Source organism: Lotus japonicus, chromosome 1 (assembly GCF_012489685.1).
Source record: "Lotus japonicus ecotype B-129 chromosome 1, LjGifu_v1.2".
Taxonomy (NCBI): domain Eukaryota; kingdom Viridiplantae; phylum Streptophyta; class Magnoliopsida; order Fabales; family Fabaceae; genus Lotus; species Lotus japonicus.
In genome coordinates, this window is record NC_080041.1 from 69,621,076 (window position 1) to 69,765,254 (window position 144,179).

Sequence of the window (144,179 nt, forward strand, 5' to 3'; positions counted from 1 at the left end):
CCAGCAGATTCACTATAGACTTCTCCGTGACGATTATCCTCCTTCCAGCTATGTACGAAACCACCTGAGTATCATCACACTCAGCGTGTTTCCAGAATTCCTTGACCAATTTGTCATAAATTGGTCCACTTAGCCTGTTGAAATACTCTTCCCATCCCTGAGCTTGAACTTCGGGACGAAGATCATACCCATTTGCAGCTATATTGTCCAGGTCGAATCTCCATTCAGCAAGCACTTGGAGTTCTTCCGGAGCATAAACACAGTGAACGGCACAGCTCCGTTCTGCAATCGGAATCATCTGCTCTTGAGCCGGAGCTTGAGTCGGAGTTTCAGGACCCAATTGACCTGTAGCTTGCCCTACTACCATGTGAGGAAACCTTGTTGCACCTGCAGCTTCGTTTCTGGTTTGTCTTGCCATTTGAGCGGTTGAAGGTTTTGGGTAGAAAGGAAGGATGAAGATAAAGAGTTGAGAGAGAGAGAGATCGTGGGTGAGAGGCTTTGTAAAACTGAAGAGAGAGAGAGAGTAAAACCTTAAGTGTAGGAGATCGTGTGTGTATAGTGGGTTTTTAAAAGTAACCGTTGTTGATCAAAAAGCAAGTTAAAATCAACGGTTAAAAATTAAAGACATCATAGTAACAGTAAATACACATGTCACACACAGGAGAGAAGCACATCTACACTCATTATGACAGACTGGCACACGGGCACGAGGAACTATGCATCAGAGATACTGACACACGTTTACTGTCTCAGCTTCAGAGTCAGCACCAATGGGTACATACACTCTAATAGAGTTACCTTCTGGACTAGACATCTTCTGATCAAGAAGTATCATAGTCAGAGGTTCTGATCCATCTTCACTCTGGACAAAAGTCCATGTTCAGATTTTTCAGAATAAAATTAAATCTATCCTCTGCTAAGGGCTTTGTAAAGATATCTGCCCATTGATGGTCAATATCAACAAACTTCAGAAGAAGTACGCCCTTCTGTACATAATCTCTAATAAAGTGATACTTTACCTCAATATGTTTTGCCCTTGAATGTAGGATAGGATTCTTACTCAATGAGATTGCAGCAGTGTTATCACAATAGATTGGGATATTGCTCTCAAGGATCTGATAATCCTCCAGCTGATGTTTCATCCAGAGCATCTGAGTGCTGCATATTGCTGCTGAGATATATTCTGCCTCTGCAGTGGATAGTGCAATGGTTGATTGCCTCTTGCTTGCCCATGAGACTAAGTTACTTCCCAGAAATTGAGAGTTTCCAGAAGTATTTTTTCTCTCTGTTCTATCTCCAGCATAATCAGCATCACAATAACCTGAAAGCTTATACTCTGATGTCTTCTTATACATCAAGCCAAGGTTAGTGGTGCCTTTCAGATACCTTAGGATCCTCTTAACAGCAGTTAAGTGGGTTTCCCTTGGATCTGATTGGAAACGAGCACATAAATGAACACTAAACAATATATCTGGCCTAGATGCAGTTAAGTATAGAAGTGAACCTATCATACCACGATAGAGCTTCTGAAAAACTTTACCACTTGCATCTTCTTTCTCCAGAATGCATGTAGGATGCATTGGAGTCTTAGCAACTGTAGATTCCAGCATATTGAACTTCTTCAGAAGTTCTTTAGTGTACTTGCTCTGATGGATATATGTTCCTTCTGATGTTTGATCAACTTGAATTCCCAGAAAGTATTTGAGTTCTCCCATCATACTCATCTCAAATTCAGCCTGCATCATCTCAGAAAATTCTTTGCATAGAGATTGATTAGCAGAGCCAAATATTATATCATCAACATAGATTTGCACAATTAAGATATCATCTTTGTAAGTTTTGCAAAAAAAGAGTTGTATCTACTTTACCCCTTACAAACTCATTCTCCAGAAGGAATGAGCTGAGTCTCTCATACCATGCTCTGGGAGCTTGCTTCAGACCATAGAGTGATTTCTTCAGTTTGAACACATGGTCTGGGTTCTTCTCATCTTCAAAACCCAGGGGTTGATGAACATAGACTTCCTCTGAAATGTAACCATTTAGGAAGGCACTCTTCACATCCATCTGATGAAGAACTATGTTGTGATTCACTGAGAAGGAGATCAACAGTCTGATTGCTTCTAGTCTAGCTACTGGAGCAAACGTTTCAGTGTAGTCAATTCCTTCTTGCTGACTGTAGCCTTGAGCAACTAGCCTTGCCTTGTTTCTCACTACATCTCCTTTCTCATTCAACTTGTTTCTGAACACCCATTTGGTTCCAATCACATGAACGCTTTCAGGCTTCTTTACTAAGCTCCAAACATCATTCTTGGAAAATTGATTCAATTCTTCTTCCATAGCCAGAATCCAATCCTTGTCCTGAAGAGCTTCATCTATGGACTTGGGTTCAATTAAGGACACCAATCCTTTCAGACTAAGCAGGGTCTCTTCAGAGGGTCTGAAGGCTGATCTGGTTCTGACTGGTTCATCTTTGTTGCCCAGAATCAATTCCTTAGGATGTGATGCAATGATTCTACTTTTCTTCTGAGGTTGTGAATCAGAGGGACCAGCTTCTTCTTCTGGATCATCTTCCTCTGGCTCAGCTTCCTCTAGAGCTTTGCCTTTGTCAGAAACATTAATGCTTAGATCTGCAAATTTCTCAACTAGCTTTGACTGATCAGAGTCAAGCTTATCGTCAAATCTGACATGAATAGACTCTTCAATAGTCTTGGCATCAGTATTATAAAACCTAAATCCTTTAGATCTTTCAGAGTAACCAAGTAATAGACATTTAGAGGACTTAGCATCAAACTTATGCAATCTATCCTTAGTATTAAGAACATAACAAACACAACCAAAAGGATGAAAGTAAGAAATGTTGGGTTTAATGTTCTTCCACAATTCATAAGGAGTCTTATTCAGAATTGGTATCACAGAGATTCTGTTCTGAATGTAACATGCTGTATTTACTGCCTCTGCCCAAAAGTGCTTAGCCATGCCAGTTTGTTGGAGCATGGTTCTAGCCATCTCCTGAAGAGTTCTGTTCTTCCTCTCAACAACACCATTTTGTTGAGGAGTTCTGGGACAAGAGAAATCATGTGCAATTCCATAGGAATCAAACAGACTCTCAAACTTGTCATTCTCAAACTCTCCACCATGGTCACTTCTGACACGCACAATCCTACAAGCCTTCTCGTTTTGCACTTGGGCTATGAAGGTAGAGAACACAGCATGAGACTCATCCTTGCGGGTTAGAAACTTTACCCATGTCCAGCGGCTATAGTCGTCAACGACGACCATCCCATATCTCTTGCCACCTATAGACTCAGTTTTCACTGGTCCAAACAGGTCGATATGCAGAAGTTCCAACGGCCTTGAGGTTGAGACAACATTTTTTGCCTTGAAAGGGACTTTTGTGAATTTGCCTTTCTGACATGCTTCACAAAGAGCGTCTGAAGCGAATTTCAGAGTGGGTAAGCCCCTGACAAGGTTTAGCTTGCTCAGCTGAGAAATCTTTCTCATACTGGCATGCCCTAACCGTCTATGCCATACCCATTGCTCTTCATTAACAGACAGAAGGCACTTCACATTCTGAGCCTCCAACTCAGATAATCTGATCTTATAAATGTTGTTCTTCCTCTTGCTGTTAAACAGAACAGAGCCATCGATCTGACTTACAGCCCGGCAGGACTTTTGATTAAAGATAACATCATAACCTTTGTCAGCTAATTGACTTATAGACAATAAGTTATGAGTTAAGCCGTCTACCAATAACACATTATCAATGCATGGACTACTATCTACACAAATAGTACCAGTACCAACAATTTTACCCTTTTCATTTCCTCCAAAACCAACTTCGCCACAGGCTTAAGTTTTAGCTCTTGGAACATACGCCTTTCTCTCATCATGTGACGCAAGCATCCACTGTCCAGATACCATGATTGGTGTTTCAGTGGAGCTATCAAGGATATCTGCAACATAGATAATCTTGTCCTTAGGTACCCACTTTCTGGGTCCTCTCTTGTTAGTTACCCAGAGGTTCTGATCACCTTGGGTTTCTCAACATGATAATGTAAAAGAATTTTTGCATGATATTTAGACATGGAGAAGGATCCCTTTTTAAGAGGAGGTTTAGCAACTTCAGCAGGTAAAGGATCAGGCAATATGGTACCAGAGGGAACAAAGCATTCATACAAGGATTTAGCTTTAGGCATAGAAGGCTCATTTCTAATTGGTTTAGAATAGCCAATGCCATGCATTCCATTTCTGCTTACGCCATAGATCATTGAAGCCATTAAGCTTCTATCTACGCTCTTAGCCAGGAATCTTTGAAAAGACTTTTCATACTTAGATTCATTTCTACAATCAGAGGCATCACAAGCAACTATTTCTTCTAACTTAGCAATCTGGTTCTTAAGCACAGAGTTAGAATTGATCAAAGCATGATTATCATTTTTCAAATCAGAAATAATTTTCTCATGTTCAGAAGGAGTCTTTGAAGCAGCAGATAAGTCCTTTTTCAACCTTTTATGCTTAGACAATAAAGAATTATACTTATCCATAATATCAGACAAGGCATGTTTCAGTTCAGAGGTAGAGAAAGAAGCAAATACCTCATTTTCATCGTCTGAATTAGGATCTCCTTCTGATTCTGAGTCAGAGTCAACAGCTTCCTTTGACTCTGCTCCTTTGTCTTTGACAATAGCCATGAGTCCTTGGACTTCACCATCAGAGTCAACATCCTCTGATTCTGATTCATCAAATGTCACCATCAGACTCTTCTTCGTCTTGAAGTGCTTCTTTGGCTTCTTGTCCTTCTTCAACTTTGGACAATCACTTTTGTAGTGCCCTGATTCTTTGCACTCAAAGCATGTGACTTCCTTAATTGATGACTTCTTCTGGCCTGAAGATTCAGACTTTCCTTTGGCCTTTCCAGAGCTTCTGTACTTGCTTTGCTTGTGCTTCCAGATGCGGTTGAGTCTCTTGGAGATCAGAGTCAGCTCATCTTCATCAAAATCTTCTGATGCTTCTTCAGATTCTTCTGCTTCAGCTTGGAGAGCCTTTGACTTCTCAGCCTTAGCCTTTTCAGATTTGGATTTCAAGGCTATAGACTTTTTCCTCAGATCTTGCATCTCAGAACGCTTCAGCTCATGGCATTTCAGAATGCTAATGAGTTCTTCTAAACTCATACGCTCGACATCTCTTGTGAGCTCTATTGATGTCACTAAAGGCATCCAGCTTTCAGGAAGACACCTGATGACCCTTATGACATGATCTTTTGTTGTGTAGCTCTTGTTGAGAGGTCGTATTCCAGCTACAAGCAATTGAAATCTAGAGAACATTTCTTCAATGGACTCATTTGGCTCCATGATGAAGGATTCATACTTTTGGATCAAAGACAATGCCTTTGATTCTTTGACTTTCTTGTTTCCTTCATGAGACATCTTTAGAGATTCAAAAATGCCTTTTGCAAACTCACGATCTGTAATCTTCTGGTACTCTTCATAAGAAATAGCACTTAGAAGAATTGATTTTTCTTTGTGATGTTGTGAGTACAGCTTCTTTTGATCTGCAGTCATCTCTGACCTTGGGATCTTCTTGCCTTCTTCATCAACTGGACGCTCATAGCCATCCACAATAATATCCCAGAGATCTGCATCAAAACCCATAAAAGAAACTTTCGAGTCTATCTTTCCAATATTCGAACCTTTGACCATCGAACATAGGAGGCTTTGCGTTGTATCCATCTTTCTGTGTTTCACTGGTGGTAGCCATTGTTTTTCACACCGGCCCGGATCACTGAACACTGTTAGGTGTGGTAATCAGAACTTGCGCTCTGATACCAATTGAAGGTATGAAAAACGGTAGAAAGGGGGGGGTTTGAATAACGTTTTCAAAAATAAAACTTCCACCTTAAAGATTTTGGCAAATCTTTCGAAACAAACTATGTGCTAAAGATAAGAGATAGAAAAGCACACAAGGATTTTATCCTGGTTCACTTGATAAATCACTCAAGCTAATCCAGTCCACCCGTTAAGGTGATTTCTTCCTTCTTAGAATGAAGGCAATCCACTAATCAGGTATGTGTTACAACTGCACTTGAAACCTACAAGTGACTAACAATACACTGACTTAGCTCACACTAAGATTCACTCTCTTAGTCTTCTCTAGGATCCGATCAACCTTGATCTCCTAAAGGCAAACTATACAACTGTATATGAAGTTCTTGTTTACAAAGAAGGTGCTTCTAAAAAGCTTATAGTAAACACAATGAAATTCAAGATGAAAGAAAGCTTAGAAGGATTTGAATATTTCTTGCGCGTGTGTGAATGCTTCTAACCGCTTCTTTCAATCTTCAACCTCTATTTATACTCCAAGGATTAGGGTTGAACGTTGCATGGAAATGCTACCGTTGGAGGGCAGTTCTGGAAATTCCAGCTTCTGCTGTGGCTGAGGATGTTAGGTAGGTCGTCATACACTTTGCTTTTGTACTTTGGATAGAGACTTGACCTTAACCTCGTAGACTTCTGACCAGAGGAGCGCTTCGTATTGGAACTTGTGAAGCTGATTGATTAGAGTCAGAGGGAAGCTTGGATCCTCTGACCATTGTACCTTCTGATCTTCACTTCAGAGGATCAGTACATGGTCTTCAGAGCCAGTTGCTTCTGGACTTCAGAGTCTCCACTCTTCAGAGTCTGGATCGTTAGAGTCTTCTACACCATCAGAGCTTCTGAGCCTTCAGAGTCTTTTGGTTGTCAAATCTTCTGGATCATCAGAGCTTCAAGTGAGCTGAGTCCTTATCAGAGCTTGATTTACTTCAGATCTTCTGAAGCTTTTCCACTGTTCAGAGTGAACATGGAGATTGCGAAAGCGTTGCTTGGGTCACTCTTTAAGCACAGTGCTTCTGATTTGTGTGAGATAAAATAGAGGTCAGAGCCTGTAAATAGCACACTCAGAAAAACACGTTAGAGTACCACAATTGTTCATATCAAAAGGTTAACTTGTAATCATCAAAACATAGAGTTGTACTACAAGATCAAAACTTGATCTTACAGACAAGAACAACAATATGATCACACAATGAGGGTATTTATAGACAATAGAAAATGAAAAAGCAGAACTGAAAAATTGAATAAGTGACAGTAAGAAAACTACTGGAACACTATCAATACCAAACCTCTTGTACTAAACTGACATGAAACCAATCAGCTGACGAAGATGGTGGACTGGGCGAGCACCCAGGGGTTACCCGCTAAGTGGTGGTCACCCGACCTACAGATTGGGCCTTCTCCCGTGAGGCCCAACCGACCCAACATGGGCAGTTATGCACGCTAGGCCCAGCTCCCCTACTATAAATATAGGGAGCGGTTACCATTTGTAAGAGACTTTTGGCTCATTTGATCAATACACACTTGTGATTCAATTATTTTCTGTCTCTTGAGCGGTTATTCTCTCTCTCTCTCTAGATTTTATCTCTTAGTGCAATCTGTAACACCCCGATTTCGGTGGCGTCACTTTAGTAACCAAAATAAACTTAATGCGGAAAAACGTGAATATTTTTTTTTTATAATAATAACTAAGACAAGACGGAATTAAATAAAACCCAACAATAACAAAAATCAGAATTAATATACAATATATAAACAGCCCCCGCTGTAGTAGCAACCTCGTCACGAGTAACCTCCAGTGACGGAAAGAAAAGTGCAACGCCCGTAGGCAATATATACAAACCAAATGAAAAGGGTGAAGTGCCCGCAACACCATCCCTCAAAACTGAGAATCAGCTGACCCAATGGCCTGAAAATAAGACCTCCTAAGTCCAACCAACTCTCTGTGATTCCCGTAAGGAAACCACACAAAAAGCTATAGGCGGATCTACCCTGTCCCCTACGTAACAAATGAAGCAAGACTGTCAGAGCTAAAACTCTACTCCTACACTAATCCTAACTCGAGGAGCTCATACCAACACTCAAAACTATGTGCTAGCATGATCGTCGTCTGAATCAGAATCCAGAACGACCAAGTCTACCAACCCTATCCGTCCTCCCCTCGTAACCGCAGTACGCTCCGATGCTGGACTCACGGGCTTAAGGCCCGAACCCTGATCATCGATGATCGCAACAGAGGGTGCACTAGACCCTGCCGAAGGCACTCCCACTGGAATCTCCTCTGAGGGATCCTCCTCCTCTGAAGATGACGGTGGCGGCGGTGCTCCTCCGAATCCTGGTCCACAGTGAACGCCCGGTGGCAAGTTGAAGCTGATAGAGCATCGCCTCAACACTCCTGACCTCAAGAGTCCTCCACTATCCACGTGGTCCTCCATGATACGCCCCGAATACGTCGCTCGGTGGCTCGCGGGGTCAACCACCCACGACCCGGGGTCGTCCTGGTCGATCATCTCGTACCTAATCCCCCCCGAAGGGTGGACCATTGCGAACCAATCGGCAATGTTCATCTGACAAAAGGCGTTGTCCGCCAAAACACACACAGAAGACGCGAGGGTCAACTCTAAAGAACTATGTAGATAATAAACCCAATAGGTACAAATAATAGATAGCCACTTAGGCTTATAACTAGAGATATCATTCCTAGGGTTGCATGTTCCACAAAATCATAACGACAATAATAACAATTAGCATGTTCCAAGTAAGTTTATCAAATAGCAACCACACTCATCAACTAAGTCAGTATGCATGTTGCGTGATATGTATGCAGGTTAACCCAGTCAACCAATATGCAATCCGGAACGGATGGACATCAACGGATCAGCCCTTCACCAGCCACGGTGGTGCCATTTCGGCCCGCGTGCCTCTTACTCCAACAACAACGGTAGTCAGATCAGCCGTAACCCGTAGGTCTGCCATTTCGGTCTGCTACAAGAGACGTCTACAGACGCTCTATCACGGAAATCCGGGTCTTATGACCATTTTGGAATCCGACGAGGTCCAGAGTACGTCCTGTGTTAATACCCCATTAATGTTGCATGAATGCAAGATGCTTAGTCAAACAACGTCTCCGTCCTCACTCGACACGTCGCCACGTGTTCTAGGTAAATTAAAGTCTCTAAAATCTTACCCTAAGGCAAAGTCGATTCTGCGACAAAAGACACACTTCACAACACACATCGCTGCTCCAACAGCACAAGAGTATCACATACTCGGGAACTAACGGTTCCCCGGACTTATCCCCAGGATAGCCCAACAACATCGCTGCTCCAACAGCACAACAACCAACGCTGCTCCAACAGCACAACAACAAACGCTGCTCCAACAGCACATCAACAACAGACTCAACACTTGGATCCGACGACACTTCTCGTTTTCCAAAACTATGATTTTCATCCAAAGCCTCCTTTCGAGATTATTACCCTTACTTAAAGATTTAGAGGTTGTTTAATGTCTTATGAATTTTCTTTTCAAAATAATATCCTTTTTAGTCTTATCGCAATTCCTATAAGTTCTCGGGATCTTCGAATCCCCAAATGACTCCAGAGAATGTCTCGATCCATAAACCCTATACAAGGCCCGAACCTCGTTCGTCCTATCAAACTTTCTCAAAACTCTCAAAATAAAATCGGCATGACCTGCCCGCTATTCTCACCATTCAGAATCTCAGATTTTCAGTGTAAAGCATATTTAAATCATCACAATCAACAACATGTCATATATCAATAAATCGCATCATAAACACTTAGCACTTAGCATATAAAGCATGCACCACACATCCTAGATTACCCACATAGCACATAGCATGTAAGTCAATCTTCAAAAACATTCAGTAGATGAATCATCTACATTGTCAGCCGAAGCCTCAGAAAACATTTTCAATCACACACAATCTCAGTGCATAAACAGTAAACAATGTCGAAATATCGACCCTAAGCATTAACTAGAGATTCAGTGAGAAGCCCTCACCTGAAGGTTCTCCAGCAAAAACTTCAAACTCTTCTTCACAAGCAAGGTGTTGATCCTCAGGAAATTCCTCAAAATCACCTTTAGAACAAAACCACAAAAATCAATCAGAATCTATCGGAAACTAAGCTATCGATACTTACTAAGGTTACTCGAAGTAATCTATACTCTAAGGTACGATAATCTAGCGCGAAAAGACAAGTTTTCGGAAAAGGAAAATTTCCTCCTCCCCCCTTATAGCTCTCGGCCACTATAGGTAATTGTAGGGTTCGATTTTTCTTCGATCAAACTTGGTTCCTATGCTTTCATAAGCCGTAACTAAGGGTATTCTGAACTCGGAAAAATTATCGGATCAAAAACTGTCGCAGGGGTATTTTGGTCATGATTTTTAACTTAGGATTTTCAAAACTGAAATCCCAAAAATAAAATTTTGCAGGGACGTCACCAACGACGTTCATAACAACTAATCCTACTAGCACTAAGCTAAGGCGATAGTTTACAGCCTAAAGATTGGAGCTTTACACCAAAAACTACATAAATGGGTATTTTAGGCTCAAATTGATTCCGACGGAATTCCGGCGACATAACGGAAAATCTAATCCGGCAGAAGTGATCTTGGGCATACATAGAAGAGGTTTAGAATCAGAAATGAAAGATTCAGGATAGTTTTGCAAAAACCCATAAACTATCCACTCAGAAAACTCTACAGAAAAGCTATGGAAAAAGCGATCGGAGGTAAGGATTAGCGACTATACCTCGAAGCCTTGAAGTAGCAACTGATTGATCGACGATCAAGCAAACGATGAACAAAATCTCCTCCTCCTTCTTCCTCTTTGTGGCCGCGGGTTTGGGTGGGGAAATGGGTAGAAAATTTGGTTTTTTCTTCCTTTATTTGCTATATATAGAAGGTGGAAATTCGCGGGAAAAAGAAAGTTTCGCGAATCTGATTTTTCCGCCGTCACTCTCCATGAATTATAAGATATGTTTTGGCAAAAGAATTCCAAAACTATAAAGAGGTCTCCTTGTATTTTTGGCAACTAATGCAAAGTCGGTGCAAAGTCGGTGTAAAACTATTTTACCCGATAAGTTGCTTTTTGCATCGAATGTCGGAATGGAAAACTTCCTTCTGAAGAAAGATTGAAATCATCAAGAGAAATGGGTGTACGCGTGTAGAATATCCATTTGAAGCTCTGAATAGATAAAGTCTTCATTGTCGAGAAATTCTAGGGTTTTGAAATACCAGGGATTCGGTTTCGGCAAACTTCCGATGATTGGAATCGGACGTTCGTAGATCCTAGAGTTTCGCCTCGAAACGATTGTGATATAAGGAAAAAGAAAAGTTCTAACACTTCTCTGAAGATTTTTGGAATTAACTGCCAACGTGCCTAAAAGTGAAAATTAGCTATATACTAGGGTTTCTGACCTAGGTTTAAGCGTAAAACGTTCGTGCTATAACTTTTATCGATCATAATGAAATCCTTGAACTTTTCCTGAACTTTCTCCTTCATAAATATATTTCATTTAATAAACTTTCGTTCAGGTTTCCCTTCACATCACATCAACCCTAATCGTGAATAAGAAGTTTATTCACTTAGCATAAGCTTAAAAACTCGGGCCTTACACAATCTCTCTACTATAGGTACCATACCCTATCTTAATGTTTAAGGCAAGAACATATGGCTTCTGATTCTTCTCTTCTCCTGACAATAGATAGTTAACCTTCTCTTCCCCCAAACTGCAACACTCATCTCTTCTCCAACTAATCCTAAACCTAACGCACATTATAGTTAGAGAGACTGAAAAATTGACGAACATGGTGAGGTCATCGAAAAGACGAAACATACAGAAGAAACAGAAGAATACTCTGTTCCGCTATATCCCATCATTCTGCACTGCCAGGAGTGAGATAAGCGATAAGGAAAAAAACTAACGTGGATAAGAAAGCACCACAAATTTCGTGGGGTCAGCCAAATGCAAAAGCCATCAAATGAATGGCTCAGATTAAAGAGGAAAATGAACTTATCTTTAAATAAACGCTCCAGATGCTAACATTTCTCTTAGGAACAGCGATTTCAAGGTTATGTTTGAAGAAGTAGTAGATAGATAGTAACTTTTTGGACAGGGCGAGACCCCGGGGTCCCTCGCCCAGGACCGCCAACTTAGGGCGACGAGCGGACCAGGGACTTGGGCCTCATCCTAGAGGCCCAACCAGCCCATTAGGAAGGGTTGAAGGCGCCATGCCCAACTCTACATCTATAAATAGGGGATGAATATCAATTGTAAAGGACTATTGGCTCATTTGAGAAATAACAAGATTAAAATTCAGTTACTTTTTCTCTCTAAAGCGGTTACGCTCCCATCCTCTCTAGGAATCTCACATCACATTCCTTACACTCTAGGTACTATACGTCATCTCAATGTTCATGGATAGAACATTTGGCGCCGTCTGTGGGGATCGGTAGATTTCGATTCCCAGACTATGTGGATTGTGATCTGGTTGAGTGAAGTTCAATTTTTGGAGGACATTATTTTCGGCTTGTGGATTTTTGGTTCTCGATTCTTTGTCTGGATTCTCGGTCTGTTGATAGATCTTGATGAGGCCAAGCCGCCAGGGGCGTCGCGAGGAAATGGAGCAGAAGCATGAATCGTCACCACGCTGCGAAAGGATAGGGAGACTGCGCCGCGAAAAAGCGCGACGGTCACAAGCTAACGACGTGAGACTGCAAAACGATTGTTTGCAGGAAGAATTGGAGTATTACCGCCTCAGGTAGTGTAATGAAGAGGCGAAGGAGGCTGACGCTGCTGCGAAAGTCGAGCCGTTCTCAGTAGCGGTGAGAGAGGTGACCCTACCGGATGGCATGAGAAACCTTGTGTTGGAAATGTACGATGGGCGAACCGATCCAAAAGATCATTTGCTTCAGTTCAATGAGAAGATGGCGGTGAGCACGGCTTCTGACGCTGTAAAGTGCAGGATGATTCCCTTTACATTTCGAGGTGCGACAATGGCTTGGTTTATGACTCTGCCTCAAGGATCCATAGCGAGGTTCCCCGACCTCTCGTCCAAATTCCTTGTCCAGTTCTCTGCAGGAACGATCGAAGATCTGTTCGATATTCGGCAGAGGGAGCAGGAAACCTTGAAGCAGTACATGGAGCGGTACAGTGCTGTGTCCACGAAGTTCGAGGAATTGGAGTCTCGGACGTGTGTGTGCACTTTCAAAAGCGGTTTGATGGTAAGAAAGCTGAGCTGCAAGCTGGGTAGGAAACCAGCGCGCTCAATGACGGAAGTTCGTGCCCGAGCAAGAGACTACATCCTAGAAGAGGAGCGCGATGCATCTTAGAGGAAACGCGTGAGGGCGGCAAAGGTGTCGTTGGCGAGGAAACAGATACAGGATAAGGAGGCAAGTAATGTGCGAAAGGTTAAGGAAGTTGGCCAATTCATTAAGAAGTTCAAGGGAAAGGTACTCTGTTTAGGAAGAGAGAGCATAGAGTGTAAGCGTCCCCGGTGGACAATTAATTCTCGCCGGCGACGGAGGCCGGGGTGGCACTCGAGTGAGGAATTGGCAAAGTCGTTCCCGGAAGCGACGGTTGCGGAAACGGGCGAGGATGGAAAATGTGGAATCGATCCGTGGCACAGAGTCAAGGGCCGGTCCCAATGGTGTGAATATCACAACTTGGAAGGCCATAACACCAGTGACTGCTTATCGCTGAAGGGCCAAGTTAGGCAGCTGATCAGAGCAAGACAACCACAGGTGAGAGGTCACGGATTAGACGGGGACCGACGTGATAGTTGGAGGCGAGCGCCAATTACATGTAAAGGGAAGATGAATACGGCAAGGGGAAAGGAAGCGGAGGACGCCGTCAATAACGAAGGCGGGGCGTCAGTCGAAACGACCAACACAATCGCAGGGGGCTTTGATAAGGGCGACAACACATCGACGACGAGGCAGAAGCGAGTAAGGGTGGTGGCATCGGTACATGAATATCCAGCTCCATTTGGGTGCCAACACCCAAATATAGTAATATAGTCAGCATATTTTGAAGGAATCAAGGCCCATACAGATGATCCGTTGGTGGTAATGGTAAGAATTATTGGTTTCAATGTGCAAAGGGTGTTGTTGGACCAAGGCAGATCAGCAGATATCATCTACGGAGATGCATTTGGACAACAGACAGAGATTTGATGCCATATACAGAAAACCTGGTAGGTTTTTCGGGAAAGCAGGTTCGGATGCGCTACTATGTGGATTTGGACACAATCTTTGGAGTGGGCGAGGACGCTGAGCTTTTAAGGGTAAGGTATCTGGTCTTATAGGTTGTAGCAGCATATAACGTCATCATAGGACGAAACACTCTGAATCGCCTCCGTGAGGTGATATCAACGGCCCACCTCGCGGTAAAATATCCACTACTCTGTGGAGGGATAGGGAAAATAGCGGTAGATCAGAAGGGGGCGAGGATATGCTACAACAACTGCCTTAACTTGTATGGTAGAAAGAGGGCTAGCGACGGACACATGTGTCATGAAATTGAGGTCGCTGAAGGCGGACAAGAGCGTCCGACTACACAAAGCTAGAACGACACGGGTAGGCGAGGACGGCGGGTCGGCGGAAACGTAAAAAGGTTGAAGAAAGAGGAAAGTCAGGGTGAGAGAGCCCAGGAAATAGGGTGAGACGGACCCTTTGTTCGTGTTGATAATGAGTGGCGTCGGGAGAACTAGGACATGGATGCAACCAATAGGGGCGTACTGGTGATTGAACCTAGGCTTACCACCGAGCAAGAGGGGCGCTTGGATAAGTTGGTAGAAGACAACGTTGATCTCTTTAGTTGGGAGCAAAAGGAAGTAACTCCCTGTGGGCTACCCGCATTCAGCAAACCTCCACGGAGGGCGAGAGAAAAGGAAAAGAAGGCGGGACTAGAGGTAGACAAAGGAGAAATTCGTCGGACCTGGGAAAAGAGAGAGGCAGAAGGAAAGGGTAACCAGACACAGTGAAGGTGTGAAAAACGACTAGAAGGGGGGGGGTTGAATAGAGTTTTGAATATAAAAACTTTCCCCTTAAGATTTAAAGTAAATCTTTTCGGTTTCTCTGAGATAGATGGTGCAGCGGATAAAGATAGAGAGAAGAGAAAAGCACACAAGTATTTTATCCTGGTTCACTTGATAAATCCCTCAAGCTAATCCAGTCCACCCGTTAAGGTGATTTCTTCCTTCTTAGAATGAAGGCAATCCACTAATCAGATAATTGTTACAACTGCACTTGAAACCTACAAGTGACTAACAATACACTGACTTAGCTCACACTAAGATTCACTCTCTTAGTCTTCTCTAGGATCCGATCAACCTTGATCTCCTAAAGGAATCACCACTAAGATTCACTCTCTTAGTCTTCTTAAGGATACTGACCTACCCGGTCCCTTAAGGAAAATCAAACAACTGTTTGAGGTTGGTGTTTACAAAGGTTTGCTTCTAAATAAGCTGAGTGTAAACTAAATAAGAACAGATGAAGAAAGTAGAGGCTTGAATCTTTTCTTGTATTGCAGCTCTTTGTTTTCTCTCACTCTTAGCTTTCTTCTTTTCTTCAGCCTTTATAGTCCAAGGTGCAAAGGATATTTCTGTTGAGAGAATATGACCGTTGGAGGGTATTTCTGGAACTTCCAGAACCTGTTGTGGCTGAACCTTGGTAGGTAGGCTTGTCAGAATAGTACACTGCTCTTGTACTTCTTGATAGAGACATTTGCCTTTAACCAATGACTTCTGATCAGAGTTATGCTTCGTGTTGGAACTTGTGAAGCTTGGTGATCAGAGTCAGAGGGATGCTTGGATCCTCTGACCTTCGTAACTTCTGCTTCTGGACCTTCAGAGCTTCTGAACCTTCAGAGCCTCTGGTCCCTCAGAGCTTCTGGTCTTTAGATCTTCTGATCCTCTGATCTTCTGATCCTCTGATCTTCTGATCCTCTGATCCTCAGATCTTCTGATCTTCAGAACTTCTGACGAATATATCTTCTGGTGTCAGAATCAGAACCTGTTTGTCAAAACACTCAAGACAAACATTAGAGTATCATAGTTGTTCATCCACAAATAAATACTTGTTATCATCAAAACATAGAGTTGTACCACATGACCAAATCTTGATCTTACACACAGTGCCGACAAGATAAAAGGAAATGCGAGCAGCTAGAGATTGAGAGTAAGAGGCCAACAAAGTCAGCCCGTTGCACCGAGCGGGAGGATGAACAAGGGAAAATTCCTTTCTACTATAGGGTTGTCGAACAGGGCGACGAGGATGGAGTGCTGGGTGTAATACTCTGATCAAGGGAGCCAGTCACAAAGCAGGAGCATGGCGAAGAAACAACTGAAAAGCTTGGACCAAAAATAAAGATGCACTCTTTTTCTCCGTCACGAGAGTTTTTTAACGAGGCATCCCTCGATGTAAAATTTTCCACAAAATCAAATACAAAAGGATATTCTCAGCAATACTCCTAACACTTAAACTGAGACGGCAGCTCGGTGGGAAATATTCCCTGAAGGTGGCGATCCCAACACGACCTTGATGTCTGGGGATCGCTCCGGAAAGTCCGGCGCTGACCATAGCCACCCGTTGGCGACGTGTGCAGATAAGCTTCTTATCCAAAGAACTTCCCCGAAATATGGGCGAGTCAAGTCTTCCCGAAACACGGGCGAGCATTTTTAACTAGGCTAAAGTCTCGGGCAACCCATATGGCCATTGGTCCCCGAGGAATTATAAGACCCCGCCTAATAAGGCTGGTGGGGCCACACCTGCTCTTACGGGAAATATGCGTGTGAACAAAAGCCTCAGTCCAATACCGAGCGAAAGTCCTAGTTATACATGGCACACTCTCAAAGCTACTCACGCAAAACTCGGAATCAAGCACTGTAAACACGTGCTAAACGACGAAGAAACGAAAGGAAAAATTCGTAGCGGGCCGCCTGCCTCGCCCATTTATCTATTCACTCGTTTTCGTTTTTTCCGTTCATTATTTATCTGCTCATGCGTTCATACTAGCACACATCTAGAGGCATTCATAAAAAAAACTCTTTTATTCATATCGTTCACATCATTTGCATTACATCTTAAAACAGAGGATTTCTCCTCATAACTTTACATTGACAACGAAACTATGTTTTCTCAAGCTCTAGACGGTGCTGTTTGTACTCCAATCAGACCAAGTTCTGGCGAACCTCCTGCCTCATAGGACTCTCCGTCGTGGCTTCCAACGAAGCCTCCACCGCTCGAATAGCAGCATAATTGTCCAGCTCCCGCTGGAACAGATCCTGAAGCTCCTCCACAAACACGAGGAATCCTCTGAGTTTGATGTCCATCTCGGGGTTTGGGCCTATGCCTAGCAACTGATTGGTCAGTTGATAGACGCTCGGATTCTCTGGATGTCTTACGTTGATGAAAAGATCCTCGTCAAAGGCCTTCTTCCTCAGCTCACTGATGCAACTTTCGAAGGATGCCATTGTGATGCTTGAATTCAGAAACAGAATGAGATGTGAAGACTGTTATAGTTTAACTGCCATTTATACACTAAGTTCAGTTTCCAGGAGTTATTGCCAAAGCGGTTTCTCGAGGAGTTTTCCTTGAAGGATGAGTCGAATCGTAATAAAGTCATAAGTGCTCCTGGCTGATGGTCAACGATAAACCTCTATGGGAGTTTGGGACTCTATAGGAAGGGAGACTCGCATGATTCACAGTCTAAGAGTTTCCTCGGTATGATACGCGCGCCCAATGCTCATAATGGGTATGGCGTTGGTGGACAAGGAAGGCCCAAGCTCGATTCAAAAAAGAAAAAAAAAGAAAAAAAGAAAAAAGAAAAGGGGGAAAAGAGAAACATAGCAAGGCAAAATACAAAGAGAACTTGGAATTTTCATTTAAAGTTAGCAGGAAAATAGATCGTTACTAGAAGATCAACTTAAAAATTGCTAACATTCTTTGTTCCCCTCTGCATCTTCTTCATTCAGGAAACGCTCGACAACAAAACCGGGAGGATCGTCGGGACCGACCAATCCGGCGGGAGTCACCTTCTTGAATGCTCCCATCAGGCTGAGATCAATTTGGGGATTGAGGCGTTGAACTTGGTTTTTGGCGAGGAAGAATCCACGACCACGCTCGAAGACGACGGCGGCAACGGCATCTGACCTCATCTTCTTTTCTAAGGCCTTCGCGTCAGACTGGGCCTGTGCCTTTGTTGCAGACAAAGCCTCATTTTTCTTCGCCAATTCGGCACGAAGGGTTTCAAGTTCCTCGCCCATTGAAGAAATGGCTTGATCCTTGGATGCCACCAAATCTTCCTTCGCGTCGGACTCCAATTTTGCCTCCTGCAAGAGTTTTGCAAGGGCCCTTTCCAGCTCCGAAATCTTCTTGTCTCGAAACTCCAAGCTAACCTCAGCACGGTTAGTCTGCTCGGCCAGCTCCTTGGGAAATGAGGCTTCTTTAGCATTTAGCTGGGCAAGGAGCGCTTTGCGCTCCTCAACGAATTCAGCATTGAGGGCGCGGAGGCGCACCACCTCTGATCTCAACACCTCGGCATCCTGGGCGGACCGCTTGTAGCGGTGAAAAGCATGGAGCATTGTCGCCAACACGCTTTCTGAAACTCTGTCCAAACCCTGCTGCTTGACCACTTCATCCATCCTCACAACTTGCGATGGCGTCAAGGATAGGGAATATGGCAATTCCTGGTTTGTAGAGCCCGAGGGCGAGGCGGGATTATGACTCGGCGGCGGTACACTGGCATATGGAAATAAGTTTTGACCAGGAGAAGGCGAGATAACCTTCGTGCCAGGGAAAGATCTGTCAACAGGATCACCCCGGGCGTTGGGCGAAGAAACTGGAGTCACCTTTGGAGGCCCGCCGAGCTGGTTCGCCTCGAGAGTCTCCTCAGGCTCATAGAAAGCTGTGGAGGTAGCGAGAGTACTCTCCCCTCCAGGGGGTGACGCAACAGTAGTGAGGTGCGGTTTCTTGGGGGAAGGGCGAGGGGTCTCCTCGCCAGGATGTCGTTTCCCACTCGCCTAGACCTTCGACAAAGACGTCTTGTCGCCCTTCAGATTAACCTGAGGAGGAAATGAGATTTTTCTTTTCTTCCCAAAGGCGTCCAGGAGATCTTCACTGACCTGGCGTATTTTTCCTGAAGCAAAGAACAACAAGGATGAGTTAACAGGAAATGTGAAATACGAAGTAAACAAGGGAAAATTTACCAATCACATGGACGCAGTCTAAAACAGGGAGTCTAGCCAGGAAGCTGATGACAACTTTGTCCTCGGGGGTTAGGGAATCCTCAGGTGGATCAACTACCTGGAGCACCTCTTGGGTCCAGTAGAAGGGGAATCGAGCGGTGCCGTCCCTCTGGGTAAAAACCTCGGGATACTAATGAGACACTATGACCCTGAAGTACTTTCGGGCCAGATCAACGGTGATGTTGGACCAAAAAGGGTTGAAGCGCTGACGTCCAGGTCAAGCTTCCAGGGAGTCCCAGTTGCATGGCAGCGATAGCTGGGCGGACACGCGATAAAAATAGAAGAAGTGGGAGGGTTCAGGCTCTTGCTGGATCGCGTCGCAGATGATCTTGAAGCATCGCAGAAAGGCCCAACTGTTGGGGTGAAGTTGACTGAGAGCGACATTGATACTATGGAGCATGGAGCAAATAAAAGGAGAAAAGGGAAACCTAATTCCCAAACTTGTGAACATGTACCCATACACATAGAAGAAGTGGGAATCAGCCACGTGATTGTCTTGAGGACGGAGCCAAGGGCGCTCAAAGGATGAGCAAATTCCGTAGTACATAAGGTTGTCAAGGGGTTTCTCGTGACAAAATCCACTGGATTTCGAAGAAATTTCACAAATGGATGACTACTCCTCCAAGCTAGACTGTTGGTTGGGCATCGTCCCGGCGGGAAGGGCTCTTACTACGGGAACTGGCAAGGACTCCCAAGTCCTCGTTCGGAAGGCAACAATGTCTTTTTCCTCGAGTGGTGCTCCCCCGGGGGGGGACGGGCGGGTCAACAGGAGGAACACACCGTAAAGGGGTGGCGACGGTAACGTTGCGATTGGAGTTTCTGGTTTGGCGTTTCGATGTCATTTTGAAAAGGGGATAGGGAGTAGAGGTAAATTTGACACTGGGAATGCTCGCCGGAAAAGAGGGTGGCGCGTGGGAAGCTGTGAAGGCAGAGGCAAGGATCTATGAAAGGGGGCTCGCGCGTGAAAGAGGAAGCAAAAGGTCGTGGTTATGAAAAGATTAAAGGGTAAGGGGAGCAGCGTCTTTATAAGCAGGGAGTGATGATTAAGGGGAAACGTGTGAAGGGAAGCTGGGGGCAGTTGTTGGGAGATGCGGAGGAAAGGTGGGAGATCGTGTCCCATAACAGAGGAAAATGATTGCAGTTACGAGATTTCGGGAAGTGGGAACGACACAGTAAGTGGAAAACTACAGCGGTTGAAGATAATTGGTCCAGTATCCAAACTGACAGGCTTTATGGGGATTCGAGGGGACGTTTTGGCAGGACAGTTGAGATTTTGCAGACCTCTACTGCCACGTGTCATAAGCCCTATGCACATCAGGATATCACAAGTCAGAGTACGCACGTAACGATGACAAGGCAAGCAAACCAAGCGTCATCGCCGCAAGCCCACTTGTGGACTCAAGCCGCTAGGGGAACGTAGCAAGAAATTCAAAATGTTAATTTTTAAAGTTTTAATTACTAAGCCATGTTGGCCATTGTTCTTCGTTATTAGACCCTAAGTTTTAGCATTAATTAGCTTCTCATGACCGTCGCCTTAGTTTTTCAACTTAAAGACACACTTAGCTCTCATGCTTCGAGCTCGGTGTCTTGTGGACTGGGCGAGACCCGAGGGTCCCTCGCCCAGGACCGCCAGCTTAGGGCGACGAGCGGACCAGGGACTTGGGCCTCCTCCCAGAGGCCCAATCGGCCCATTAGAAAGGGTTGAAGGCGCCAAGCCCAACTCTACATCTATAAATAGGGGATCTATAAATAGGGGATGAATACCAATTGTAAATGACTCTTGACTCATTTGAAAAATAACAATATTGAAATTCAGTTACTTTCTCTCTCTAAAGCGGTTATGCTCTCATCCTCTTTAGGAATCTCACATCACATTCCTTACACTCTAAGTACTATACTTCATCTCAATGTTTATGGATAGAATACTTTTGTTTTAAATTTTAATTAAAGTAAAAATATATTTTCTAACGTAACAAAACTCAATTGAATGGTTATCTAAACAAAGTGTACACTAATAATACGTACAATTCTAATCATAATCTTAATATGATATGGGAAAACACATCATCATCTTTCATTTAAGCATTTTTTTAATGAAATAGGTTTGATTGGAACATTAATTAAAATTAAAAGTAAAATTAAAATCACTCAAATATAAAAGTAATAATAAAAATACATTTAAGTCACGTTTTTATATGAAATACATCTCACTAGATATTATACCCGTGCGTTGCACGGGTTTACTTACAATATTTTTTAAAATTATATAAAACTATTATAGTTTAACTAATTAAAAGTTAAAATATTATTTAATTATAAACATAAAAATTGTGTTAAGACATTTCAATAAATATTATTGTAGTTCTTTTGGTATAATTAAATAATTAATATTACTCAAATTTAGTTATTTGCATAGAAATAATTTTAACAATTGAAAATTTTATTTATTTAAGAATATGAAAAATTATTAAGTTAACTTGAAATATTTAAATTACGTAAAAAATGTTAAGTATTAAGTGTTTAATGTCATGAAATAAGTTTTAATATCATTTTTATACTTTTTACCTAGAAAGTCTTTTGCTATGACATGTCAAGACCAAGAACGAATAAATTCAATTTAATCTTTTGAATTATAATACGTGGTAACTTAAATAGCCTTTCGACAACAAAAAAAAAAGCCTAAGATATTATATATCTTGCGAATTTAATTTTTTTAAACTTATTTGGTTTGCGAATGTTTTCTCACAACCGATAGTCATGAGACTAATCCCTTGAGGCTCGACGATCAGGTTAAGTGGATACGCAAGGCCTCTTACAACAAATATTTATTAAACTTTGGCCATTATTATTTTTCTCTATTATGCTTTCTCGAATAAATTTTTTTTTTAAAGCAAAAGATATATTATTGATAGAAAGAAAGAACCATGAGAACAACCCTCTCAAGAAAGTACTTCAAAACTACCAAACCTAGGATGGACAAAACTCGTAAATGTGCCTTGTTAAAACCTTCCTTGGAAAAACTCAATGCTCGAGTAATTTTTACTACTATATCATAGATCAAAAAATATATTTAAATATTTTTTTCAGTAATGCACATATATTATAATTAATATAAAATACCTTTTAGCGTCATCATTCAATTTTAAAATATTCTATCCATATTATTTATTATTAAATAATTTTAATTTTTAATATTTTTCAAATGCAAAACTTAATATAATTTTCGTGTTTTTTTAAGAGTCAATTTTAGGTTGATGAATGTTGTTATTTAATGTTAAGTAGTTGAATTTTTTTCGACAATACAACTTTTTTCCGTTTTTAATTATTTTTTAATATGTTATTAAAAAGAAAATTTATTATTTCTTAATGTATTTTAATATAAAGGTGTGATAGTTTTATGGTTTAATGTATTTGATGTAAAAATAAAGTCTCTTTTACATATAAAATAGTTTTTTAATTTGAAAAATATTTTATCTAAATTATTTGTTAATAAATATTATTTTCTTATTGAATTGAATTTTTAATATTTGTGAAATACAAAAATAAAGTAAATTTAAAGTTTATGAATGTTGTTAGTTAATGTAAGTAGTTGAATGGTTTTTGACAATATATATTTTTTTTTTCAATTTTAGTTTTATTATTGTTTAATATATTTATTACAATATGTTTTTGTTTGCGTGCTTTTAATACAAAGCAACACTTGAGTTTTGCTTAAGTATTTAATGCAAAAACTCAAGTGTGCTTTACATATATATATAGATGGGGTCACAATCTGTTCCAAACCCAACCCTCTCAAATGAATGTGAAATCTCTTCAGATTAATTATCGGAGATATTAGAAAATTCTGAAGTTTCTTCTCATACTAGGATTATACCAGTTTGTCCGTGCGATGCACGGATAATTTTTCACGAATTCCACTGTTAACTACAATTATTCAGAATTTGATATATATTGAATAATACAATTATGTATTTTTTAAGAATACAATATTAATTAGTCAAACACTTATATATCGTTATTATCTTATGTTTATTTTTCTTATATGCATTATATGAGTTTCAAATGTTAATTGTGTTTGACCCCTGTCGACTTGTAATTTGGCGCAATCTTTACTATAAAAAATGAAAAGTTGGCTGAAATATAATAACATATTAGACTATGAGAGAGATATTTTAAACTAAAAGAAAATACTTATATGCATATCCAAAAGTCATGATTTATTCATATCTCACTTTCAAAAGATACCCGTTTGTGCGTGCGATGCACGAGAAATATGTTCAACAATTTGCTCAGACTAATTATGTGATAAATACATGAGTTATATAATCATTGATGTTATATCAAATAAATTAACAGTCAGTTTTATTTATCACTGATAGATGACATTCTACCCTTATTTTATGAGTAACATTTATCAAAGATATTTCACATAATAATTTTTACCGATTTTGAATTTGGCAAATTCAATAAATTAACTAACCAATGCTTTGCAGTTTGGCCACATGGTCTTTGTCTCATTTGATTGTTCACAGTTTTTAATCATAAATTCAGGGAACAATTTATTATCCACATATATGATTTTTTTTCTAAATCCGCTAAAAAAATTAGGAACATCCCTTGTTATTTTCATATAGATAGTGTTGAGAATCAACCCTCTTAATATGTACTGAAATATCTCTTATATAAGATATTTTCTCGTCTTTAGCTCTAATAAAATAAACAGATAAATAAAAAAATTATTTTACAATGCATTTGAAAGAACTATAAACATATTATAGCTTAAACTTAAAAAACAATAGTGCAACAGAATAGGAGAAAGGAACAATAAATAAGATATACATATATATGATTTTATGAGTAACTTTTATACAATGAATTCCGACCGCTCTCATACATGTTCCTGATCTAAAGCAATCCATAGTTGTATCTGTGCTAGTTCAGCATGATACCAACAACCAGGTATTTTTTAACAATAATAGCTAGGTTGGGAAGGAGTAGCTTCAGGGGAGGACATACTAATTTGGAAAGTAGACAAACTAAAATCCACAAGCCTTTCTCAAAGCTCTCTTTCACCGGTTAAAATAATTTCTATCCATATAGTAAATTGGTTTTCAATGGCAGGGCATAGTCTTTCCAAGTTTTGAATCATTCTACTTGACTGTTCTATTCATTTGTTCAGCATTAAGCTTTGCTAACACCACATACTTAAGAATTATATTGTGCAATTTATGGATAGATCTGTTGTAATTTTCTTGGCCAATATTCAGGAGCTTTAAATAGTGTCCCAATTTATTCATAAAATCATTTGGATGGTGAACCACGTGATTAATGGTATCATATATTGTATATGGAATCATGAAAGTACCTCTCTTTGTAAGGCCTCATCAAGTTCCAGTTTATTATCAAATGTTATATCTTTAGCATACAACTGGGATAAGCAATCCCTTATCATGAAAATCATGAAAAATAAGAAAATGATCACCAACAAAAAAGATTGAGCTTTATTCTATAATTGTCACAATTCCAGAAACAATATTAACATTTCTTGTTTATACAAGACATGCATTTCCAGTTTCCAATGAATCTAAATGATAGGATGTGGAAGGGAACTTCCCTTATGGGAACTCCTAGAGGTAACTTTGTTTTTTTTTCTTTTCCTATTTGAATTTCTTCTTCCAAAAAGAAACTTCTACAACAAATGAACTACATAAGTCCTCCTTAGTTATGACAGGAAAGTAAAGCCATGGACAGACCTTCCATGCTATTGCAGTAAAGATCTACTGACAGACTGAGTAGGGTGACTAGTTGAGACCAAATCTACAGTTTGGTTCTTCATAGCATCCAAGATTTCTTTATGGGTCTTCTTCAATTCAGCCACAAGCCTCTTGAAAGTCTCTCTGATGTCTGTCAAAGTCAATTATGGCAGAGTTCTCTCATCAGCAAAATCAACCCTCAGTGTGAGGAACCCATGGCAAGCTCTCTACATCAATATTTACGGACCACTAATAACCATAATGTGAAGCGATGACATTCTTCCATCCTTCTGCAAAGGAATAAGATAGTCTGGTTGTTTTCTGCGATATAAGATGCAGCATGTACTTATTAGCAACTCATTCTTGTTTATCCCTAGAATGATAGTACTCCTAGTTGTGGAAGATTCAAATAAAATTAATTTTGCACTTAATAAAGCAATGACAGAATTATAACTACCTTCCATTCAATTTCAAGATGCATCCCACAGTATTTGTGTTAATAGAGCCAATCAATTCTTAATTATGAGCAGAATATGGATCTTACGCTAAGATGTGTGCACCAAAACTTTCCAAAGATGATACATAGAACTGGTACAAAGCATGTATTGTAGATTCATAGGATCTCGTTCATAATTAATAGGAAGTGTATCTATTGTAACCACATTCATTACCCAAACTTTCAAATCCTTCAAAGTTGCAGCAAACCTAAAATTCAAAAGACAGGCAAAGATGTCAAGTACAGGAGGCAAAAATAAGAGGTTAATATAATGTAGAGCAACATTAGAAACAATTTTACTCACCCTCCATGGATCGATCTCATATCCATAACATCCCACATATTGGACTATTGAATTCCCATCCCATTTAGATAAGACTTGGAAACTACATGCTTCCAGTATTCAAAATCAACAGTAATAACAACTCAAAGGAAGTGATTAAAATCAAGTTTAGTTACTCCAACCAAGATCAATTGAATACCTACATCAATAATCAGTTATGAGTTAATATTAGCTTATCTCTAGAAAATGATATAAACACATGGGATCAATCATCCTTCTACGAAATAAGTTAACTAAATTACCATGAAATGAATTAGTTTTACCTATTGTCTACAACGAACCCAGATAAACAGATTGAAGCAAATTCCCACTTGAAACTGGTTCAGCTTAGAGAATTGCTCAGTAATGAACATAAAGGCAAGGGCTTAATGAATTGTGCAGTTTGCAATTAAATAACACCATGACTAAAACTAAAAGAAAACTGAGGCTAATGACAGAAGTGAACATAAGTAGACTTGGAATAATAATCCTTTTAGGTGGGAGAAAGAGGTGAATTGGAGAGTACTCAAATTCATCCACTCAAGTTCATTGCCGCATCATATGTACTTTAGCTAATTCTATAGTGGATCATGTTTAGAACTTCTCCACCCATGAACCATGTTTTTACTACTAAAATTCAGTACATGTTATTAGGAATATGCTCCTTATGGTCTAATGTTTTTTGCAGGAAAGCTGTTTTAACTCACATAAAAATGCACATTGAGGTATAGAGGTCGAAATTTTTTTGGAAATTTAATGTTAGAAATTTGAGCATGAGTGATATATGTGTTTTGGTAAATAACTTAAGTAAGTGTTTATTGCCTAAGCTCTTTTCACATAAGATCTTATTCATAAGATAATATAAGAAACTTATTGGAATAGGCCTAAAATAGCTTATAAGTGGATGTATGTCAATTCATAAGCTAATCTAAGCAGCTTCTGAAAATAAGTTCGAAACTACCAGTATTTTCTTTTAGTAGGCAAGCTAAAAATCAGTCCTTATGAACCCTGACTAAAAAAACAATTAATATATGAGTGTAAAAATATAAGATCATAGTAATTTTCATAATCTGAACTCTGAAGCACTCAATGAAAACCAGAACAGTGTAAAAAAAATTATCAATAGAAGTGTGAGCCTTATGACAGAGAGTAAACGCTAAAAAATTTATATAAAAACATGGACACACAGAAGAAAAAAATAGAAGTTTGATCCTTATGATAGAGAGTAAAAGAAAAATTCTAGTTAGTCTTGCAATTATCAATCAATAATTTTGACATTAGATAAAATGTATCAGTGTACACATACACGTGCAAAACCAGAAACCACCACCATTCATTTAGACGATGAATAAAAAATAAGAAGACGAGATGAAAGCATGAATCAAAACCAATGTAGTTGATACCAAAAACATGTCGCTACTGCTGCAGCCAACTATCATTTTGGAACCAGGTTTTATTAAGTCTACAAAGTAATCAAGTTATTGATTCTAAATGACAGATTGATTAAAGGATTAAAATCACTTTAAAGTAATCCATAATTGATCAAAGGATTCTAAATCCAATTATTCTCTTCCAAGGTTAATTTTAGCGCTTTTGATTGAAAGCCTACAAAGTAATCCAGCCTATAAAGCCTACAAATTATCATTGGATCTAAATGAAAATCATGCTAAATAATTTCCAGAGAAAATACTTAGGTGAGTCATAAAATTAGGAGACAGTCAATATTTTATTTTGAAGGATCAAATGACTGATTCATTCTTGAACCCAAAGCTTACATTACCCACCCTTGTCTTTTAAGCAACAACTAATACCAATTGAAAACACACTTTGGAAGAGAACCATGACAGGTGTCTCTATGAACTTTTACCATTATAATTGTTTGAAGCTATATTTCTGAACTCTAATTCTTAATTGTATTCACAATATCAGGATGAGAAGCAATAACACAGCAAGAGTTTCGTATATATATATACCAATATGTACTACCAGAAGTTTGAGAAGATAGAAAAATAGGGGAATTAAAGAACTCTTACATGTTCCAGGAAGCAACTACATAATTTTAGTATCATTGATTGCTGCACATTTGCTTCAATCTTCTCACCCTACAAAATAACAAAAACAGTATAGATTCATTGGATGAACACAGATAAAAAAAGATGATATTTAATATTCCTGCATATTTGAATTTTGAGAGGTTTGAATGAGGATTGTGTGAAATGTAGTGGAGTGAATTGTGGTGCAGCAAAGGTTGTGTAAATGGTGCTGGAGTGAGGGTTGTGTGAGAATTTATAGACAAACGGATCTGATCAAAAAATTCAAAGAAGAAGAGATTGTGCATTCCACATATAACCCTAGACCTAAAAACCTAATCCCAACTTCAAATCAGAGTGGAAATGACAGATGCATATCATAATGGAAATGACAAATGCATGAATAACTGATGAACCCAACCTAACCACGGGTAATAGTTGCAAATCAAGTACCAAATCACCCAATCTAATAAAAAATATCAGATTAAAAATTCAAATAAAGGACAAATTTAGGAGAAACGAAAGAGATGTGCTCAGCTACAATCAATGGAGAACTGTTACGAAACTTACCCACGTATTGGTTGAAGGATTGACGTGAAAGCCAGCACCGGAGAAGCCATGAGAAGAAGCCGCAGATCGTGGAAAGCAGATCTTCTGGTCAAGGTGACGTGATTGCCAGCTAGGGTTGAAGGGAGATTGGAGGCGGAAGAGAAACGAAAGATGATGAATTGTACGGCAGAGTGGGTAGAAAGGAGAGGAAACACGCGATTGCCAGCTAGGGTTGATGAGAGATTGGAGAGAAACAGTGCTGAAGCGGAAACGGCGTCGTTTTCAACTTTCAGAGTGAAAAAAAAATAAAAAAAGGTCAGAGAGCATGACAGGTGTCGCTACTCCATTGGAGGTCTTTTAGCTACAGTGAAAAGGAGGTTCACAAATAAGAAGTAGTAGATGCAGATCTAATAAGTTTCTAACATTTGAGTATTTAAAAATCATATGAAAAAAATTCCTCTAAGTTGATCAATTTAAAAACTACTTACCACTAAGCTTGTAGATCAACTGCAACATAATTGTTCTAGCTTAAGCAGACAATTCCAAGTTCGAGTTCTTATAAATGCAGTTGCATTAAATACTTGGTAGAGAAATATTTATCTTTCATAATGGTCCACCCGACTTGAAATTGCAATAACAATTAAATACACCAAAAAAATCTTAAAACTACTTTTAATGAGCCAGGGAGCTTGGGCCTCCCCCGAGAGGCCCAACTGGCCCACTAAGGGCGGTTAGGGGCGCTAGGCCCAACCCCAAGCCTATAAATAGGAGACGGTTACCAATTGTAAGGGACTCTTAGCTAATTTGAGAAATAAAAACTTGAAATTCAGTTACATTCTCTCTCTAAGCGGTTACACACTCTCTCTCTCTCACTAAATTCTCACATTGTAATCCCTTCACTCTAGGTATCGTACCTGACCTCTATGTTCTTGGATAGAACATTTGGCGCCGTTTGTGGGGAACGGTAGATTTCGATTCCCGGACTATGTGGATTGTGATTTTGGTTGAGAGAAGTTTGAAATCTTGTGCAATTTTCTCTAATTTTCGAGTTTCGGTTTGAAATTCTGGTTTGCGATTGCAATCCGATGGAAACTCGTCGTCGTCAGCGCGATGGAGAGCTGGAGCAAAGGCGCGGTTCACCATCGCGTCGTGTAAGAGGAAGGTCGTGCCGGGAAGAAGTCTGTCGCGAGCAGCTTGAGTAACCGACTTCTCCTCCACCTCCGCCGCCGCCTCCTCCTCCTTCTCTGACGCCTCCGCTACCTTCTCCACCGTCTTCACCTAAGCGACAAGAATCCCTGGAGGCCTCAGGAGATGGAACACCGCTACCTCGGGCTCCGATCACTGACCGAGATTGGAGACGCCTGATCCGCAACGTTGACGACATCCAGTAGCAGAACGATTACTTGCAAGAACAATTAGAGTACTATCGCTTCGAACAACAAGACGAAGGAGAGCGGGAAGCAGAGGCCGTCGCGGAGTTCGAGCCGTTCGCAGCGGCGGTGAGGGAAGTGGCCATCCCAGACAACATGAAGAACCTTGTTCTGGAAGCGTACAGTGGGAGAACTGATCCAAAGGACCATTTGCTTTACTTCAATATGAAGATGGTGATAAGCGCAGCTTCCGATGCAGTGAAGTGCAGGATGTTCCCATCCACGTTCAAAGGCACAGCGATGACTTGGTTCACGACTTTTCCTCGGGGATCCATAGCGAAATTCCGAGATTTCTCGTCAAAGTTCCTCGTCCAATTCTCCGCAAGCAAGATCAAGCATGTTACAATCGACGATCTGTACAATGTTCGTCAGTTGGAACAAGAGACCTTGAAGCAATATGTGAAGCGGTATAGTGCTGCATCTGTGAAGATCGAGGAGTTGGAGCCACACGCCTGCGCCCGTGCTTTCAAAAATGGATTATTGCCGGGAAAGCTGAACAACAAGTTGAGTAGGAAACCAGCTCGTTCGATGACGGAAGTTCGCGCCTGGGCGAACACCTACATCCTGGATGAGGAGGATGACGCGTTTAAGAGGAAGCGTGCGAAGGCAGAAAAGGTTGGCGGGCAAAGGGACGTGTCAACTGCGAGAAAACATGGAAAAAGGGAGAGAGTCGTACCTGGAAGGACAAGAGGGTCACGCAAACGGAGAAATTTCCCGAGGCGCAACTTTATTCGAAGAATGAAAACCTCGAACGTAGTCGCCCATGGCGGCCCGCCGGCGTGAGGGGCCAGAAAGAGACTCGAATGTTGAATTGACGAAGCTACTCTAGGAAGTAAAGGCGACACATGCGGTTGAAGGAAGTAAAGATGGAATTAGTCTGCGGCGGGAGGAGGTAGGAAGAGCTAAATGGTGTGAGTATCACCGCTCGGCGGGCCACGACACTAGTGACTGTTTCACGCTGAAAGGCAAGATCGGGAGACTGATCAAGGCGGGACGATCGCAAATGACTGACCACGGACTAGGCAAAGGCCAACCGGGTGAGCACAGGCGGGACGGCCGTCGGCGAACACCAACAACGGACAAGAAGGAAAACTTGACGGCAGGGAGGAAGGGAGCTGAAGAAACCTTCACTGAAGCCCTCGAACCGCCAGTGGGGACGATAAATACAATTGTTGGGGCTTTGGCGGAGGCGGTGACACACTCTCCGCGATGCGCAGGCATGTAAGGGCGGTAACGTCAGTGCAAGAATATTCAACCCCATTTGGTTTTCCACACCCGAACATAGTGATATTGTCGGTGGACTTCGAGGGAATCAAGACACATAAGGGTGATCCTGTGGTGGTAATGGTAAGGATCAATAGCTTTAATGTGCGAAGAGTACTTTTGGACCAAGGAAGTTCTACGGATATTATCTACGGTGATGCATTCGACCAGTTGGGATTAATAAATAATGACTTGATGCCGTATACTGGGACTCTGGTAGGCTTCTCGGGAGAACAGGTCTGGGTGCGTGGCTACGAGGACTTGGAAATGTACAAATTTAGCAAAGGAGTGTTGGCGATTGAGCCCAGGCTCACGGCTGGCCAAGAGAGGCGCCTAGAGAAGTTGGTGGAGGACAATTTTGACCTCTTTAATTGGAGTCGAAGGACGCGGCGCTCTGGGGGCTACCTAGGTTTAAGAAGCCGACTCTTTTAAACGCGAGCCAAATGAAGAGTAGAGAAAAAGGGGTGGTGATGCAAGATGTGGTTCGGTTGAATCTACAACAGGGCGGCGACGAGCAAAGTGAATGGGGAAAAGTTGAGCAACCCCGGGGCGAGCCGAAGAAGGTAAGGAAGCGGAGCCAAGCGCATAGCCTCAGGAGCAAAGGAAAAGAGAAGGTGGAGTGTTGGAAACCAATAGGGACTGCGATTTCTGAACCTTCAGGGACGGCTCGGCACATTGGGAAAGGAAACAAGTTAGGCAAAAGTCCTTGCCACCATAAGGCGACCACGCGGGAAGACCGGCCTTACAGGGGTAAAGAGTGGGAAGCGAGCACATCAGGTCTGAAGGATGAGGTGTTTGGCATGGTGCTCTGACCCGGAGGGCTAACGACAGGAGCAAGGGCGTGACGAAGAAAAGCAAGAATTTGGTCAAAAATAAAGATGTACTCTTTTTCTCCACCACAGGAGTTTTTTAATGAGGCATCCCTCAAGTGTAAAATATATTTTACAATCAAATACAAAAGGATATTCTCAGCAATACTCCTAACTTTCAACTAAATTGAAACGGTCGCCCGGTGGGAAAAATTCCCTGAAGGTGGCGATCCCAACACGACCTTGATGTCTGGGGATCGCTCCGGAAAGTCCGGCGTGAACCGTTGCCACAAAAGGATATTCTCAGCAATACTCCTAACTTTCAACTAAATTGAAACGGTTGCCCGGTGGGAAAAATTCCCTGAAGGTGGCGATCCCAACACGACCTTGATGTTTGGGGATCGCTCCAGAAAGTCCGGCGTGAACCGCTGCCACCCGTTGGCGACGTGTGCGAATAAGCCTCTTATCCCAAGAACCTCCCCAAAATATGGGCGAGTAAAAGCCTCCCCGGACACATGGGCGTGCATTTTTAACTAGGCTAAGCCTTGGGCAACCCACATGGCCATTGGGTCCCGAGCCACCGTAAGTCCCCGCCTAATAAGGATGGTGGGGTCACACCTGATCTTACGGGAAAAGTGTGTGAACAAAGCCTCAGTCTAAGACTGAGCAAAAGTCCTAGTTATACCCAGCACACTCTCAAGATTGTTGAATGAAGAAATTCAGACTTATGCTAAAAAAGAAGAAGAAGAAGCAAGCGAATAGCAAAACATGGTGTGTCGATAAACAAAGGAGAACAGAGGTGTTCAAAACAACTATTCTCATTAAAAGCGAGATGAGCAATGTTACAAGTATTTGTAAAAAAAACTACAATTATTACACGATTGTTCTAAGTACTATTAACGGTTTTGTCCTGTTCTATGTCTTCATCACTCAGGAAATGCTCGGCGACAAAGCCCGGGGGATCCTCAGGGCCAACCAATCCGGCGGAAGTAACCTTCTTGAACGCCCCCATTGGGCTAAGATCTAGTTGGGAATGAAGGCGTTGAACTTGGGCTTTGGCAAGGAAGAAGCCGCGACCGCGTTCGAAGGTCGGAAATCCTAAGTATGCGGGAGTTGGTGAAATCCTAGCTTTACCGATCACATGGGCGCAGTCTAGGACCGGAAGTCTGGCAAAAAAGCTGATGATAATTTTGTCTTCGGGGGTTAGAGAGCCCTCGGGCGGGTCGACTATCTGGGACGCCTATTTGGTCCAGTATAACGGAAAGCGGGCGGGACACCACGATTTTGAAGTACCCACGGGCGAGGTCGTCCGTAACAGTAGCCCAAAGGGGGTTGAAGCGTTGGCGGTTGGGTCTGGCCTCCAGGGAGACCCCGCTGCGAGGGGGTGATGGCTGGGTGGCCACACCATAGAAATAAAAGAAATGAGAGGGCTCTGACTCTTGCTGGATTGCGTCACAAAGGATTTCGAAGCACCGCAAGAAGGCCCAGCTGTTAGGATGAAGTTGGGACGGGGCGACGTTGACGCTGCGCAGCACTGAGCAAATGAAGGGGGAAAAAGGGAACCGGATCCCCAAACTGGTGAACATGTACTCGTGCACGTAGAAAAAATGAAAGTCACTCACGTCTTGGTAAGGGCGACGAAGCCATGGACGCTCGGAGGCCGAGCAGCCGCCATAATGAAGAATGTTGTCAAGAGGCTTCTCGTGGCAAAACCCACCAAACCTCGAGGAGAGGTCGCAGACTGATTTCCACTGCTCGAAGTAGGATGGTTGGTTGGAAATCGTTCCGACCGGAAGGCCCCTTAGGGCGGGGAGTGGTAAGGACTCCCAGGTCTTAAGTCGGAAAGCGGTAATGTCCTTCTTATCAAGAGGGATTCCCCCGGGAGGGGGAAGGTTGGCTGGAGGAACATACCGCAGAGGGGTGGCGACGGTAGCGCCACGAGAAGAGTTTCTGGCTCGGCGTCTTAATGCCATAAGGGAAAAACGCAAGGTTTCGGGTAAAATGGAAGAAATAAAAGTGACTTCGAGGTTCCAGAGACTCACCGGAAAGAGGGGCATCGAGAAGAGCGTCGTCGGTGCCGGAGTAGCAATCTGTCGAAGGGCGTTTGTTTGCAAAGAGTGTGGCTAGGAGTTGGGGTTGCGAAAGAAGCGAAGGATGAGGTAGTAACGTCTTTATAGGAAGGGGGTAACTGGTGAAGGGAGACGCGTGGAGGAATTCTATGGGTGGCTGTTGATGGACGTGGGGAGAAGGTGGAGAATCGTGCACCATGATGACAGGAAAATGATTGTGGTTGAGGGATTTTGGGGAAGTGGGAACGGCGCATTAAATGGGAAGTTACAAAGGCTGAAGCCGATTGGTTTGAAATTCAAATTAGCAGGCTTTAATATGATTTGAGGGGACGTTTCGAGGGCAGCGGTTGTGATTTTGTAGATTCGCTGACCTTTACATTCCTTCAGTACGTTACATGTGGCCTACACGCGTCAAACAACCATGATTCTCGGCGATCACATACCTGTGGACTCGTGGACTCGGGAAAGCTCGTGAAGAGAGTCAGAAATTAGCTTTAGCTTTACTTACTTTGCCATGTTGGCAATCATTCTTGATCACTAGGCTTTGACATTGGTTAGTTTTTCTCATATTTATCGCCTCAATTATTAAGACACTCTTAGCTCTCATGCTTCGAGCTCGGTGTCTTGCGGACTTGTGGACTGGGCGAGACCCAGGGGCCCTCGCCCAGGGGCGCCTGCCTCAGGGCGGAGAATGAGCCAGGGAGCTTGGGCCTCCCCCGAGAGGCCCAACTGGCCCACTAAGGGCGGTTAGGGGCGCTAGGCCCAACCCCAAGCCTATAAATAGGGGGCGGTTACCAATTGTAAGAGACTCTTAGCTCATTTGAGAAATAAAAACTTGAAATTCAGTTACATTCTCTCTCTAAGTGGTTACACTCTCTCTCTCACTAAATTCTCACATTGTAATCCCTTCACTCTAGGTACCATACCTGACCTCTATGTTCTTGAATAGAACAACTAACATCGATTGAATCAGCACAATTAATCTTAAAGTACATTATTGGAAAAATAAAACTATTGACTCATGAAATACATCAATTAACTCATTTTAGTACAAACGCAACTTAAGTACCAGCAGCCTAGTCTAAAAGCTAAAAAAGAAAACTAGATAGTTCTCTAATGTATGTTCAACCAATCAAATTGAGTTGTATATAAATCAATCTCCTATTTGGATTCTCTATAAGGCTTGAGCCACCTACCGGATTACAGTTACTTATAATTAATCTCTCTCTTTTCCTCTCTCACACACACGCCCACATACACAGGCGCTCTGTGACTGCATCCTTCCTCACTACCCCTCTCCCTCTTTCTCTCTGCATTGTGCACATCACAATTTCGCAACTTTCGGAAGACTGTCCCAAATGATGACCAAACATTACCAATTTCCCATGAATCTAAAAACATGCATCAATCAACACGTAGTACAGGCCCAACCCAACTGATTTCCCCACATTCACCTCGGTGTTAGTTAACACTTACCAGGTTTGTTAATCACAACTCAGTTTCTTGTCTCTCTGTTGAATGTGATATAATAAATGGTCATTACAATATAAAATTCTAAGGTTCAATTCTGACATATATGATGTCTGTCTCTGTCTCTATCTCTGAATTGTTGATGCGTGCATGTAATGATGGTGGTGGCCGCCGCGGTTGTAAGCAGCAGAAGCAGAAGATCGTTTCCTCTCAGATGGGGAAGAAAGGGTGGTTCTCGTCGGTGAAGAAGAAAGTTTTCAAGTCATCATCTTCTAAGGACTCGCCTCAGGAGAAGGTGATTCATCTCCATTCCCCTGTTCTTCATGAATTTTTTGCTGAATTGTTCTGTTTTACAAGTTTTTTTTAATATGTTAGGCTAATCAATGCTTTTTCTTTCTTCCCATTCAGCTAAATTGGTTGGCTAAATTAATTAGGATTTCCCATTTTGGTTTTAGTTCCAAAAGCAAAATCAAATGTTCATTATTTTCTTGGCTTAGGTCCCCCACTTTTTTTTATGCAGTGAAAATATTCCCCTCCTATCAATAAAATTTTGTGTTATGAATTAAGAAATTGTCAGTGAAGCAGTTAAAAAATTTAATTTTTAATTGACATAGTAAAATTTCATTGATGCAGCTGAGTAATAAGACATAATTGCATGTTTTGATATGCAGTGAAAAATCATAATGAAACTAAAATGATGGTGAATAGTCATAAGAGCTAAGAGAAGTTGTTTCAGTATATAGTGACTTCACTGTAATTTTACATTATCTATTGAAACATGCAGTGAAGATTTTGATTTTGTTATGTTCTTTGACTCATGTACTTACCAAGTAAACACTCATTTTCAGTTACTAAAAAGAATTATGACAGTGTATAAAGATTCACATATTTTAAATATGATTGGTTTACAATGTAAAAAAAAATTCAGTCGTGAGTGCATGTAATTTTTCTTGATAAATAAAAATTTGAAACATCAGTTTATTTTTATTCCTTCAAATGATAACTTTTGACATCGAAATGGTCTAAACATCATTGTTTATGGAGACCAAAATGATGTCCTCCGATAACAAAAAATACCATTTCAAGAATAACTCAAGTGTTATAATCTTCCTATTTCTATGGCAAGTCATTAACAAAGCATTATGCCATTTATGAACGTTTCAAATCAAAGTTCTTGAAATAGTCACGAGAGGCATGACCTTCTTTTCCTTTATCCCAAAGAAACCAAGAGAGATCACATAAATTGCTTAAAATGAAGCATGAGTATTAATGTTTTCATCGCATTCTACCTTACACATTAAAGGCTAACAATATCTCCTTGGTAAGTACGGCAAGTCAACTTGTTAATTACTGTAGTTGTAGTTGTTGTCTTATATGCATCCACATAATAAAGGATGAGCAACCTGGCCCTTTGGACCAATGGACCATCAACCCAATGCATCAAGCAATTATGTGTGTTCATGGTCCCCTATCATGTGAGCATGCATCACATAGTTTCACTTGCATTTCTGTCACATTGTTATCATACAACCTAACGCATCACATCATTCATCTTGATCATCATGTGATTCCAATGTTAGATCTCCATCATGCTAAACAAAGCATATCTTGTTTTTATTTTTTAAAGAGCACTAAAAAGGTAGAGTTTTAGACTTATAATACTATTTTGTGTATGTTTTGATACTAATTATTAATTAATGTGAAAGCATTATTTCGATCGATAAAGAATTTCGTGACATGTTTACCTTAAAGTGAGTGTTAACATCTATTAATATTGACTCGACGAGTATTCAAAAGAGACCTTTAGATTTTTGCAAATTACAAAAGTTAACTTTAGAAGATCATATGGTATAAGACAAATATATGTGGGGTTCAAATCACAAGGGTATAGAAACCGCTCTACTTCAACAGGTTTGGAAGAAAAATCGTGCTTTTTAATCTTAGAATTTAAATTAAGCCTAATTCTATAAAAAAAAAAATAGGGTAAAATTATGGGTAATCAAAATTCTAAGATAATATTATAGTTTATTTTAGATTCATTCATTCAATTGAGACGAACATAAATGTCTAACGTTTGTTCTATATATGAGTCACTCATAATCTTTATTTATGCAATTTCTATGTTTTAAATGTCTAACTTTTAGCATGAGAGATTGTCTTGAAAAATTCCACATTGATTAGAAATATAACACGATAAGTGCTCTCATCCCTAAACGATTTTGGAGTAGGGTCAGGGTCTAAGCCTAAATTCTAAAAATTGATTCTGTAATTTTCCAATTGATTGCTAGGTAATTTAGCAATTGACCAATGTTGGTGTTTTTACTTTCAGAGGGAAAATGAAGGGAAAGGGCAGCATGAAGAGCCAGAGGTGGTATCTTTTGAGCATTTTCCTACAGATAGTTCACCAGATATCACCAATGATCAGAGGAGTGTCGCATCCGTGCCGGTGACTGAAGATAAAAATCATGCCATTGCCTTTGCAGCCGGCACCTCAGCGGCGGTGGCGGCTGCTCAAAAAGCCGCTAGAGTTGTAAGATTGGCTGGGCGTGGACGCTACTCTAAGGAACAAATGGCAGCAACACTCATTCAATCACAGTACAGAGGATACCTTGTAAGACCTCCTTTTTGTTTGTTTTGGTAAAGTTGTTGTTCATTGTTGTTATCAGAATTCAGTAGTTTGGTAAGGGCCATAAATATGCCACCCACTCTCAAAGTTTTCTAATTACATGAATTAATAATAACTCATGAATAACACTTGCAGCAGTATACACGATACACCTCCAAACATAAAGTTCATATTGGTTTATTTATTACATGAGCAATGCTAGCGGTTACAAATCATTCCAAAATGAGAACTAGATGAAATCATGGATCACAGCCGTTGCTTTAGTTTTTTTTTTTAAATAAAAAAAAAAACTGCACAATCACATTAGGACATATATGTATGAAATTAGATATTTGTATTCAGAATATGCAGATTAGTCCATGACTGCTATCCTCAAATGATGTTCCAGTTTTGCCATCAATGAAATATTATCATGTCAGCTAAAAAGACATGACTTAACTTAGTCGGTTACAAAATTACCTGATACTAACTTTTAATTGAGGTGTAAGATTTTAATTTATCCAGAAGACAAATGAAAGGGGTTTGGGCTATTAATACTTGTAAGTACAATAGTGTCCCAAGAAACGAACAAGTTAATGACTTCATCATTTGGTGGGGTTTGTTTGTGCTGACCCATCATTCATTATTAGTTTGCATAATTGATCTCTATTTTCTAACATAGCTATGAGTCTTTGACAATCCATTGTAAGCTTAGTTAGTTATGTTACAATTATGTATGAGTTTGAATGAAATTAATTATTGCTACCGAAGTTAGGCCAATTTGATGTTGCTACCCATGATAGGCACATTGATGTGTCTTTCAATCGTGTATCCAAACAGGCTCGACGTGCACTGCGTGCTTTGAAGGGATTGGTGAGGCTGCAAGCACTTGTCAGAGGACATCATGTAAGGAAACAAGCGCAGATGACAATGCGCTGCATGCAAGCATTGGTCCGAGTTCAGGGAAGAGTAAGAGCTCGCAGACTCCAATTGACTCACCAGAGGCTTCAGGGACATGACAGAAAAGAACAAGAGCCTAAGTTTAAGAGCCCCATGAACATTAAGGGAAATAATTATGAACATTTGAGGAAACATGAAGCTACAATGAAGAAGGAAAGAGCTCTTGCATTAGCTTTCAACTTCCAGGTTACTTTTTTTTTTTCTCCTTTTAATTAACATTTTTTTCAGATATAAAATCATTTATAAAGAGAGGCAAGCTATGCATCTAGAAATTCAGCTCGTGGGCCGAAAAATTATTTTGTGAAGAAAAATTTAGAGTGAGAGGATGTCTGAGTCAAGGAACCTTTTCAGTACATACAATAACCTTACATTTACTTCACCTTGAGAGGTCGAGTGAAGACTCAAAGCTGCAATCTGTTAGATATGAGACTAGTTGAAACTCGACTTTATCATGCTTCACAACCCACTGAAGGGATCGTGGGCCAACATATATACATAAACATATAATATTAAAGTATATATATTTTTATAGGAGAAATTGAGGAAAATTAATACACATCATATGTATATAACGATAGGAATTTTTTTGTGTGGGGGCAAATTGAAATTCATTATTCATCTTCATTGCTAATTAATATGTTTATGTTGCAGCAACAACAGAATCAATATTTGCAAATAGACCCAACTACTGGTGATGATATTGAAAGATGTAGCAATGAGCGTGAAAAAGCCCAATTGGATTGGAACCGGTTGGAACGTTGGATGTCATCGTCACAATCACATGTTAGGCAACGAGAGAACCCATACATGACTCTTGCTACCACAGCAACCAGCACCACAACCACAGACAACATGTCTGAAGAGAAAACACTTGAAATCGACATGGTTCTCCCAAGAGGCTCAATTCACACCAACATGGGCCTGACAGACCAAGACTTTCTTGTTTCAAGCCCAACCTCGAATTGGCACTACCACAGGCAGCAGAGTGGAGGTGTGGTGCCTAGCTATATGGCCCCAACACAGTCTGCAAGGGCCAAGGTTCGTCGGAGTCAAGGCCCGTTTAAGCAACGGGCTTTTGCTGGGCCTCAATGGAACTCGTCGACGAGGACTTATGCTGCTGGGCCGGGTTGTGACTCGTCCAGCTCTGGTGGGACCACCGCGGCTCATCAGTTTTCAAGGAGCCCAAGCCCGAAAATTAATGGGATTCGCCTCCAATCTAGACGGATTTTAGGTGGTAGCCCATACAATGTTGGCACTGAGGACTGGATCAGCCCACTTCGAGCCCAGGGTTGGATGTGATTAGATTAATAATTAATTTTTCTAAGCTTGATGATTGATAATTATAATGGCATGTTAGGTGAGGTCTGAACTTTTGACATGCATTTGTATTTACTATTATTTAAAGGCAGTTCAATAATGTGGATGTACGTAATGAACCAAAAGGCCTCTGAGAGATTGTATAACCCTCCTTATAACAATCTTTGGATGTGGGTGTAATGAACAAGATTGTATATTTAAATTTGCAATTCAATATTGTGCTTTTATCTCTTTCTTCTCAACTTAAATATCTTCTCCTAGGGTTGCACATGTGTTGGATCAATCCGATGAACTCGTCCGACCCAAACAAATTCAATAGTAAAAGTATGGGTTGGGTTGTGCAAACGAGTCCAATTGGACATATTTACTTCAATTCGACCATATTTGGTTCGAGAATAAATCCATCCAACCTAACCCAATACCTGGATAATAAATTAATAAATTTTTTCAATAATTTTTCCTAGCTAGTAATGTATACTAATAAAGAGGATATGATAAAACATATATTATTAGATTAAATCTCATAGAAGGTAAAATGAAAATGAAATATAATAATTTAATTTGGTATCAAAGTTAAGACTAAAATAGAGGGGATATGATAGAATACAGTGTTAATAGGTCATATTTGACTTTATTCTTATGATGATCACCAATATCATGTTGCCTACCCACTTTAATATTCGATTCTTGGACGGTGCGTATGAAGAAGCATTTATTGGAATAGTCCTACCCACTTAACATTATCTCAGAATCTTGGGGACTTAGTCTCATGGCTGCCAGTTTTGAGGATACCTTAAGAAACTAAAATAATTAATTATACAATATATATATATATATAATATGTTAAAAAACAATCTTAATTTTTTATAAAAAAAATTGTGCATCACAATTCACAAGGGTTACTTCCTGGTATCCTTCATATATATAGGAACTAGCTTCCATAAAACAATACAAAAAAGATGTTACCTCCTGTGTTATTTATATATAGGAACTAAATAAGCAGTTTAGTTTGGTTCTTTTTAGAAGGATCAACTCTGAGTTTATGATACACTAATTACTTTTTGACAAAAATATCTTTATTTAATTGAATTTTATATCTCTATTCACCCTCCTAAGCATTTTTTTTTTTTTGAAAGAACCCTCCTAAGCATTAATAATGGATATAAATTAAGAAAAGTAAATTAAGGGCAATTTTGAAAGTTCAATAATAATTGAGAAAAAATTTAATGTACTTAACTCCTTTAACTAGATTCCTTAAACTGTGTGAGTAGAACTTTTATTCTTATTCTTATAATTATGATCGGATGTAGTAAATTACAACTTCCTGTGCTAATTTCACATTTAATGTTTAACTTTTTTCGTAATTCTAGCATAAAATCACCTTTTTTTTTTCCCAAGGTATCCCCACAGCTGACAGCCATGAGATTAATTCTTCGAGGCTCTGAGATCACGTTAAGTGGGTAGGCCTCTCCCAACAGATGTTTCTCCATACGCACCGCACGGGAATCAAACCCTGGACTAGATGGTTAAGGAGTCCAACTATCTACCAATTGTGCTACACCTTGTTGGTCTAGCATAAAATCAATGAAACAAAAGATCTTTTTATTTTTCTCCAATCTATATAATTGCTATCATCTGCTAGCTTAGTGTCATAGTGTGGTGCGATTATGAATTTTATTTTTATTTGTTCTTTCACTTTCTGTGTCTGTTTTTAATCTTGAGCTTCAAACTGCTGCAACTTTTATTAATATTATTTTTGAGTGTGAAAGCTTCATTTTTTGATAGCTATTCAAAATGCTCATTTTTATTATCTTCTCCCTTAGTTTTACGGTTGTTGTATCCTGTGTTATGGATTTTCATATTGATTTTCTTTTGGGTACAATTTTCATGTTGATTTAAAATGCTTTTCCATAAGGCCTTTTAATTTTTTTTTCTAAAAATTTGTATTATAAAGTGATCGACTTCTAGATCTCTTAATGGCTTTATTAAAAATTATTAGGAAAGTAATACTCTACGACTCTAAAATTCCACCTTAAACTTTCAATTATAAATGTGTAATATGAATATAAATATCATTACAATTAGGCGTGCCACCAGAGCTTTTCCGGACACATAGCTACGTCACCGGAGACTAGAGGTGTTCATTAGTTCGGGTCGCGATACAGTGAACAAGATGATCCAACCCAAACTAAAGTAATCGGTTCAGATTTATTGGTTTATATTATATATGTCAAACCTGAACCAACCAATTAAAATTAGTTTGGTTCTGAGATTTATTTTTTTAAACCCCATCACCCAAGTAATTTTTTTATATTAAATTGTTATATTAATATCTCTTAAAAAAATATCTCTTTTTTCTTTTTTTTTATATTTTCTAGATTATTTTCCCTTTGTTACCGTATTGTTTAGATCTCTTTTCTATTAGTCTATTTTTTTTTTAGGTCTTGACCAAGGTATTCCCACAGCCGACAGTTTTGAGACTAATCCCTCGCCCCACGATCAGCGCCCTAAGCGGTAGGGGCTGACGAAAGAGTTTTTTCTATTCGCATTTCTATTAGTCTTTAGCTACATTTACTGTTTAATTTCATAATCATATTTTAGATAAAATGACGTAAAGTTAAAATTGTTAAAAATTAATACTAATTAAAAGTGGTATATGTTAATATTTAGAACTATGTAAGTAAATTTTTGAAATCTTAAAATTCAAAATCTATGTAAGTAAATTTTTGAAATAGAATGATTTAATTTTTATATACCAACTTGATAATTAGAGATGGCAGGAAAACCCAAACCCGTGGGCCCCAACCCGAACCCGACCTGAAATTGTGGGTGAAACCCGATTTCTTTGGGTTTGGGTTCGGGTTTGGGTTTCACCCAAATTTTAAAACATGTTTGAGTTTGGGTGTGGGATTGATTAAACTCGCACCCAAACTCAAACTCAAACCCGAAGTCTTATGCATGTAATTACCAACCCTTATATATATACTATTAAAGCTACTAAGTAGAGTCTTTTTTTAAGTTACTAAGTAGGCTTATGTTTATGAACTATATTTTTTCCTTTGTATTGGAATGATAATGAGGTTTAATCAGCTTATGTTCATGTTGTTCTCTTATGTACATCTTGTTTCCGGTTTGATATTTTTGATTTTTTGTTGGTTCGGTGCTCACATTGGGTTTTGGATTTGAGTTCGGGTAACCTGAAATCCAGGGATTTGGGTTTGGGTTTAACTTTTGCACCCATATTAAATTTGGATTTGGGTTTGAGTTTGGGTGTTAAATTTGGGTTTGAGTGTGGGAATGGCCAAACCCGCACCCACGAGGGCCATTGCCAACCCTATTGATAACACACGAACTAAACCAAATTAATTTTAATTGGATATTGTCGAAAAAAATTTAAAAATCCAAACGAAACGAAACCAAATAAATTGGATCTGTTTAGATATCGTTTTACCCTTAATATGAACCAAACCAAACCTGTGAACACCACTATCAGAGACAAGTCACTCGGGGAGTACTAATCCCAGCATTTTTCTAAATGCATGTAAAGGTAAAAGTAAAAAAAAAAAATCTAACTACAGACAAAAATTGAATCACCTTACATTACATTTAGAGAGACCAAAATCGTGATTAACCCTGTCCTCCCTCCGTCCCCTATTATAAGTCACATTTTTTGAGTTTTTCTTATATCATAATATAAGTCACTTTACATGTCTATGGCAACGCCTCTCCTTGCTACGGACGGAAAACTGTTGTCATAGATGACATTAGAGAACGATTCTGAAATACGTAGCTTTGGTTGTTGAACAGTAACATCGTCTATCGGCAAGGCGCAAATAAGTGTAACCTAAGGTCAAGGAGAACGTTTTTCCACACTTTTCTTTTTCTACGAGATTATAAGTGTTGCGAAAATAAATATTTACAGTAAATAAAGCGTTCCATAATGAATTCCATTTCTTTTATCGAAGCTTCCTCTGGGTCGTGAAGCTCTCTGAAGCTCTCTGTGCACGATCGAAGCTTCCTCTGGGTCGTGAAGCTCTCTGTGCACGATCGAATCTTCCTCTGGGTCGTGAAGCTCTCTCTGCGCGAAAATGGATTCTCCGATCCCGATCGAAGCTTCCTCTGGCCCGTGAAGCTCTCTTTGCGCGATCGAATCTTCCTCTCTTTGCTGCAATCGCACCAATCCTGCTTCAATCGAGTGACTCTCGTCTCATTCTGCCTCGGGAGCTTCCGGTATTCTCTCTCTCTCTCGTATTCTCTTCCTCTTTCGTTTCGTTTCAACTGAGTCAACATTGCTGAACCTGAATCAGTTACACGTTTACTAGGGTTTTAGTCTCTTCTTTTCTTTTTCAATTCAATTTCTGGTTTAAATATGCATTTGAATTTTGCAGCATTGCTTCTGTGTTCATATATGATAATCACTGTTAGTTCAATTTCTGGTCTAAATATGCATTTGAATTTTGCAGCATTGCTTCTGTATTCATATATGATAATCACTCTCTAGCTGAATGAATTAAGTCATAAATTATTATAACCAGATCATTTACTTTGATATTAAGGTCTCTCTTAGATTGTAGGCTGTCAAGCAACTCAAGTAATTTTGTAATAGAGACTAGATTTTAGCCACCTATAAGTTGTAATCTATCACCTCTACATAGTAGGGGCTGGATTTGGAGACATTGATTCAGAGAACCAGAGACTACAAGAAAGAGTATGGGGGTTCATTTGTTTCAGATGTTCACTTGGTTCTTGGTTTTACCCAAGATCACCGATTTGAGAAGCAGCTGTTTAGATGATATTTTTAAATATCCCAGCAGGCTCTAAATTCTTGCGCGCTACACAGTTATTTTTTTTTACTTTTTAACTGTAATTCAGAGTGACATTGCGTATCTGTATACAGATAAATAATATTCTTTATATGACATTTTGTAGCTAGTCTCAGTTTTTGCAGACACAAGTTAGCATTTGAATTTTACTATTGTGTAATATACTTTATGTAATTTGTGTGTTAGCTTTGGAGAGCCAGTATGTATCTGTTTTAAAGTTGATTGTTGCTGAACTGAAATGTGTACCATGCATCTTTTCTATGTATTGTTTGGACCCTTTTTATCTGTTCTTACAACATTTTGAAATTGAATAACAACACTTGAATGAATATTGTTGTTGGAAAACCGAAGATTTGAGGTTTTGTTAACTGGTTATGAGTTTGCAACACAGTGTACATTTGATTTTTCTATTTCAACTAATTAGCTATTAGTTGCTGTTATTTTTACTGTTTTTAGAAGTTTTTTAATACTGTTAACTCTTTGATAGCAGAGTTTTTGGGGTTGGTTCATTTGCAATACTATCCAGGATTAAATTCTGTGTTTCCTGATAGGTACATTTAGTACAATTAGGTTGGTAACAGAACACTAGTTTATTTTCTTATTCTAAGTCTGGTAATTGAATGTAAACTATTCATGTTCGCTTGTACAGAAGAAAGGCCACAATCATGGTGCGCCGAGACGTATTTTCCCAATTCTTCGTCACATGAATTAGGATGATTTGGCCATCATTTTTCACTATGCTTCTTTATTGAATGTAATTTTTTTTTTATTCTTCTTACACATGTTTTATGTACTTCACAGTGACTGATATATATACTTTTTTGTAGCAAAATGATGATGGAATGATGGTGGAAGAAGATCATGCTACACTTTGATGGTGGATTTTGTTGGTTTGAATGCTGTTTTAATTTGGCCAAAACTACTGTCGATAGAACAATTTGGATCTTGTAGTTTGGATCTTTAGTTTATTAATTTGGATTATAATGTATTAATGTTGATGGATCATTAGAACAAAGAAGATAATGATAGACAGTACTTTTTTTGTATTCAATTAGCAAGTATAATTGTTATTAACATTTAATGATTTTGGTATTTTCAAAAAAGAAACTGATTAAATACATTAGAAAAATATTTCTTATGAATCTCCTCATATCAATAAAAGACCAATTTCCTTATAAACAAAAATAGAAGACCATTTTTTATTAATTATTAACAAAAAAAAGTTATCTTATAGAATAGAACATTTCCAACTTCACTGTAAAAAACCGTACTCATGGGTACCAAAGAGAACGTTTCTGGTATTGCAAATGCTAATGCTACACTTTAAGATTTGTTCTCAAATACATAAGAGAACACTTTTCTCTAGTCATGTACCAAAACGCCCTGGAAAGCGTTTCCGTAGGAAAATTAGAAAAATGTTTCCATATCACATCAAAGGCTACGTTTTGACCCCATGCATGTGTTGCACTCTGTGATGAAAAACGTTCTCTTAGGTTTTAGCAACGCCTCAGACGACCACACTTGCAGAAGCGTTTCGGAAGCCAAAGGCAACGCTTTTTTAGGATTAGGCTACGTTTTTGGGCGTTGCTGTAGACCCAAAATGTTGTAGTGGATACTTGAAATCAATTTTGCGTTCCTACGTTCGTATTAACAACAAGTTCAGCATACACACCCATTTTTTTGAAAATAATGCTCGCACATTGTTCAATGCATTGTTAGTGAGGTGCCTTTGTTTCTCTTGGAGTTGTCGTCTTTTGGTGGGGCTTGGTGGGTGTGGTGAGTTGTTGAGGGGTGTAGTTTTTAAGTATGTTGTTGTCTTTCTTTGAATTGTTGAGTCTTGAATTCATTGTTCGGGGTGGATTGTGTCTTAGGTGTTTTTGTTGGGATGTCTTTCATTAACGATTGTTGTTAAATTCAGTGAGAATGATTGTTAATAATGCTCACACATTGTACAATGTGTTGTTAGTGAGCTGCCTCTGTTTCTGTTGGGGTTGTCGTCTTTTGGTGGGGTTTGGTGGGTGTGGCGAGTTGTTGAGAGGTGTAGTTTTTTAAGTATATGTTGTTATTTTTTCTTTTGGATTGTTTTGAGTTTTGAATTCATTGTTGGGAATTGCTTGTGTCTTAGGTGTTTTTGTTCTACGGTGCCTTTAGTTAACGATGGTTGTTAAATCCAGTGAGAATGATTGTTTCTCACTAATATTATCTATTTTTGTATAAAAAATTGCTTATGGAAAAAATCTTGTTTTGAAAACACCTAATTATAAGATTGTCGTTAATGAAAAATTGGTGTTCTTTCTCCTAGTTTTAGAAATAAAAAACCACAAAAACATAAACATGCATCTTTTAATTGTGTTCTTTATTTTCTTTTAAAAACAGAAACATGAAAATTATTTCAAACTCATTCATTTCTCCAATTCCTTATCTCAATTGAGATAAGTTAACTCTATGGCAAAAGAGATACCTGATGATATTTCCTTTACCATTTTGTCTAAGCTGCCTCTTAAATCTCTTAACCGATTCACATGTGTACACAATTATTTATGAGCATTTACTTGAAAACCCTTATTTCATGAGCATGTTCCACGCCAATTTTTTATCCAAACATCACTCTTATTATGATGATACATCTCTTCTCTTAAAGCATTTATCGTTTATCCCACAATATTATATCGGTTATTATGACAGAGCACCGTATTTGCTTTCAGGTGAAAAATTTGAGAACAAAGCCAAATTAGATTGGCCTCCTCAATTTCAAGAGCATGAAAGAGGAGATATTCAGATTTTGGGTTCCGGTATTGATGGCATTTTTTGTCTCTCCACAAGAAAGAAGTTTGTATTGTGGAATCCAGCCACTAAGGAAGTCAAAGTTATTCCTCCCAGCCCTCTAGAGTCTCTACTTTATTTTGGTCGTGTTGAAAATTTTCCTCTTGGATTTGGTTATGATCTTGTTAGAAAAGACTTTAAGGTGATTGGAGAATTAAAACTTTCTCCAGATTACACTATCTTCGAAGATGGTTGTCCAATTAACCCAGACCCATTCTACTCTTTTGAGGCTATATATCTCGAGAGAGTAGAATAGGTCTGGGTTAATTGGACAACCATCTTCGAAGACAGTGTAATCTGGAGAAAGTTTTAATATTGAGAATGTTTGGGTGAGCTCGGTGTGAAGGAATCATGGACTAAACTTTTCAATATTGTTGGACCATTGCATGACTTTATGTATCCTATTGAAGTCAGGGCCGGCCCTGGGCCTGTGCAAGCAGGCCCACAGCCCAGGGCCTCCAAAATGAAGGGGCCTCAAAAAAAAATTCGCAAAGGCTACGGTTTCTAAAGTGTGGCCTAAAGTTTTTATGCAACAGCTTTGAAACTGTTGCCTTTTCTTCTGCTGATCATAACCGAAGAAGATGCACCTTATAGCCTGATTCTGCACTCTCCAGCTTTGTCTTGAGTTGCTTCCTAAAGTGTGGCCTAAAGTTTTTATGCAACAGCTTAGAAACCGTTGCCTTTTTAGATTTTTTGCCACGGTTTTTTGACTGGAGCACACGTCCGTTGCCTTTTCTCAAAAAACTACCCTACTTTACTAAATAATTTAAATAGATAATGTTCCTTAAAAAAATTATTAAGGGTCCATTTTTATTATTTGCTCAGAGCCTCCAAAATGTTAGGACCGGCCCTTATTGGAGTGGGGAAGAAGGGTAATATATTCTTTAAAAAAGGAAATGGTAATGATGATGATATAGCCTTATTTGATTTAAGTACCCGAAAGCTCGAGCAGAATATTGCAGTCGAAAGACGGCTCGCATCACATCGGATAATAATTTTTAAGGAAAGTCTTCTTCCAATTGGATATTTACATGAAGGACGGACCTGATTAAGAGAAGTTAGTGGAGATTGTAGGTGATTTGCGAGGTTGAGAGTCTAGTTTTTCATGCATGCAACTATTGTCTTGGTGATTCACCTATACTTTACCTGGTTGCTATTCTACAAGTATAATCAAGGTTGGCTTTCAAACTGTAAATGAAACCAATTTTTGTACAGTTTTCAACGGGTTTTGCAGGAATCTAAACCGCTAGGAACTGTATATTAATATCCTTTTCCTTTGTATGTGGACCTTTTAAACCCCGCAAATCTCAAAGAAAGTGTTAAAACCTTTTGTCATAGTAAAGGAGGCATATTCATAAATTAACAGGTAGAAAATAGTTTTTTCCTATTTATGCAATCCTATTTGATCCAGTTAACAGGTACTTTTGACTCGTGCGATGCACGAGGTATTCATTTTATTTATTGTGTGTATTTTTAAAAATATGTGTTTTTTAAAGATAATTTATGGATTAAAAGAATAAAATTTATTTTAGAAATAAGAAACCATAAATTTTGTAAGTTCTTTTATGAATGTGTTTGTTTTAGTTTTTTCGAAACACAATTATTTTATTTATTTGTGTTCTAGCCAAAAACATAGAAAAAATGTATAGTACCTAAAGTGAAATGATTGCAATGAGAGAATCTAGAGAGAAAGAGCGTGTAACCGCTTAGAGAGAGAGTGTGTAACCGCTTCGAGAGAGAGAGAGAGAGAGTATCACTGAATTTCCAGTTTTTCATTTATCAAATGAACTAGAAAAGTCCCTTACAATTGGTAACCGCCCCCCATTTATAGGCTAGGGGTTGGGCCTGGCGCCCTTAATTGTTGTCTTTAGTGGGTCGGTTGGGCCTCTCGGGGGAGGCCCAATTCCCTGGCTCGCGTGTCGCCCTGAGGCAAGCATCCCTGGCGAGGGCCCCAGGGGTCTCGCCCAGTCCATAAGTTCACAAGACACCGAGCTCGAAGCATGAGAGCTAAGAGTGTCTTTAATAACAGGGGCGACAAGCATGAGAAAAACTAACTAATTGTCAAGGCCTAGTGATCAAGAATAATTGCCAACATGGCGTAGTAGGTAAAGCCAAACTTTGATTTTCTTAACGGGCCACTCTGAACTCACGAGTCCACAAGTAGGTTTGTGGCGACAGTGCTTGATTCGCTCGCCCAGCTGCAGGTGTGCTCAACGCGAATCATGGTGGCTTGGCACGTGTGGGCCACACGTAATATGCTGAGGAAATGCAAAGGTCAACGAATCTGCAGAATCTCAACCGCTGTCCTCGAAACGTCCCCTCTATTCATGATAAAGCCTGCTAATTTGAATTCAAACCAATCAGCTTTAGCCGTTATGCCTCCCCATTTAATAGGTCGTTCCCACTCCCCCAAAAAACGCGTCCCCTTCCCAAGTAATCATTTCTCCTTATCTCATTAACACATCCTTTACTACCAACTACCTTCACATTCTCCCCTGACTCTTACACCCTCCTACTTCAATGCCGGCTTCTTTCGACTGCCCAGCAATCTCCGACCTTCCCGCTCCTCTCCGCGCCACTTCTCCCTGGTTAGTTTCCTCATCCCTGCCTTGTTCTCTCCTCCTTCTTCTTCTTTTGCGTTTTCCCGTCCCCTCTTTTCTCATGATGCCTTCAAAGTATTGCCCCGGAATCTCTTCAACGGGAGCCCTTTCTTCCGTGGAGGAAATAAAGACTCACCGCCTTAAAACCTTCGCCACCCTTCCTACCCCGATCCTGGACGCTCCTGACCAAGAGATCCTCGCCAACCATCGGAACTGTCCAATGATGACTCTGTTTCCGACCTTGCCCTCAGGGCTGGCGGGCTTTGCAGCACCCCGTCATTAGAAAACCTCCTTCGTACCACAGGTTTTCGGAGCCGAGACCGCCTTTGGCAGCATTGCACTTTTAACGACCTAAAATATTCCCATTTCTTTTTTATATATGAGTACATGTTCCTTGACCTTGGAATCAAACTCCCCTTTTCCCCGTTCCTTAGCCAGGTGTTGTGTGACATCAACCGTTCCCCCTTCCAATTGCATCCCCACGCCTGGGCTTGCTTAAGGTGTTTCGAAATCCTCTGCGACAGCGTTGATATAGTTCCTTCAACCGCCTCTTCTTCTTCTTCTTTGAAATGGATCCCCAATTCCTAGGACCCCATGGCTGGGTTTTGCCGATGCCCCGCCCCGGTCGCGAGCGATTCGCCCCTTACCAGATCGATCCCGAACCCCGTCTAGCCCATCGGTACCTTCGAGTTGTTGTTCATCCAGCTTACCCCACATTATTTACACAAAAGGACGAAACAACCCTTTTCCCATTTTACTGGATCGAGTGTCCCCAACCCTTAGTTGACCCTTCCAAAGCGTCCTTGCCCGCCACATAAAGTTTTGCCATCAGGGTCCTTTCTCAACTTTCCCTGATCGAGAGGTTGATATGAGTTGGTGTATTCTTAGATCAATGAAAGTAGAACGCATATGTCTTAGGTCACGCCGTGTGTTAAAGTTATTCTTTCTGCACTTCAAGTATCGATTGGTTTGTGTTAGATTTCTATGGACTAGCATGAGATCGGGAGATAATTGCGGGTCCAGTTCGAGAGAGAAACCACTCAATGAACTAGTTGTCTTAGGGTGAGATTATCTTAGGTAGGAACAATAGTGAGCTTCCACGTGACAGGTGGGGTTTTGAGTTCTAACAGGAGTTTCCGGGTGACAACGGAGATTCGCAAGCCTAGGGTACCTTGTTTTAGGATGAATTGGTCATTGTGAATGTCTTTGGGAGAGAATTTGAGTTGTATTGTTCCTTTTGGGTTTTCTAGATGGTAAGGGATTACGTCTAGGAATTCCAACTGATAGATTCACCTAGGCTAGGGATAGTTAGGTGGATAGCTCTCGGCATCATAAATGAAATGAACCATTACAAAAGTAATTGAGTGGATACAATTAGAGGATTAGGTGAATGCACTCTAAATACGTTTTCTTCTTTGTTATCTCCGTAAACCTTCTTTTACTGTTTTCTTTTGTATTAAAAACCACAAAAACAATTCAATCAACTATCTTTTTATCCGCTCGAATCGATATTTAACTGGTGGAACTGATGTTCACACAATCCCTAAGGACGATAAACTCGTATCTGCTTTACTACGATTGAATCATAAGGGTTTGGTTCCAAAGCAGTACAAACAATGAGGAAAAAACCTTTATCAATTAACACCTCGTACTCTGCCTGATTATTGCTTGCCTTGAACTGAAATCTTAGAGATTGCTCTAGTATTAATTCCCCAGGTCCTTGCAACGTCACCCCTGCTCCGCTTCCATTCTCATTCGACGATCCATCAACGAACAGCGTCCATTGCGTACTTATTCTCTTGCCGGTTTCTGGTGTTAACTCTACCACAAAATCTACTAAAGCCTGCGCTCCAACCCTTCCTCCCTTGTCATACTGCAAACCATATTCTGACAGCTCCACCGACCACGCGACAAGTCTTCCCGATAAGTCTGGCTTCTGCAACACCTGCCTCAAAGGTAAATCAGTTCTTACTTTTACCTGAAAGCTCTGGAAGTAAAGCCTTAGGCGTCTGGCGGTCACGAGTACGGTGAGCGCCGCCTTCTCTATCTTCTCGTGCCTGATCTCCCCCCCCCTTGAAGTGTATGGCTCACAAAGTAGACTATTTTTTACTTGCCATCCACTTCTTGGAGAATTACTAAGCTGATTGCGTGGTCGCTGACAGAGAAATACAAATGCAAGGGAAGACCTTGGACAGGTTTCGATAGAACGGGCGGTGCGGACAGCAGCTCCTTAAGGCGATTGAAAGCTTCCTCGCACTCTGGACTCCACTCGAAAGCCGTGTTTTTCTTGAGGCATTTGAAGAATGGAGCTGACTTGTCACCCGAGTGAGGGAGGAATCTTGAAAGGGCCGCGATCCTCCCCGTCAAACGTTGCACCTCTTTCACGCTGCTTGGACTCTTCATCTCCTGTATCGCTTTACACTTGTCCGGGTTGATCTCAATCCCTCTCGATGTTATCATGAAGCCTAAAAACTTTCCTCCTTGTATCCCGAAAGAACACTTTTCTGGATTGAGTCTCATGTTGTGCTTTCGGAGCCTGTCAAAAGCTTCCGACAAATCTTCATGGTGGTTCGCTCTCAAAACGGACTTCACGATCATGTCATCTACGTAAACCTCCATATATGTTTCTCCCCACCTGATATGCAAAGACCCTATCCATCAGCCGTTGATATGTCGCCCCGGCGTTCTTCAATCCAAACGGCATTGTCTGATAGTAGTAATTCACCCTGGCAGTCATGTAGGTCGTTTTGTCCTCATCTGATGGGTGCATCTTGAATTGGTGATAACCTGAGTAAGCGTCCATCAGGCTCAGCAACTCATTGTCGGATGCTCCGTCCACCAGTTTGTTTATACTTGGCAATGGATAAGAATCTTTTGGGCATGCCTTGTTCAGATCCGTGTAGTCCACACACATGCGCCATTTCCCATTTGCCTTCTTCACCATTACCACATTCGCTAACCATGCGGGATACTTGATCTCGCGGATAAATTCCGCCGCCAGTAATTTGTTTACCTCTTGTTGAATTGCCTTCTCCTTCTCGTCGCCCATGCGCCAGCGTGTCTGAGTTACTGGCTTGATCCCGGGGTAAAAAGCCAGCCTATGGAAAATGAAGTTTGGATGCGAAAAGATCCAGATTCTCGCCCAACAACTTTGCCAGACACTTTTCCTAGCTCTCAGTCAGCCTAGTCCCGATTTTCAGGATTCTATCTCCAAATTTCAGTTCCTCAGTTTCCACAATCGGTGTGGGCCTATTAATGCGCCCTTCGCCTCTTGGATCAAGGCTCTCCTCTGGCACATCGACCTCATTGCATCGGTGTCCTATCGGGGTATTTTTCCGCCCGTAACGTTCCACCGTGCTGTTGTAACATTTTCTTGCACTCTTCTGGTCCACAACAATTCTCCCAATATGCCCGCTTGGCAATGGGTATTTGACCGCCAGATGTGCTGTTGAGATCACGGCACACAACCGATTCAAGGTGTTACGACCGATTATCATGTTGTAAGACCCCACCGTCTGCAGGACTAAATATCTTACTTTCAACACCTTAGCGCTCTCGCGCTCGCCAAATGTGGTGTCAAGGTCAAGGACGCCACTTACCCACACTTGCTCACCCGCGAACCCCACAAGAGACCCCGCGTAGGGAGTTAAGTCCCCGTCGTTCAAACCAAGCCGATCAAATGCATCGCCGTAAATGATATCTGCCGAGCTTCCCTGATCTAGAAGCACGCGTTGCACGTTGAGCTGGTTAACACGGAGCACGACTATAATCAGGTCATCAAAATGAGGCTTAATCCCAAAAAATTCAGCGAATGAAATTGTGATTGCAGGATAGTGAAAGCCGAATGGGACCTCCGTGACTGCGTGTACCGCTCTAGCATGTTGTTTCCTCGCCGCATTCGTGACACCACCTCCTCCGAAGCCTCCATCTACGTGCCAACTTCGCAAGACGTAAAGCTCTTGTCGCCTTGCATTTTCGTGTTCCTCCTCGCCAGATGCTTTGCTGTCACCACCTTTCCAATTTCGCGTTTCAGGGCGTGGCATTCCTGTGTGACGTGGCCTGTCGCCCGATGATACTCGCACCATGTATCTGGGCTGCAACCTTTAGTGGGCCGCCTAGGTTCCCTTGGTCCGCCAATCATTTGTGTCGCCTTCATTACTTGAAAAAATTTTGTCTGGCCCGGGCTACCTACGGACACCGTCTCCCCCTCCCCCCTCGAGGGGAAGGTTGAAATCTCTGTTGGCTTCGCCTCCCGAGGCTTCCTCGCCACCATGGCGGCCTATCATTCTCCTTTAAGGGTTTTACTGCCGACGTCCTTCGCTCTCCTTGCCACCTAAGTGATAAGCGTGCACCTTTTTGCGCCTCATCCTCTTCATCAAGGATATACGCGTTCGCCAGAGCACGCATTGCCGCCATCGTATAAACTGGCTTCCGACTCAACTTGTTGTTCAGCTTCTCCGGCTGTAGGCCGTTTTTGAATGCGCGCGCACAGTCTTGCGGTTCCGACTCCTCGATCTTAACAGATGCCGCACTGTACCGCCTCACATACTGCTTTAGAGTTTCACCTTTTAATTGGCGAACGGTGTACATGTCATCAATCGTGACCTGCTTGACCTTGCTTGCGGAGAACTGAACAATGAATTTTGACGAGAAATCGCGAAAGTTCATAATGGGGCCTCAAGGCAAAGTCGTGAACCAAGTCATCGTCGTGCTCTTGAACGTTGTTGGGAACATCCTACACTTCACCGCATCAGAAGCTGCACTTGTGAGACCCAAGTTTTTAAGCTTAAAATAAATTAGTGAAATTTCTTATTCCCGAATAAGTTCGATGTAAGGTGAAGTAAGAAAACTGGATAAACGTTTATTAAATGGAATAAGTGTATGGAGAAGATATTTCACGAGAAGGTTAAGGAAAAGATTCGAATCGACGAAACTTATGACACAAGTATTATTCGTTACGCATAGGACAAGAACCTTAGGAAAAGATTAATTTAACCCTTGGAACACTATAAGAATAAATTCCAAAAATCTTCAAGAGGAATATAAGAATTTCTCTTATTCCTTTCCATGACAAGCGTTTCGATACGAAACCCTGGAATGTACGAATGTCAAATTCCAATTCTCGGAAGTTTGCCGAAACTGAACTCCTGATAGTTCAAGAACCCTAAAATCAACCGACGATGAAGACTTTTTCTATTCGGAGCTTTAAACGGAGATTTCACCCGCGGACACCTATTTTTTTCGATGTTTTGAATCTTTCTTCAGAATGAAGTTTTCTCATTCGACATCAACTGCAAAAAGTAGTTTTTCGGGATAAATCGATTCACACCGACTTTGGATCGTTTGCCTTAATTCCAAGAAACCTGTTTTGAGTTCTGGAAATCTGTCGCCAGTACCTATCTTAGAATTCACAGAGGAATACGCAGGAAAAATCGGAATCGCGAAATATTCATTTTCCCGCATTTTCCATTACCTATAAATAGCAAAAAAATGAAAAATTTCTCACCATTCCACCATTGTTGGCCGCGAGCTTGAGAGGAGAGGGAGGAGAAAAGATTTTCGCTGTTTCTTGCCTGATCGTCTCACTGACAGTTGCTATGCGTAGGCATCGAGGTATAATTGCTATTCCATACTTCTGATCGTCAATTCCGTCGTTTTTCTCTATGTTTTTCTGTGCTCAAAGTTTCGAGCTTTTCGTAAAACTGTCCAAATAGCTTGATTTTAGTGTCTAAACATATTCCCTACCAACCCAAGAGTACTTCTAGCGGATTACATTTTGTTTAAACTCGCCGAATCGTTGCCGGGCTTCAATTCTGCTCCAAAAACCCATTTTCTGACAAAAGCTCTGCTCTTTCGGTTTAAAACTCTCGACTTAGCTTAGTGTCAGTAGGATTAGTTGTCATAAACGTCGTTAGTGAAATTTCTATCTAATTTGTTTTTCGAAATTCCAATTTTGAAATTCCGAGCTAAAAACACTGACCAAAATACCCCTGCGACAGTTTTTGATCCGATAATTTTTCCGAGCTTTAATTCGTCTTAGTTACGACTAATGATAACCTAGGAATCAAGTTTGATCGAAGAAAAATCGGCGCACACAATTAGTGTGTGTGGCCGAGAGCACCTCCAAGGGGGGGGGGAATTCGTTTTTCGAAAACTTGTCTTAACGTGTTAGATTATCGTACTTCGGAGTTTATGATGCTTGTTTGCTGAGTTTCTGACTCAATGTGATTGAATTCTGTGATTTTTCTCTAAGGTTCGTTTGAGGAATTCTGTGGAGCTGAAGAGGAAGGTTGTGAAAGAGAGCTTGAGGAACACGCTGGAGGAATTACAGGTGAGGGCTACTCACTGAATACTAGCTAATGCTCTAGGTGTCGACGAATTCGACTTGATTTACTGTTTATGCACTTGATTGTGTTTGACTGGGAAAAATGTTTTCTGAGGCTACGACTGACAATTGATAATCATTTATCGCTTGAATTGTTTTTTAGATTGATTCACATGCTATGTGCTAAATGGTTAATCTAGGATGTGTTGATATTGATTCACATGCTATGTGCTAAATGGTTAATCTAGGATGTGTTGATATATGTGTCATAACTGTTGGATTGTGTTACTTTGATTATGCAAATACACATATATCTGTTGTACGTCAGAGTGAGGATAACGGGCAGTTATGCCACACTCATCATGAGATTTTGGGAAAGTTTGACGGGATGAACGGGGGTTCTGGCCTTGTTATTGTTTTAATGGATCGAGACCTTCTCTGGGAGTTACTTGGGATTATGGGATCTTTTAAACTCATAAGATTAGAGAAAAAACTAAATGAAAACTACTTTACAAGGAAAATTCATAAGACACTAAACAACCTCTGAACCTTTAAATAATGATCACAATCTCAAATAAGAGCTTAGGACTTGAATATTAGTTTTGGAAAATGAGGAGTGTCGCCGAGTCCAAGTTTTGGGGAACTAATAAGTTTCCGAGTATGTTGATACTCTTTGCTCGATGAGCAGTTTTGTTGTTTGGCTATCTAAAAGATAAGCCGGGAAATTAATAAGTTTTTGAGTACGTTGATGCTCTTTTGCTCGATGAGCAGGTTGTTGTTTGGCTATCTAAAGGATAAGCCGGGGAACTATAAGTTCCAAGTACATTGGTACTCTTTGCTCGCTGAGCAGTTTTTGATCATCGGATGGAGATGAGTCGGATAACTCGAGAAGTTATCACGAGTGATTGCACTCTTTTCATAATTAATTGTATTTTGTCGCAGAATCGACATTTACCTTAGGGTATTCTTTTTAGAGACAATAAGTTACCTAGAACACGTGACGACGTGACGAGTGAGGTCGGAGACGTTGTTTGGCTAATCACTTTGCATTCATGCACACATTTTGAGGTTAATACACGGTGGGATGCCGGACCTCGGTGGATTCCAAAAATGGTCATAAGACCCGGATTTCCACATAAGAACACTGCGGTGATTCTTAGTAGCAGACGGAAATGGCAGACTTGCGGGTTCACTGCTGATCTGACTACATTTTGTTTGGTATAAGAGACACCCGAGCAGAAATGGTCCCACCTTGGCCGGTGTTAGGGCTGACTCGATGGTGCCCATCCTTCCGGATTGCATCTTGTTCCTCGTCATTGCATTCATGCACCATACATACTGACTTAGTTGCCGTGTGTGATTGCTAATTGTTAATCTTGCTTGAGATATGTTAATTGTCCGCAAATTTTATTTATAATCATTTGGGAATATATACAATTTATATTGCTGTCATTTATATCTAAGCCTACGTAGCTATTGCTTAAACTTTACCTATTGAATGTACTATTATGTAATTCATTGAGTTGACCCTTGCGCATGCTACCTGTGTTTGGGAGGCTATGTATGTCCTTATTGTCAGATGTCCATGGCGGACTGGTTCGAGATGGTCGTCCCTTCGGGGGGGGGCTAGGTTTGAGATGCTGGATCAGGACACCCCGGGCTCATGGGTGGTCGACCCCCCCGGTCACCGAGCTATCTATTCAGGGTGAATAATGGAGGATCGCGTCGATAGGATGGGAAACCTGACGCACGGAGTTTTGAGACGCTACACCGTCAGCTTCAACCTACCACCGGGTGTGCACTGTGGACCTGGAGTTGTAGTACCACCACCACCGTCGCCTTCGGACGACGAGGACCCCTCGGAGGACGTGCTTGTGGGAGGGACTTCATCAGACTCTAGCTCACCCACTGTTGCGGCTGCTGTTGATTTGGGATCAGGTTCAGAACCCGCGAGACCAGCTGTGGAGACAGATGTAGCCATAGACCTAGTCGTCTTGGATTCAGATTCAGACGACGATCTTGATGATGCGTAGTTGGGAGTGCTGTGGTGTGCTCCTCTAGCCAGGATTAGGGTAGGAGTAGCGTTGTGGCTCTGGTCTTCAGTTTCTCATTTTGGGGCAGGGTAGGTCCCCGACCTTTAACTTTTTGTGTGGTTCTCTTTACGGGAATCACAGAGAGTTGGTCGGACTAGGAGGTCTTCGGGCTGTTTTTGGGCTGACCTACTTTCGTTGGGAGGACTGTATTCTGAATACTTGACCTTTTATTTCGGTTTGTACATATTTGCCTACGGGCACTACTTTCCGTCACTTTTTCGTCACTGGAGGTTACTCGTGACGTGGCTTGCTACTTACAGCGGGGGCTGTAAATGTATCTGTACATTAGTTATGTTTATCCTTCGTCGTCGAGTCTTTATTTCGTCAAGTCTTTATTTACTTAGAACAAATATCAAAAAAAAATATTCACGTATTTCCGCTTTGTTTTCTTTTTGGTTACTAAAGTGACGCCACCGAAATCGGGGTGTTACAGCACTTACCACCATCTTTGTACTGAAGTAAAGCAGATGATCTTTTGGGTCCGTCTTTCCACTGTACATCTTCAGAACGAGATTCTTCATGTTGTCAGGTATGGCTACCTCTCTTACCGCCGCCGAGAATGGCTTAAACTCTGCCACAACCTCTGCTTCCCGCTCTCCTTCGTCTTGCTGCTCAAGACGATAATAATCTAATTGCTCCTGCAAGTAATCATTCCGCTGTCGTATGTTGTCAACGTTGCGGATCAAGCGTCTCCAATCTCTGTGAGTGATCGGAGCTTGAGGTAACGACGATCCTCCTCCTGAGATCTCCGGCGAGCGTGCTGGAGATCCTTGTTGTGAAGGTGAGGACGGTGGAGAAGGTAACGGAGGCGTTGGAGAAGAAGGAGGAGGAGGCGGAGGAGAAGTCGGTTGCTCAGGTTGCTCCCGACGAACCTCCTCACGGCGCGGCCTTCCCCTCACACGACGCGGTGGTGAACCGCGCCTCTGCTCCAACGTTTCGCTGCGTCGACGACGACGAGTCTCCATCAGATTTCAACCGCGAACCAGAAATTCAACCAAAAACACGAAAATCAGAGAAAATTGCACAGGATTTCGAACTTCTCTCAACTAAAATCACAACCCACGTAGTCCGGGAATCGAAATCTACCGTTCCCCACAAACGGCGCCAAATGTTCCAGCCAAGAACATAGAAAGAAGGTATAGTACCTAGAGTGAAATGATTGCAATAAGAGAATCTAGAGAGAGAGAGAGCGTGTAACCGCTTAGAGAGAGAGTGTGTGTAACCGCTTAGAGAGAGAGAGTGTGTGTCACTGAATTTCCAGTTTTTCATTTATCAAATGAGCTAAAAAAGTCCCTTACAATTGGTAACCGCCCCTCATTTATAGGCAAGGGGTTGGGCTTGACGCCCTTAACTGTCTTTAGTGGGCCGGTTGGGCCTCACGGGGGAGGCCCAATTCCCTGGCTCACGTGTCGCCCTGAGGCAAGCATCCCTGGGCGAGGGCCTCAGGGGTCTCGCCCAGTCCAATTTGCTTTTTTTTTTTGTCCTCGTTAACCTAAATGTTGTATTGTTTAATTTTTATATGACAATTTAATAGTTTTCTTTGGTAAAACCAAACAAATATATTAATAAGAGGACTAAAGCCTCAAAGTCAGCTACAAGAGAAAAAAGCAAGAGAGAATTACAATGAAAATTAGGAAGAAACAGTACAACACAAACATAGTAAATTAAAAACAAAAGGTGAACTAAGCTAAGATATGACAGCAAAGCAAAACTAGCAAGAGGTGACGTCCAGCACTTTCAAGAGTTGGCCCTTGCATCCACATTACAGCCGTAGCCTACGACAGCGAGTTGCTCACACAGCCAAAACTATAGTCTCATGACAGCAAGGAAAGATCACACCTGCCCTGCATAAACAGACAAAACAGGAACGCCTAACTAGCCCGCTGATACAACCTGCAAAAGCCTTCGAGTAACACAACGCAGGAAGAAAGACACCGCAAAAATTAGACAAAATTGTCCATACAATACCACAACACCTCTTCCCTGTTAATTCCTTCCTTAACAAGCTTGTCAGCCTCAAATATTTGATTCTCTGAAAATATGATTGATGCTTAGACAGTTATCTTGCTTCACCAAGTAATCGATGTGGTTCAAATCATTCAGAAGAGCACTGGGGCGATCTATAGGTGACACGGCCCATCCCACAGCCATGGGGCCATGGTGGAATCAGACTCAATGACAACATTGTTGAGAAGAAACTGTTATCAGAGACCGTTTAAATAACATATATGAGCTAATAATAAACATCGCGAAAATTCTTATTTATGTTTTGCAACTGGAAAATTATATTGAAAATAAAATTGAGAATATTGTTATAGAGCAAGTTCTTGTATATTAGACATTTTAAGCTAGTACATCAGTATCTAATCCCTTTGAACTTTTACCTACAAAATGACTGCCCCCAAAGGATAACTCAAGTGGTAAGAGCTAGAGACATAAGAGACATAAGGGTCCATGGTTCGATACCTAAGAAGGACTAATTTACCAACATTACTAACAACTAACATTTGCCTATAGAAAAAAATAACCTGCAAAATGACTTATACTTCATGCCTTTGACAAATCCAATGCATATACCTCAACATAGGCTATGTGAAGTGACATTTTTAAGTGGTCATGAGACTATCACATGACTATTAAATCGTTTTAATCTTAGTCATTCATAATTAGATCTAACGATCATGATTTATTCCTATATTCTCATATAAAATGATCATTCTCATATAATACACCCTTCTGTTACTAATTTATGTAGTTGGAGGGAAACGGGTTAGTGAAAAAGTTAACTAATTAATAATTCTTTAAATCAAAAGTAATTAATTGTGTCCTATAGAATTCCCCTAACTCATATGAGCTAAATAATAATAAACTCACTTACAAAAATAAACTCATTTACAAAGAGGTAAATAATTAAAATTTTAATACAATGAAAAATCATCTATTTTTTAGAGAACAAAATGATTATTTAATAAAAAGGATAAACCATGAGAACAATCCTCTCATGTAGGTTGAGTGGCCAAAAGAGGGCCAAGAAAAATCATCTAATTTAATATTTATATAGTTGCAGGGAGAAAAAATAGTGACAAGGATACAGATTTGTTGGCATAGGCATGAGTACAGAATGATGAAAGTACCAATTGATAGGAAGCTAATTCCTATCAAGCAAGAAAGCTAAGAACCCTAAAAGCTAAGCTAAGAAAAATAAAGAGAAAGATAAAATACTTCAATTTTCTTGTTATCCATTCAAGAGTAAAAGATACAATTTAAAGCTAAGCATAATTCTCTAGATGACCAACAAGTGTCATCATCCTAATAAATAGAATATTCTAGAAGTTGACACCTAATAAAAGTTTGGACAATAAACCTATATTAATAAACTATAGATAGTAAAAGATAAAGTGCATAAGGCCCAAATCTATAAGTCCATTAGAATGAACCTTCTACCAAAGGGATAAATATGTTGATTTGACTGTGAATGTGCCCCCAGAATCAAGGGTCCACCACCATCTGTCATGAGTGTGCTGTTTTAAATTTACAGAAGCAATTTTGTGCCTAAGAGCCGTCACTTGTTCCTGCTCCCGAACACTCAACCCTCTCTGCCACCTGAATTTCCAACGCTAGGAGCCATTGTGCCACTTAGGCCTGTCCACCAACCCGTGACCCGTCCGAAACCCGAGAAATCCGACTATTTTAATGAATAAACGGGTGGGTCGGGTCGGGTACCGGTTTGTGCGGATGAAAAAAACGTGGTTAGATGCGGTTTTAACGGTCGGGTGCGGATATGAATTTTATTTTTCGTCGGTACCCGAACCGACCGTCCCACCATCTAACTTATCTGTTCATAAAGCTATATGCATGTGATATATGAGTACCTGACTACCTATTTCCCTTTCTTTACCTGTACAACGTCCCATATTATCTCAAAAGTTGTGATAAAATCAATAAATAAATGTGCGGTGTAATCACTTCTTGTCTCCTGGTGTCATTTCATCATTATATTTACTGAATATAGCTTCTGTACCTATAACTTTTCTCTTCTAGCCAGCTGCAAACACATTTTAATACAATATTTCTTTCTCCAAAACGTGTATAAAGCTGCAAGCTCATATATTAATTATTTATATACATAAGTAAAAGTAAAAACATATTTTTTTATTCAAAGTAAGGACACAATATCACTTACCCACTTACACTCACACAAATTATTTACCCAGAGTCCAAAGAGAACCCAAGGAGCCACCATCGATCACCCTATCATCTCATTCTGCCGCAGGAAGTGGTGAAGTGCACCTTTCTGGCCCCATCGAGCATCTTTCTTCTTCCCATCTCGAAGCTCCACCGAGACGTTGTCGTTGAAGCTCCGCAGCAGCAAGATCAGCTTTTGATCTCTCTATTTTCTATCTTTTAGTTTATCACGTTTATCTCTTCTGTTTTTTTCCGGAAAAGTTATGGATTTAAATGGTTTCTCTGTATCTCTTTCTCGCTCTCATCTCTTCTTCTTTTTTGCCAAAATTTCTGGATTTGAATGAATAACCGCATGAACCCACCCGAGTAACCCGCTATTCGCCCAACCCGAAACCCGAAAAAACCGATAACCTTCTCGGACGGTCACGGTCCAGTATGTGTGGTGGTCGGTTTTGGTCGGATCGAGCTTTTTTGGCCCGAATCCGTCCGAAACCGACCGGTGGACACCCCTAGTGCCACTCCCCCATCTGATTGATCCTACAGTTCTTCTGGACTGATAAGTGAAACAACTTAGGGAACATTAATTTCACAAGGCCATCTTCCAACCATTTATGTTTCCAATGTTTTCAAGACGTAACATTAAAAGGATGGAAACGTAAAAGGAGAAAAAAAAAGCTTCATTGTATCGTACACATGGGTGAAAATCAAATTTATAATCTATCTATAATCAATTTATGTTGTGAAAAAACCTTTTATATCTTTTTTGTCAAAAAATACGATACCTTAATGTTCAAATATGATCAATTTGTTAACAAATTAAGTTGTTAACATGATATGTAAGAGTAGTTTTGCAATTTCATATATATTGTTCGGGTGCAGGTTTCACCAATACCAAACCCAAACCCAATATATCGGGTTTTACCCGTAAAATCGGATTCGAGCGGGCCCCTCGGGTTCCGTTGCCATTCGGAAATTGGTATTTGCTTGGGGCTCCCTCCTTCACTCTTTGGATGCCCCTCTTGGAAACCCTTTTGGGAGATATATAGCCTAAAAAACAACTCTTGGAGGAAACTTGATATGCCTATTGATTATGGCTTTCGCGATGGTTGAGTATCCGAGATAAACATGGTTATGAAACACATTTGGCGTCCTTTAACTTGAGCAACGATGTTTTCTTTACAACGCCCTTACCCTTATATATGAGTGATAGATGGATGTGGGAAAGCTTGGTAGTGATAAATGGATCCATTGCAGTCATATCACAATATGCAGGAACAACTTTCCACATTTGAATTTTGGGTGAACTCGGTGTGATGGAATCGTGGATTAAACTTTTCACTGTTGGACCCTTACATGGCGTTGCTTTTTCTGTTGGAGTGGGGAAGAAGGGTGGTATATTCTTCAGAAAACTAAATGGTGAACTAGCCTTGATTGATTTAAGTACGCAGGTGTTCGAGGAGATTGTTGCTGAAGGGCACTTATGTAGTTATCGGATAATAAATTATAGGCTTAAATACTCTAAGGGTCCCTGAAATTGTACCTCGTACGAAAATAAGTCCCTGAAATTTTTTTTTCCGATTCCGGATCCCTGAAATTGTTTTTTTAATCAGAATAAGTCCCTGCTCGTGGTTTAAGCCTATCTGGCATATTTTTTGCTGACTCTATTTACACGTGGCTTTTTCTTTTATTTTTAAATACACATGAAAAAAAAACTATTAAATTTAAATATAAAACGTTATTTACCTAATTAACCTAAATCTAATTAAACCCACTAGCTAACCATAAATCCCTAAATTCCCAAATCAAAAGTCAGAACTCAACCTAAGATAGAAAGGGGGAGAGCAACGACGAACACGAGGGAGCCAGAGTGAAGAGGATCGACGAACGCGAGGTAGAGCAGATAGTGAAAGAGATTGACTGATCCTGAATCTTCTGCGACGTGGAGAGGACGAACGAAGCTTTGACTGTAACCATCGAAAGTGCAAGGTATGTCATTCACGGTCATCGAAAGTTAGGTTAAATGTGTTGCTTGATGTTTCGTTCTGGTTAAAAGTTAGGTTACATATCGAGTTGTTGTTGCTGCTATGGTTGTGCATTTTGTATAGTGAGCTGCTGTTGTTTCATTTTGTATAGTGAGCTGCTCTTGTTTCGTTTTGTATAGTGAGTTGCTCTTGTTGCTATTGTAGGAATGGAACCAGTGTATTTCAACATACATTTCCACCACAGGGGTCGGTTTTCCGGCACACCGATGAAGTATGTTGGAGGTCAGATATGTGAAGTACCTCGAGTGGAGTTGGATCTGTTTTCGTTCTTTTGTGTCAGAGACCTTGTGCAGGGTTTTCTTGGTTATCCTGATGATCACTACAAGCTTTGGTGGAAAAGGCCAGAAGAATGCTTTGATCTTGACCTGAAGCAAATATGTCTGGACAAGGATGCTATGGAAATTGCAGGGTATGTTCAGTCTGGGGTAGGGCAGGTGGATGTCTACCTTGAACATACAGTGGAGTTGCCATTGGAAGAAGAACCTGCTGCTGTGAATGTTGAAATGCTAGTGGAAGAAGAACCTGCTGCTGTGAATGTTGAAATTCCAGTGGAAGAACCTGCTGCTGTGATGAATAAAGGGGGACACCAGAGGGAGGATGCATTGGATGCAATTAAGAAAGGCAAACAAGTCATGGAAGATGACAGTTGTTCCATATATGAATCTGACTCTGGGATTTCATGGTCCAGTCCTAGTCCTAGTGCATCTGACATCTCATATAGTGAAACTGAGAGATGTAAGGACTTACCCAATGATGGCTTTGAAGATTTGGATGAGCCAAACACTAATGCTAATGTTGAAACTGGAAGAAGAGAGAAATTGCCATCAAGGAGGAACATAGAGAGGGTGTTGGCATTGGCTGAAGGTGAGAATGAGAAAGGAGATGAGCATAATATGGAGAATGAGTATTACAGTGATGATTTGTTTAGTGACCCCTCAAGTGGTGAAGAAGATAATGGGAGGAAGGTCAGGAGGTTTGAAAGGTTCAAGAAAGAAGATTTGACTAAAGACTATGTGTTCAAGTTGGGGATGGAATTTGCTACCAGCATAGAGTTCAAGGATGCTATCCTAAAACACTCAGTGTTGAATGGGAAGCAAGTTATGTTCAAGAAGAATGATAAGGAAAGGGTGAGGTTTAAATGCAAACAAGAAGATTGTGGGTTTCTTGTCTACTGTGCCAAGATTAGAGGGGTTTCAACTTACAGAATAAAGACACTGGTTTCAACTCATACCTGTGGAAGAGTCTTTAATAACAAGAATGCAGGCTCTAAGTTCATTGCAGATGCTATTCAAGACAGGGTGAAAAATGCTGGTGGAGTATTTCATGTGAAGGATGTGATTAATGACCTGAGGATCACACACTCTATTGGTGTTACTTGGGGAACTGCTTGGAATGGAATGAGAATAGCTAAAGAAAGAGTTGAGGGGGATGCAGTAAGACAGTATACAATGCTGAGGTCTTATGCTTCTGAGTTAATGAGGGAGAATCCAAAAAATACTGCTTCCATTGTGCTGAAATATGTTCCAGTGACACTTGAACCCAGATTTGGGTCTTTTTATATGTGTTTAGAGGGCTGTAAAGCTGCATTTACCACTGCCTGTAGACCCTTCATTGGGGTTGATGGTTGTCACCTAAAAACAAAGTATGGTGGAATTCTTCTGATAGTTGTGGGGAGGGACCCAAATGACCAGTACTTCCCACTGGCATTTGCAGTGGTAGAGTCTGAATGTAAGGAGTCCTGGAGGTGGTTTCTACACAAGCTGCTTAGGGACATTGGTGATAGAAGATGGGTTCTTATAAGTGACAAACAAAAGGTAAATTGCTACTGTTTTCTCTTATCTATTAAATTTGTTTAATCATTTGACCTATGTCTTTATTTTTGCTTAGGGCTTGTTACAAGTATTTGATGAGGAGCTCCCAGGAGTTGAGCATCGATTTTGTGTGAGACATTTATACAGTAACTTCAAGAAGAAGTTTGGTGGGGGTACTGAGATAAGAGATTTGCTTATGTGGGCTTCAAAGGCAACATACAAGGCACTTTGGGAAGAGAAGATGGAAGAGATCAAAGAGATGGATGAAGCTGCATACAACTGGCTTCATGCAATCCCCACAAAATATTGGTGTAAGCATGCATTCTCTCCTTACTCTAAGTGTGATGTGACAATGAATAACTTAGCTGAGGCTTTCAATAGTACTATTCTAGTGGCTAGAGATAAACCCATCATCACCATGATGGAGTGGATCATAAAGTATTTGATGACTAGATTTGCAAGTTTGAATGAAAAAAGTAAAAAGTGGAAGGGGAATGTTATTCCCAAACCTAGAAAAAGGTTGGATAGAGAGATTGACCATGCTGGGAACTGGCAGCCTTTTGCAGTTGGTAAGGGGGTGTATGAAGTTGAGCATTCTATTTATGAAATCCAAAAGTTTGTTGTTGATGTTAATAAACAAACATGTACATGCAATTTCTGGGAATTGGTTGGGATTCCTTGTCGGCATGCAGTGGCTTGTATTTGTGATGCTGGTGGGAAGCCTGAGGATTATGTCCATAGGTATTATCTTAGGGAATCATATAATGTCTGCTATGGGAATATGATATCACCCATCAATGGTGAGAAGATGTGGCCAAAAATGTGTGAGGATCCAATTCTGCCTCCTGAATTCAAAAGAGGGCCTGGTAGGCCTAAAAAGTTGAGGAGGAGGGAGCCTGATGAACAACCACACCCTACAAAACTACCTAGAGGTGGGTCAGGATACACATGCGGTAGATGCCACCAGAAAGGGCACAATCAGAGAAAGTGTCATCTGCCACCACCCCCACCACCACCAATCTCTGAGAACACTGGTGAGGATAATGGAACTGAAACAGATAACCTATCACAGGTAAAATATATACACTTGCATTTTTTAATCAATTCACACATTGCAGTAACTAACCTCATTACTCTTTTTGCAGGTGTTTGGTATTAATATTGATGGAACAAGTGTTGAAGCCCCTGCTGCTGAAGTCGTGACAAATGATCAAGCCACTGCTGCTGCAATTTCATCATCACAGCCAAAACCTACTTCAAATCCAAAGCCAAAAGACAAAGCACCCCCAAAAACTACCTCTAAACCACCACCAAAAGCTCCTGCAAAAGCAACTTCTTCAACCCCAAAGCCAAAAGACAAAGCACCCTCAAAAACTACTTCAAAGGCACCCCCAAAAACTACCTCTAAACCACCACCAAAACCAACAACAATTTATGCAAAACCTCCACAAGCACCAAAACCTTCTTCCCAACCACCTCCAAGAGCTGCTGCAACACCACAACAACCACCAAAACCTTCTTCCCAGCCACCTACAAAACCTGCTGGAAAACCACCACATCCAACAAGACCTTCTTCCCAGCCACCTCGACCAAAACCACAACAGCCAACAAAACCTTCTTCCCAGCCACCTCCACCAAAACCACAACAACCAACAAAACCTTCTTCCCAGCCACCTCCACCAAAACCACAACAGCCACCAAAAGCTACATCACAGTCCACTACAAGATCAGCTGCTAAGTCTGGCCTAGGAGGAAGAAAGAGAGGTCGTGACAATGTGATTGGCCATTGGATTCTAGATGACTTCAAAGCTGCTGGAACTGGATCTACAATTAGAGGAGGAAAAGCCAAAGCTGTTGGCAGTGAAGGACAGGGAAATAAAAGGAGGATGTCAAAGAAATAAGAAGGGAATCTGACACATGGGACAACAGGACCACAACTATCTTTTTGTAATAGTATTAGTGGGGACTAGTGTTTCCTTTAGTTAATGGGGGACCACTTAATATCATTTTGTAATGGGCATGGCCCTAATGACAATTATTTTCTATTGTTGTTGCTACTTGCTAGGTTTGTTTTGTATTGTTGTTGGTACTTGCTGTCTTCTATGTACCCTTGACTTGAATTATGTTTCTTAATGTTAAAGCCTGGAAGTATTGCAGGAAGCATGTGCTCTTAAATTGTTGTTTATGTGTACTACAAGTGGTGGATTTGTTTATGGCTTCCTTTGCATTTATTTATACTACTGATGTCTTAAATTAACAGAGCAAAGCTATTGAATGGAACAAAAGAGTGTAATGGAGCCAACAACCATTTCTGATTCATTTCATTAAGTGAACATAGCATTCATTGCATATGGAGCTATTGAAAAACAGTTGCATTACATTCATGGCTACATTCATTACACAAGGGACATTGCATTCAAGTTCATTACACAACATCACCAAACCTAGAAATACTTTGCCAAAACTACAGCACACCCTAAAACTAACAACACCAACAACACATTGCTCTTCAAGCCCTCATTTTTCAGTTTGAGCTTTAACTTGGCAATCTTCTTGTCTTTCATTTCATTCTTGTCTTCCATGATCTTACCAATCACACTCTGCATGATTTCCTCCATGTCTCCCTGCAGCTCTTCCCTCAGCTTATCAATTTTCTTGTCCATCATCTCAGTAAGGTCTTCAACATTCTTCAATTCTACATTCACTTTAGAGGATTCCTCATTTTCAGCTTCACCTTCAGCTTTGACCCATTCAAAGAAACCACAGGTCCAATTTTCCTGAAACACATACCAAAAGATCATTGAAAGTAGACAAAGGGAATTTATAGGATGAAATTGTAAGCTTAAGCTTGGAATTGGACATTCAAAGAAACCACAGGTCCAATTTACTTTCCAATCAGGACATCTCCAAAAAAACTTTCCAGGATTAAGCTTGGAATTGGACTTGTACATAATGACTTGTTTGCCACAACCACAACTTTTCTCTGGGCATGGGGTGCAGGAGCTGGACGATCGAGCACTGAATCGTGTGTTCTGGGTCGATTCGCGCATCTGGTTGTTCATCCTCGTTGTTGGGCCACCGTGCCTGCTCCATGCCTTTTGGTTTTGGGCCATCGCGTCGTTCACCTCAGCCGTTGTGGCCACCGTTCCCTCCGTCGAACATTGAAGCTCCCTTCCTTCACCTTCTACCTCTGCTTCTCTTTCTCCTTCTTCGACTTTCCTTTCCTTCTCTTAGGTTGAGTTCTGATTATATTAGATTTGGGAATTTAGGGATTTATGATTAGTGGGTTTAATTAGATTTAGGTTAATTAGGTAAATAATGTTTTATATTTAAATTTAATAGTTTTTTTTTAATTCCATGGGTATTTAAAAATAAAGGAAAAAGCCACGTATAAATATTGAGTCAGCAAAAAATATGCCAGATATGCTTAAACCACGAGCAGGGATTTATTCTAATTAAAAAAACAATTTTAAGGATCCGGAATCGGAAAAAAAAATTTCAGGGACTTATTTTCGTACTTGGCACAATTTCATGGACCCTTAGAGTATTTAAGCCTAAATTATTAGGAAAGCATTCTTCCCATTGGAAGAACAGATTATTGATTGTGTTTACAGTCTGAGCTTAAAGCTTTCACTTATTAGATTTATGATGATGGCTATTAAGATTTATTACCATTTTGAATGTTATGAAGTCATGAGTATACAAATAGGCTCTTTAATTGCCCATATCATATATACTCTCGTCTCAATTTGCATACTGCTTTTTATTTTAGTTGTCAATTGTAAAAAAGATCTTTTCTATTTTTTGTTGACCCCATCTTTTCTTTTTCTCTTTTTGGGTAGAAAGAGTCAAAAAGCTTATATATGGGAAGCTTAAGACTAGAATATCCTGTTTGAATGTCTTCTTTTTCTTTCTTCATACTTAGCTTCAGACATGTATTTGTTCTGATTTAGTTAAGATGTCCTCTTTTCACAAAGAGGCACTCAGACATCAATTGAAGTCATGGCAGTTTTTAATATTTTTTATTCATTTCTTTCTATCAACTTCTATAGGTTGAGGGGTTTTGGAATTTTTCATCCTTTATAAAATCCCATGGATTTGGACCTCTGAAAAACAATGAATTATTCTGTAGCATGTAAATAATTTCTTCCAGTACATTCAATTTTGTTAGTTTCCCTAAAAAAGCATCTCTTGGTAGGTGGTTATGGATTTTCTTTGATGCAGAGTTCTGAGTTATTTATTCTGGTTTTAGGGTAGTTTAAAAGCTCACACAAATATCAACTTTCACAAGTTTTTTTTGGAAAAGCCAAAAAATACATATATAAGAGTAGTAACAAGTTTACAGAGTGATTTAAAAAAAAAACAAGTTTACAGAGTTGTTTTCATCTTTGATTTCATTTTCTAGCACTGCTTTTTCTTTTCCTTTCCCTTTTTCCTTTTTGCTATTGTGATAATCATAGCTGTTAATTTATGAACAGAAAAATGAAAAAAAAGATACTACTTGAGTACTTATTATTATTGAGATTCCTTCAAGTTTCAAGTTCTAGTCCTTCCTATTTTTCCCCTTTTTCCAGGACATATTTGTTTGAGTTGGATTGAAGCCTTGCTACCTTGTTTTGATTAACTATCACTATTAACTTTTCACACATTACTTACTTAGAGTTGTTCCTCAAAATATGTTTTGATCTTAACTTTTTTTCTATGATGAATATGATCATCAGGTTGCAAGCACAAAGTGCACTTGGTTGGCTCTATTTTGGTTCACAAAGTTACAATCTGTTGTGGTTCATGACTCATGTTATTCTTATTATAGGTCGTTTTTGCATGTCTCAGATTCAAGTTATGTTCCTTATTGTGCAGTACAACATCACTCTGAACTTGTTCTAATGCAGCTCAATTTGTGTTTTAGGACAACGTCCATCCTTCACAGATTAAAATCTGTGCTGTGTTTTATCTGAAAATCAGATTGCTCATTTCAATGCCTCTTTTGTTGAATAGATCAGATCTATGTTGCTTAGCAAAAAAGATAGTTCCAATAAGTAGTATGCAGAAATCACTGCTTACTTGTACAGAGTTTAACATGAATAAATTAAAGGAAAATGCCAAGTATGTTTCACTTTCTAAATTGTTTCCACAAAGTATGAGGGAGTTGGTCTAAAGTGAATCTAATTGTACCTATGTACACAATTCATTGATTCTCTATATAGTTTATTCTGGATTATTCTAAATTTAGAATTTGCTTGTTTTATGTTAGAAACTTACAAATATTTTTTGTAGTAAGTCCTTCTTGAATACTATCACAATGGTGTTTGTATATAATTTAAAATCAAACTATTCCTACATTCTTAGTTCTTTATCTCATTCTCCTTTTGCTCATATTCCTTCTTTATCTTCATTATCAAGTTTTCAACTATATCATTTATGTATTTGTAAATAGCTATGATCAAATGAAGAGTTTGTTGAAATAGGACGTTTTATGAACTATTGATAATGTTTGCCTTAGGTTGTTGAGCAAATATGGGCTTATATTAGGGAGAAAAATTTGCAAGACAAACAATGGGTGGAATATCATTTGCAATGAATAATTGTGACGGAAGGGGTCTCTAGTGCCTTCTAATTGTGTTTCAAGTTCTAGGTTCTGTTCGTTATTCTCTCCTCCATTCCTGGTTCAATGGTGTTTGGTGGTGGTGCACTGGTGCTCTCCTAATTCAAGAGATGTGATATAATTTAAAGTACATGAGGCATATCCAAAACATGATTCCCCTTATCAAATTTCTTAGCTTATATTCCTTAGCTTTGTATTAGAAGTTGTACTTTTATTCATTGAGATATCAAATTTTGAGATATACAAATAAAAGAATATAAAAATATTTAAAGAAAAGTATAGATTAAAAATTAATGAATAAACAGAATACAAAAATATTTTAATCAATTATTTTTTGGTGTATCGAAAAGATAAATTGCACGTTCCGGAGATTGATGCATAGACCTCCCTCCCTCAATCCAGATGTCCTCTAACTCTTACCACTTAAGATATTATTCAGGGACTTTCATCAATTGAGATATCAAATTTTGAAAATTAAAAAGAAAAAAAATTAAGATTTCCAAATATAACTTCCCATTACTAAAAAATTATATGAAACTTTTCAAAATGAATAGAAGAATGAGCTAAATATGTTTTTAATTTTTTTTTCAAAATCAAATATAGGTTAATCTTGTATTGTCACAAAAAAAAATTAATCCGGTATAATATGGGTTAACCGGTACCAATAGGTCTTAGTTTAGTTTTTTTTATAGGAAAATGTTAGTTGAATGTTAGGCTTGCGAAGCATGGACACAGTCTCTTGGCCCCTGGTGTTTGTAGTATTAATCAGCTGGTGAGTGAGCTGCAACTTATCCTTCTGAAGGACTCTCTAGCTGTGCCTTAGTTTCTTTATGTTCTGTTGTTAATTTCCAATGTAACAAAAAAAAGTAAATTAGTCTCTCATAATTCTTCACCCTTTATCTCACTCAACTCTTATATGTTATTAAACTCTAACCACTTGAGTTAACATTTGCGAACAATATAAATTAGTTTAGTGGTTACTGCCTAACGGGTAAGTATGCTAAATTCTGTTAGGAACTTAGGATAAAACATAAAGTAATATGTAATGAAAGAATATATGCATGTTTAGTTTTCAGATAAGAAGTCCGTTTGTTTGAAGTATTGGAATTCGATTTTATAATTTTCAATACACATTTAGCCAACTGAATGCACTTGTTGGGTTGAGTGACGTGTTTTCGTGCTTTTAAATTTATCAAACAGAAAACCAAGCAGGCACACTATGTAATCCGGAGATCGAACTGGTTTCCACATCATATCGTGATCTTCTTTCTTCCATTCTTTCCTCCGTTGTTCTCAACCGCGCCACATCACCGTCTCTGTTTCCGCTATCGTTCTCTTTCTCTCTCCGAGGTGCCAATTTAGGGTTTTTCTTTGAATTTCACATAAATCAATGTCTTCTTTTTAAGGTGTTCTGTGTCTTGTTTCTTTATCTTACACATGCCTAGCTTGTTTCATATTGTTTCTTTATCTATTCACTGCTATATCAACATATTTGATGTTGCTCTATGTGTGTGTGTGTGTGTGAGTTACTTACTTAATGACTATTTCTGTCTTCCTGCTCTGCCAGGTTTGGACACTAAGGAAAAACCAATTCTAGTGAAATCAACATGTATTATTATTGTTGATGGAATTCCAATCGAGACAAGTTAAATCTATGGCAAAGGAGATACCTGATGATATTTCTTTTACTATTTTGTCGAAGCTGCCTCTCAAATCTCTTAACCGATTCACCTGCGTACACAAATCATGGGCTGGTTTACTTCAAAACCCTTATTTCATGACCATTTTCCGCGCCAATTTCCTATCCAAGCATCACTCTTATTACAATGATACATCTCTTCTCTTACAGCAGACACCGCATCTCATAGATTATCTCATGGGTTGTGGCAGACCGCCGTATTTGCTTTCAGGTGACAAGTTTCAGAATAGGGTCAAATTAGATTGGCCTCTTCCATTTCAAGTCGATGACAGGTTCATCGTCATTTTGGGATCGGGTATTCATGGCACATTTTGTCTCAACCAAAGCAAGAAGTTTGTATTGTGGAACCCAGCTACTGAGGAATTCAGAATTATTCCTCCCAGCCCTCTTGACTCTCCACCTGATCTGGGTGTTATGATTACTACTCCTCATGGATTTGGTTATGACCCTGTTAGAGATGACTTTAAGGTGATTCGAGAATTAGTAACTTTTCCAGATTACACTGCCTTTGAAGATGATTGGCCAATTGCCCCAGACCCAAGCATCTTTTGGGAGATATATAGCCTAAGAAGCAACTCTTGGAGGAAACTTGATGCTCATATGCCTATTATTGTTGAGAGACCCGCCAAGTGCACTGACACGTACGTGAATGGAGTGTGTCATTGGTTGGGTATTGTAGATTTACATGGTGATGAAGAACATTTGGCGTCATTTAACTTGAGCAATGAGGTTTTCCTTACAACACCCTTACCGTTTGATCTGGGTGATAGATCGCTGCAGAAATGCTTGGTGGTGTTAAATGGGTCCATTGCTGTGATATCAGAATCTGCAGAAACAACTTTTCACATTTCAATTTTGGGTGAACTCGGTGTGAAGGAATCGTGGACTAAACTTTTCACTATTGGACCTTTGCCTTGGGTTGGGTTTCCTATTGGGGTGGGGAATAAGGGTGATGTATTCTTAAGAAAAGAAGAAAAAGGGGAACTAGCTTTGTTTGATTTAAGTTCCCAGATGCTCGAGGATATTGTCACTAAAGAGCAGTTAGATAGTCATCGAATAATAATTTATAAGGAAAGCCCTCTTCAGATAGGACAAACAGAATATTGATTGCTTTCACTGACTATATTTATGATGATGGCTATCAAGATTTATTACCATGTTGAATGTTATGAAGCCATTTGATGGGTACTCAGAGTTAGTTAGTAGATTAGTTAGTCAGTGAGAGAGGAAATATGAATAAGAGTGAGTTAGAGAGTATTAGTCATCTTTTGAGATCATTGTTATGGGAATTGGGAGAGACCAGGTTCTCTCTCTAGTGCTTGTGTTTCTATCATCATTTGTATATAATTAGGCTATTCAGTGAATTCACTTGCCCTTATCATATCTGCTAAACTGGGCTGCCTGGTGGTCTTGTGATGTCTGGCCCAATTACTTCTTCACTCACATGATGGAAGATTCACGAGCATGACAAAAGATGACTGAAGATGTCTAGCCCCATGCAGACGCTGGCTGCTCCTCACCGTGGCTGCCAGCTTCACGACAAGATGATGTGCCTTACCAACTACACACGCATCACGGAAGATGACGCGCTCCTCACCGTCGTGACCAATTCCCCACGATTTGCTCTGTTGAGTAGGTGCGCTCAGTCCCATCAATGCGGAATTGGATTGTCAAGCACTCCTTTAGCCGGGTTAGAACCCTAATTTTACTATTTGTGAGTGAGTTGTTCACTGTTGCTCTCGTAGAATCATTGTATTGTTGCCATAATTGTGGTAGCCGTAGGCTATCCACTTGGCTCTTGTTGATCCTGAGGTTGATGTCTTCTTTTATTGGCTATTTAATTTAGGGGTCTTACTTTATACCTTAAATCTTCATGTTCATTGTTTGGTTGTGATTGACCATTTAATGTTGGTTAATTCTCCTAAGATGCTCTCTTTGAAAGTATAATGTAGCTGTAAACAGATTCTGTAACAGATTCTTGGTGCTTTCTTGACCCAATGTTGTAACAGATTCTACTCCGTAATGTTGTAACTTGCTGTTTTTTTTTCTCTCTTATTAGTTTTAGTTTCAGATTTCTGTTCTTAATTACATGATGTGTTTGAGTATGTTCTTATTCTTAACACTCTTTATTTTCCCATGTGCTTTAGGTATATGTTTTGAATGGAAAGAAAGTATTTACTCAATTGTCATACGTGACAAGGGTTATTTCAAAGTCTTCCCATGAAATGTACTTATCATCACAACATTGCCAGCTACTTGAGAATCACAGGAATGAAATTTTGGCTGAATGTGATATTTGCATATCAGAGCTTGAGAGTTGAAAGTTCTTTTCTCTGTTGACAGTTTCTGCTACACTTGGGTGTTCTTTTTGCTTTTAGCCTTTGCATTTATGGTATGAATTTTAGCCTCCTATTAGTTGTACTTTTTGTTTTGGCTTGTACAGAATTGAGCTTTTTTACCTTCACTCTTTATTTGCATGAGAGCTTTTGTTGGAGTTTTACACTCCTATAGTTCTATATCTGCAAGTCATAAGGCAAAGTAAATAAACACTACTATCAAGACAAATGACAATTTCCTTCGGGGTAAAAAATTCACAATGGAAATAATGTTTTATCTGTGAACTTGGTTCTCACTTCTTAAAAGAGAAAAAAAAAAAAAAAAAAACGGAGAGGGGGAAGGGAGAGAGCAAAATAGGAACATGAGAAAAAAGAATGTATCACATCCTTAGTCCCATAGGGAATGAAACAGATGCATTTCCAATCTAAGGTAGAAAACCTTGTCCTAGAAAGCAATCTTAATCTTTTTAGTTAGTTGGCCATAAAGAGACTGTAAACTTTTAGCATATAATTTTTTCATGTATTACTAGCTTATTCTTTTGCTTTCAGATGTTGGGTGTAAAAAGCAAGGAAGAGAGAAATTTTTAATCTGAATTTCAAAGAGGTAACTTGATAATGAAGTGGAATTATTTTAATTTGTTTGATAAGCATGGAAGAAACAAATTGTTAATCTGTTTGACTCACTGTTGGTAGTGGAAATGAAGTAACTTGATAATTAGTGACATACTCACTTAGGTTTCTTTGGGTCCAAGACTGCACAAGAACAGAATTTTGAACTCCGTTTTAATGCAAATACTTATTTGGATTTGTCTATCTTTGCCATACTTGTGTAACTTGACGAATTGAATAGTTAACCAAATTTTTTATATTTTCTTGCTGATATTTTATGACACGGAAGTTTTCCCTGAATGGAATGGTTCTTAGTTTCATTTTCTAATTTTTTAATTAGATCAAACATTAGTTTTGTCTTTTTCATACTTCACCAAAAAGTCATTGATGTATTGAGTGGATAACTAGATATCATTGTAGAAAAAATTGGAGCTGCTTGAATATTTTCCTTGTGCTTATACTTTCTATAGACTAACTACTGCATTATTTAACAAAATGTTTTGTTTCCTTACTCTTTAATTTTGAGTACCTTATAATTCAATATGTCCTACAGTTTATAATTTTCCATGTGCATGTGTCCCTCATGGTCATAGTGTGTGTCTTACAATTAACAATAATATCTCTATTGGCTTATTGAGGTAGTCATTTTTTGAATTATTAATAGGTTCAATAGGATGAATCAACAACTGGTGAGCACCAAAGCAGAGTTTCAATTTGGTAAATTGAACCGGTAGTGACTCCTTTCTATGGTTATCCACCTCTATTTTTAAGGCCCAAGTTTCCATGGCAACCAGGAATGCCAGGTAACATGAGTCATTCCTTGATTATTTCAGCTTTCATTGAAAGATTTCTTGCTTGGATTTATTTGTTATTGTGAATAAATCACTCATATTTATTTCACTTTAACACAAATATCAGATGTGGAGAATTCAATTCAATACTGGTTATGTATGGCTGTGTGTGAGAGAGAGACAGAGTTCAGTGACTGTGTTAAAGAATTAGTTTTGGTCCATTAAATTGTCATGTATATTAGGACTAAGTTTATGATGTGGATGAAATTGAGCAGCAGCTTTTGTGTTCCCAGATTTTATTCTCATCCCTATCCTTTCAGGTTGTGCGTGTGACTAATGATCCTTGTCATTGATTTCGCAGATGATGAGTATGATTTAGAAAATGCTTTCAAGAGAGCTGTGCCATGGCTTGAAGGTGGCTTTGTCATGAAGGATGAATTAAGTTCAGTCTTCGATGTTTTTAGTTTGTTGCAAGTTAGTTAATATTGTTTTTCTTTTAACTTGCTTACTTTGAATACTTAAGCATGCATTTTTCTTCATTGCAAGTTGGTTAATAGCTTTCTCTTATTTCTGTTGAATCAATGGATTTTTATATCATTAACTAAAGATATGCTACTTATTTTTACTGCTTGCTGAGTTACTGTGGTGTTTTGGTTGAATGACTTCTGATAATTATCTTAACTAATTTCTCCGTTTAAGCATACAAGTGGCAGAGTTTCACATAATATGGCTTCATTTGAATGAGCTGAAGTTACCTTTGGACATTCTCTTCAATAATATTGATGACATTCATTGTTTGGTGTTGCTTCCTACTGCAATGTCCTGCTATGCTTATATTTTTTATGTGTCGACAGTAACACATACCGATGATTATTGTAGTACTTTCTTAGCCGATTGTAACAGACATCTCTATATGTTTTAAATTTGAGTCTTCACTTTGGACATCTCATTTATCCGTGTAACTTATCTCTTTAAAATACATGTTCTCACTATTTTCCTTGAAGCTTGACTCTCACTTAACATTATTGTAAGAAAACTTCAATTCAACTGTACGACAAAAACAACGAAAGCTTTATCCAACTAAGGTCGTTTATATGGATCACTCGATCCATTTGTTACTAATTATCTTCAACTTAAGAAATCGCAGAAACTCATAAAGTCTTCATCTTCATCAATACCATCTTCCTCAAAATCAGCCACTACATAACCCTAAACTATATAAGCACGTGTATTTGAAGTTTATAACTGAAATTGTTTTTTTTTTTTTCTGAAAACTTCCTGCAAATATATTAAATTGGTGGCATAGAGGTCAAAATATCAGCAGTTACAAAAGGTTCAACCTCAGGAGCTACCTCCTCTAGCCAAACATTACCGGCGAAAGAGGAGGCATTCCTGCCCAAAAAGTCTCCAATAGAGTCGCCACCATGGTGAACAAAAACAATAGTAAAAAATTCAAAAGAACGACAAAACCGGAAACAGTCATCAATGGTGGTTAAATAATTCCTCCCATCAACTCTTCTAGTCGTGGAAAAATATTGTTTCAAATGTACAAAGTTGATATAATATTGAATCATAACTATTTATTAATAAATTAACTATGATACCAAGTTGTTAATTTCAAAAAATAAAATACTCCCTCCGTTCCTATTTAACTGTCCGGAAAGAGAAGAAACACACATATTAAGGAGTGCAATTAATTTTGTTGGTTTTCATAAAAGTAGTATTTGTTTTTCATTTTTACCCTTTAGATTGCATTTTATCTTTCTTCATTTATTGTTTTGATAAGGGTATTATTTGAAAAACATCATTTAATGCTCTCTTGAAATGCTAAATGGACAGTTAAATAAGAACAAAGTATTTTTCTCAAAGTGGACAGATAAATAGGAACGGAGGGAGTAAAAGACCATACCAAGTTGTTTGTTTTAAATAAAAAAACTGCTAAGAAAAAACTGATGCAGGAAAATCATAAAGTATGACTTTACCTTTTTTCCCTGCTATGGAGACTTTAATCTTCAATTATTTTAGAAAAGTTTGGTTAGAAAAAGAATGTATTCTTTCAACTAAAAAAAGAAGCAATGTATAAATTTATTTTACATTTCTTATACAAATCAAATCTTATTCAAAGATACACATAAAGCTACAATTACAAAAATACATTGTTTACGCCTCCATCTCCATTTTTAGAGAGAGAAATAAAATGTGAGAAAGAAGTATGAGATATAATTATTGATGTAATAAGAATAAATGAGAAAGATAGAAAAAGTAAGAGAGTGAAAATAATATGGAAGAAGAAAAAAGTATCAAATCTCAAAACTCCTTGTAATTAATGTTCAGATCAGTGTTGTCAAATAGCAGTTATAGTGGTGCTATAGCGCTATAACGTAGCATTTTTTTGCTTACCGTTACTCTACTTAGTCTGCTATTACCAGCTATTTGCCGCTTTTCCCCGTTTTTTTTTGCTATCTTCCCCTTTAAGAGATTAGAAATATCGGATTTTTAACTTACCATTATAGTCTGCAATCCACTATTAACGACACTGGTTCAGATTAGGATATAAATTCACAACAATAATATAGAAGGAGAGTTATGAGCCAACAACACGGCAACTTAATTACCATAGCTGGCATCTTTCTCAACAATACATCTATATGAATTAATACTATAATATAAGACTGACTTCATTTCATCTTGATCCAAATTTAAGATCTTGAGTTGCCAACTTTGACCAACAATGCCTAAAAGAACAGCTTAAATAGAGGTGTACCCAAAACATAGCAGACTCACACAACTACGTACAATGGCTTCTTCTCTGCCTCATCTCCTCATCACTTTACTCCTCTTGTCTTTCTTGACCTTCTTAGCTCATGCAGTTGTTCCTCAAAATGAAACCTTCAAATTTGAAAACTCTGGTGAACTAGGCCCTTACATTGTGGAGTACGGTGGCAAACAAACACCGCCAATAAAGGCGTGGTGGCGTTCAGGTTACTTCCAAATGGCAACGTGGTGCTACTTGATGGGAACGGGAAATTCGTTTGGCAAAGTTTTGACCACCCCACCGATACGATCCTGGTGGGGCAGTATCTGAGAGCTAGTGGGCCATATGAGCTCGTTAGTAGGCTTTCCGAGAAGGAAAATGTGAATGGGCCTTATAGCTTGAAGTTGGAGGGTAAAGGGTTGGCCTTGTACTACAAGCCCAAGAACTCTCCCAGGCCCATTTGCTATTGGTCTGAATCTTATATTGAACAAGGCTCATTTGAAAATGTCACATTAACATCTGATTCAGAAAGTTTTGAAATTGGGTTTGATTACTTTGTTGCCAACTCTTCCAATTTTGGCAACAGGATCATTGGTAGGCCAGTGAACAACAGTACCTTGACATATGTTAGGCTTGGAATTGATGGTAACATTAGGTTCAACACTTATTTCCTAGATGTGCGTGACGGTGTTTGGAAAGTGACCTACACTTTGTTTGATAGAGATTCTGATGATGAGAGTGAGTGCCAATTGCCACAGAGATGTGGGAAATTTGGGCTTTGTGAGGAAAATCAATGTGTTGCTTGCCCATTGGAGAATGGACTATTTGGGTGGAGTAACAATTGCAGTGCTAAGGCTGTAACATCATGCAAGGCAAGTGAATTCCACTACTATAAACTTGAAGGAGTTGAGCATTACATGAGTAAATACACTACTGGGGATAGAGTAAGTGAAACTAATTGTGGAAACAAATGCACCAAAGACTGCAAGTGTGTGGGGTATTTCTACAACAGGGATAACTCAAGGTGCTGGACAGCATATGATCTACACTAGAGTGGCGAATTCCACCCATGTAGGCTATATCAAGGTGCCTAATCAGAAATAATTTGAGCCTCTGTCCTTGGGAAGTTTAGGATATCTCATTTTGTATGAAACCATTTCCTAATATTGGTTTTAGAATGCAATAAATCTGTGGTATGACTCTCTTCTCCACTTGGAGAAGAGCATCTGTTTAAAATGAATTAAGAAGTGTGCAATGAATTTATAATTGGTTTGTCTTCAAAAAGCAATTCATATTTTTCTCTCTTCTCCAGTTTCCTTCTCTAATTAATTGACTTGATAAAGCAGGCTTAAAATCATTTCTCTGGCTGCCAACATAATAGGGCTCAGCCTGTTAATGCAGGGGTTTGGAAAGTGTACACTACTGATGTAATTTAATTTGATTCATTCTTTTATTTAAATAATAGAACTGAGCTTGGGTGTAAGGGGGAGTCCCTCCCCTTTCTTCTTAATCTCTCTCTATATATCAGTTTGCTTCTCTTTTTCTGCTTTCTGTTGTATATGGGAAGTTGGGAACCTAAATCAATATTTGCGTTGGTTAAGTCATAGTTTATTATAGTAACTACTAATAGTAGTTAATAAAGGAAACATTGTTTGCTTATGAACAACTTTCTCTTGCATACACATTCTTCTTGTTCTTGCATTAATGATTAATAAAATGTCTTCACATTCATAGCTGACAATGTCAAAGAAGCTGCAAGGAATATCTTGTTCTTGCTTTTTATTAATAGAATGATTCTGCTTTGCATTTCCATTTCATGCCTGATGCAATATTTATGTTTTTTTTTTTTTACTTTTTGTTGATTGTTTCATTTCCATGCCTAGTTGATCAAGTGAGTATTCCATGGAGGCTTATAAGAGATATGGGGTTGTCAAGGGTACAGTCCTCACTGACTTGCATCTCTATCGTTGCAATCTCTTTAGTTCGTATTAGTATTATTCACCCCTCATTTTTGTGTCGTTGCAGTCTCTAAGCTGAAACTAGTCTATTAGCATTTCAAAATTACATATTGATGTTGGGGAAGTTTATGATACCTTCAATGCTCGTTCCAGCTATGGGAGGAAGTTCTGTAAGTTGAATTTCTGTGTTCTGATGCACTTAGTAATGTTATGGAAATTTTCAGATGTAATTCCTATTTCTTATATTATTAGTGACTCCTCATTGCAACAAATTAATGATCCCCACTAAGTACATTTCCTGCTTCCTTCTCTTCTATATTTTGCATTTAGGAGAACATTAAATTAAAACATTGATTTTTGTTTCTTAGCATCTAACAACTAATCCAGAAGTCCTCTCATGGGTGTTCTTCTGCTCTGTAAGCTTTAGGGAAACAACCATAGTGAAAGATCAGAGAATCCAGGATTTCTTGTTCTATAATTCTAAAGGGAAGGTAGGAGGATTTTACTGCAGATATGCTAATTAATGATCAACTGGAGAATTGTGGACATGATGTTGAAATTTATTTGCACAATTATTTCTAAAAATGGACATGAATCATGATGTTGATAACCTTTTTTTTTTTGAAGCTCATGATGTTGATAACCTTGGTGCAGAGAGAGTTTTCTTAGTGGTATGATGTTGGAAATTGTGGTCGCTGACATGATTTGCCAATAGTTTGTTTATGTAGAATAAGGTTTTTGACTCCTTTTTTTTAGTGTTGAGTGTGCCACTTTGATCATAATTTCTTCCACAAAACTTAATTTTGTTTGTTTCCCTAAAAAGAATCTCTTTCTAGGTGGTTATGGATTTTCTCATGTCTTTTCTTTGATGCATAGTTCTGAGTTATTTATTCTGGATTTTTAGTATAGTTTAAAAGCTGACACAAATATCAACTTTTACAAGATTACAAAGTTGTTTTTATCTTTTTTTTTTTTGAATGAAAGTTCGCCTTTTCTCATTAATCAGACAAAGCAACATCTACAAAGAGGGCCTGCTCTATTTCAGGAGGTGGAACATCCCACCACAACTTAGTATTATAAGAGCAGGCCAAAGAAGCAAGAGTATGAGCAGGTACATTTGCATTACGGGATACATGATTGAAGGAAATAGAGGTAAATAGACTAGCTAGATAGATACAATCCTGCATAAGGTTTTGGATAGTCCAGAGGCTTGAATTGGTTCTCATTGCTTTGACCACAGAGAGAGAGTCCAATTCAAAGATCACACTATCTAAACCCACTTCCAAGGCTGTGTGTAGGCTCCAGCGAAGAGCCATAGCTTCAGCAATAAGGGGATCCAATCGTTGAGCTTCCAGGCAGGTTCCAGCGAGCATTATGATTCCTCTGTGGTCCCTTGCTACAAAACCGAGCCCTGTAGAGTGTGGTCCCGACCACCCAGCATCTACATTAATTTTAATTCTCCCTTGGCTTGGTGCACTCCATTGTTGTGGCCTTTTCTCTTGTACGCATGGAGCATGGTGTTCTTGAGCTTCTTTCCACTCCGCCAGCAGGTTCTGGGCTTTTTCCATTGCTGTAGCTAGGTGAACTTGGACATTGTTGAACAAGCTTTCGTTTCTTGCTTTCCATATAGCCCAGGTCCCGTGGAACACTTGTGCAACTATCTCATCTTCTTGATTGGCACAAAAGCTTTGGAGCCACTCAAGGAAGCTAGTTTGTACCAAATCCATACGAAGGCCCAAGGAATGGTGGAACCATGCTGCCCTTGCCCAGGAACATTGGAGAAATAAGTGGTCTTGTGTTTCTACCACATCTTGACTGCACAGTGCACACTGTTCCTGAATCTGAATTCCTCTTCTGGCAAGATTGGCACGACAAGGAGTAAGGTTGTTAATAACTCTGTACATGAAGTGTTTTACCTTGTTCTGGATTTTGGCACGCCACAAAGTCTTCCATGAGAAAGATGGGCTGTTTGAACCACTTGCAGTAGCAGCAATCTTTTGGCTTTGAATTTGATAATAGGCTGATTTTACTGAGAACATTCCATCCCTGCTCCATCTCCAAATCAACTTATCTTCAGAATCCCTCCAGCTCAAGCGAATGGATTTAATTAATTGAGCTTCTGCTGGATTGAACAATTGGTCTATCTTGGAGATGTTCCAGCTTCCTCCTTCCCAAAGTCTTAAATCTGATACTTTCTCATGAGCAAATTCTGGGACAACTTGGGTTCGAACATAGCCACTATCAGGTCCTGGAAGCCACGGGTCTTTCCATATACTTACTTTCTTTCCATTCCCAATGCTCCATTTACAACCTTCCTCGATGAATTTCAGTGTTCCCCACACACTACGCCAAGCATAGCTTGGTTGATAGCCCACACCAGCTTTTAACAAATCACATTTTGGGAAATATTTTGCTTTCCAAACCTTGTACAGCAGTGATTTTTCTGAGTTTAATAGCCGCCAAGCTTGCTTTGCTAAAAGTGCTCTATTGAAGTCCTCCAAATTTCTAAAGCCCAAGCCGCCTCTGTTTTTTGGTTTACACAGATGTTGCCATGCTGCCCAGTGTATTTTCCTTTCATTTTCCTTCTGTCCCCACCAAAAGTTTGCAAGAAGGCTTTCAATTTTGGAGCATATACCATTTGGTAGCTTAAAACAGCTCATGACATAGCTGGGAATCGCTTGTGCCACCGCCTTGATGAGGATCTCTTTACCTGCTTTGGATAGCGTCTTTTCCTTCCATCCTTTCAATTTTCTCCACACTCTCTCTTGAATCTTTCCAAAAATCGCTTTCTTTGAGTGACCAATGACAGTGGGCAAACCAAGATACTTGTCGTGGACAATCACCGCCTTTACTCCCATCCTATTCCGGATCGTATCCATACTGGTTTGTGGTACATTTCGGCTGAAAGAAATCTCTGATTTGTCCATGTTTACAAGTTGTCCTGAAGCTTGTTCGTACTGCCTGATCACATCTAGTAAGCTTGATGCCTCCTCTTGTGTTGCCCGACTGAAAATTAGACTATCATCTGCGAAGAACAAATGGCTAATGGGGGGGGCTCCTCTCGCTACCTTGATTCCATGGAGGTTTCTCAATCGGATTTGGTTTGAGATTAATCCGGAGAAAGCTTCTACACAGAGTATGAATAGGTAAGGTGAGAGTGGGTCACCCTGTCTGAGGCCTCTCTGAGGGGAGAAGGGAGGGGAGGGCTCTCCATTGACAAGAAGAGAGTGGGATACAGAGGAGACACATATGGAGATGAGCTCAGTGATTTTTGAGGGGAATCCCATAGTAGTGAGAACCTGTTTCAGAAAATCCCACTCTATTCTGTCATAGGCCTTTGACATATCGAGCTTGAGTGCCATGTACCCTTTCTTCCCTTTTCTTTTCTTCTTCATGTAGTGGAAAACTTCAAAGCCGGTTAGAGCATTATCCGTGATTAGTCTTCCAGGAATAAAGGCACTTTGCTGCTCTCCAACTACTTCTCCAAGGACGTCTTTGATTCTATTTGCTATGCACTTTGTCACAAGTTTCATTATGACGTTGCATAAGCTTATAGGTCTGAATTCCATGGGGTTTTCTGGAGCTTTAACCTTCGGAATGAGGCATATGAAAGTCTGATTGAGGCTTGCGGGATCCACTCCTTTGTTCAGAATTTCTAGCACTTGACTTGTGACATCTCCACCCACTAATTTCCAATACTTTTGGTAGAAAAGGGCTGGAAATCCATCCGGTCCAGGAGCTTTCAAAGGGTGCATCTGATTTAAAGCATAGGCTACCTCATCTGCTGTAAATTCCTCTTCGAGATGCTCCCTCATTTCCTGGTTGAGCTTGTTCTTAATTTTCTGGCACACTTCCTCTATGTTGTTTGGTTGTGAGCTCTTGAAGATACCCTCAAAGTAGTTGGAGAAGGCTGTAGTGACTTGGTCCTGTTTATAAACCCAATTTCCATGATCATCTCGAATTCTTGCTATTCTGTTTCGCTTTTGGCGTTGGTTGGCTTTCCCATGGAAGAAGCTGGTGTTTTTATCTCCCTCTTTTAGCCATGTTGCTCTTGACCTCTGCCTCCAGTACAGTTCTTCCCTCCCCATCAGTTCTGCAAACTCATTTTCCATCTCTTTTCTTCTCATTATATTCTCCTCTGTGGGATTCCATTTTTGAGCTGCTTTTAATCTCTGTTCCAGATCATGGAGTTTTTTCCTAATGCTGCCAAATTCTGTTTCAAGTGCCATAATTGTTTCCTTTGCTTGTGCAAGTTTCTGTTCCACATTGTCCCCTCCGCTTTGCCAGGCTTGTCTCAGGTGGAAAGCTAGCTCATGGTTCAAGGTAAGATGTTTGTTTTTATCTTTGATTTCATCCTTTAGCTAAACATATATCAGAGACGATGCACATGGTAAATTACTGTGAAGGTCATATCATTTCTCTTTTTCCACAAAAGAAAGTTTTTTATCAGCTCCTAAATACAAAAGATCTGCTTTTTCTTTTCATTTTTGCTCGTGTGATAATAATAGCGGTTAATTAAAGAATAGCATAATGAAAGAACATATTGCGTCTGCTTGCGTACTTATTATTATTTTTTAGATTCCTTCAAGTTCTAATCCTTCCCATTTTTTACCCTTTTTTCATGACATATTTGTTTGAGTTGGAAGCCTTGAACTTTTCACCCATTACTTAGACTATGTTGTTACTGAAAATATGTGTTGATCTGAACTTTTTATCCATGATGAATATCATCATACAAGTTGCAAGCACAAAGTGCACTTGGATGCTCTATTTTGGCTCACAAAGTCACAATGTGTTGTGATTCATGATTCATGTTATCCTTAATATAGGTTGTTTTTTCATGTCTCAGATTCTAGTTTTAATTGTTCCTTAGTGTGCAATTATCACCACACTCAGAAGTCAAAACTTGTTCTAATGCAGCTCAGTTTGTGTTTCGGGACAGCGTTTGGAGAAGCCATTCCTTAAAGTCACACCTCGGCCTATTTTGTTTCAAGCCCAACAACAACTCAAAACCCAATAAATACCCTGAGCTCACAAATAAAAACAATCATACACATCTCCTCTATACTTTATTGTACAGGACTACAGGCATTCGACTTCAATATTTTATTAATTTAGATAAATATAGGTTTTTATTTTATTAAAAAAATATATAAATTTAATTATACTATCGTAATCCTTTTTTTTTTTGACAGAATCATAATCCTAATCTAATAAAATTTGAAAAATGAAAAACAAATAAAAATGAATATCATACTTTATGAGATCATAAATAATTTGAAATAAATTAAGTATTGATGTGTAAAATAGTAATGCTAAATATGAAAACAATATACAAGTACTATAATTTATGTCAGTTTACTATTTTTGCTTGTTTAATGACTAGTTTTGCCAAAAAAAAATTAAATCATCTAGTTTTTTAGTTTTCAGATAGTTTTTCTAGCTTTTAGTTAAGTTAGGTATTGTCAAACATAGTCTTACGGATGCACTAGCTCGGGAAGCATGTAGGGTCGAGACACCATTTCAGCAGTGGAATGACCCCCTCCTTTGTTTATGCGTCACTGTATTTAGACGCAATTAGCTAGTTTCTCTTTTTTATTAATTTTCCTCTTGTAACAAAAAAGATAATCTTAAAATTGGTTGATATATCCGAACAAGTAGATAACATTTTTTGTGCATAAATTGGTTCATCAAAAAAGCTTTGTTTTTAAGGACAGTGTGGTTTAACTAGCTTAAAGATGATTTAACTAGATTTTTCTTTTGAAATAGGAGCTCTCGTTCTGCAGCGTGGTGGCAAGACCGATAGGAGATTGACTCCGGGTATAGATAGGGTCAAATCCGTAGGAGTCATGGTTAACTTGTCAGGCTCATGACCTGAAGATTGCAGGTTCGAATCCTGCCCCCGCCATGTCTTGATTTCTAAAAGTCTGAACTTGAACCCTAGTTTCCATCAAGCAGAAGCAAGACAGAACAGAGCCCTCTAGAGGTCGTCCAAAGCCCGAATCAGGTCTCGGATATTTTGCATGTTGCCACCCGCTCCAGATTGATGGGCAGAAGATATTATATTCCCATCATATCATATCTTAGTAGCCCCACCTGGTGGCTTCCGCGTCACCCCCTGTTGCTCCATTATATATTCCGGATCCCTGAGTGATAGAAGGGATATAAGCGAGACCACCAAACCTCACTTCGCCTTTCTTATGTTTTGAATTAAAGTAGGTCGCGATTGTTGCATTTTTGTTAAGTAGGTCAGGGGAAGCTACCGCTTATACGACAACTCTATTTCCTCATCTTGCTTCTAGCAAAGCTTATACTTTGCTTGCTTCTCCCGTGCTTGCTTGCGCGAAGGCTTATAATAGAGAGTCCTTTTCGCTAGGTCCATACCCTAGCCAAGTTAGCTATTGGACTAAGACTAAGCAAAATGAGTAGCCCTGATGGTATAGTTTATGCTTTTTTAGGCTCCTTTCTAAGGAAGATTTAGGCTATTTCTATTATGCTTCCGAAGCCTAGACCCACCCACACCCTAAACAGATTCTAGCTTAAAAGCCCTTCAATAGTTTATTTCAGTAGTTTAAATAATTTAAAGTTTATTGAATTTATTTACATTTTTATCCTTATCATTTTATTAAAATTTCATCATTACCCTTTTGATATTTATGAAAACACCAAACCCTGAAAACGAGAATAAATTTAATAATTTATATTGTACTTTTAGGATGATAAATAATTTGAAGTAAATTAAAATATTTAAAGTGATAATTATTTTAATATTAATATCGTATATGTATTGATATATAAATAAAGTAAAGTTAAATATATACAAAAAATTATTTTTCAATGTACCAAAAAATATAAAAGAATTATACAAGTATGTCTTTTATGCCCTTTTACAATTCAAATTTTTCAACAACTAATTTTACCAAATACTTTTTTTAATCTAGTAAGTTTTCAGCTTTCAGATAGCTCATAAGTTTTCAGCTATTATCAGCTTATAACTTTAAGTTAATCGAATGTACTCTCATTTTTATCCTTATCATTTTAATAAAATTTCATCACTACTCTATATTTTAAAAAGCACTAAAGCCTGATCATGGTTTATTTCAATCAGACACATTTTTGGGACTAGCCTTTTCCGCTTAGTGTAAGCCGCCACGAAAAAGGGATTAATTAGTCATTATAGTTGATGGTGATTAACGTGTGTTAGAGTTCAAGCGTGAATACAAAGAAGTCTCACATTCGATGAATAAGTTAGAGTTGAGTAGTTTATAAATCGAATGACTCACTCTCTCATTGCCTAGAGGTTTTCCTATTCTTTTAACACATGTAGAAACAATCACAACTTAGCTCATTTCGTTGCAAGCCCAACAACAAATCAAAATCCAATATGATATTAAAGTCTAGCCTAACAGCTCATGATCCAAAAAAGGAGAAATGACCAATAAGAAAAACAAACAGGTCCCCTATACTCAAGATAGAGAAGGAGCACAAAAAGGTTCCGTTTAAGTATAATCCGTACATGTCAAGTCATAAGCCTTCTTCTTCCACTCAAGATAAAAAAGGAGCACAAAGAGGTTCCACTTTTTTTTTTTATGGAAAATACGACTTTCATTCAAATTGAAACAAAAAATACATCAGCTAATAGAGCTGTAGCAATTGAAGTAGAGAAATTATCCCACCAAACACTAGCTGCTAGTAAATGAGCTACTTTGTTCCCCCCCCCCTAACATGTCCTATTTCAAAGAATGCCATAGTGGAAGCTATATGTCTACAATCATTTCTAAGGAGGGATTATTCTTTTTTCCCAGGAAGTTATCCACCACCCCACAAAAAGGTTCCACTTGAGTACAAGCCTAGACAACAAACAACAACAATAACAAGTCAAGTCAAAAAAGAAGTATACGTAAAATAAATAAGGATTTAGGGTTTTTCATAAGCCAAATGCTTAGAATTTGTTCTAAAGTCAAGTTCAAGTAGATAAAAATAATAAGAACAAAGATTAATTGCAAAAAAATTATAGATAACGTGTTCTATAAACCGGTTGATAGAAAATTATATTTTTTTCATAATCCAAATGCTTAGAACTTTTTTTAAGTCAAATTTAAGTAGATATAAAAATACCATTCCAATGCTTAGAAAATAATTTACTCCGTCAAAAAAAAAATCAAGTAGATATAGATTCCCATTTTTTTTACAAGTGAATTATAGATATATAGATACATTATTCACGAAAAAATATTGGTTTAATGCTTTTGAATTTGTTTTTGAAATCAAATCCAAGTAGATAACCTTAATAAAAAAAATAGCTCAAGTGGTAAGAGCTAGTAGACATATGGGTTGGGATAGGGGAGGTTCAGGAATCAATACCTGATGTGAGCAATTTATTTTTCCGATGTAAAAAAACATAACATTAATAAAAAAAAAAGGTTAAGTACAAATTATTTACCATCCCAATGCTTTGAATTACATCTCCATTTCAAAAAAAAAAATTACATCTCAATTAAGTTAACAAATTATTAAGAAGTAAAGGGTTGTGCATGGTCACTATAAATTATTTTTACCTAATCATTCAATTGAAGTCCAGCAAATCATAAAATATATTCTTTTTTATTTAAATTTAAATTTAAAATAAAATCAACTATTCATCCAACGTGGCATATCATTATTGGTTGTCAGCGTAAAACTGAGATTGCTTATCCATTAAACTCAATTATTAAAGATTAAAAAATATAATGTTTTAATCAATTGAGATACCAAAATTTTGAATTAAAAAAAAATTGATACAGAATTTTTTGAAGACAAAAAAAACGATATTTTTTTCATGTCCCAAAACGTGTTCTATAATTTGGTTGACATATCAGAAATTGAAGCTAACAAATTCAAGTAGATAATATTAGGTTAAAATATTCTTTATTTATTTACTTATATAATTACATATATAATCCTATTTAGATTTGTTTAGATTTAGATAAAGAACTTCTATAAGAGGTTTAGGTATTAGGGAAGGTGAGTAATAGAGCGTATTAGCAGCCAAAGAAGGATGTTCAAAGGACCAAAGATTAACCCTACGTTTATTCTCATTCATTCCTCCAATTCTTTATCTCAATCGAGAGAAGTTAAATCTATGGCCCCTCCAACAATGGAGATTCACGATGATATTGCCTTCTCTATTTTGTCCAAGCTGCCTTTGAAATCTCTTAAGCGATTCACCTGCGCACACAAAACATGGGCTCATTTACTTGAAAATCCTCATTTCATGGCCATGTTCCGCGCCAATTTCTTGTCTAAACATCACTCTTATTATGACGATACATCTCTTGTCTTACTTGATTATAGAAGAGAGCCACATTTACTTCTAGGTGACAAGTTTGAGAATAAAGTTAAATTAGATTGGCCTTATCTATTTTCCACGGTGATTGTGGGTTGTGGTATGCATGGCATTTTTTGTCTTGATCTAGGAGGGCAGTGTGAATTGTGGAACCCAGCTACTAAGGAATTAAGAATTATTCCTCCCAGCCCTCTTGTTGAGTCTCAACGTGATCAGATTACCTCTAGCCCTTTTGTTGAGTCTCAACGTGATCAGATTACCTCTGCTACTGCTTTTGGATTTGGTTATGACAACCTTAATGATGACTTTAAGGTGATTCGGTTACTACGATTTTTTCCATATCTTACTTTTTCCGAGCAAGATAATAAGCCAATGATCCAAGAACCCTTGCCGTGTTTGGAGATATATAGCCTAAGAAGCAACTCTTGGAGAAAACTTGATATTGATAGGTTTTTGGATCCCCTACCTGATACAGGCGGTGTCAGTTACTTGAATGGAATGTGTCATTGGTTGGCTACTGGATATGAAAATCACCATAAAACACAATATTTGGTATCATTTAACATGAGCAGTGAGATTCTCTTTACAACGCCCTTACCCTTAGATATGGGTCGAGTCACCAAATTCTTGGTAGTGTTAAATGGGTCCATTGCAGTGATATTGAGATATGGAAAAACTTATCACATATCAATTTTGTGTGAACTTGGTGTGAAGGAATCGTGGACTAAACTTTTCACTTTTGAATGCTTGCTTGGCGTTCGGCCTATTGGAGTGGGGAAAGAATGGTTATATATTCTTCCGAAAGCAAAATGGTGAGTTAGCCTTGTTTGATTTAAGCACCAATATGCTTGAGGATACTGCAGTTAAGGATATTGCAGTTAAAAGGCAGTTAAATAGTTATCAGTTAATAATTTATAAGGAAAGCATTCTTCCGATTGGAAGAACAAGTTAATGATTGTTTTTATAGTCTAAGCTTAAAAAGCTTTCATTCATAATTAAATCTATGATGATGGCTATTGAGATTTAATGAAGTCATGTGTATACAAATTGGCTCTTTAATTGCCTATATCATGTATACTGTCAAACATATGAGAAAAAAACCATTTGGTAGCACGAATCTTGTTTTATCAATTTTATTTGATGCATTATTCTCTTCTCTTTCAATTTGCATAATGTTTTATATTCTTGTTATTCGTATTTTTCTTTTTCGTTTTGGGTTGAAATAGCTTATATAGGGAAACTTTACACAGTTTAATAAGTAGAATATTGATAGCGATAGTGAATCTGCAAGTGTACAGATTGCTCGAAGTAATAAAAAGATCGAACCACAGGGATTGTGTAGTTTATACTCTAAATTAACTAAATTTAGAATGAAAGGACAAGAAAGTAAAAATAAAAATAAAGAAATGATTGGTTGTTGGTGTGAAACTTAACTGCAATTAAATAAAAGAAAGTGAATAAACGGTTGAAGTGAATTCAATTTAAAAGCGCGATAGGGATCCTGATTTCGTTAACTTTCTCCCTATGTATCTCCCCAAACAGTTATAATTATGAATTCAATAGATTATCAAGGTGCTAAACCTAGATGTCCACTTATCAATTCCTTGCATAAATGTCCCTTCCAATTAATTAATGATAGCTAATTCCTTAGTACCTAATCCTAATTAATATTAATTAGAGATGAAGTTCAATTCAATTCAGGCAAACACAAGCAATTTGTTACCCTTATTCCTAAGGCGCAAAGACCCTTGCTCAACTTCTCCCCAAATCCCAAAATTCTACCAATTTCCCAACTGCATAGAAAATAGTAGAGAAAGTTTCAATTAAAACAGAGGAAAAAATCAAAACATAAAATATGATCCATAATCATAACTGAAACTTAGTTCAAAACATAGCTTGAAAGAAAACTAGATCAATCACCCTAACACTAGGGAGTTTAACCTAACAATATCATAGAGAAATTACAAGAGAAATACCTATGAAATGTATCACCTACGGCTGCTGCCGTTCTTCCCCCTCATTCATGTTCCAATTCAATATATATATATCTATCCCAAAAACCTAAAATCTATATTGTTGCCACCGCCTCCTTTTTCCTTCTGTTCTGTTTCTTTTTTTCCTTCATCACGTGACAACTTTCTATCAATAAGACAAAACTCTTCTGGCACGTGCCGCAGCTCCATTGGACCAAGGTTCAAGAGGGTTGGAATCCAGTGCTTCACGCACCTCTGTCTTATGGCTGACCCCTAGCTAGATCGCGCCACATGGCAGGGCTGGAAGCTGCAGCCGTTGATTCCTTGCGGGTGCACCTTAATGTTCATGGACCATCAGCACCTGATCAGCTCCTCTTTATTATTCCGAAAATCCTAATAAAAATCAAATAAAAATCCTAAAAAATATAGAAAAATACTAAAAACATATAAAAATAATAAAATGCATGAAATAATCCTAAGTGACCTAAAATGACTAAAATATCCTAAATAATATATTAAAATCCATGAAAATTATATGGAAAAATAGCATTAAATCCCGGGTCATCAAATATCTTTTTTTTTTTAAATACACTCTGCTTGAAAAAAAAAATTATAAACAATAAGACTTATATTGAATAGAAGTACAAGGGGTATTTCAACCCAATACAAAGAGAAAGAAGAAGATGAAATAGACAAGCTAAGAATTAATCATGTACAAAAATAAAGATCCAAAAAATGACAAAACTACCCCACCTAGTACCTCTTTGAAAATAGACTTAACAAAACATGCCTCGTTAAAACATTGCCAGGATAAAACCCCTTGAAAAACCTAGCAAGAAAAAAGAGTACCAATTTTAAAAAGTCAAGAAGATATTTTCAAAGAAGCTTACAAAGAATTCTAATACCCACCCCAAACCCAGCTGCCAAGCCTCGCATCCAATTTAGTTCCCACATCCAATGCATAATTCATTAGCTCACTGTTGGGTTTTCATGTTGTAGCCTCAAAGCACCCTTCAATAAATACTCCACCAGATAGGTATATAACACCTGAAAGCATACTTCACTTGTAATCACCAAGACCATAATGAGAAAAATATCTTTAGCATCCCCAGGGAAAATCCGTAGCCATACACGAGATAAGAAGGAATGTCCCCAAATCCAATTAACCAGTAAAAGTAAGCAACACCAACAATAAACCTGCATAAAAGTTACTATACTCCCTTTGTCATATAACATTCAAATAACACCCTCTAACATAACTGATATAGCATTATGGTAACAGCTCCCAAAACAAATGACACATGACCAGCTCTAGAGCATACCCTGCTGCATTTAGTCTATCAATCTACCTTAGGTTAAAGAAATACACTCCCACGGGTTCTGCAACCATTCAAAAACAGAATATACAAATGCAGGATTATTAGCTTTATTCCACAACCAAACCTTGTATTGGATCAAATCAACAAATTTCTCCCGCCTCCAATAACTCCCTCCTGAATGCCACTTTATTCCTAGCTTTCCAAAGAGCACACACAGTTGCGATCCAAATTGCAGAAATAGTTTTTCTTGACTTCGAGCTAGAAGCAATATTCGAACCAAATTGGATGAAAAGAGCAACCAAGCTGTTTGGTAATGCCGTAGAAATCCCCACCCAGTTCAGAATTCTCATCCAGATACCCCACGCAAATCTACATTCAAGAAACAAATGCAAGCATGACTCTTCATGATCCCCACAGAAGAGATCTAAACCAATCCCCACTGGAAGAGCCCTCCTCTTTGCTAACTCGTCTTTTGTTTGGATTCGCTGTAGTAATATCTTCCATGCCAATGAGATAGCATTTGATGGGGCCTTGACTGACCACAACCTATTAAACGTTATAGCTTCCAATTTCGACACAGCATAATCACCCTGTAAGCAATCATACGCTGAGCTGACAGTGTATTCTCCTGAACCCTCTTTGGTCCAAACCCATCTATACCTTCTACCCTCCACCAGAGAAAAGCCTCTCAATGATCGCAATAAATTTTCCACACTATCCCTGTCCCTATCTAACAATTCTCTGGACCATTCTAGTGACCAAACCCAACTGCCCTCTACCCATTTTCCCACATCCCTGATGCTTGCACCTTGCTGAGTAGAAATTCTTGAAATATCTATGTCACTACCGGGTTGTCTAAATGACTTATGATAAAGTTTGGGTTAAATAACTCATCATCCAATCACATTGGAGATAAGTGAGTTGGAATTTATCTATTTTATTTATTAATTTATTTCCAACTCACTTATCTCCAATATGATTGGATGATGAGTTATTTAACCCAAACTTTATCATGAGTTATTTAGACAATTTCATTTTGCTTAAATATTATGATTTTGCAAGAGAAATGTGTTTCTTCCTTACACATTCTTCTTGTTCTTGCATTAATGATGATGATGAGAGTGTTGGTTCATATGCCGGACCAATTAAATAATTAAATTATTAATATAAAATTACCATTATCATTCTTTATTAATTTATTAAATTTTTTGACTATGATTGTTGTTAGGATGTATTAGAATTATTTTCACCATAATAACGTCCAATTTATAATAGAGATTCACAAATATCCAATTTCAAATGTTGACTGTTTTTCAGTGATGGTTAGAGTTGTATAGTTATGATTAGTGAAATATGTATATAAGCTTATTATTTATTATGGAACTAGTACTTTTACCCGTGCGATGCACGGGGGATATTCATTTTAATTTATTTTGTGGGGTTTTATGATTTTTACGATATTTTCTAAAATATATTTTTGTATTAATATATTATTATTATATTAGAATTTTTTTTGATAAATGTGTTTTTTTGTTTGGTTGTAGCATGATAATAGATTTAATGTGTTTGTGGTGTCTTGTCTCCCCTAAGACGACATAACACATACTTTTAACTTGTCTTGTTTTACAACCATTGTCATGTATTGGGTTGAAGTATTGTACTTCTTTACAATACAAATTTGACTTATCAAAAAAAAAACCCTTGTCGTTTGTCGTTTGTGTGTTGCTTTGGTAATATATATATATTGGATTGTATTACCAATATGCAGGATTTTATATGTTTTTTTTTACTTTGGCTGATGTTGGTAGTGCAAGTATCCTCATGTCTTTTTTCTACACTATTCGGGAGGATCCAAATAATATGTTTCGTCACATTGAGTTTTTTGTTGTGACATGCTGTTGCATTGTGTCCATATTTGGTGACAACAAATACCTCATATGCGCCAAAACCTCCAAGGAGCTTCCTCCCCGACACGTGCTCGACATCCTCCAGATGTGGTGAAAGTCAATTTTGATACAATATGCGTCCATATTTTTGTTTTGAATTAATATTTTGTTGAAATTTGTGTTGAAACTTTCAGTTGTTCTTGTCATTCCACAACAACAACTTCTCCTCCAAAAGGTTGAAACTGTGCTTATTAGTAAATATTATAATATCTCTGAGTATTCAGTCTACAACTTCGTGTAAGATCAAGTTTTGATCGAGTAGTACAACTCTATGTTTTGATGATTACAAGTTAACATTTTAGTATGAACAATTTTGATACTCTAACGTGTTTTTCTGAGTGTGCTTTTTCAGGCTCTGACCTATATCAAATCTCACACAAATAAGAAGCACTGTGCTTATGGAGTGTCCCAAGCAACGCTTTCGCAATCTCTATGTTCAGTCTGAACAGTAGAAAAGCTTCAAAAGATCTGAAGTATATCAAACTCTGATGTGGACTCAGCCACTTGAAGTTCTGAAGATCCAGACGTTCTGACAACCCAGACACTCTGAAGGTTCAGATGTTTTGATGGTGTAGAAGACTCTGAAGATCCAGAAGCTGAAAAGTGGAGACTCTGAAGTCCAGAAGCAAGATGGCTCTGAAGACCAAGTACTTCACTCTGAGTTCAGAATCAGAAGATACAACAGTAAGAAGATCCATGCTTCCCTCTGACTCTGATCAACGAGCCTCACAAGTTCCAACACAAAGCTCTCCTCTGATCAGAAGTCTACTAGGTTAAAGGTCAAGTCACTATCCAAGTACAAAAGCAAATGTACTATCCTGACGACCTACCTAACATTCTCAGCCACAGCAGAAGCTGGAATTTCCATAACTGCCCTCCAACGGTAGCATTCCCATGCAGCGTTCAAACCCTAATCCTTGGAGTATAAATAGAGGCTGAAGATTGAAAGATGCGGTTGGAAGAATCTCATACGCGCAAGCTATATTCAAACTTTCTAAGCATTCTTTCATCTTGAATTCATTGTGTTTACTATTAGCTTTTTAGAAGCAAATTCTTTGTAAACATTCTTTCTTAAACAATTGTTTAGTTACCTTTAGGAGATCAAGTTTGATCGGATCCTAGAGAAGACTAAGAGAGTGAATCTTAGTGTGAGCTAAGTCAGTGTATTGTTAGTCACTTGTAGGTTTCAAGTGCAGTTGTAACATTTACCTGATTAGTGGATTGCCTTCATTCTAAGAAGGAAGAAATCACCTTAACGGGTGGACTGGATTAGCTTGAGTGATTCATCAAGTGAACCAGGATAAAATCCTTGTGTGCTTTTCTATCTCTTATCTTAAGCATTTTGTTCTCGAAAGATTTGTTAAAATCTTTAAGGTGGAAGTTTTATTCTGAAAACGTTATTCAAACCCCCCCTTTCTACCGTTTTTCATACCTTCAATTGGTATCAGAGCGCAAGTTCTGATTACCACACCTAACAGTGTTCAGTGATCCGGGCCGGTGTGAAAAACAAATGGCTACCACCAGTGAAACTCAAAAAGATGGTTACATTGCAAAGCCTCCCATGTTCGATGGTCAAAGGTTCGAATATCGGAAGGACAGAATAGAAAGTTTCTTTCTGGGTTTCGATGCAGATCTCTGGGATATCATTGTGGATGGCTATGAGCGTCCAGTTGATGTAGATGGCAAGAAGATTTCCAGATCAGAGATGACTGCTGAGCAAAAGAAGCTCTACTCACAGCACCACAAAGCTAGAGCCATTCTTCTTAGTGCTATTTCCTATGAAGAGTACCAGAAGATTACAGATCGTGAGTTTGCAAAGGGCAACTTTGAATCCTTGAAGATGTCTCATGAAGGAAACAAGAAAGTGAAAGAATCAAAGGCGTTGTCTTTGATCCAGAAGTCTGAATCATTCATCATGGAACCCAACGAGTCCATTGAGGACATGTTTTCCAGATTTCAGTTGCTCGTAGCTGGAATAAGACCTCTCAACAAAAGCTACACTACAAAAGATCATGTCATAAGGGTCATCAGAAGTCTTCCTGAAAGCTGGATGCCTTTAGTGACTTCAATAGAGCTTACAAGAGATGTTGAGCATATGAGTTTGGAAGAACTCATCAGCATACTGAAATGTCATGAGTTGAAGCGCTCAGAGATGCAAGATCTGAGGAAGAAATCTATAGCCTTGAAATCCAAATCTGAGAAGGCTAAATCTAAGAAGTCAAAAGCTCTCCAAGCTGAAGCAGAAGAATCTGAAGAAGCATCAGAAGATTCTGATGAAGATGAGTTGACTCTGATTTCAAAAAGGCACAACCGTATCTGGAAGCACAGGCAGAGCAAGTACAAAGGCTCTGGAAAGGCCAAAGGAAAGTCTGAATCCTCAGGCCAGAAGAAGTCCTCGATTAAGGAAGTCACATGCTTTGAGTGCAAAGAATCAGGGCACTACAAGAGTGACTGTCCAAAACTGAAAAAGGACAACAGGCCAAAGAAGCACTTCAAGACCAAGAAAAGTCTGATGGTGACTTTTGACGAATCAGAGTCAGAGGATGTTGACTCTGATGGTGAAGTTCAAGGGCTTATGGCCATTGTCAAAGACAAAGGAGCAGAGTCAAAGGATGCTGTTGACTCTGACTCAGAATCAGAAGGAGATCCCAACTCAGACGATGAAAATGAGGTATTCGCTTCTTTCTCAACCTCTGAACTGAAACATGCTTTGTTTGATATCATGGATAAGTATAACTCTTTATTGTCTAAGCATAAAAAGTTGAAAAAGGACTTACCATGCTTTAGTGAATTCTAACTCTGTGCTTAAAAATCAAATTGCTAAGTTAGAAGAAGTAATTGTCTGCGATGCCTCTGATAGTAAGCATGAATCTAAGTATGAAAAATCTTTTCAAAGATTCCTGGATAAAAGCGTAGACAGAAGCTTAATGACTTCAATGATCTATGGCGTAAGCAGAAATGGAATGCATGGCATTGGCTATTCTAAACCAATTAGAAATGAGCCTCCTATGCCTAAAGCTAAATCTTTATATGAATGCATTGTTCCCTCTGGTACTATATTGCCTGATCTTTTACCCGCTGAAGTTGCTAAACCCCCTCTCAAAAAGGGATCTTTCTCCATGTCTAAATATCATGCAAAAATTCCTTTACATTACCATGTTGAGAAACCCAAGGTGATCAGAACCCCTGGGGTAACTAACAAGAGAGGACCCAGAAAGTGGGTACCTAAGGATAAGATTATCTATGTTGCAGATATCCTTGATAGCTCCACTGAAACACCAGTCATGGTATTTGGACAGTGGATGCTCGCGTCACATGACGGGAGAAAGGCGTATGTTCCAAGAGCTAAAACTTAAGCCTGGAGGCGAAGTTGGCTCTGGTGGCAACGAAAAGGGTAAAATTGTTGGTACTGGTACTATTTGTGTAGATAGTAGTCCATGCATTGATAATGTGTTATTGGTAGACGGCTTAACACATAACTTATTGTCTATAAGTCAATTAGCTGACAAGGGTTATGATGTTATCTTCAATCAAAAGTCCTGCCGGGCTGTAAGTCAGATCGATGGCTCTGTTCTATTTAACAGCAAGAGGAAGAACAACATTTATAAGATCAGATTATCTGAGTTTGAGGCTCAGAATGTGAAGTGCCTTCTGTTTGTTAATGAAGAGCAGTGGGTATGGCATAGACGGTTAGGGCATGCCAGCATGAGAAAGATTTCTCAGCTGAGTAAGCTAAACCTTGTCAGGGGCTTACCCAATCTGAAGTTCTCTTCAGACGCTCTTTGTGAAGCATGTCAGAAAGGCAAATTCACAAAAGTCCCTTTCAAGGCAAAGAATGTTGTCTCAACCTCAAGGCCGTTGGAACTTCTGCATATCGACCTGTTTGGACCAGTGAAAACTGAGTCTATAGGTGGCAAGAGATATGGGATGGTTATCGTTGATGACTATAGCCGTTGGACATGGGTAAAATTTCTAACCCGCAAGGATGAGTCTCATGCTGTGTTCTCTACCTTCATAGCCCAAGTGCAAAACGAGAAGGCTTGTAGGATTGTGCGTGTCAGAAGTGACCATGGTGGAGAGTTTGAGAATGACAAGTTTGAGAGTCTGTTTGATTCCTATGGAATTGCACATGATTTCTCTTGTCCCAGAACTCCTCAACAAAATGGGGTTGTTGAGAGGAAGAACAGAACTCTTCAGGAGATGGCTAGAACCATGCTCCAAGAAACTGGCATGGCTAAGCACTTTTGGGCAGAGGCAGTAAACACAGCGTGTTACATTCAGAACAGAATCTCTGTGAGACCAATTCTGAATAAGACTCCTTATGAATTGTGGAAGAATATAAAACCCAACATTTCTTATTTTCATCCTTTTGGCTGTGTTTGTTATGTTCTTAATACTAAGGATAGATTGCATAAATTTGATGCTAAGTCTTCTAAATGTCTATTACTTGGTTATTCTGATCGTTCTAAAGGTTTCAGATTCTATAATACTGATGCTAAAACAATTGAAGAATCTATTCATGTTAGATTTGATGATAAGCTTGACGCTGATCAGTCAAAGCTAGTTGAGAGATTTGCAGATTTAAGCATAAATGTTTCTGACAAAGGCAAAGCTCTAGAGGAAGCTGAGCCAGAGGAAGATGATCCAGAAGAAGCTGGTCCCTCTGATTCACAATCTCAGAAGAAGAGCAGAATCACTGCAGCTCATCCTAAAGAATTGATTCTGGGCAACAAAGATGAACCAGTCAGAACCAGATCAGCCTTCAGACCCTCTGAAGAGACCTTGCTTAGTCAGAAAGGATTGGTGTCCTTAATTGAACCCAAGTCAATCGATGAAGCTCTTCAAGACAAGGACTGGATTCTGGCTATGGAAGAAGAACTGAATCAATTTTCCAAAAATGATGTTTGGAGCTTAGTGAAGAAACCTCAAAGTGTTCATGTGATTGGAACCAAATGGGTATTCAGAAACAAGCTGAATGAGAAAGGTGATGTAGTCAGAAACAAGGCAAGGCTAGTTGCTCAAGGCTACAGTCAGCAGGAAGGAATAGACTACACTGAAACATTTGCTCCAGTAGCAAGACTAGAAGCAATCAGACTGCTGATCTCCTTCTCAGTGAATCACAACATAATTCTACATCAGATGGATGTTAAGAGTTCCTTCCTAAATGGATACATATCAGAGGAAGTTTACGTTCATCAACCCCCAGGTTTTGAAGATGAGAAGAATCCAGACCATGTGTTCAAATTGAAGAAATCACTCTATGGTCTGAAGCAAGCTCCCAGAGCATGGTATGAGAGACTCAGCTCATTCCTTCTGGAAAATGAGTTTGTAAGGGGTAAAGTAGATACAACTCTCTTTTGCAAAACTTACAAAGATGATATCTTAATTGTGAAAATTTATGTTGATGATATTATATTCGGTTCTGCTAATCAATCTCTATGCAAAGAATTTTCTGAGATGATGCAGGCTGAATTTGAGATGAGTATGATGGGAGAACTCAAGTACTTTCTGGGAATACAAGTTGATCAAACACCAGAAGGAACATATATCCATCAGAGCAAGTATACTAAAGAACTTCTGAAGAAGTTCAACATGCTGGAATCTACAGTTGCCAAAACTCCAATACATCCTACATGCATTCTGGAAAAAGAAGACGCAAGTGGTAAAGTTTGTCAGAAGCTCTATCGTGGTATGATAGGATCACTTCTATACTTAACTGCATCTAGGCCAGATATATTGTTTAGTGTTCATTTATGTGCTCGTTTTCAATCAGATCCAAGGGAAACCCACTTAACTGCTGTTAAGAGGATCCTAAGATATCTGAAAGGTACCACTAACCTTGGCTTGATGTATAAGAAAACATCAGAGTATAAGCTTTCAGGTTATTGTGATGCTGATTATGCTGGAGATAGAACAGAGAGAAAAAGCACTTCTAGAAATTGTCAATTTCTGGGAAGCAACTTAGTCTCATGGGCAAGCAAGAGGCAATCAACCATTGCACCATCTACTGTAGAGGCAGAATACATCTCAGCAGCAATATGCAACACTCAGATGCTCTGGATGAAACATCAGCTGGAGGATTATCAAATCCTAGAGAGCAACATTCCAATCTATTGTGATAACACTGCTGCAATCTCACTGAGTAAGAATCCTATCTTACATTCAAGGGCAAAGCACATTGAGGTAAAGTATCATTTTATTAGAGATTATGTTCAAAAGGGCGTACTTCTTCTGAAGTTTGTTGATACTGACCATCAATGGGCAGATATCTTTATAAAGCCCTTAGCAGAGGATAGATTTAATTTCATTCTGAAAAATCTGAATATGGACTTTTGTCCAGCATGAAGATGGATCAGAACCTCTGACTATGATACTTCTCTATCAGAAGATGTCTAGTTCAGAAGGTAACTCCATCAGAGTTTAAGTACCCATTGGTGCTCACTCTGAAGCTGAGATAGTAAACGTGTGTCAGTTGCTATGATACATCGTTCCTTGTGCCCGTGCTGACAGTCTGTCGTAATGAGTGTTGATGTGCTTCTCTCCAACGTGTGCTATTAGTATTAGCTGCTGCTATGATATCTTTATTTTCTTAACCGTTGATTTTATCTTGTTTTTTAATCAACAACGGTTATTTTCAAAACCCACTATACACACACGATCTCCATCACTTCTGATTTTACTCTCTCTCTCTTCGGTTTCTAAAAATCCTTATCCCCACGATCTCTCTCTCTTTCTCTATTCATCCCTTCTCTTCTACCCAAACCTTCAACCGCTCAAAGATGGTGAGATCTAACAGAGGTGAAACTGCGGACGAAAGATTTCCAACCATGGTAGTAGGACAACCTACCGGTCAATCGGGTCCTGCAAATCCAAGAAATCAACCTCAAGCTCAAGTTCAAGCTCCAGGGCAGATGATTCCTATTGCAGAACGGGGTTGTGCTGTTCATTGCGTCTTTGCTCCTGAAGAACTCCAGGTTCTTGCTGAATGGAGATTTGACCTGGACAACATTGCAGATAATGGGTATGATCTTCGTCCTGAAGTCCGTGTTCAAGGATGGGAACAATACTTCAACAGGCTTCGAGGCCCAATTTATGTCAAATTGGTCAAGGAATTTTGGAAGCATGCCAACTGCGATGATACACAAGTTGTTTCGTATATAGCTGGCAGAAGGATAATCATCACAGAGAAGTCGATTGTTGATCTTCTGGGTGCACATACTGGAACAGGGTACAGATTCCAACTAACGGAATCGAAGTTGAAACCCAGAACAAAGGAAGAAACCAACAAGGCTCTCTACACCAACTACAAACCTGGCAAGAGTGACTACAAAGTGGTGGATCTTCATCCCAAACTAAGAATCTGGCACAAGATTCAAGATTCTGCTACACTGCTTTAACCAAAGACCAAAGGGAAGCTCTCCAGACTACATCAACTTCTGTCAGAAGGCGATGTTGTTCTTCATTCAAGATCATAAGAAGATCTGCCTTCCCTTCTTCCTGTTCTCTTATCTGAAAGAATGCATCAGGAAATCCAGAACCACTGCCTCCATCAAGTCTGCTATCAAGTACATCCCTTTTGGAAGACTGCTTTCAGACCTCTTCATTGAGAGCAAATTCATAGAAGATCTGATTAAGGCAGGATGCACAGAGGATCTGTCGACAATTGTTAGTGATGTTTTCACATCCACATCTTTGAAGAAGATGGGATTGATCAAGAAAAAGATTGCCCCTGCTCATGAAGATACTTCTGATGAAGTAAGACAAAGAAGGGTGCCTCTGATTGATTACCCTCTGTGGTCTCAAGCAGATGATCCGACTGCAATCCTATGCTACATTGATGATCTGAGGAAACAGGGTTATAAGATTGATGTGGACGAGTTCTTCAGGCAGCTGCCACCAGCTCCAGAGTTTGCCTCTCCTCCCAAGAAGAAGACTCACAGAAAAATCATTCTGGAGGAATCCTCTGAAGAGTCTGATGATCAGCAGAAGAAAAAGAAGGCTGATAAGCCTAAGAGAAAGCACGAGGAATTAGTGGTTTTTTAGTGAAATCATAATATTTAATCCATTCAATAAATCAAAACTAATTATGTTTTCCCTATGGAATTAGTTTTCTTTTAAGTTTTCTTTTTCCTCTTGTAACAAAAAAATCCTTCAACTTCCCTTGAAAATGATTATAAATATTAATATTAATTTAGATTGAATTAATAATTTAATAAATGAAAACTAAGTATGTTTGTCTTATGGAATTCCATAACTAATAACATCCCATAATAATAAGTTCATTTAAAATTGTAAGGACGATCAAGATCAAAACTAATCAACGGTCATGAATGATTTCCTAAAAATTATTCTACAAAATTACATAAAGACCCATGATAAAATATTCATTCATGAGTCATATTTTATTGCATGACTATTTTACCCTCCTTGTTGCCAAACTTTGCTTTTATATAATATATATAGATAGATAGATAGATAGATATAGATATAGATATAGATATAGATATAGATATAGATATAGATATAGATATAGATATAGATATAGATATAGATATATATAGATACCAAATGTTGTTATTGTATACTTTGAACTTAGTGTTGTAGCTTGGCCGCTTAATCTGTCTCAATTTCCCCATAAAACACTAAATAGAGACAAGTTATAGGGAAATCTTATAGATTAAGCGACAAAGTTATAGAATTGAATTTAGAGCATGCAACAATGACGCATGGAACTTCGTGAAAACTAATAAGCATGTGTGTGTGTGTGTTTGCGCGGGCATGTGTGTGCGCGCAGGCATGTGTGTGCATGCGTGTGAAACTTTTCAACTTTATGTACCGTTGAAAAACAATTAACAGATGAAGTTGGACAAGTGTTAAATTTGGTATGAATTTGGCGTCTCTGGTGTGAAAATAATATGATTATTAGCGTCAGTTGTCAGCTGTAGCGTCCAATACATCCAACACCACAAAATTACATTTTGCGTTAGCAGCTGTCGCCGGACAGTTGCGACGCCCAAATAGCTGACACAAAAAGTTAGCTTCGACCTTTTAATGTCCATCCTAATGCCAACGCTAGGCCGACGCTAAAACACCATTATGATAAGTTTTTAGCCCATTAAAGTCGGTTTTTGGCCAACGTTAATAAGCGTTTCTTTTGTAGCGGAGGTACCCACTGACCTAACATAATTAATAACGATAAGTTAATTATGGACGACATCCTCTCTTCCTCCAAATAGTAACCCAAACAGTGTGAATTCACTTGGGATATACACCCCTGCAAAATGATTCCTATCAAGTATTTAATGCAATTGCGTTTGCAAGGACTTGAACCCAATACGTATACTTAAATTTAGACAATCTCATACCAATTATCCTACGTGTTTGGTGCTAACTTATTTTATTCTTAAAATTGGAAACCTAAATTCATTATAGGATGGACATATTTGAATCTTCAAATAAGAAAATTAAACTATTTATAATAATGTATCTTAATTTGGATACCTTCTTTTTATAATTTTTTAAAAAGAAGTCTAATCTACCAATGATGCTCAACACGGTTAATAGATAGTTGAACTCTTTAAACATTTAGTCGACTGTTTGATAACCGACAGTGTATATGGAGAAAGATTTATTGTGAGAGGCTTGGCCTTTTAATATGATATTTTAGCATCTAGAAGATTAATCTTATAGTCGCTGATTGTGAGTACCTTAGTAATATAAAAAAGTCTTTTATTTGTTAAGTAAGTCTAATTCTTTTAAGTAACTTCATAATAACAGTGATGAAACACAAACTACGTTTTATTGTCTTGACACATATTTTGTGGTGGTTTTAGACTACCATAAAGTGAAAAGTGAAAAAAACACGTTTTGTGGCTGTTTAGAACCGCCATAAAACGCGATGTCTAAATATTCAGATACTGTAGCATGGTTCACCAAACATTTTTCTCATAATAAAGTGGAGTCCTTTCTTTATAATATATAGTGTGGGGGACCTTTTTGAATATTCCTCAAGTCTTCTATTTTTTTTAAAGTCTATTGAATTGTTGATTACTTTGAATTTTATATTTTCATTTTTCCATAATAAATATCAACTTCTCAAAATACTCTAAAATTTCACCATTCATGTCAAACTTTACTTTTCTTCATCTTAAATTTTATCATTTTATATTTAATTTCTTTAAAATTTTCATTCACATTAAAATTGATTCTTTCACCAATGAGTGATTGGTTCAAGTGGTACATATTTGATTTTATAAAAGCAAGGTCTCAAGTTTGAGTCTTGTAAATGGAAAAACTCACCGCTGGAGAGTTACTTCACAAATCACAATGATGTGAATGTTCCGGATTCCAACATGATTGCCTCAAAAAAATTACACCTCTTAAAAAAAATGATTCTTTAAAAAAAAATGAACCGCCTATGTTTATTTATTTAAATTAAAATTAACTAAGCACAATTTTTCTATTATTTTGACTCAAATTTGGAAAATACGATGTGAATGAGATGATTGATACTCATGTATTGTATACTATACACACTACACATGTCGACACTCAATTATCTAAGTATATATATCTCTGTCTGTGTGTGTGGTACTGGTGGAGTGGTAACAAGAGAAAAATCTAGACATCATTCGAATGTGGATGGAACAAAAATCTCGTATTGCTTTAGGATTTGGCGTTTTTCATGGATCTGATGCAACCCCTTCTTTTCTCTTACCAAATCTAACTCACTCATCATGTGACTCTGTTCGGTTTCACTTCTTCTTCTTCTTCTTCTTCTTCACTTTTCCTTCTTCTCTGTTCACGATCCCTTTCCTCACACATTGGGTTTCTCTTCTTTTCACTCTTTCAACAACAACGGCATGGAGTCTCTGCAACTTGGTTCTCCTCTTCTTCTTCGGCATCCTCGTACACCAGCTCAAGCTTATGCCAATTCACGGTTGATGAAAATTGCGCAACTGGGGTTCCCTTCTTTTCTTAAAAGGGCTGCTAAAAATGCCAACCTGCGTGCGTTTCCGGTGGATAATGAAGGTGGGGTTGCTGCTTCACAAGATGACCCTTTTGCTTTTGAAGATGAACAAGTGAAGGCTCTCCCTTTATCTACAGAGATGGATGATTTTGGCTCTATTGTTGGCTTTCACTTGGGCTCTGAGAATGGTGCCTTTCTTTTTCAATTCTTTTTTGGTTGATTTTTCTCTTTTGGCATCACACTCACACACATCAAGTTATAATAAACATTTCACCTTTGAAGCCTAGCCAATAATAGAAATTTATCCACAAATGTATTGGCATCTATTTGAAAGGGTAGTGATTGGAGGAAAAAACCCAAATGAGAGAATTGAAATAGGAAGAGAGGAGAGGAGAGGGAAATTGAAGATGTCATAGGTGATTTGATGTGATAAGAAGATAGAGTTAGAGAGACTAATGAGGAGGATCAAAAGTAGAGTGCTTGTTTGGAAATTCTTTTACAATACAGTCAAAATCAATTTAGGGGTGAGTAGCTTCTGGTGCCAGAATTAATTCTATCTAGAGGCTGATCCGAACATGCTATAAAAAGCATGCTTGTTATTTGAAAATCTTTTGCTAGGCTTATTCTTATTTTGTTCTGTTAAATTTCCTTGTTTTGTTGGATTGAAAAAAATAATTGGGTTTTCTAATGTTGGCAAAGAATAATCCTGTATCTGCATCTAGTTTTAGAGGATGTTATGATTTTTGACTCATGAAGAGTTGATAAGAGCATCACATGATGCAGGGAAGATCACGGAAGAAGATTCAACTAGTGATGGAGTTGAAGAGAAAGCTAAGGCTAGAGTTTGCTACAATATTGTTTTTGTTACTTCAGAAGCGGCGCCGTATTCAAAGACCGGTGGCCTTGGAGATGTTTGTGGTTCTTTGCCAATAGCACTGGCAGCTCGGGGTCACCGTGTTATGGTTGTCTCTCCCAGGTACATCCATGGTACTCCTGGGGATAGTAAGTTTTCTGGGGCAATCGATCTTGAACGCCGCATCAATGTACCTTGTTTTGGAGGTGCTCAGGAAGTAGGCTTTTTCCATGAGTGCAGGGAGGGTGTTGATTGGGTATGTTACCAACTTCTTCTTTAATAGTTCATTTACTACTCTCGAGTTGTTCAAGACCATTTGATTTCTTACATCATAGCATCTACTTCGTGTGTGTGTTGATGATACCCTGTTCTACCTCATTGATTTAGGTATTTGTAGATCACCCCTCATTCCATAGACCAGGGAATCCATATGGGGACAAGAATGGGCCATTTGGGGATAATCAGGTATAATCTTAATTCTAGCTTAGATGCTAGATACAGTATTCTACTTCTATTCTGATTCATGAATAATGATAAACTTCCTTCTCATTTGGTTTTACAGTTTCGGTTCACTTTACTTTGCTATGCAGCATGTGAAGCCCCATTGGTGCTTCACTTGGGAGGGCTTACTTATGGAGAAAAGTGTTTATTCATTGTTAATGATTGGCATGCCAGCCTAGTACCAGTGTATGCATACTGACCTTTATCCAGTCTTAATATTCTCTCCCTCCACTCCCTTGCCTTTTTCTTTTCAATGAAGAGATACAATGTGTTCTCTTCCAAACATCTTATTTCTGTCAATTGTTTTATTTGGGTAAATGCTAAAAGCCTAAAAGGTGTCCCTTAGCCTTAAATGCTCCTCTTCACTAAAAGATGTCCAGAAGTTAGTTAATGGATCAAAAATGAAAAGTATTTATTGGAAAGCACATCTTTTTAAATTACCAATATGTAAAATGCTGGACTTTTCGAGTACTTTTTATTTATTGGTTCCTTAACTGTGCCATAGAAGAACCCTTTTCTTTACTAAAATATACTAAGATTTAATGCATTTGCTTAAAGATTAAATTTGCTATTATGGGAAAGCTTTACTTTTCCTTCTTTCTAATCATTGTTAGGCTCCCTCATTGCATGTGGATTTTCCATACTTTAAGTTTTATCCAACGCTTCTTGTGATTTGTTTGAGTTCTACTGTCTTACTGTGGATGAATACCGGTGCTTTGATTGTGTTGCAGACTTCTAGCAGCAAAGTATCGTCCACATGGGGTATATAAGGATGCACGTAGTGTATTAGTGATTCATAACATTGCACATCAGGTAAATTAATTCGGTGTTATTTAATTATTAGTGGTGTTACTTAAAAAATGTGGCAATAATATTATTTTTTGTTCTCTGGACAAATACTTAAAAGTTTCATTGAGCCAGCAAGGGTCTCTTATGAGTTCTGGTTTATGATTTTCACCCACGTATCATCAGCTTAGCAGCTTCTTATTGAGGATTACTGAGTCACATTCTAGAAATTAGACAGATAGATCCTTAAAGGCCTATCTTAATATAAACTTGTCTAAAATTGAATTTTATAATACTTCCATTTTGCATTGTACAATCAAGAACTAAGCACCATCCCACTAAATGAGATTTATTTTGAAGGTTATAAAAATATAAAATACAGTCATCTCGGTCTTTCTCATATTGAATTGCATGGTTTATGGAGGACTTCCTGGGTTGCATATAAATATCTAAGAGGCTCATAAGTGTTAGTGAACAGTCCTGGAAATTTGTCTTTGGTCTGTGATGCACAAATAGAGTAAATAATAATGTTTAGCTGTATGTAATTTACATCAGGATTCTGTGCGGAAAATGTATGATATTATATTGATAGGTAAAATGATACATGAGCAGTATTTATAGAATACAAATGACTAAAGACCTGGGCACTATTCTAGCCTAAAAATCAGGGAAAATATTCTCTCTATGAATGCTAATAACATTAACATAAAAGTCCTAATTAGCTGTACAAATCAGACTCTAATTATTCTAATTAGTGTGCTAATTAATTGCATTTGACTTTCAACACTCCCCCTCAATCTAGGTGGAAGATATCTATCATACCCAGATTGGATCTGATATTTTCATATATGTTCCTTGGAAGAGCTTTAGTCATGATGTCTGCTGTTTGCTTGCATGATGGAATGTGATCAACACGTATAATCTCTTGATCAATTTTCTCCTTAATGAAATGCCTATCAATCTCCACATGCTTTGTCCTATCATGGTGAACTGGATTCTTAGCAATGCTTATAGCAGCCTTGTTGTCACACAGTATTCTCATGGTGTAATTGGTAGGAATTCTGATCTCATCCAGCATTCGTTTGAGCCAAATTCCTTCACAAATACCTTGTGCCATAGCTCTGAATTCAGCTTCTGCACTACTCCTAGCTACTACAGATTGTTTCTTACTTCTCCAAGTTACCATATTTCCCCATACAAAGGTGCAATAGCCTGTGGTAGATTTCCTGTCAGATAAGCAACCTGCCCAATCTGAATCAGTGTAGACTTCAATGCCTCTGTTTGAGTTCTTCTAAAAATAAAGTCCTCGGCCAGGTGATCCCTTTAGGTATTGGAGGATTCTGTTCACAGTCTTCATGTGAGTCTCAGTTGGGTTTGACATGTAGCGACTAGCCAAGCTTACAGCAAAGCCAATATCTGGCCTGGTGTGAGTTAGATAAATTAATTTTCCAACCAGACTTTGATATCTATCTTTATCAGCTGGTATACTTTCCTCTTCACTTCTTTTGACCGGCTCTATGGGGGTATTAGCTGCTTTGCATCCGAGCATCCCTGTTTCTTTAAGTAAATCCAGAGTGTACTTCCTCTAAGAAACATAAATGTCATTCTTTGTCCGAGCAATTTCCATCCCTAGAAAGTACTTGAGCTGGCCCAAATCCTTGACCTCAAATTCGTTTGCTAAAAGACTCTTTAGATGTTTGATTTGGTCATAATCGTCTCCTGTAATAACGATATCGTCAACATAGACAATGAATAAGGCTATCTTCCCATCCATAGAGTGCTTAGCAAACATAGTATGGTCTGTTTGGCATTGAACAAAACCATCTTCTTTGACAACCCTTGTTAGTCTGTCAAACCATGCTCTTGGTGATTGTTTTAGGCCATATGGTGATTTACGGAGTCTGCATACCATGTTTGAAGTGTTGGGTGATTCAAGTCCTGGAGGTATTTGCATATACACCTCTTCTTCTAACTCACCATTTAGAAAGGCATTCTTTATATCTAGTTGGTGAAGAGGCCAATCTAGATTTGCTGCCAAAGATAACAGGACTCGAACAGAATTGAGTTTTGCCACAGGTGCAAATGTCTCTTCATAATCCACTCCATATGATTGTGTAAATCCTTTTGCAACCAACCGGGCTTTGTACCTGTTTATACTTCCATCAGCATTGTATTTGACTGAAAATATCCACTTGCATCCCACTGGCCTCTTTCCTTCTGGTATAGTGGTGATTTCCCAAGTCCCATTTTTTACCAGTGCTTGAACTTCTTCTGTTACAGCTGCTGCCCATTCAGGTTTCTGCAGAGCTTCTTGAATGTTTTTGGGAATTTCTATGTTGTCAACATCAGCTACAAATGACCTGTATTTTTGTGATAACTGTCCATATGAAACATATCTCTCAATAGGGTGTTGAGTACAAGTTCTCACCCCTTTTCTCATGGCAATAGGAATATCAGTGTCAGGTGCATTCATGTTAACAGGAACAGAATTAGGAACAACATTACCCGTAGGGACTTCATTTTCTAGGGCCTGGTTGGACTCATGGTTCTGCGTTGGAGTTGTGCTCGACTCTACTTCCTTCCTCCTTTTCCTTTCATAAGTCTTCAAGTTTCCTCCTTGTACTTTTGGGTCTTGATTCTGTTGGGATGAAGTTAAAACTTCAACTCCATCATTTTCAGTTTCTGCTACAACTTCTGCTACAACTTCTGCTGTCCTTTCAATTGGCTTAGGTGTTGTTTCAGCTGGTTGAGAGGAGGTTTGGGTTGGTAAGGTTTGTGCAGGTTCAGTTTGTTCAAGTCCCAAAGATTGGTATTCCAAAGTTTCAGTTGGATACTTGTATGATTGCTCCCCCTGAATGCCAACTTTGGTATAATAGGCTTGATTCTCAAAGAAAGTTACATCCATAGTGTGGTAGAATTTTTTAGTTATGGGAGAGTAGCACCTATATCCTTTTTGGTGGGGAGAATAACCAAGAAAAATGCACTAGATAGACCTTGGGTCCAGTTTGCTACGGTGGGGGTTGAGGTTGTGGACAAAGGCTGAACATCCAAAGACTTTTAATGGAATGGAAGAAAGGATTTTGCTGGCTGGAAAGGTGGTTTGAAGTGTGGATAATGGGGTCTTAAAGTCAAGGATACGGGAAGGCATTCGGTTTATGAGATATGTGGCCGAAAGGACAGCTTCTCCCCAAAATTGTTTTGGAACATTAGTAGCCGACATGATTGATCTAGTCACTTCCAGAAGGTGTCTATTCTTCCTTTCCGCAACTCCATTCTGTTGGTGTTGGGGGGTGTGTCTACACAAGAACTTTGATGAACAATTCCAACCTTTTGAAGGTAGGAAGTTAGAGCAAGATTGTAATACTCACGACCATTGTCAGTTCTAAGTATCTGAATCTTGCTTTGAAATTGTGTTTGCACCATGTTGTGAAATACTTCAAAAATCTTCCCAACTTCTGATTTTTCCTTCATTAGAAACACCCAAGTGACCCGTGTGTGATTGTCAATGAAGGTGACAAACCATCTTGAGCCAGTATTGTTGTGAGCCTTTTTGAGCCACTGCAGCAGTACCACTTTTTCCTGCAGTTAACATGATCTGCTGAAGGAGTTTTTGAAGAGTCTCCATTTGTTCTTTGCTGAATGGTGATGAATTAGATATTACCTCAGAGTTTTGATGGTTAACCACAGTGTTTCCTCTGCCTTCCTTGCTTTTGAATTGTTTGGCTTCTGGAGGTTTTCCATATATACTCCAACAATTCTCCTTGGTGTGGCCTGGCCTCTTGCATTGATCACACCAGGGGCGAGTTTTCTTTGTTGGTGGCTGAGGTTGGTTTCCTCTTGCTGCCATTGCAGAGCTTTCAGTGGATGGGGCTGAGATGGATGTCCCTAGCATGAGTTTCCTCCTGCTTTCTTCCCTTCTTACTTCTGAGAAAGCTTCCCGAATTTTTGGAAGTGGTTTAGTTCCAAGGATCCTTCCACGAACCTCATCAAGATCCTTGTTTAGTCCCAATAGGAACTTGTAAATTCTCTCTTTTCCGACCAGGTCCTTGTACCGTACAGCACCATTTAACTTCTTCATATATGTCCAGTTGCTGCCAATGTCTGTTGAGTATGTTAAAATACTCAGTAACTGAGGATTCTCCCTGTCGAAGGTCATGGAGTATGCTTTTTATCTCAAACACAGCAGATGTATTGCCGACATCTGAGTACGTCTCCTTCACTGCATCCCATATATCTTTTGCAGTGTCATAGAACATGAAATTTTCACCAATTTCATTTGTCATGGTGTTGAGCAGCCATGTCATCACTTGGCTGTTCTCAAGTTGCCATTTTTGAAGATTGGTATCCCCTTTCTCAGGACACTTGGAATCTCCTGTGATATAGCCTTCTCTTCCTTTTCCTTGGAGGAAGATCGTGACTGACCTTACCCATTGGTTATAGTTCTGGCCATTCAACTTATGACCAGTGATAAGGTGAGTAAGCCCGTCGTGTGAGCTGGTCGGAAATGATCCAGCCTCCGCCTTGAGTGACTCATCAGATTTTTGGTCTCCCATGGCTTGACGGTGCTAGGTTAGGGATGGTTCAGATCGCGCTCTGATACCATGCGGAAAATGTATGATATTATATTGATAGGTAAAATGATACATGAGCAGTATTTATAGAATACAAATGACTAAAGACCTGGGCACTATTCTAGCCTAAAAATCAGGGAAAATATTCTCTCTATGAATGCTAATAACATTAACATAAAAGTCCTAATTAGCTGTACAAATCAGACTCTAATTATTCTAATTAGTGTGCTAATTAATTGCATTTGACTTTCAACATTCTGGATGAAACTGTGCGAGTATCAACCAACAGAGTTAGTTATTATAATTATTAAATGGTGTACTTGGCATCTTTTAGTTGTTTAATCTTATTATATCAGAAAAGAAGCTGAAAGAGTTATATGTTAGGGAGTGGAACCTGCAATTACATATGGTAATTTGGGGCTGCCTCCAGAATGGTATGGAGCACTGGAATGGGTGTTCCCTAATTGGGCAAGGGTGCATGCTCTTGACACGGGTGAAGCTGTCAACTTTTTGAAAGGTGCCGTTGTTACAGCTGACCGGATTGTAACAGTAAGCAAGGTCAGAATACTGGCATATCATATTGACTATTTGTTTGTTGCTCAATATTATTTCTGTTCCTCATAATGGATACTCATTTTACAAATTTTTAATCACCTAAATATTAAAAGCTTGCATCAATTTTTTTGTGATAGCTACAATATGTTGACAATTTTGTACTCCCTCCTTTTCAATGTAAGTGTCCACTTAGAGAAGATGCACACAAATTAAGAAATGCAATTAATTTTGTTAACTTTTTAAAACATATAATTTGTTTCCCTATTTTACCCTTTACAATGTACTTTTATCTCTCCTCATTTATTCTTCTCATAGGGGCATTATATGTAAAAACATCAATTAATGCTCCATTGGAATTCTAAGTGGACAGTTATTGTGAAACAAACTCTTTCTCTCTAAGTGGATAGTTATTATGAAACGGAGGGAGTACAAGACAAGGTTCATGTACTTAGTGTGTTAGTCACTACTCACTCCTATGCAAGACAATACTTGGGAAACAAGGGAAGGGGCAGAAAAGGGATATGGAATATAACTTATCTCCATTCCTTGCAGTAGAATTTCCAATTCCTATCCGTGTGTGATCATATGAAATGCTTAATGAGTCACTTCCCTTTTCCAGGGTTATTCGTGGGAGATAACAACTAGTGAAGGTGGATATGGTCTGCATGAACTATTAAGCAGCCGAAAAAGTATTCTCAGTGGTATGTCTTTAAACAATATTTTTTTCGTAGCACACATTTGCCAATTGATACTATGAAATGTTTATGGCTTAGGAAGAATTGATATGACTTTATACTCCTGAAAGAACTTCAACTCTTTGAGAAAGTTAAATCCATGTTTGGGGCAAACAATTCTCTTCAGTGTAAATGCTTATATCCAGTAAAGTTTCAGATTATATTTTACACGTTTATGGGCGATGTTTATATTGAGATCTAGACTTTATAATTTTCACCCATAAAATAAGTTGACTTGCATGTAATATACTTAAACTCTTAAAGAGCTAATCAATAGGTGAATAATAGGTTTCATAAGTTTTGTTTCTCAGGGACTTTGTGATCATCTCAATTTAACAGTCATTGCATTTCTAAGCATTTTTAACTTTGTTATGAATCATTTCCTATTTGAAAGCAATCTTTCATGTTTGCTGGATTTGATGGAAAATAGCTTGTGGGACTAATTTGCACACTAATCTGATTTGTAGTGTTCTAAATCTAATGAATTGATAAGAAGACTTTCATATATACACACACACACTCATATATATGCAAGGTTGTTTTCTTCAGAAAAATGCACAGAACCCCTGCAACATCGCTCCTCAGTTTTGATTGATTGATTGATAACTTCCATGTTATGTTATTGTGGAATGTATACTTTTGGCAAATCTTGGTTTCTATGCATGAATTTTAGTCTTTAGGAAATAATGCATGGAGTGGTTTTAAGAATTTCCAAGCATAAGTTTAATGTCGGAGAGAAATCAATTAACAGAAAACAGATTAAATTGACTACTGGTGTTTTCAAAGTTGAAGAGGATAATAACTGGAATTAGATAATGAGGGGCCTATCTACCAAATTTGTTGACCACAATAGAAGAGGGTTCAATACATTTTCTGTTTGATTCTCTTTCAAACTTTATTTGATTCTCTTTCAAACTCTATTGTTCTGATCACTTTTTGCAAGTTATTTAGGTAATGCATTTCAGCATATTTAGAAAAACTACTAATGTTTATTTCTTCATGTGTTTGCTAATCTTTTATAATAATATCAGTTTGTATTATCAAGAGAAATCTATTAGTTTCTCTACTTTGTCTTCTGGATTAAGCCAATTTGATTTCATTTATTCAGAAGCTGAGGGATTGTTATTTCCCTAATCATTACTAAGTCCTGAAGTTTTTTTTTACTTATCTTTTTTCATGACCGTGCCTTATGCTTTAACTTGTACAAGTTGTTGTGTGAATATGTTAGAACTTTGAAAGCGAAACAAGAAACTAGATTGTGAATTCTTTACTGAACGAGTGGCTTGTGCCCCAATGCTCAATCTCGTAACAGTTTTATTATTGTCTAGGGATCACAAATGGAATTGATATTACTGAATGGGACCCATCATCTGACGAACATATTGCATGCAGCTATTCTGCCGATGACCTTTCTGGGAAGGTTGCTTTAGTCTTTCCCTATATCATCTATCCTTTATCTCTTTAGCTCAACTTTCTTACCTCAATTACCTGAAATGAACAGGTCAAATGCAAGATTGCATTACAGAAGGAGTTGGGTCTCCCAGTGAGGCCTGATATTCCGTTGGTAAGTTTGTGCTATCTTCTATGTTAAAATCTTCCTCACTTTTTCTGCTTCTGGTATCAACCGTAGCTGAAACTCGTAGATTGGATTCATCGGAAGACTTGACTACCAAAAAGGCATTGACTTGATTCGTGAGGCAATTCCAGAGCTTATGGAGTATGATGTTCAGTTCGTAAGTGATTTTGTAAATTAGTTATATAAACAATCTACTGTGCCAAATAATTAAATCCATGATGTAGTGGTACCTATATGTAACTATGGCCTTCTTAAATGGTGGACTGAGACTAGTTATTTTTTTTCATTTTTTCAGGTAATGCTTGGTTCTGGTAGCTCTATTTATGAAGACTGGATGAGAGCAGCAGAGTCCTCTTATAGAGATAAATTCAGGGGTTGGGTTGGATTTAATGTTCCAGTATCTCATAGAATAACTGCAGGGTAATCCAAAATTTGTGAATGTTTTATAGAAATTGCAGGGTCATTTAAAACATTTATCTATTTCAATGTTTCTGCATTTCTTACTATATTCCTTTTACGGTCAGCTGTGATATACTGTTAATGCCATCCATATTCGAGCCCTGCGGACTAAATCAGTTGTATGCAATGCGATATGGAACAATACCAGTGGTTCATGAAACTGGCGGGCTAAGGGTAAGTCAAGAAAATGCAGCAATTGACTAGTTAAATATGATTTCTTTCCCTTGATGCGTTTCTCTTTATTGTTTTACAGGATACTGTTCAAAGTTTTAATCCATTTGCTGAAGGAGGCAATGCTGAAGGCACAGGGTTTGTTGTTCATGAGCTTGGATTTTCTTTTTCCTTCAACTATTAAGATCCCTGTTTTTCATAATAAAGCTAAAATTCTATGGTCCGAGTGAAACTAACGGATTTGGCTCCTCTAAAGTGAGAGTGATAGAACCCAGAAATTGTAGATGTATTATTGAAGAACCCTAATCCCAGAGGAAAGATACATGAGAAAGATGCCAAACACCCTCTCTAACCTTGGAAAGAGAACCACTTCTCTCTCTAAACCCAATTCCTAACTGAATACCAAGATACCCCTAACTCTCTAATTTCTGTTATTTATAGGCTACATGCCTCAATAACATTCTAACTAACTCACTAAGTATAACTAACTAACCCCTAACCTTGAGTTCCTATCAGAGAGAGGGTAAAGGAAGTTACCACAACCATTAATTAAGTTGCTTTAATTAATGATTGTGATGACTTACTTTACACTCTAAAGGGAGTGCGCCGGACCTGAAACTAATGTAGTTATGGGATAATGAGAAGATGAAACCTGTATGATGATCATGGCTCTTGTATTGAGAAGAAATGGATATTGAATCGAAACTAACAAAATAAATGCAAACTTCGTTTTATGCAAATATAAAGCATGAAACTAACAAGAAATCAAATTTCGGTTTATGCAAATAAAAACCATGACTTCAACAATTAATTAAACTTTAATGGTTACATTTCAAAAAATATTAAAATTTTATGGTTATCTTTCTCAATATGTTGAATCCTGTTATGCTTTGTTTTCTAGTGGCACTGTCAGAGGCAATGGTTTGTGTCTAAAATTTTACTAATATTTAAGCTGTGCTCGTTGTTTTAAACTTCACTTACAGGTGGACGTTTTCTCCACTATCAAAGGAGAGCATGTTAGTGGTAAGCTTGATTTGCATTCATGTCATTCTAGTCCATTGTTATTTATGTAAGCATTCTTTGGCAGCATCCTAATATTACAATCTACAAAAGTATATGTTATTTGTCTTTTGCAAATTGAAGTGGAATTTTCTAGTCTATGCCTTGTTATTATAAAAAAAGGTTGCAATATAAGTTTGTAGTTTTGAGTGCTTGTAATGCCTTCCTTTTTCTTTTATTTATTTTGCATAGAGGACAGGACCATCTTCCGATAGGAAAATGTTATGGACCAATTGTGTGTTTGGATATCAGTTGAGCACAATGTGAACGAACTTTCATCTCAATCCATAAGAAGAGTTTCATTCACTTTTTGTCTTGAAATGAGGGCTCACACCCGTCTGCCCTGATGTCAACTGATATCCAAACATAGCCTAACATGGCTAACACTATTTCTATAAAAGCACCTATATTCAATTATTGCCCAGTTCATCTGGGATCTTGGTCTACAAAAGGCTGAGTTCTGAAAACTTATGACATGTTTGTTCTATCTTAACATGGCTAATGAAATGGTTTCCGGTAGAGAAATTTCAAATATGGAAGCTTCTTCAGTAAGACAGAAGACTTAAAATATTCTCATATGTTAAAAACAGTCTACTAAAACTGTTAGTAATCAGTGATTCTCTCATACCATTCTGTCTATAGTAGATTAGTGTGTTGTTGACTTTCCTCTGATTACTATATCTATGACCAACTTATGCAGTTTCTCCAGTTTTTTGTGGGTACATTTTGTCGTCATGGTTTAAGTAACCTATATTGATTTTGACAGGGTCTAAGACATGCCATTAAAACATATACTGAATACAAGTCTTGTTGGGAGGGACTGATGAAAAGAGGCATGAACAGAGATTACACATGGGTAAAGGCAGCCACTCAGTACGAGCAAATCATCGAATGGGCGTTCATGGATCCACCCTATTGCTGAAAGCAGAAATGAAGTTTTGAGTAAAGTATAGAAGGTCAACACTAGATTTTCTTTCAATATACAGGTTACACATGAAAAAATTTCCTGTTCATAATTGTCATGTCCACATTATGCTTGTAATTTTACCATTAAACATTTTTTCAAACTATTTTTGTTGATGGCTGCACATATGTTCCTGTCTTGGACTGTACTCTGATAGTATGACAGGGTGCATTAACCAACCTAGGTAGGTAGTCCTCGTGGACTATTTTACTGACTGAACTCCTCATTATTTTTAACTAAGTAGTATTTATTGATCTTGCAATGGGAAAAGGGGTGCATAACAAATTTTGATGCACAGTGGTAATTGCTTACATTATGGAAAGGTTTCTAGAGCTGGTTATGTGCCAGTGTCTGGACTCTGAGAATGTAAATCAAGAGTGAGGGAAGGAATCAAGAGTGAGGGAAGGAATCAATTCAAAAGGGAGTATTGAAAACAAGTTTCTATTGTATTTTTTTTTTCTGCTTGCTAGATAAAGGGAAATGATGAAAACAAGTTACAAATTATAGTTCGCTTTTTCCCCCTTCTAATTATGGATGGGAAAGTAATATGTGTATAGTGGTTATTTGTCTAAAAACCTTTTAGTTCAACCTAGGGCGTGAAATGGTGTGTTGAGAAGTCTCTGATTAACTAGAAGTATGTACAAATAAGTATTAAGATGGTAGGGCAACCCTCACTCCTAAACTAGTCCTTGGGTAGAGTTGAGTCTTACTCAAATTCCAAGACCTATTATTTCCACGGCTAGTTTAAGGAAGCTACATTTCTTGGATATTCTGCCCTGCCTCATTTCTGTTGGGTCTGAAAGTAGATAACCAGTTCAGTTGGGATATAATATTTGTGATATTTGCATACTTTATCAATTATATCAACCGCCTTTGATTGTTGATATTATTTATCTATCACTGGTGTCTTCATAGATGGAGGGCATTGGTGCCCCCAAAACTTATGTTGATAAATACTTTCCTTGAGAAAGGATGACAAGTCTGGGTCAAGTTGTTGGTGGCCACGATGATCGGTCAGGGGGTAACCTGTGATAATGAATTTCTTCCCGGCGGCAAAGAGGCGGTGACACAGATGAACACCTTCATCTGGGTGTTTTCCAAAATCAAAAACATTTCCCTCTTACTCATGTTTTCCTCCAACCATCTTGACCTTAAAGTTCCCCATGATCTGTAGCTAACCCTTCCTCCAACTTTAGTTGAAATCTTCAAATCAGGTGACAAAAGAGGTTACCAAGAATGAGGTTTTTACAAGTTGGCTGAATTAACTTTCTATTCCATCACTGAAAATTTCGCTACTACTTCCAATTTTGCAATGTTTATGTCACTCCACCGGGGAAGACCTTCCAAGACTTTAGCTTATTGAGATTGTTGTTGAGCATACTTAGTGTTGACTCGATCTGGTACAATTTCTTTGATGGGTTCCCATGATTTGTGTGCTACTGTGTTAGCTTGCCTTTTACTGTGCACAAAATCTAGTGCGCTGAAGTTCATAGCCAACAACCTACAGGCATGTATGATGACATCAATCTTCGTTATGCAATTAACACTCTTCATAACTCTAATCACAATGGAGGAATACAATTTATTGATCACCCTATCCATCTCCAACTCGTCGGCCACCGCCATACTCACCTCAAGGCCAACACCTTTGTCCTGCCTGAGATTGTGAAGCAGAGACGTTGCGATCAACAGCTCAGAACGGTGGGAGCGTGCAACCAACCCAAAGTCAGTCGAGCACGACCCGGTTCATCCTGCACCTAAGTTAATCTTTATCGCATCCTGGGGAGGAGCAGCCCACTGGATATTTCTTTCAGATTTGTTCAAAGCTTGCTGATGGAATTCCTGAGCCTGCACCACTCACGCAGTGAGGATTGGGCCATAGCCATAGCACCTCCGGTTGGGCGCTCTTCTTATTGAAAGCTCCATCATTTCTTGCCTTTGAAATCACCCACAAAGTTTATTATTAAGTGAGAAGGAAAAGTAATAGTAAAAAATACTAATACTATAATAAATGTCCAAATAGATAAAATAAACAAAGTTTTCTTTCCATTTATTATTCAAAAATACTTACACTCTATATAAGTATTTATATTAAATAGATTATCTGTTTAAAAAAATATATTTAATAGAACATTCTATCATTTTAAAAAATAAAGCTATTAAAAGATTTCTTGTACTGTATAAGACCAATTTTTTTATAGGCAATAAGAATTATATTGAATGGAAGTATAAGAGGTACTTCACCCCAATACAAAAAGGAAGAAGAAGATAAATTAAACAAGCTAAGAACTATCATGTACCAGAGACAAAGAACCTAAAAAAACAAAACTACTCCCCCTAATACCTCATTGAAAATAGACTACACAAAAACTGGCCTAATTAAAACCTTACACTCTATATAAGTATTTATATTAAATAGATTATCTGTTTAAAAAAAAATATTTAATAGAACATTCTATCATTTTAAAAAATAAAGCTATTAAAAGATTTCTTGTCCTGTATGGAGGTGTTTGTTTCACAGATTGGAAAATGATAACCGGGAATCTTGTTCCCGGGAATGTTATGATGGGAATGTTATTCCCAGACATCATTAAAAAATTCATTTGGTTCACAAAATCAGTTTCTGTGAATCTTTTTTAATATTCCTGGGTATAATTATAATATATGTTTGGTTCAAAATGTATATTCCTGGGAATAGATAGTAAAATTCTTAAAATACCCTTTGTGGTAAAAGACATGGGTAGTGGGTAGTTGGTAGTGGGTAGTGGGTAGTGGCAATTCAGAGATTTCACACCAAAAATCTCATTCCCTTCTATTCAGGATTCAACTTACCCACCTCTCCATCATGGGAATGAGAAATGCTTCTGGATGAGCATATGACTTACTCAGGAATGAAAGATACCCGGGAATATTTTTTTCAAATCTGCTACCAAACACTGGAAATATAGATTCCGGCCCAAACATTCCCGGGAATCCTTTTCCAATCCGTGAAACAAACGCCCCCTATAAGACCAACTTTTTTTTTGATAGGCAATAAGAATTATATTGAATGGAAGTACAAGGGGTACTTCAACCCAATACAAAAAGGAAGAAGAAGATAGATTAAACAAGCTAAGAACTATCATGTACTAGAGAGACAAAGAACCTAAAAAAACAAAACTACCCCACCTAATACCTCATTCAAACCAACTTAGACATTTATTCCTTTAAAAACGACCATAGTGAGACTTGATTTAGAAAAATATCATACACTGTAACTAGGGATGGCAATGGGTCGGGTAGGGTGCGGGTTTTGCCAAACCCAAACCCAAACCCGAAATCAAAAACCCACACCCGCACCCGCACCCGAACCCGAAATGGGTGGTGAACTTAAACCCACACCCGAACCCATTGGGTTTCGGGTTCACCCGACCCGTACCCACACCCGCACACAACCTCAAACAAACAGTTGAACTCGGAAACCCGACCTGAAAAAGACTGTGAAGAGAGCTATATTATGTAATGTAACATTGTAATTGCCATGTTACTGTTAAATTAATATGCAAGATGCTGCATATATTGTACTGCATAAGCAGAATACTTAGGTTTCACTTATACAGATCCGGGTTCGGGTAGGGTTCGGGTGCGGGTTTGGCCAAACCCAAACCCGAACCCGAAAGTGATCGGGTAAAACCCGAACCCGAACCCGAACCCATTTAACTCGGGTTTTCACCCAAGAAATCGGGTCGGGTCGGGTCGGGTGCCCATGGGTTCGGGCTTCTCTGCCATCCCTAACTGTAACTGTATGATATAGGCAATAAATAAGGTATCCTAGCATAAAATAGGCGAAACCTCATTTAGCAAAATATCTAACTTATCCTAATATCACCCCGCAGAAACTAGCATGAGAGTCCGCGTCAATCACTTCACGTTCATAAAAAAAAAAAAACAAATATACTACAAGTTGTTGGAGTAATAACATAACACTCACTTTAATATTTTATTTCAATAATTCACTTTAATTAATTAAAATTCACGCTGGATGGCTAAAATTATGAATTTCACTTCCAATTTATTGAAATGTTAAAAATAAAGTGTTTTGTTTTTCGTTTAAAAAAAAGTGTTCTATTTTTATTAAATTACTTCTGTAATTTCAATCAAGATGTGATGAAAGTCGTCTCCCTTATAATGCGTCTTAGAGAAATCAAATTTTCAACCTAAAAATTTAAACAAGATTGGAGACCATAAAAAGTAAAGGTATAATATTGAACATGACAAGTTGGTAAATTTGAAATAACGACACCAACAACTTGCTCTTGTTGGAGGCAATCAAACCAATCCAATACCCTCCCTTCCATTTTCTCCTTCCTCCACTCTGTTTTTACCCCTTTTCCATTTCCCTCTCATCATCATCATCATCCTCTTCCATTTCAATTCAATGAAATCCAAATCCAAAACCCTAATTCAATCCACCATAACCTAACCCTCTCAAACCCCTCAGAAATTGAAATTCAAAATTCAAAACCTCGATTCAAAACCAGGGTTTCCGATGGGTGCTGCAACAACGATCTGGAACCCAGAGTTAATCCACTACACATGCATTGCAAGATCAAGCACCATCCTCGCACACCATGGTTCAGGTTCAAACGACCCAAACATGGAAGCATTAGCCTCTGAATGCTTGGCTTTAACCCCACCAAACCACTCCCTCTTCTCCCACACCGTCAACCACCGCACCTACACCTTCCTCATCGACCCTCCCTTCGTCTTCTTCGCCATCTTCGATCACCGCCACACCAAATCCCAAACCCTCGCCTTCCTCCACCGCATCAGATCCTCCCTAACCGAAACCCTCCACCCCCTCAAGGATTCCTCCTCCTCGTCCTCGCCTCCGCCGCCGTTGCCACCGCTCTCGCTCCAGACGCAGTTTGATTTGATCCTCCGGGAGATTCTTCATCTGGATGACGGGAGCACCAGGTCGCCGCCGCCGGCTGTTGTTGGGGTCCCGCACGGCGAGGGGTTGAAGAAGAAGAAGAGGGTTGTGGATTCCGCTGCTGTTGCCGCCAATGGGACGGACGCCAAGGATAGGGACCTTACCACCGCCGCTGCGATGGTTGATGTGAACGACGACCTTGTTTCGCTGCCGGCGGTGGTGACGAAGGGTGTTCCCGGAGATCATCACCACCGCCACAAGGCGAAACACGTGTGGAAGAAACACGTGTGGGTAGTGCTGCTGCTTGATTTGTTTGTCTGTGCGGTTTTGTTCGTGATTTGGTTGTGGGTTTGCAGCGGGTTCAAGTGCATGACCTATTGAGCATTCAACATTCATCAATGAAGATTCATCAAATTCAACAAAAAGAAAAAAACAGAAAGGAAAAATGGGACTTTTTTTTGCTTTGTTTTTGTCCTCTTTCTATTGGGGGATTCTTAAATGCAAAGCATATATCTTCTGTGTAAAAATGGAGGTAAAAACGGTTTGTGTTAATTGGGGTTTCAATTTGCTTGTTTTTTTTTTCAATTTCCATTGGAAATTTCCCTTGTTTTCTTGATGGAAATTGCATACCAAGATCTTGTTTAAGGTTATGGATTGTGCCCCTTTGACTGATTATGTTTTCTGATCTTATACACTATTGTCTGAGATTTGCTTATTGTTGTTACTTTCTCTCAAGGCATAACATATTATAATGCTGCATGTTTTAATTAATGGGTTTGATGTAGTTGCTAGATGTAATGTTTCTTAAACATATTCTCATTCTCAATCAAATTAAAGGTAGGAATTTAGGAATTTATAATTGTCAATTGTTTTAAGGTTAGCTTTTTCTGCATGGTGGTGATTTGCTGAAGAGAAGGTTGGCTTTGGAATGTTGGAGATGCAATTGTTGACCTCATGGTCCAACTCTTGATACTCTAAGATCCTTTTTGAAACCTGCTCCATTTCAGATCACTTCATAGTTCTTTGATTTCTGAGAAGCTTATCAGCTGAAATCTCTTTGCCCATTTTGGTCATATATTGTGATTGGTTTAATATTGAAGAGTGATGAATTTTGCTTCTAAAAACTGTCTAGTTTTTATATTTCGATTGATCATTGTAGATATTAAGTTGGTGTGGGAAACTTTTGAACCAAAAAATACAGGACAAAATAAAAAGGGCCCAATCAATCCACACAAGATAAGAAAAATTTAAGAGTTGTGTTGTGTAAGTCGGTGTGGTGGGACTTTGGAATGGCGACTTGGAGTGCATTATTAAGGTGGCACATTGAAGTGGCGAAGCATGAAGGATCTTCTGATGCAGTATTATAGGTAATTGGTGGACAAACTAGTTCAGTTTCAGAGGGGCCAGCACATGCACAGAGATTTAGTTGTAGATGTACCATCCCAATTTTGTAAAGATATTGATGAGATGTATGCTGAACTACCAATAAACAAACAATTTTTGGTTGCTATTTTTCAAAAATAAACAGCAATCAATTGTTACAAGTCGACACGCTCCCTTCGGATCTCAGAAATAATGAATTGTAGAACTATACTATGCACAGCATAATTAAACTTAAAAAGTAAAGATTAATATCTATCTGTAAAAAATAAAAATTACAGTCACCAATGAACCTAATCATTTTCTTCACATAGGACGTTGCACGTAAGTGGGAGTGGAGAGGCGACGTGAAGGTGAGAAGGAGGTAGATCTGGTGACTGAGGGAGTGGGAGAGGCCAACGAAGGGTGTGAGGCTGGTAGAGGAGGTGGGAGGGTGTTAACAAGTGGCTTTGTCGGGGGGAGGGTGGAGGCTGCCAGAGGAGGTTGATAGTGGCATAGGAGGAAGGAGATGTGGCTCATAGGGACACCGCAGGGAGGGTTAGGGCTGTCAGAGGAGTGGGAGAGGCAACAGAAGATGGTGAGCGACAATAGAAAGATAGAGTGAATAAACGGTTTGAGAAGAATGAGGAAGAGAATGAGCTTATAAGGAAGTTGTGGTGGTGTAATCAATGTTGATTAGCATGCTGACGTTAACTTTCGTAAATTGATGTTAATTGATCACCAAATCGATGCTAGTTGGCGTTGGTGCAAGAGACACTAAAATTAAGTGAGTTGTTTTACGGGTTGCATTAGTGTAGCTTAGCTTTAGTCGAGACTAAACATCCAAATTTAGTGATAGCGTCGGGATCAACACTAATTTTTAACGCTAAAACATCTACTTCTTGTAGTAGTTTATACAAACTCATGTAAGCTTTTCAAATACTCACCATCCTCGTCTCCTTCTCTGTTTTGGTTGTGTTTGGTGCGAATCTGCTTTAGATTTGTAGATCTGCAGTTGTTCCTTTTTTCAGGATCTCAATGTTGTCAGATTGACTCCCCATAGTGCTGTTGGAGCCACGATCTAGGCTCCTCCCTTGAAGATCGTTTAGAGTGATGCAGCCCTGACAGAGTCGGTTGAGTTGCGAGAAGTGGAGCGGTTGATTAAAATGGAATATTAACCCACCGACCACCATCACGTCCTTCTCCATCGTGACATCCACCACCTCCCTTCCTCTCTTCTAAATCGCCACCACCACGCTCTTCTGCTTGCCACTACCACACACCTTGTCAGATCTGTTGCATCGCCGCCGCACTCGACTCCTCATTCTCGGTCACGTACCCTCTCTGTTCCTCTCCCGCCGCTCCTCTGCAACCGCGCCACCACCCCGCTTCCATGCTCCTTGCTGGTTCGAGCACCTTTCTCTAGCGAAGCCCCTTTCCGCCGCTGCTGCTCCTCCCCTTTACAAGGCTCAGAACCACCGCCATTGAATGCAAAAAATGCTTGCTTTGTTAGATGAAGATTGATTTAAGAGAGATTCATTTCAAATCTAGCAGTTTGGGGAAAGAGAGGGAGAGTGGGAGAAGAATGTGATGAAGATGAACTGATAATTTAATTTTCAAAAATAAAAAACATCTTTATTTTTTATTTTTGAGAAAAAAGAATTTAAAAAAATATATAACCGGGGAACTCACTATAAAGAGTCTGATTCCCCTTGTGCACATTTGCACAACATTTTTGTTTTGTACCGTAAGTAAAGAATAATTATATCTTCACACCTCAAAAATGAGGTGTGGAGAGGTGGAGGAAGAGAGGGATAGGAAGAAAGGAGAGAAAAAGTAAAGATGTGATAGGTGATTTGATTGATAAATAAAAGAGAATTAGATAGAAATGAAGGTGGAAAAGAAGTGGAGAGGTGTGTATATATCATAACTCGTAGGCAGACCCTAGGAAAATTCACTATTATGGATCAAGAGGTGGATGTGCAACTTTGCACAACTTTTTACTTGTGAATTTTACACTTTTTCTAAGATTAACAGTTAAGTTATAAGATCACTGGGAACTCTCAAATATTACTGGTTCAATTACTTTGTAATGGATTCCATCAAAATTGTTTATAAATATAAGATTAACAGTTTGACCAATTGGGTATTGTTGTAGGTGTGTGTACATACAGTTCCAAATTGGGCATTATTATGGGTGTAGTATGTTCATGTCGCTTATACACTTGTTCGGGTGTGGTCATTTGCTCCACATCAAAGTGCAGTCCTAGTACCAATCCTTGTTTAGACTCTGTCAGCACCCATTTTTGTCCGGCTCATTTCTATGTTAATTTTAATTTTAATTTTATGGAATCTAAATTAATTGTTTAATTAAAAAGTGTGAAAAATAAATTAGTTGAAAGATGATAAAGTATTTAAAAATCCTAAAATAATAAAAAATTATAAAATTGAATAAAAATTAAAAATAAATTTTGAAATTAAATATAAAATTCTACAAGATTATTAGAGAATAATTCCAAGGTATATTCTACAGGTTAAGGATCAATTGAAAATCAGGAAAGTTGTCAACTAGATCTAAAAAGATCTTATTTAACATTAGGAAAAAAAGGAAAATTGAGGAAACAAAACTCAAAATCTTTATCAGATTTTTTGCACTCACAAAAAATCAAATGTTCTTAGCAACTACAGTAATTAACCCTAGAAGAGCGATTATAAATATAGAAGTATTTCTGGGAAAAGGGGGAGTCTCACTCACAATCAGACCTAGCCACCCCGACTCTCATTTCATCCATTGTTTTGTCAATTACCACGACTCCATTCCTTCACAATCAAGCCCCATTATCTTTACCATGCTCCAAGTTCACTCTCATCCTCCATAGTTACACTTCCTCATGTTTTTAAAACATTCGTTGCATTTCTTCTTTTCACCAATCCAAGACCACCATGTCCACTGTCCTTTCATTTTCTCTCTTTCACGCATATCCCTCCGACCTGCACTATATGAAGCAACTTCCTACGTTCTTAGGTAGATAAAGAGGCTGAAAAGCACATGGGTTTATTTCATGGAGAGGCCAAGTGTGGTAGCAGCAGCCACGAAACAACTGTATTATTTCATCAAGAAGAAAGATCACGCTCTGTTTGCCAACATGTCAGGTTCTTTTCCTTTGTCACCTTTGGATTTGATTTATATTGTTTTAGTTTGTTATCTATATATATTTTGGTTTATGATATTCAATTGGCTTGCATAGCATTTTTTGAACGGCCGGAAATGTAATGACTTGATTTAGTTCTCGGTTAAATCTTAAATGTAGTAATGTACTATCATATCTTGATCATCTAAAAAAGGGCAAAACTAATTAAAAAAGCATTTGGTCGAATATCAAAATGGTTCTCTTTATAATTTATAGACTTGTTTAGATTATAAAAGAATAAAAAAAATCATCATTTAATGTGATTTCTACGTTACATGCTAACAAATAATATAAACATTTCTTATGATTACATTCCATTTGAATTGTTGAGTTCGATTTTTTTTTCACTGGAAGATAAATTGCACATTGCACAAATCGATCCCTGAACTTCCCCTACCCAACTCATATGTCTCATAGCTCATACTACTTGAGCTATCATACGGGGACATTATTGAAGTCGACTAGTTAATGGGAAAATATACAAATAAAAAATTAATAAACTAAGATATTTTCATAGAATAATTAAAATACCCACCAATTTAAAATATATTATTTTCATGGAAATTTTAAAATACATAATATAATATAAAACATTTTCTTAAAATTTAAAAACACAAACCAACTTAAAATTATTCCACTACATGGCCTTGAAGACGCATTGCACATAGGGGATAGATAGGCGCAAGTTTTAAAGTTTGTCGGGCCAAATTTCTAAATAACATTTTTTTGGGGTTAATTAGATAATTTTAAAGTTTGCACAAGGTAACCATTTTAATAGATGTTGTGGCATGCTAAAATCTTCCCCACACATAAATAACTTCTGAATTTAGAACTCCCATCGTAAACAAGTTTTATATTTTTGAGGGCTCCAATTTTCCTTAATAATTGGTGGCGACTCTAAATATTGTTACTTTTCGTCGTGGCTCGGTTGCCACAGACTCTATTCTTTTGCATCTTCCACATTGATATATAATATATAAAGTCCACTATTTCTGACACCAAGAAGGATTTGTTTCATTTAGTGGTGAGAGTGTTTAAGTCCTTGAATTAGAGGAAAGAGATTTGGGAGTTGAGTTGAGCCTTATGAGTTTTCTCATTTGGCCAATTTTGTAAAATTATCATTCATGCATATGCCTGGCTAGTGTGCACTTAGAAGCATTTACTTTACTCAAAGATATTGTTCGATACTGCAATGAGACCAAGTATGACTTGTTCATTTCAATGTGCCACACTACCACCTTAATAATGCATCCAATGACACGAATTCTAGTGGCGGTTTGAATTGCTGTGAGCGAGCCTATAAAACGTCATCAATGGCGGTTAGATAGCAGTTCAAACCCACAAGACAAGTTTTTTTTAAATATATATATATATATATATATATATATATGTTTTGCATATTATAAGCGTATATCAATACACACAGCAGATTGAACCAAGTGTTAGAATTTTATTTAAATTTGGGCTTATATTGGTGGATTTTTTTTGTTTTAAATGAAATAAGTTGTATGTTTCCTGATATATTTTTTTAATGGTTTGTACTCTATCGAAGAGTTCGTTTGCAAGAGACAAGAGATCAAGCGAAAGATCATGTTCAGTATGTGCATTCTTCCGCGAATTAAAAGGATCTTCAAGAGGTATGCGTTTTTATAGCTTTACTCTCATGGTTTCTAATGCCTAGTATTGATCCGATTGAATTATTTCCACAATGTCATATCAGAGTAGGTTATAATAGGTTATACTAGGGTTTTTTTTTTTTATGCTACAAATAAAAAAGAAACAAAGAGGCAGAAAATAGAAAGAAAAACCCTTACGGCCTGATCATGGCATGTGGTGATCAGGCCGTAGGGATTTTTCTTTCTTTTTTTTGGTACATCGGAAAGATGGGGTTTTTTCTTTCTGTTTTCTGTTTCTTTGATTCTCTTTGATTTGTAGCATAAAAAAAAAACCCTAGAAATTTGGTTTTTAAATTTCTGGAATATATATAATTGTTGTATGTCAAGTCGATGAACGATTTGTGTGATGTTCTTTCAATTATGAGTTTATTTTGCTTTATAGCACAGCTTAAATTCGTCTAAAATGCTCGATAGTGTATATCACTTTGATTTGTCTCTTCAAAAGCTAGCAGTGAAGGCAACGATTGTTTTGAAATCAGAGATTCTAATTCTGCTTTCCTTATTTAATTTTAATTTTTCTTTTCGTTGATTCTATACGATTGTTTTGCAACCTTGTGGTATTGGATCTGAAATTTGAAGAGGTTTGGGGTTTCAGAGTTTATATTTTTTTTTTTAAGTCAAATCATGACGATTTAGATTTCCAAAATACAATGTATGATTTGTTTTATGAACTGTAACGGTTTTCCCAAATAATTAGAGAGTTGAGTTTCTCTAATTAGAGATCTGTACCTGCGTCGCAAGAGAAAGGATATTTTTTGGAATTTCTTTTCAGGAATCCTTCCAATATAATAATGGTTTGATCTAAAAAATTAAGATTATACAAGTAGTTTAGAATAATGGTTCATGCGTTTGATTAATAGAGGGCAGATCCCCAACAGCTTGTACTCCATCGAAGAATTCATTTGCAAGAGACAAGAGATCAAGTTGAAGATTCTGTTCTGTTGCATACAATTATGTGCTTATAAAAAAAAATTATGTGCGCATGCTTCAGCAAATTAAAATGATCTTCAAGAGGTATGCTTTTTTATAGTTTTACTCTCATAGTGTTTTAGTTCATTGATCCGATTGAATTATTTCTACACCATGTTTAGAGAGAAGTTCTAAAAATCAGAGGTTGCTTTCTTTGTTTGAAGGGATGACCGAAAATTGTGAAGTGAAAATCGATTCTGCAAACCAACTCAATTCAATTCTTCTTTCTTTTCACAAGCGATGTGGAAGATCACAATCCTAATCTCCGCCCCCATAATGGGGGAATCCACCCAGAAATTGAAGATGTATATACAAACAGCGGAACTCAACAGCGGCGCTGACCATGTTGGGAGCTCCTGGTTTCCGCTTACAGGTGCGGATATTTTGTCCAAGTTTAAGAGTATCTAATTTGATAGTTTTATATGGGATGATTTATTGATAAGCTTCTCAAAACTGATGTCTGATGCCACCTAATGGCAATTAGAGATTGAAAACTTGATTGATTTCGGATTAGGATTACAATTTGCGCGTACAACTACTGAGATCATCATCGTTTGTACATTGGGATCCTAGTCATGATCCAACTGCAACAATCTTGTTTTAAATATGATACCCTAGGAAGCATTTTCTAAAACAAGTCCCTACTGAAATTTTAGACAACACTCTTCCTTTTCCTCCGTCATTCATTCATAACATCATGATCTAAAGCATTTTGCAATGACCATGTTCAAATTTTCTAGTATATTTATGTGAAATTATGTGTAACAATAGTTTGTTTGCTTTTTAAACTTTGTCGCGATTGTTTTGCCGTGTTTTCAGTATGTAGATTGTTCAGAAGTACATGAAAGATGTCAAGCGTCTGATTGCCACCAAAGAACAGAGCGGAATAGCTTCCGCTCTAGAATTTATAGACTCCGCTCTTGTAATCTCTCCATGTCTAGATCTTCCGCTTGAACTGCGAGCGAGGTCGCTGCTGCATTTGCGGCGGTTCAAGAAGGTAGCCGACATGCTTCAGCACTACATTCCGAGCTTGAGAATGGCGAACGACCACCATGTCTCTGTCTCTTCTTCTTCTGTTAGCTCTTCCCATAACATTTCGAGAGAGGGATTGAAACTCATCTCCTCCCTTGACATTCATAAATTTTGGATTACCGTTCAATTCAGGTAATTAAGGTACGCCAGGGGTAGAGGAGTTTCAATCCCTCCCTCGAAATGTTCTGGGAAGAGCTACCAGAAGAAGAAGAGACAGAGATAGGGTGGTCGTTCGCCATTCTCAAGCTCGGAATGTGGTCCTGAAGCATGTCGACTACCTCGTTGAACCGCCGCAGATGCAGCATTGACCTCGCTCGCAGTTCAAGCGCGAGGTCCAAACGATGAGAGATTACAAGAGCGGAGTCTATAAATTCCAAGCGAAAGCTATTCCGCTCTGGTCTTCAGTGGCAATCAGATGGTTGGCATCTTTCATTACTTCTGAACAATCTGCATACTGAGAACACGACAAAACAATCACGAACATGTGATACAAAGTTTAAAAAACAAACAAACTATTGTTACACATAAATATTAATAGAAATATTTACCATTGCAAAATGTTTGAGATCATGATGTTAAGAATGAATGACGGAGGAAGAGTGTTGTCTCAAATCTCAATAGGGACTTGTTTTTGAAAATGCTTCCTAGGGTCATATTTAAAATAAGAATGTTGCAGCTGGATCATGAATAAGATTCCAAAGTGCAAACAATGATGATCTTAGTAGCTGTACGCGCAAGTTGTAATCCTAATCCAAAATCCATTAAGTTTTCAGTTCAATCAACCGTTTCCTTTTTAGTTTGGTAACATAATGAATCAATCTCTAATTGTCATTGATTGGTATCAGACATCAATTTTGAGAGGCTTATCTCAACACGGACTTGTTTTTGAAAATGCTTCCTTATTCTATGGACAATCAAGTACAAATTGATGCTGCTGACAAGGTAGGACAATCTACATGGAAGATGGATCTCCATGCTCTCGGGGCATCTTACAAGTATCTTTGTACCTCTAGAAAGGTTGAAAGGAAAGCAAAAACAAGTAGAGATTAGTGATGATAGCAAGCAAAGTTAGAACAAAGACTTAATTGCAACATGTTTGGATATTAGTTGATTGAAATCAAAAAGCAGATTTCCCTCTTTTCAATTAAAAAAAAAACCAATGGAACCAAATGAGCGTGTTGGGATACTCGTTAGCGCTTAGCACTCACATCGAGACAAAATTTGAATGGAAGTAAGGTAATTATTCTTATATTGAGATGAATGTGCTTTTACGTTTACTTAACTAGTACCAAAAAACACACTTGAATCAATTGAGGGAATCCATGTGCTTTTACTCTTTTTTCAACATTTAAGCAAATATAGCTGTCCTTGACTACTTATTGTATGTTTAGAAATTCTTTTAGAATTGATTCTAAAGCCAAATTAACTCTGGGAGAAGCTTCGTTGAGTAATTTTCGGGTGTCAGGTTGGAACACTGATCATAGGTGAGGATGGAGCTTTCTTGTCTTAGTTACTATAAATCAAAAAACATATATATGATTATATGTTCCCTGCCTTTGCAACAACTACATGTCTATATTATGAGTGGTTGGGATTGGCTTCTAGCTAGCAACTGAATTCTCTGTCAGGTGAAGATGTTACTAGTCAACAAGCCCTGATTATTTGGCATCTACCGATAAGGGCTCATTGCAAAAACTACATGGCATCAAACTGTCGGTGGTAACATTTTAAAGATATTAATTATGATCAATGAATGAAACATGTTGGGGAGTTAATTCACTAAAAGCTGCCAGTTTTATTGATGGAGAAATTCAGAAAAAGAAAGCTATATTATAACCACCACTTTTATTGTTCAACTTCAAACCATATGTGCATGCATGTATTGCGATCATTACCTACATACATTGGTATTAAATTTTCAGGTTTCAATACTTGGTATCTGTTAAGGGTAATCACTGTTACTAGCTTGGAGAACTTTAAGGGTGATCGAGTAATCAGTAACTCTATATCCAGAAAAGAAAAATCACAGTGAAAATAGTTGGAAGCAGAGGAACCTTTCGAAAGTTTGAAACTTTAGTAAGCAGAGGAACCATTTGCAGAGAAAGAATTTACACATGAGGGGAAAATGTAGATAAAGTCCATTGTTTTTAGTTTATATGTTGCTTTTCTCTAATGTTAGTCACTTCTGGTGACCCTGATCCTTACTAGAAAAGAGATTGAATCTCTGTTTTATCTTATTTTGGATATGAGTACAAAGTTATGTATATATACAAATAATACAATGCATGATAGAACTAAGAATTTTTAAAAATACATTAAAAATAAAAAACTAGTAACAATTACTCTCTCCGTTCCTATATAACTCAGCTCATACCATTTTGATTCTTTTTTTGTCCCTATTTATTTTATACTTTTACAATTTCAAAAAAGCATTAATTATACTTTATGAATTTTACCCTTCATTTATTAGTGGTAGGAAAATTGAAAAGTTATAATTAATAAGAGAGATAAAGGGCATAATAGGAAGTTAGATAATAATTTTAATAAAACAAGAATATTAATTATTATTTTTTAATATTTGTACAACAACTTTAAAGTATTAGTTATATAAGAATGGAGAGAGTATTTATTGAGTACACACTAAAACAATGTTGGAAGCGTTAATTTTGTTTTTTGATAAGCCAAATATTGTATTAATGGGCATAAGGGATGCCCCAACCCATAATACAAAGATAGAGAACCTAAAACAAAGAATTATTTCAGCCAGTAAATGTTACGTACAATGCTAGCTACCTCAGAAACAATTCCGATCCATTCCCTTCTAAATTATATAACATATATGAGGCTACTGGAGCTCCAACTAAATAAAAGAGAATGCACCATCATACTACTAAATGAAAGGACAGAATCTGCATCTGCAAAGCCAACACGCACTGGACCTTCAATTATCTTTCAAATAACAGGTCACAAGACTTCAACAAAATTGCCAGGGGAGCAAATTCTCACAAGCTCCACACCACCAAGCATCCAGCAATGCGTAATAGAGCAGGGGGTGAAACAGAGCTTCATGGTAACAAGCAAAAGCAGGGTAGCAACCAAGTGGCATCAAGAAGAAAACTAATGCCTTCTAAACAGATTATAAAGATTTCAGGCATACCAGTGGATTTGAGGTCCATGTTGATTTTAAAAAGTTGTGTCATCCTTGTTAGAAGTCTCTCATTGGTTAGAGATGTGACCAATTAAGTGCTTATAAATGGTAGAGCAACTTTCAACTCTTAAGTTAGCTTTTGGATTGAGTTAAGCCTCCCTAATTCTAATATGGTATCAGAGTTTATCCTAGATCCATTTGTTGTAGAGACCTCCCATATTTGGGTCACCCGTTGATGTTCATTTCACGCTCCAAATGTCTAGCCCTGGGCGTGAGAGGTGGGTTAAAAGTCTCACATTGGTTAGAGATATGACAAAATAAGTGTTTATAAAAGGTAGTGCAACCCTCAACTCTTGAGCTAGCTTTTAGGTTGAGTTAAACCTCCCTAATTTAATAATGCTCATAATAGAGGTTTAGTGCATTATTAGAATACAATTGTGCTTTATTTTAGCATCTTATCTGAGTTATACAATATCACACTTAACTGGACTCTAATTTGATAAATAAATAGTTCTAATATTGTTCTATTGTCATTTGTACTAGAACAAGTCGAATCTGGAACTACGGTGGTTCAAATGAGAGAAATAATTGTTGTGCTATAAGGAAATAAAGTTACGCCCTCACTAATAGCAATTACTTTTGGCGTAGTGGTAAGTGCTTGATCCAATAAGTGGTATCAGAGCAAGGTCATGGGTTTGAATCCCCCGGCTAACACTGGGGGGGAGATTGTTGGATTTATTAGTCCAACGTCACCCTTAAATTTGATGGGCTAAACATCTCTCCCCATGATGCTTAACATCGCAGCCCCTTGAGGACTCTGTGCTATAAGGAAATAAAGTTGTGCCCTCAAGAATCAAATGCTGAAGATAAACTCTGATGATGATGCCTCGTTTTGATTCAAAGTGTTGTTGGCACATCTTCAGGGGATGTTCGTCCCTCAGAATCTGATCTTCTCGTAGCACATGCCGAAGACTTCAGAATCTCAGAATTTGAACGCCTAATGTTAATGTTGAACCTTGCGAATTTGAAAATCATCACTAAAATGAAAATATCTTTAGACACAACTCAAAATTGGACGGGGTTTGAAGCACCTTGAAACTAACTTTCGTGAAGAACCCAAGTTCACTTTCACCCATTTAGAGGGTCAAATACTTATCAGAAGACGATTGACGTAACTACACAATAACTCATGACAACTTTGAACGTAACTTTGTTATTTTAAGTTAGAATTGAGTGCAGTCAAAAGCTACTACCTCTGAATGGGTTTCTGGATGTGTGACACTAAAATCAAGGCCGAATAGGCCCAAAAAAGAAACTAGTCACCACTATAAATACTAGTAGGATGGATTAGATCAAAATCTTTTGTCACCTTGTTATTAATATCTAGGTTTTGCCAATTACAGTTGTTGTCTCTACTTTCATCATTTTATGAGTTTTCACCCACACTCATGGATTGAAAAATGAAGGAGGTCTAACTCAACCCAAAAGCTAGCTCAAGAGTTAAGGTTTGCACAACCATATATAAGTAATTGCTTGGCCACATCTCTAGCCAATGTGAAACTCTAACACACCCCCTCACGCCCAGTGTAGAACATCTGGAGCGTGGAATGAAACGGGTGGCCCAAATATGGGAGGTCTGCACAACAAATGGATCTAGGATAGGGGCCCAGGCCCATGGTCAAACAACCATTGGCTCTGATACCATGAAGGAGGTCTAACTCAACCCAAAAGCTAGCTCAAGAGTTAAAGTTTGCATAACCATATATAAGCAATTGATTTTTGGGAAGAGGTGAGATGGTGAGATCATCAATGGTTACAGAAAGGTTGAAGAGCTTTCTGGGTTTGTAGATACCACGCATGATGCGAGTGGCCATGGTACGGATAAGAGGTACAGGCTGAGTCGGCGAAGGAGGTGAAGGAGAAGATGGCAGGGAATCAGAAGAGGAGGAAGAGGTCATGGGGAGTTGTGGTATGGTCATGGCTGGAGGTACCACAGGAGTAGGGCTAGGGTCAGGACTAGTCCACTGGTGAATGATAGAGGGATGTATAGGAGCTGAGAAATAGTCATATGTGGAGGGAGGAGGGGTAGTCATGGTGGCAAAGGGAAACTGAGTCTCATCAAAGATGACATGTCGGGAGATAATGAGTTTTCTGTGCGACAAATCTAAACACTTATAACCTCTGTGATGAAGTGGGTACCCTAGGAAGACACACGGGGATGAGCGTGGTTGTAATTTGTTAATGATAGTGGAAGGAACCAAAGGATAACAAAGACAACCAAACACGCGTAGATGTGTGTAAGACGGGTCACGACGATATAGAAGTTGAGTGGGAGAGAGATTAGACAAAGATTTTCGAGGAATGATATTAAGTAGATAGGTAGCCATTTGAAGGGCATGAAGTCAAAAGGACGGAGGAACAGTCGCATGAGCGAGAAGAGTGCGAATCATGTTGTTAATTGTCCGTACTTTGCGCTCCGCCTTGCCATTTTGAGATGATGTATGTGGGTAGGAGAAGCGAAAAATAAGACCATGAGCAGCACAATAAGCATGAAAAAATTTATTGTCAAATTCTCGCCCATTATCACATTGAAGACATTTGAAATTTTGGGAAAAGTGCGTGCGGATTTGATTTGACAGAGAAGTGAACATTTCAAAAACTTGAAATTTATTGCTTAAGGGAAAAGTCCACAAGAAATCCGTAAAATCATCCAAGAATAATACATAATACCGATGACCAGCGGAAGATAAAACAGGCGAAGTCCATAGATCACTGTGTAAAATGTCAAAAGGCATCACAGTAACATTATTAGAAGAAACAAATGGCAACCTAAAATGTTTGCCAAACACACAAGACTGACAAACTGTGCTAGAATTTAAAGACTCATAACGAATAAACTTATTACTAAGAAGAGACTGCAAGGCGGAAGAACTGGGATGACCAAGACGATTGTGCCAAAGACTCTGAGCTAGACCAGCAAATGGAAAGGACGGAGTGACTGGATATAGGTCGCCAGGACTATTACATCTCATGAGTGGAATCCCCGTCTGAATATCATTAACCGAGAAGCCATATGAGTCGAAACAAACAGAAACATTGTTATCAGTAGTGAGTTGCCGCACAGAAATCAAGTTTTTAACAATTTGTGGTGTGTGCAAGACATAGGAAAGGGTCAAAGGCTTGTGCTTATTGGAGGTGGGGAGGGTGGTGTGTCCAGAACCCTGAATTGGAATACTCTGTCCGCTACTAACATACAGTTTCTGATTAAAATGACTTAAATTAGAATAAGACATGAGATTACCTTGTGATGCTGCTACATGAGAAGATGCTCCAGTGTCCATGTACCAGGTGCTGTCCAGAGGAGCAAGTATCATGGTGTGCATGGCGGTGGCAATGTCAGTGGGCACGGGTGAGGCCGAAGCAGCATAAGCTTGAGGGCGCTGGCCCAGAATGCCGGGTTGCCGAGGAGGAGCAGAGGGACGAGTCCACTGAGAGGTAGGATATGGGCACGAAAGCTTGGCCCATGGAGGTGGGGCCCATCCCCAATGCTGGTACGAGAAATACGGCGGCTGAGGTGGCATCGGGGGAGAGGAGCCTTGAGAGGTGCCACTGCGGGATCCGCCACCGTTGCCACAATTCCCACCACGACCCTTAGAGTTGTGGGTTTGAGAACGGTTGGGGGACCGACGAGCAGAGCTTTGAGAAGAGGCAATCAGAAGGACGCGGCTGAGTAGCAACATAGGCAGCAGGAGGCTCAACAGGTTTCATCCTAGCCATACCGGCTTCCTCCAAGGTGAGCATAGAGCGAGCCTGATGAAAGGAAGGGAGCGGATTGCTCTGGCGAATCAAATTGGCAACACCCCGGTAAGCATCAGTGAGGCCGGAGATGAGCGGCAAAACCATACGGTGATTGTTCACAGGTGCACCGACATCACGGAGCTGGTCAGAAAGCGTCTTCAGACGCTGACAGTAGGCGGCGACGGTCGGAAATGCCTCCATACGAACAGTAGAGAACTCTTGCTCCAGGGTGATATCACGGGCGTTCTGATTATCCTGAAATAAATCTGCCAAACACGTCCAAGCAATGAAAGCAGTGGAGTCAGGCTCCATGATGGTAGACATCAGATCAGCAGAAATGGTGGAATAAATCCACTGAAGAACCATGGCATCCAAAGTGACCCACTGCTCATAAGTAGGGTCAGTGACTGGCGGGGTAGGCTTGTCCGCAACAGGGACAATGTGATGCAGAACCCGGTGGGAACGAGCATGAATGCGGAAAAGCTCCGCCCAGGTGCCATAGCAATCAGTCTCCATGTCAAGTATAATAGGAATGTGATTCCTAATGTTTGAAACAACGAGCGCTGGGTGAAAATCAGGCTTGGCCGGTGGGGTAGGAGGAGCCACTGGGGTGACTGCAGTCGGAGAGGGGACGAGCAAGGGAGTGTTGTCCGATGAGGCTAGAGAAGACATGGCGTGAGGGGTTTTGCTGTGAGTGAAGAAAAATAGGTTTTTTTTTTAGGTTGAAGGTTGCTGGCTAGTCTGGGCGAACCGGTCTGGTTGAACCAGGTCACTAAAGTGCTGAACCGGGCAGCAAACAAAGAAACAGATAGCACAGAAACACGTGCAAAGTGCAGATCTGGAAAAAATAAACACGCTGCACAGAACCTTGGATATCTACGGAGGCGTGCGACTTGGAGAGAGGAGGGGCTGAGTGATGGCGATCCAAACACGCGCATTAAGTGGCGTAGTGGAGAGGAGCAGAGGTCGCGGGTGCACGGGCCTGGGCAGCGTGGCTGGCGACGGAGAAGGAACGAAGCAGCAAGGGAGAAAAATGCGAAGGCAGTGGGTCTATCGCGTGGAGAAGGGAAGATTGGGAGGTTCAGTGGAGGCAGTGGGCCAAGCGCGCGTGGGGGAAGGAGGAGGGTGAGAGGAACAGCGGCGGCGGTGGTGCTTGGAGTGGAAAGCACAGCGGCGGCGGTGCGTAGAGCACAGCGACGACTGATGCGGAAGAATTAGGGTAGGATCTTTAGGAAGCTGATACCATGAAGGAAGCCTAACTCAACCCAAAAGCTAGCTCTTTCCGACCCAAATTGGAAATCTGCAATGCAGTCTGAATTTGATGCTTTAATTAGAAATAAAACTTGGGATTTGGTTCCTCGTCCTAGTGATGTTAATCTCATTCGCTGCATGTGGATTTTTCGTCATAAGATGAAAGCTAATGGTTGTTTTGAGCGTTATAAAGCTCGTATTGTAGGTGATGGCAGGTCACAGATTGCAGGTGTTGATTGTGACGAGACCTTCAGTCCTGTGGTGAAACCAGTAACCATTCGCACAGTTCTCACCATTGCCCTCTCCAGGTCTTGGCCCATTCACCAGTTAGATGTTTAGAATGCTTTTCTCCATGGTGATCTGCATGAGACAGTTTACATGCATCAGCCCCTGGGTTTCCGTGACCGTACTCATCCTGATTATGTGTGTCTCTTGCGGAAATCTCTTTATGGGTTGAAGCAAGCGCCTCGCGCTTGGTACCAGCGTTTTGTCGACTACGTCTCCACCATTGGGTTTCAGCATAGCACCTCTGATCACTCTCTTTTCATCTACAGACGAGGCTCTGACATGGCTTACCTCCTGCTTTATGTTGATGACATCATCCTCATCAGCTCCTCTCATGACCTTCCCAAATCTATCATGGCCCTTCTTGCCTCAGAGTTTGCTATGAAGGATTTGGGACCGTTGAACTATTTTCTTGGTGGACTTTTTCTCAGTTAGAGTACATATGCACATGACATTATTGCGCGAGCCGGTATGACATCGTACAACCCTTCTGCCACTCCAGTTGACACCAAGCAGAAACTCAGTACTTCAGCCGGTACTCTGTGTGATGATCCTACTTTATATCGGAGTCTTGTTGGGGCTTTGCAGTATCTGACATTCACTCGTCCTGGCATCTCTTATGTTGTTCAGCATGTGTGTCTTCACATGCATGCCCCCCGCACAGAGCATATGTTTGCACTAAAGCGCATCCTGCGTTATGTTCAGGGCACTATACAGTTTGGTTTGCATCTCTATCCTTCTCCTATCGAGAAGTTTATTTCCTACACTGATGCAGATTGGGGTGAATGTCCTGACACTCGTCAGTCTACTTCTGGCTACTGTGTGTTTCTCGGCGACAACCTCATTTCTTGGTCGTCCAAGAGACAACCCACGCTTTCCCGATCCAGTGCTGAGGCTGAGTACCGAGGCGTTGCTAATGTGGTTTCTGAATCATGTTGGCTACGCAACCTGCTTTTGGAGCTTCACTTTCCTCTTTCTCAGGCTACTTTGGTCTATTGTGATAATGTTAGTGTCATCTACCTATCCGACAATCCTGTCCAGCATCAGCGCATTAAACACATTGAGATGGACATTCACTTTGTTCGAGAGAAGGTCGCCCGTGGTCAGGCACGCATCCTTCATGTTCCTTCTCGTCACCAGATTGCGGATATCTTCACCAAAGGCCTCCCTCGAGTTCTCTTTGATGATTTTCGAACCAGTCTCAGCGTCAGTGAACCTCCCGCTTCGACTGCGGGGGTGTGATAGAATATGATATGCATTCCTGTAATTAAGCAATTAGATCCCTGTAATTATGTTGTGTATAATTAGCTAGTTGACTTTGATTATATTGCTTTTGTATTTATACCTATTTCAAATGAATGAGAAATCAACCAATTACCCTACCTTCTTACAAAAAAAACTCCTTAGTCAATCTTATCATTTTTAATCTTCCTTTGTATGCAGTCTTGAGGTATTATTCTTAATGTTATATTTCATCATTGTTAATGGAGTTGATTTATGCAGCTTCACTAATCTTTGATTTGTTTTCATGTCGGTTGAGTTTGAAATACTATGTTCTGAACGTTTATTTAAGAGAGTTGACATCAAAATCAGTGAGAGGACTTTTGAACTAATGAAATATTGAAGTCCTTAACACTGATTGCTTGTTAGATTTGAGAATTCTAAGAAGACAATTGTTCTTATACTTTAAATTAAATGGCCGATTATCACTCCTTAACTTGAACAAATCTGATTCTAGGCATTTATCCAGTGGAGAATCGTAAATTTCCAGCTCACAATTGATACCAAGCCCGATCGAGGGGTTGCATGAGGTCGTATAATGCCAACTTGTGCGCATGATTGAGAAATTAAGGGTGCATATATAAAACCGTATGGTTGACGCATGTAAGTATCTTACGAAATTATGCCATGTAAAGAAGCATATTGACATCCACGTTGCGACTAAAAGAACTTCAAATTTAAAATATAAGATTGAAAAGTTTATAACCAATTAATATGATTAGTACTCGTTGTCTCACTTCAATAATCATTTTCAGCAAATTTAACTTCAATTTTTCTCTCAGAAACAATTGAAACGTGACAATATATATGTGTGTGTGGTAGCATACTAGCATCCTAAGATA

The 144,179-nt window shown here is 38.8% G+C and overlaps 10 protein-coding genes and 2 long non-coding RNA genes across 16 annotated transcripts; 8 read left to right on the top strand and 4 right to left on the bottom strand.

Moving 5' to 3' along the window:
• Positions 1-24,647: 24,647 nt before the first annotated feature.
• On the bottom strand, positions 24,648-28,680 carry LOC130731994 (uncharacterized). The gene is made up of 4 exons (XR_009016909.1): positions 28,318-28,680; positions 27,751-27,819; positions 25,700-25,877; positions 24,648-25,604 (listed from the first exon to the last, which is right to left on the bottom strand). It is a non-coding gene; the product is annotated as an uncharacterized LOC130731994 (long non-coding RNA).
• A 1,142-nt stretch (positions 28,681-29,822) lies between these two features.
• On the top strand, positions 29,823-30,509 carry LOC130744126 (uncharacterized). The gene has a single exon (XM_057596319.1). The coding sequence runs from the start codon at positions 29,823-29,825 to the stop codon at positions 30,507-30,509; it is 687 nt and encodes a 228-aa protein (XP_057452302.1).
• A 4,514-nt stretch (positions 30,510-35,023) lies between these two features.
• On the top strand, positions 35,024-40,449 carry LOC130744027 (protein IQ-DOMAIN 21-like). Of its 3 annotated transcripts, none has more exons than XM_057596229.1 (5): positions 35,024-35,346; positions 35,522-35,632; positions 37,667-37,948; positions 38,783-39,088; positions 39,554-40,449. In XM_057596229.1, the coding sequence occupies exons 2-5, from the start codon at positions 35,552-35,554 to the stop codon at positions 40,199-40,201; spliced, it is 1,317 nt and encodes a 438-aa protein (XP_057452212.1). In that variant the 5' UTR covers positions 35,024-35,346; positions 35,522-35,551; the 3' UTR covers positions 40,202-40,449. The 3 variants fall into 3 exon arrangements, with proteins under 3 accessions (XP_057452212.1, XP_057452207.1, XP_057452214.1); XM_057596224.1 differs by having other exon boundaries at positions 35,525-35,632; XM_057596231.1 differs by having other exon boundaries at positions 35,528-35,632.
• Positions 40,450-44,104: 3,655 nt separating this feature from the next.
• On the top strand, positions 44,105-46,088 carry LOC130731995 (uncharacterized). The gene is made up of 2 exons (XR_009016910.1): positions 44,105-44,449; positions 45,870-46,088. It is a non-coding gene; the product is annotated as an uncharacterized LOC130731995 (long non-coding RNA).
• A 23,277-nt stretch (positions 46,089-69,365) lies between these two features.
• On the bottom strand, positions 69,366-70,034 carry LOC130744135 (uncharacterized protein At4g04775-like). The gene is made up of 2 exons (XM_057596325.1): positions 69,810-70,034; positions 69,366-69,698 (listed from the first exon to the last, which is right to left on the bottom strand). The coding sequence occupies exons 1-2, from the start codon at positions 70,032-70,034 to the stop codon at positions 69,366-69,368; spliced, it is 558 nt and encodes a 185-aa protein (XP_057452308.1).
• A 3,703-nt stretch (positions 70,035-73,737) lies between these two features.
• On the top strand, positions 73,738-78,910 carry LOC130744065 (putative F-box protein At3g16210). 3 transcript variants are annotated; one of them, XM_057596264.1, is made up of 6 exons: positions 73,738-73,876; positions 74,094-75,915; positions 76,373-76,617; positions 77,111-77,165; positions 77,835-77,973; positions 78,323-78,910. In XM_057596264.1, exon 2 carries the CDS (start codon positions 74,151-74,153, stop codon positions 75,330-75,332), a length of 1,182 nt encoding a protein of 393 aa, XP_057452247.1. In that variant the 5' UTR covers positions 73,738-73,876; positions 74,094-74,150; the 3' UTR covers positions 75,333-75,915; positions 76,373-76,617; positions 77,111-77,165; positions 77,835-77,973; positions 78,323-78,910. The 3 variants fall into 3 exon arrangements, with proteins under 3 accessions (XP_057452247.1, XP_057452242.1, XP_057452250.1); XM_057596259.1 differs by lacking the exon at positions 77,111-77,165; XM_057596267.1 differs by lacking the exons at positions 76,373-76,617; positions 77,111-77,165.
• On the top strand, positions 75,722-82,978 carry LOC130744141 (EP1-like glycoprotein 3). The gene is made up of 6 exons (XM_057596334.1): positions 75,722-75,915; positions 77,835-77,887; positions 78,323-78,435; positions 80,875-81,802; positions 82,600-82,652; positions 82,742-82,978. The coding sequence occupies exons 1-4, from the start codon at positions 75,722-75,724 to the stop codon at positions 81,766-81,768; spliced, it is 1,254 nt and encodes a 417-aa protein (XP_057452317.1). The 3' UTR covers positions 81,769-81,802; positions 82,600-82,652; positions 82,742-82,978.
• An 8,817-nt stretch (positions 82,979-91,795) lies between these two features.
• LOC130744157 (F-box/kelch-repeat protein At2g43270-like) lies at positions 91,796-92,815 on the top strand. The gene has a single exon (XM_057596349.1). The coding sequence runs from the start codon at positions 91,796-91,798 to the stop codon at positions 92,813-92,815; it is 1,020 nt and encodes a 339-aa protein (XP_057452332.1).
• Positions 92,816-95,431: 2,616 nt separating this feature from the next.
• On the bottom strand, positions 95,432-104,066 carry LOC130744167 (uncharacterized). The gene is made up of 2 exons (XM_057596359.1): positions 104,001-104,066; positions 95,432-96,154 (listed from the first exon to the last, which is right to left on the bottom strand). Exons 1-2 carry the CDS (start codon positions 104,064-104,066, stop codon positions 95,432-95,434), a joined length of 789 nt encoding a protein of 262 aa, XP_057452342.1.
• Positions 104,067-107,833: 3,767 nt separating this feature from the next.
• On the top strand, positions 107,834-120,697 carry LOC130744100 (starch synthase 1, chloroplastic/amyloplastic). Its single transcript, XM_057596295.1, has 15 exons — positions 107,834-108,394; positions 108,990-109,315; positions 109,447-109,524; positions 109,622-109,746; positions 110,292-110,373; positions 115,302-115,475; positions 116,092-116,173; positions 117,535-117,626; positions 117,708-117,770; positions 117,850-117,939; positions 118,078-118,202; positions 118,307-118,415; positions 118,495-118,550; positions 119,396-119,435; positions 120,238-120,697. Exons 1-15 carry the CDS (start codon positions 108,100-108,102, stop codon positions 120,391-120,393), a joined length of 1,893 nt encoding a protein of 630 aa, XP_057452278.1. The 5' UTR covers positions 107,834-108,099; the 3' UTR covers positions 120,394-120,697.
• Positions 120,698-124,672: 3,975 nt separating this feature from the next.
• Positions 124,673-126,062, top strand: LOC130744122 (phytolongin Phyl2.2). Its single transcript, XM_057596313.1, has one exon. The coding sequence runs from the start codon at positions 124,964-124,966 to the stop codon at positions 125,726-125,728; it is 765 nt and encodes a 254-aa protein (XP_057452296.1). The 5' UTR covers positions 124,673-124,963; the 3' UTR covers positions 125,729-126,062.
• A 14,311-nt stretch (positions 126,063-140,373) lies between these two features.
• On the bottom strand, positions 140,374-141,192 carry LOC130744179 (uncharacterized). The gene has a single exon (XM_057596372.1). The coding sequence runs from the start codon at positions 141,190-141,192 to the stop codon at positions 140,374-140,376; it is 819 nt and encodes a 272-aa protein (XP_057452355.1).
• Between the last annotated feature and the right edge of the window lie 2,987 nt (positions 141,193-144,179).

Coding starts and splice junctions, on each gene's coding strand:
- LOC130744179 (XM_057596372.1), bottom strand. CDS start 141,192: ATGTCTTCTCTAGCCTCATCGGACAACACTCCCTTGCTCGTCCCCTCT.
- LOC130744135 (XM_057596325.1), bottom strand. CDS start 70,034: ATGGCCCAAAACCAAAAGGCATGGAGCAGGCACGGTGGCCCAACAACG. Junction 69,699..69,809: donor GGAGATGTCCTGATTGGAAA/GTAAATTGGACC, acceptor TATGTGTTTCAG/GAAAATTGGACCTGTGGTTT.
- LOC130744100 (XM_057596295.1), top strand. CDS start 108,100: ATGGAGTCTCTGCAACTTGGTTCTCCTCTTCTTCTTCGGCATCCTCGT. Junction 109,525..109,621: donor GGCCATTTGGGGATAATCAG/GTATAATCTTAA, acceptor TTGGTTTTACAG/TTTCGGTTCACTTTACTTTG. Junction 117,771..117,849: donor TGAGGCCTGATATTCCGTTG/GTAAGTTTGTGC, acceptor TGAAACTCGTAG/ATTGGATTCATCGGAAGACT.
- LOC130744065 (XM_057596264.1), top strand. CDS start 74,151: ATGGAATTCCAATCGAGACAAGTTAAATCTATGGCAAAGGAGATACCT.
- LOC130744027 (XM_057596229.1), top strand. CDS start 35,552: ATGGGGAAGAAAGGGTGGTTCTCGTCGGTGAAGAAGAAAGTTTTCAAG. Junction 37,949..38,782: donor CACAGTACAGAGGATACCTT/GTAAGACCTCCT, acceptor GTATCCAAACAG/GCTCGACGTGCACTGCGTGC. Junction 39,089..39,553: donor CATTAGCTTTCAACTTCCAG/GTTACTTTTTTT, acceptor TTTATGTTGCAG/CAACAACAGAATCAATATTT.
- LOC130744126 (XM_057596319.1), top strand. CDS start 29,823: ATGAAGAACCTTGTTCTGGAAGCGTACAGTGGGAGAACTGATCCAAAG.
- LOC130744122 (XM_057596313.1), top strand. CDS start 124,964: ATGGGTGCTGCAACAACGATCTGGAACCCAGAGTTAATCCACTACACA.
- LOC130744141 (XM_057596334.1), top strand. CDS start 75,722: ATGCAGACGCTGGCTGCTCCTCACCGTGGCTGCCAGCTTCACGACAAG. Junction 77,888..78,322: donor CAAAGCAGAGTTTCAATTTG/GTAAATTGAACC, acceptor TTGATTTCGCAG/ATGATGAGTATGATTTAGAA. Junction 78,436..80,874: donor ATGTTTTTAGTTTGTTGCAA/GTTAGTTAATAT, acceptor AAACTCTGGTGA/ACTAGGCCCTTACATTGTGG.
- LOC130744157 (XM_057596349.1), top strand. CDS start 91,796: ATGGCCCCTCCAACAATGGAGATTCACGATGATATTGCCTTCTCTATT.
- LOC130744167 (XM_057596359.1), bottom strand. CDS start 104,066: ATGGTTGGAAATCTTTCGTCCGCAGTTTCACCTCTGTTAGATCTCACC. Junction 96,155..104,000: donor CCATCTTTGAGCGGTTGAAG/GTTTGGGTAGAA, acceptor CTTTATCATAAG/TCATTTAGACAACCCGGTAG.